The sequence below is a fragment of the Arachis stenosperma genome, chromosome 10, assembly GCF_014773155.1.
Source record: "Arachis stenosperma cultivar V10309 chromosome 10, arast.V10309.gnm1.PFL2, whole genome shotgun sequence".
Taxonomy (NCBI): Eukaryota; Viridiplantae; Streptophyta; class Magnoliopsida; order Fabales; family Fabaceae; genus Arachis; species Arachis stenosperma.
In genome coordinates, this window is record NC_080386.1 from 126,068,932 (window position 1) to 126,204,831 (window position 135,900).

At 34.9% G+C, this 135,900-nt stretch overlaps 9 protein-coding genes across 24 annotated transcripts in view; 5 read left to right on the forward strand and 4 right to left on the reverse strand.

The window, feature by feature from the left end:
- Window positions 1-13,018, forward strand: part of LOC130955530 (pentatricopeptide repeat-containing protein At5g15340, mitochondrial) — a 13,939-nt gene extending 921 nt beyond the window's left edge. Inside the window, exons 2-10 of one of the 7 annotated variants that reach the window (XR_009076776.1) lie at window positions 911-2,858; window positions 3,410-4,270; window positions 5,893-6,984; window positions 8,539-8,619; window positions 9,163-9,341; window positions 9,477-9,545; window positions 10,154-10,279; window positions 12,029-12,162; window positions 12,907-13,018. Coding sequence is in view for 1 of the 7 variants with exons in the window: in XM_057882406.1 (XP_057738389.1) it covers window positions 922-2,817 (1,896 nt within the window). In the remaining 6 variants the exon portion in view is untranslated. Of the gene's footprint in view, window positions 1-910; window positions 3,043-3,409; window positions 4,271-5,892; window positions 6,985-8,538; window positions 8,620-9,162; window positions 9,342-9,476; window positions 9,637-10,153; window positions 10,280-12,028; window positions 12,163-12,906 lie in introns of those variants that run through there. The other 6 variants (XR_009076777.1, XR_009076778.1, XR_009076775.1 and 3 more) reach the window with 6 other exon arrangements.
- Window positions 13,019-18,888: 5,870 nt separating this feature from the next.
- Window positions 18,889-21,998, reverse strand: LOC130955112 (uncharacterized protein At5g39570). Its single transcript, XM_057881904.1, has 2 exons — window positions 20,604-21,998; window positions 18,889-19,207 (listed from the first exon to the last, which is right to left on the reverse strand). The coding sequence occupies exons 1-2, from the start codon at window positions 21,885-21,887 to the stop codon at window positions 19,130-19,132; spliced, it is 1,362 nt and encodes a 453-aa protein (XP_057737887.1). The 5' UTR covers window positions 21,888-21,998; the 3' UTR covers window positions 18,889-19,129.
- Window positions 21,999-42,132: 20,134 nt separating this feature from the next.
- On the forward strand, window positions 42,133-65,771 carry LOC130954254 (pectinesterase 31-like). 7 transcript variants are annotated; one of them, XM_057880987.1, is made up of 8 exons: window positions 42,133-42,458; window positions 43,095-43,199; window positions 43,356-43,433; window positions 44,753-44,940; window positions 45,614-45,787; window positions 46,670-46,802; window positions 58,057-58,201; window positions 65,414-65,771. In XM_057880987.1, exons 1-7 carry the CDS (start codon window positions 42,204-42,206, stop codon window positions 58,069-58,071), a joined length of 948 nt encoding a protein of 315 aa, XP_057736970.1. In that variant the 5' UTR covers window positions 42,133-42,203; the 3' UTR covers window positions 58,072-58,201; window positions 65,414-65,771. The 7 variants fall into 7 exon arrangements, with proteins under 7 accessions (XP_057736970.1, XP_057736971.1, XP_057736972.1 ...); XM_057880988.1 differs by lacking the exon at window positions 46,670-46,802; XM_057880989.1 differs by lacking the exons at window positions 46,670-46,802; window positions 65,414-65,771 and having other exon boundaries at window positions 58,057-59,969.
- Window positions 65,772-70,974: 5,203 nt separating this feature from the next.
- On the forward strand, window positions 70,975-72,589 carry LOC130957943 (uncharacterized). Its single transcript, XM_057884803.1, has 5 exons — window positions 70,975-71,196; window positions 71,371-71,457; window positions 71,557-71,706; window positions 71,811-71,996; window positions 72,344-72,589. The coding sequence occupies exons 1-5, from the start codon at window positions 71,023-71,025 to the stop codon at window positions 72,446-72,448; spliced, it is 702 nt and encodes a 233-aa protein (XP_057740786.1). The 5' UTR covers window positions 70,975-71,022; the 3' UTR covers window positions 72,449-72,589.
- Window positions 72,590-74,009: 1,420 nt separating this feature from the next.
- LOC130955840 (sm-like protein LSM8) lies at window positions 74,010-77,435 on the reverse strand. 2 transcript variants are annotated; one of them, XM_057882820.1, is made up of 6 exons: window positions 77,106-77,435; window positions 75,163-75,243; window positions 74,984-75,024; window positions 74,809-74,883; window positions 74,342-74,394; window positions 74,010-74,263 (listed from the first exon to the last, which is right to left on the reverse strand). In XM_057882820.1, the coding sequence occupies exons 2-6, from the start codon at window positions 75,197-75,199 to the stop codon at window positions 74,173-74,175; spliced, it is 297 nt and encodes a 98-aa protein (XP_057738803.1). In that variant the 5' UTR covers window positions 75,200-75,243; window positions 77,106-77,435; the 3' UTR covers window positions 74,010-74,172. The 2 variants fall into 2 exon arrangements, with proteins under 2 accessions (XP_057738803.1, XP_057738802.1); XM_057882819.1 differs by having other exon boundaries at window positions 77,131-77,430.
- Window positions 77,436-79,099: 1,664 nt separating this feature from the next.
- LOC130954968 (pentatricopeptide repeat-containing protein At5g15340, mitochondrial-like) lies at window positions 79,100-81,404 on the reverse strand. Its single transcript, XM_057881743.1, has one exon. The coding sequence runs from the start codon at window positions 81,225-81,227 to the stop codon at window positions 79,332-79,334; it is 1,896 nt and encodes a 631-aa protein (XP_057737726.1). The 5' UTR covers window positions 81,228-81,404; the 3' UTR covers window positions 79,100-79,331.
- A 2,582-nt stretch (window positions 81,405-83,986) lies between these two features.
- On the reverse strand, window positions 83,987-87,124 carry LOC130954131 (vesicle transport v-SNARE 13-like). Its single transcript, XM_057880868.1, has 6 exons — window positions 86,874-87,124; window positions 86,542-86,657; window positions 85,890-85,948; window positions 85,622-85,810; window positions 84,694-84,864; window positions 83,987-84,461 (listed from the first exon to the last, which is right to left on the reverse strand). The coding sequence occupies exons 2-6, from the start codon at window positions 86,633-86,635 to the stop codon at window positions 84,309-84,311; spliced, it is 666 nt and encodes a 221-aa protein (XP_057736851.1). The 5' UTR covers window positions 86,636-86,657; window positions 86,874-87,124; the 3' UTR covers window positions 83,987-84,308.
- Window positions 87,125-104,645: 17,521 nt separating this feature from the next.
- Window positions 104,646-109,921, forward strand: LOC130955888 (uncharacterized). Of its 3 annotated transcripts, XM_057882883.1 has the most exons (4): window positions 104,646-106,366; window positions 106,468-106,527; window positions 107,929-108,210; window positions 109,605-109,921. In XM_057882883.1, exon 1 carries the CDS (start codon window positions 104,759-104,761, stop codon window positions 106,349-106,351), a length of 1,593 nt encoding a protein of 530 aa, XP_057738866.1. In that variant the 5' UTR covers window positions 104,646-104,758; the 3' UTR covers window positions 106,352-106,366; window positions 106,468-106,527; window positions 107,929-108,210; window positions 109,605-109,921. The 3 variants fall into 3 exon arrangements, with proteins under 3 accessions (XP_057738866.1, XP_057738865.1, XP_057738864.1); XM_057882882.1 differs by lacking the exon at window positions 106,468-106,527 and having other exon boundaries at window positions 109,605-109,915; XM_057882881.1 differs by lacking the exon at window positions 109,605-109,921 and having other exon boundaries at window positions 104,647-106,527; window positions 107,929-108,255.
- A 23,289-nt stretch (window positions 109,922-133,210) lies between these two features.
- On the forward strand, window positions 133,211-134,626 carry LOC130956063 (ethylene-responsive transcription factor ERN1-like). The gene has a single exon (XM_057883088.1). The coding sequence runs from the start codon at window positions 133,327-133,329 to the stop codon at window positions 134,473-134,475; it is 1,149 nt and encodes a 382-aa protein (XP_057739071.1). The 5' UTR covers window positions 133,211-133,326; the 3' UTR covers window positions 134,476-134,626.
- Window positions 134,627-135,900: the final 1,274 nt, after the last annotated feature.

The following is a 135,900-nucleotide window of genomic DNA, read 5'->3' on the forward strand; positions in this document are numbered from 1 at the left end:
CCCCGGCTGTCGCTTTTGCATTCGTCCGCCCTTTTTTTCTCCTTTCTTTGTTTATATATTTTTGTTGCATTTCTGATCCGTTTCGGTACCTCAACTGCTCTTTTTTTTTTTGGAGTTATATTGTTTCTTAGACCAATGAAGATGACATGGTTTAGCATCTTCACCAGTGCTTTCTTATGTGATAAAAGTTAGGAAGAGTTTTAGGTGTATTGAAAATACTGATATTTCAATTATTTTAATCGTCTATTTGAATTATAAAAAATATATATAATATATATTAATTAAAATTAATGATTTAATGGTATTTTTTGATACACTTAAAATTTTTTCTAAAAGTTATCACCATAATCTATTATTAAAACTGTCTCGGGAGTTGAGCTGTTATAGGCTTATAGCGCTGCTGTTGTCTTTAATGCTATTATGCTTAGTAGATAGAGTAGATGTTTTTATGGGAGTTTTATTTATATATCTCTGAAATAGAATTGATTCAGATTTTTATATAAATAAAAGTAATAAATTATTAATTAATAATCTTAATTCAATAATAAAATTTTTTTGTATTAAATGAGATATTTTTAGTTTAATATTTATTTATAACATATTTTTATAACATATATTATATATATTATATTTATCTATAAATATATTATTTTTAATATATATTTTATATTTTAATAAATATTTTTTAATATCTTTTGCTAATTATTTTTATTATTAATTTAAATTTTTTAATTTAATAATTTAATAATAAATTTTTAATTTATATTTTTAAATATTAATAATTAATTATCAATAAAAAATAATAGATTTAATAAATTTTTTAATATTTTATATTTTATTTTAATAACTGAATTTGGTATAATTTTTTTAATATTAAATTATTAATACCTTCACACTTCGAAAATTGAAGTGGTAAATGGTATGACATGGACACTCCCACCCGCCCACCATACCCCCGCCCTCCACCTCCGCGCCCTCCTCCGCAGCTGCGCCCGCACCTCCTCCCTCCGCCCCGCCACCCAGCTCCACGCCGCCGCCCTCGTCTCTGGCCTCCTGCCACCCACCTCCTCCGACCCCCACTTCCTCCTCAACGCCCTCTTCCACCTCTACTCTCTCTCCTCCCTCTCCCACGCCATCCACCTCTTCCATCAAATCCCCAACTCCCAAAAAGACTCCGTCGACTACACTGCCCTCATCTCTGCCACTAACCCCAACCATGCCCTTCGCCTTTTCTCCGAAATGCGCTCCCTCCCCCTCCCCCTTGACCCCGTCTCCGTACTCTGCGTCCTCACTAAGTGCTCCCATCTCGGCTGCGTCAAAACGGGCTCGCAGCTTCATGCACTTGTGGTGAAGCTTGGGGTTTCTGGGTGTGTTAGAGTCTGCAATGCTTTGATGGATGTTTATGTGAAGTGTGGGCTTGTGGGTGGGGTTAGAAGAGTTTTTGAGGATATGGGGTTGAAGACTGTGGTGTCTTGGACTGTGGTCTTGGAAGGTGTGGTGAAAGGGGAGGGTTTGGAGAATGGGCGGAAGGTGTTCGATGAAATGCCAGAGAGGAATGAGGTTGCTTGGACTGTGATGATTGTGGGGTATGTTGAGAATGGGATGACTAGGGAGGCTTTTGAGCTTTTGAGGGAGATGATTTTTGGGTGTGGGTTTGTGTTGAATGATGTGAGCCTTTGTTCGATTCTTTCGGCTTGTTCGCGGTCCGGGGATGTGAGCTTGGGGAGGTGGGTTCATGGGTATGCTGTGAAGGAAATTGGGTGGGATGTCGGTGTCATGGTGGGGACTGGGTTGGTTGACATGTATGCAAAGTGTGGGAGGATTGGCGCTGCCTTGGTTGTGTTCAGCAACATGCCAAGGAGAAATGTAGTGGCGTGGAATGCCATGATTGGTGGGTTGGCCATGCATGGGAAGGGAAAGGATGTGGTGGATATGTTTGATTCCATGATTGGAGAAGGAGTGAGCCCTGATGCTTTGACTTTCTTGGCCTTGTTGAGTGCTTGCAGTCATTCGGGTATGGTTGATCTCGGTTGGAAGTACTTCAATGAGCTTGAGTCCATTCATGGGATAAATCCGGAAATGGAGCATTATGCTTGCATGGTGGACCTCCTTGGTCGAGCTGGACGATTGGAAGAAGCCGAAGCTTTTATTAAAAGCATGCCATTTGCTCCAAATGAAGTTGTTCTGGGGTCTCTTTTTGGCTCTTGTTACACACATGGGAAGGTGAAGCTTGGGGAACGGATTATGAGAGAGTTGGTTCAGATGGATCCACATAACACTGAATATCATATCTTGCTTTCCAACATGTATGCCTTGTCTGGGAAAGAGGAAAAGGCAAATTTCTTCAGGAAGGTTCTTAAGAAAAGGGGTATCAAAAAGGTGCCAGGAACGAGCTCAATGTATGTTGGTGGCCAGCTTCATCAGTTCATCGCCGGTGATAAGTCTCACCCGCAAACTGCAGGGATTTACATGGTGCTAGATGACATGATTCGCCGGTTGAGGTTGGGTGGCTATGTTCCCAATACAAGTTCTCAGGTTTTGTTTGGTTGTTCCACCAGGGATGATTGCACTGAGGCATTGGAGGAGGTAGAACAAGTGTTGTTCACTCATAGTGAGAAGCTTGCACTTGCTTTTGGCCTAACAAGCACTCCATCAGGTTCTCCAATACACATTTTCAAGAACCTAAGGATTTGCCAAGACTGTCATTCTGCTATGAAGATTGCATCTTATGTATACAACCGCGAAATTGTGGTCCGAGATCGATATCGGTTTCATAGTTTCAAGCAAGGTTCTTGTTCTTGCTCTGACTGTTGGTGAATTCAGCAGAGATGGGAGCTTGGTAGGATTGTTGGGGAAGGGTGAGATATACCTGTTAATCCCTTGATCCACTAGTGTATATATTTTAAAGTTGCCCATAAAAGTATACTTGTAGGTTAAAATCTCTTTTAAAGTAAAATCTCCTAGTTTTAGCAATTACCAATTAGTCTAATTTCTGTAATTCTATTCTTATTTAATATTCATAGAGACTCAATTTCCCAGTTATTTTCTTTTTCATCCATACTGCTGTTGTATTTGTTCATTGATAATATTAATGTTGAAGTGATTCACAGTTGTGAAGTTAACAACAAACAGAATATTGCATACACATTTATGTAACACACCTATACATGAGAAGCTATCTTGGAATTCGTAGATGACTTCGAAGCTTTGTCATATATTGTCGTCACAAGCAATTGTTTTCACTTTATTATCAGGACAGGACTGTAGTAAACTACTATTGTAGAATATTGTTTTCATTTAATATTATTTGTTTGTAACTGACACCAGAACTGGTGTAGCTATTGCTATTATTGTGCATTACATATTCTGTTTTCTGACATCGAAAACTGGTATGTCACTATTGATGCAGGCTAAAGGTTTTGTTGCCAATTCTTTTTACAGTGGATTGTCTGCTACTTGAGTTTTTCTTCCACACAATGGGAGGGCGTGAAGGGCTTGTTGATACAGCGGTAGGGTGCATATTTTGAATATACTATGCATATTGCATAATATATAATCAATCAGAGCTGGTTTCAGTTAAATCAGCAGTTACTATTATTTTTTTATTAAAATCAGAAGCTAATTGACAACCAGGAGCTGGTTTGTTAAGATAATGTAAGCAGCCGCTGGTACATATATTATGACCTTCAAATTGTATTATATAAGGAGAAATTATTTATTTTTGTACTCAGTCCTCCCAATCATCCATCTAGTTATTGACAAAAAGTCTCAGGACAAGCAAATATATAAAAACCTAACCATCATTCAGCCAGCAAGTATTTTTATACCATCGTAATACGGAAAGCCTCACGAGTGTTGTTGAAAAGATATGATATGAAAACACAAACGAATCTCTCTCACGCTCCTCTCCAAGGCATTAGGCGGATATCTCAGCTTCTAGCCTCTTCGGCGAGGGTTAACATGGTTCTGCACTCGCAGTTCCGTTGACAAAGGTTATGAAGCTTCACCTCTTCAAGATCGCGACTCCTCTACTTGACTTGTCTGATTTTCAAATTGTCGGTGCCGCTGTGTTTTGCACTCTTCCAAGAGGAGAATGAAGGTCTCGATTAATGGAGGATGTAACGCTCTCACCAGTTGTTGACTTTCTTACTCTTGCATAGAAATTCTCTTCTCTATCGCTCATTCATTCTCAGCTGCAGAACAACTCAGAATTTCACTCTCTCGCTCCATGTCAATGGTGGAATCAGTTTTAGAAGAACAGAATATTGAAGTAAGCAATTTCTCCCTCTTCTAATTTCATGATTTTTGTAATGGCTTTCATATTGCATAAATGAATACAATGATGATTATGATTATGAATATTTTAGCTTGCAAAGTATGTTATTTATGTTTTTCATAATAGAGTTTAAATTGAATGTACAAAATCCAAATTATACATTGTTCGATTTTGATTTTCATAATGCAACAATGCACAGTTAATGCAAACCAACTGTTTGATGAAATGTCTAAGACAGAAAATATAAAAAATGTTAGTGTTTGTTGCTTGTTGTTTTGATTTTTCAGTGTAATTTCAGTTATGTACTGCTGTTGTCTTTCTACATTTCAGTGTAAGACACCATGTTAAAGCATCAAACATACTGAAAATTTACATCCATTTAACCATAATCCAGAATTTCTATATTAAAAATGAGACATGCAATTATGATTTATACATTAACCTTCAAACAGTGTTTCACCTAGTTTGGCCTCCTAACAACATAATAATTTATTAATTTATATGAAATAAGCATAGAAATAAATAAGAAAGGAACATAGATAATAAGACAAGATGCATACTCAATGAAACTGATCTAACTTTAGCTGCTAAGAACCCGAAGTAGAAGTAGAAGCATCAAATTTGTAACAATTCAATAAATGTGCAAATTGGAAGCAGCTTTTCTCTCTATTTTGCTTTGTGTTATTTCTTCTTCCGTTCACACCTCACTAGTTCCCTACACTTGTTGGCACAAATATTTTTCAGTATTACTATGTTGTTGAATTCTCCCAAGTTATGAAATTCAAATCTTCAGAACTAGGCAGATTTGATCATGAAGGAATATTTGTTAGCAGATCATTCCATGTACATACATTCAAATCTTCACCTTTTTAAGTTCTAGTGTCATTTGTTAAAAGGATTGCTATAGTATCCATCCTCACGTATTGTGTTCTCTATGTATCTAAATCCAAGAAAAAGTAAATTATGCTATTGCATTCTCGGTTCCTTTTACTATTGTGGCACTTGATGCCAATCCTACAGGCTATGCTAAGAAAGTTGATATTTCTGTTTGGTTTTGTTTAGCTATTTTTGGATTTATGTTGATCATTCCATTCTTTTCTCTTATTTTTTATGGAGAAGCATTCAACACTTTGATGTTGGCCTTTTATTTTGAATGAATGAAATTCAATGATGCTATACTAGATCGTAGAAGTTTTAATGATAAATAAAATTTTAATTGGCTTAAATCTTTGGTTATGATAGGTCATAGAAGTTTGTTAATGATTCTTATTTATGCAAAAGGGTTTTGTTGATTTAATACCTAAGAGTAGTTGAGATACTTCACTCATTACATTTTGTAACTACTTTAATGAGATTTTGTACACCTTATTCAGCACACTTTGCACCCATCTTAATGAAATTTTGCACACATGAATCAAACTGTTTGCACCCACTTTAATGAGATTTTGTACACCTTACTCATCACAATTTGCATCCAATGTAATGAGATCTTGCACACCTCACTCGGTACAATTTGCATCTACCTTAATAAGGTTTTGCACACATGAATTAGACAGTTTGCACCCACTTTAATGGGATTTTGTTTTACCATCTGATGTATGCTTACTTTTATATAGGATGTGCCCAAGGTTGATATGTGTTTTGGAACCTGTTATGATGCAAATCAATTTTATCAGAATTATGCCAAGCGCGTTGGTTTTGTTACTAAGATAAGTTTTACCCGAAGAGTTGGTAAAGATAAGGTTCCTAAGAATCAAATGATCACTTGCAATAGGGAGGAAAAATGCAAGTCTAGAGTTTCACCAATAGAAAAGACCAACCCTAGAACCAACTACAATTTTCCCGCAAGAATTTTTATTAGGTTGAATAAGGAGGGTCTTTGGGTTATATCAAAGGTGTGTTTGGATCATTCACATCCTTGTGATCTGGAAATGGCAAAGTTGTTGACACGTAACAGGGAGATGAGTATGTACATGTGTCAAGTCATTGAGAGGAATGATGAAGCAGGTGTGAGACCAAGCAAAACATCTCAAATGTTGGTGGGTGAAATGGGAGATTTCTCTAAGATAAGCTTAATGGAAAAAGATGTTAGGAACTATTTCAGCAGAAAGGTACGCAATGTTACGGAAAAAATGGATGCTAGGGAGATGTTGAAGTATTTTACATGGATGAAGGATATGAACTCTGATTTTTATTTTAATGTTGAACTTGATCAATCAAGCATTTCAAAATTATATTTTGGGCCGAAGCTCGAAGTAGAGCAACATACGAGTACTTCGGTGATGTAGTTTCGTTTGATACTAATAAAACTAATCGTTACAATATGCCATTTGGTTCCTTTGTGGGGGTTAATCACCAAGGTAACTTGGTGCTTCTTGGGTGTGGTTTATTGACTAAGGAAAATTCAGACTCCTTTACTTGGTTGTTTAATGCTTGGCTTAGATGTATGCATGGAAAGGTGCCTAAAGGCCAATGCCTCGGGATGCGAGTTGGAATTGAGAATGTGATGCCAGAGACACGTCATAGGTTATGCATTTGACACATTTTGAAAAAGATTCCAGAAAAATTCAATGGATACAAAAGATATGAAGAGTTACAAAGTGATTTAAATAATATTGCTTGGGAGTCTACTTCAGAAGATGATTTTCAAAATCAATAGAAAGATTTTCTGATTGAATATGGTCTAGACAATAACAAATGGCTATCAGGTACTTCTCTACACATGAATTTTTATATTTTGCACATAGGAATTAGTATATTAGTATTTTGAAAGTATCAAGTGGCTATCATATTCTATTTGCTAGAATTCTAACATGTGTTTCAATGTGCCTCTAGTATAATTTTCTTATTCTAATATTTTCTAAGCTTCAATGTGTTATTAACTTGTTTATGGCAACATCTGCATCCACTTTTGTTAAGTTTGCTCACAAGAATTTTTTTATGTATATTTTACTAGGATACATAGATATCTATGAAGAAAGTCATCGATGGATTCTAATTTTTTTACCACTTCTTTTGGGCTGGTATATGATCCACACAACGAAGTGGGAGTATGCATTCATATTTTGATAAATTTCTAAATAACAAGAGCTTGTTGATTTAATTTGTCAACAATATGACAATTGCCTTGGATGGAAGGAGGAACAAGAAAGAAAGGCTGATGTTGAAGATTATAAATCAATAATACCTTGTGCCACTAATTCTTTAATAAAGAAGCAATTTCAAGGTGCCTATACTAATGCAAAGTTTAAGGAAGTACAAAAGCAATTTAGAAAGAAAGTAAATTATATTTTGCACATTATGAAATTAGTTTCTACATCTAAAGTCTATTCTATTTGGAGGATGTATCTACTTCTAAAGAGAGGGTTTATAAAGTTAACTGCAATGCGAAAACGAAGGATATTACATGCAAGTGTCAAATGTTTGAATCAAGAGGTATATTATGCGGTCATAGCTTGGTTGTCCTAGGGCATAAACGTGTGAGAGAAATTCCAAGATACATTTTAGACCGTTGGAGCAAACTTGTGAAGCGAATACATAGTGATATTAAGAGTAGCCATGATCCAAGTTTGTTGAACCCAAAAACAGAGAAATTTGATGATTTATGCTCCCATTTGAACAGTGTTGCTCAATTTGCAGCCCAATCAAAGGAAGCAAGTGATATCCTATATCGTTATTTTGATATGGCTATGGCGGAGTGTCAAAAGCATGTTGCTAACTCATCATTTAATGCCAATGAGTTAGATAATTTGCTTGCATTAGAAGATGGTAGTAAAGATGATGATAAAGTTGCATTGTCCATTTTTGTAGGAGGCTGTACAATAAGCATTCAAGATATTAAAAGTCCTCCTTAAGTGTCCACTAAGGATCGTCCAACAAATTGGCTAGGATTTGAAAAAGACAAAATAATAAAAAAGAAGACCAAGGCAAAGAAGAGAAAAAGTGAGATAACTGAAAAAGAGATAAAATATTATTTTATATTATTAATGTATAAGTTCATCAATGCGAATTGAAGCCGACGATTTTGACTAAGCTATCTGATTGAAAAAGAATTCTCCAATCTTCTTGTTTTAATAAGGATAGTGTATATGTGATGATAGTAATAATGTGTGTAGTACTTTTGAGCTGCCTTTCGTTTTTGGATGAAATAATTGAAATGAAAATTTTACTTTACCATTTTCTTATTGATGAGTAGTTCATGCATAGCAGTTCTTGTTGCATTATCACAAAATAATGATTACTTCTTTTTTTTGGATTTGAAGGGTGAATCAAATACATGTCAAGTTACTCCTTGCGAGAAGGACAATTCAATCAAGAGGAGAATAAACATGATGGAAATAGAGGTAAAAAAGACACATGAACATACTATTTTTCATGAATTTATTTTTGCTAGCCATGTTATTTTTTTTAATTATTTAAATAGATTTTAGATGTAGAAACTACTTTTTTAAGGTATATATAAAGGATAATCAGTGAAAGCTACACGAGTGTTGAATAGAACCTTACCAAAATATTAGGTGCTGCTAAGAATTTCTAACACCTAGAGATAGGGTGTGATCTGAACATGAAATATGATGTTTTTTTCTACCAAATTCCAAACTGTTAATACAGTTATGACTCTAATTACTTTAATTTGAGCATGCATACATATACATATAACCTAAAATATTTTAGGCCAAGTTATACATGAAATATTTTTATATTGTACATTTCTTGTTTTGGGCCACCAGATTCTTAATTTTTGGGCCAGCAAACAACCAGTTGGTATTTTTCTACACCAAATAAAAAAAAATGTCCAAATGCATATAGAGAGCTGTGAGTACATGCTCTTTACCTCACACACTCTTCTTCGCAAAATCTCACCCTCTATGTTGACACTCTTGCAGCGCGCCCTCTTTCTTGCTCTCAACGCTGATGAGCACTCTCAATGCGAATTAGCCTTCTTGAGCTCGCTGTCCGTCGCCAGTAGCGTCTCCAATAGAAGTGGCGTTACTCTTTGTGACAGCATCTCTCGGCTCTCTATACATTCCCTTTCGTTTCTACTAATGCGTTGTGCTTCTGCAAGGTTAAAATTGTTACTAAAATTTTAATGTGAAGGTTAATTAGTTTTGATTTCTGCTCATTCATTGCTTTTTGCAACATTTTGCTTCTCGCTTTCATTTCTAGTGTATCTAAGCTTTGGTATATATTTTGTATACAGTGAACCAACTAGGAAAACTGCAACAGGAAGTTGGACTCTGCAACCAAAACAGACTGGCTTAGCATCATTGTAATATTGATCTCTTGTTTAACTCAAAATTGAATTGTCATAGAACTGCTTTTTAAACTTGGTAACTGTAAACTTCTATTGTGTATTTGACCCTGAGTCTCTGTTTTAGATAATCTATTCATTGCTGGTGTCATCATTCGATATTCATTCAAAATATGCAAGAAAAAAAATTCATAATGGCACCCAAAAATATGACTTAATGTTTTCTGTCTATTCATGAAAATCTTTAAGCACTTTATAATAAAAATATATTTTGATTTTGATTTTGATTCATCATATCTTGTTTATGAAACTTAGGTACTTTTAATTTATAAATCTTTGAAAAAATTTATTATGCCATTACCTCAGTTACTTAACTGGTAATTGACTTTTGACAATGGCTATTGTTGGCAAAGCTTTGTTGTGGCAATACTGGCAATCGTTACTGATGCGTTATGTTTCTGGTTAGAAATGTACAATTGATTTGTAATGTGACTTGGTTTTTTATTTGTGTTTGTGTTAATAATATGTTTTATTGGTTAATCAAACAATACATCAATTGACTATTAATCTTTTTTGCACCCAATCAATTGGCTTATTTGCTTTCATAAAACATGATTAATATGCAGTGATCATTTGAAATGGAAAAAGATCCAAATATTAAGATGCCGCAAAAAAGTACAAATACAAAGAAATCTGAAACATGAACAAAAAGGAAAATACAGCAGGAAACTTTTGAAGAACTAGCATCTCGGGTATATTGTGTGTTTATTACTTGCAAAGTTATTATTTTAGCACCTATTGAATTTTATCTATCTGATTTTATAACAGTTCTTTGCTTCTTTGTTTTCTTCAATAGTTCAATTTGTACTTATCTATTAGACAATTTATAACAATGAAGCTTTGGTACATGATATGAAACCACTTTTAGACTTATTTAGGGTACGCTTGCTTCTGATTATTTGGAGAGTAACAGTAAACTTATGTCCTTAGAAATGCTTAGATTTCTTAGAATTAAGATTTTGATTATTGGTTGTAGTCTAATTTTGTTGTTTCTGCTACTGGTGGCCCAAGCTGTCTTGCTACTTATAAAATTTACACAAAAATGTGAGAAGTGAGAACGGATTTTTTTGTCGGTTAAAAGAAAAAAGAAAAGCTGAGTTTTGTGAAAAGAAGCAAACCAAAGGCCCCTTAATCTATGTCTGGTGTGACTGAGTACAATTTTGAATTACATTAAAAAATTAGATAGGTAAATTCGTTGGTTTAAATTTCAATTATTTGGTTTTAATATATAATTATATGTGTGCTGGATAGTGTGTACGTGGAATTCATCCGTGCATATGTGATGTTCATAACTTTTGATGTAGTTCATTGCTCATACTTTTGCACCTACTTTAATGAGATTTTGCATACCTTACTCAACTATTTTGCACCCATCTTAATAAAATTTTGCACACATGAATCAGACAGTTTGCACTCACTTTAATAGATTTTGCACACATGAATCAAACAATTTGTACCCACTTTACTCAAGATTTTGCACACATGAATCAGACAGTTTGCATCCACTTTAATGAGATTTTACACACATGTATCAGACATTTTACACACATGTATCAGACAGTTTGTGCCCAGTTTAATGAGATTTTGCACCCATGACTTAGCATAGTTTGCATCCATCTGTATCTGTATCTGAATGTGAGTATTACTGTTATTATGATTATGATTATTATTATTATTGTTATTGTTATTATTTTTCAAACAAACCATGGTTAAATTGGATGAAGATTTTTTACTTTATGTTTGCAGAAATTAATTGAATGTCGTTCTCCCAATTTATTTTTCACAACGATAAATTCACTTGCAAAAAAGCAAAAACTTGAAGTGGATAAAATGGAATTCTCATCCTTAAAGACTATTCAAGATTAAAAAGATTATAGGCAGTTATTCTTCGCACTTACTAAAGCATATAACACAACCACAAGCAAACTAGAATTAGTGGTGGAGATATCAATATGACAATAGACAAAATTGCGGAAGCTCTAGGATTACCTTCAATTGGTAAAAGCTTTTCGGAAGAAGAAGAATGGACTTTAGAGCAAGAAAGATTGGTTGCCCCGTTCAAGTCTGTGAAAAGTCCATGGCTACAAGAAATATTACATTCAAGAAAATGTAATATTTCGACATCTACCGGGGCAGATTACTTTAGAGAGCATTTACAATGTTCATTATTAACTCATTTTTGGCACTAACAAGTATCTCTGTCACATCTCCAAAGTACTAACGTGCCATTGTTGATGTAGAGAACATCACAAGATACAATTGGGCAAGATTTGTGTATGAAGAGCTTATAAAAGGGGTTGAAAAATTAAAGGAAAAAATATATTAAGCATTGATGGTTGTCTTTATGTTTTGATGGTAATCAATTTATTGTACTTATCTTTTTTTTCCTTTTTCGATTTCTCTTTTGATGATAATCATTACATTTACTATTTTGATTGTAGATTATCTATTACCACAAAGACGCATTTGGAGATAAGAAAAATTATATGGGGCCTCCACCACCATGGGTTGCTTATTAGGATAAAGAAAAACCTGACAAGAAGTTGATACAGAGTCATTAAAGCAAAGGCCAACGGTTTGTTTTATCTATTTTATCTTGTTAATTCAATATAGATTTTTTCTTTTATCTTGTCACATTCTTCTCTTTTCTTACAAAACCTTTATTTATGTGACTATTATTGTAGGGTATTGTTACCCTTTTTAATTAAGCAAAGTGTTGATGCTAAATTTGCAAAGAACATAACAAGAGCATTAACTAATTTGGCTAAAAAAAGGGGACGAATGAACTTAATAAAAATTATAACACAATGAAAGAAAAGAAAGAAAGATAAAGAAATAAAGTTTGGAGTGTTATAAATGAGAAGACTGAAGCTTATGAGTTTTACAAATACTCTTTATCATTAATTAAACGTACTACTAGAATTTTCTAATATTTTGCTTTTATCTTTATGCTACCTTTAAAGCTCAGTCATTCTTGTTCTAAGATCACCTATAAGTTTATAGATTTGTTTTGTTTTGATTTTTTGTTTATGAATTTGATGGAGAAAATAATGACAATAAAATGTCAAAAAAAAGAAGGTAATGTGTCAGATGAGAAAAAAGATAAAGGAATGTAAAAATTAGTTTTGATTTATCTTTTGTGATAAAAGAGAATATAAAGTAAAATATAAAGTGTGTGCTTCTTTATAGTGATGTAAATCAAGATGAGGAAAAAAATGTCCAAACAAGGTAAAAATAGTGTATGTCCTTCTTTATAGTTATGATTTTTTTTTTATTTGTCGTTGTGCAAATCTAATTATTGTTTACATTGATATAATAGGTAAGAGGAGAAAGATGAAAATAGTACGAGATCGCCAATGAAATTAGTGGAAGAAGTTGAACCAAACAAATTAATGACGCCTAGCAATAGGGGTATAAATTATAGTTCTTAGTGTATTGTTTCTTGTTTTGATTTTTCAATGTAATTTTTGTTATGTAATACTAGTTATTATGAGTATTCTACACTGTTTTGGCTATGAATAATGTGATTATATATGAGATTTTGTAACTATTTTAATGAAATTTTGCAGACAGTTTGCATCTAATTTAATGAGATTTTGCACACGAGTCAGATATTTTGCAATGAGATTTTGCACACTTCACTGAGAACATTAAAGTGAAAAATCTTGTTAAAGTGGGTGCAAAATGTCTGATTCATGTGTGCAAAATTTCATTAAATTTAGTGTAAATTGTGCTAAGTAAGGTGTGCAAAATCTCAATAAAGTAGTTACAAAATCTCATATATAATCACATAAATCATTGCCAAAACAGCGTGAAATACTCATAATAACAAAGTATTATATAACAAAAAGTACACAAAAAAAAAAAATCAAAACAAGAAACAACAAACACTAGGTACTATAATTTATACCCATATTGCTAGGCATCATTAATTTGTTTGGTTCAACTTCTTCAACTAATTTCATTAGTGATCTCATACTGTTTTCATCTTTTTCCTCTTCCCTATTAAATCAATACAAACAATAATTAGATTTGCACAACGACAAATAAAAAACGAAATCATAACTATAAGGAAGCATGTACACTATTTTTATCTTGTTTTGACATCCTTCTCCTCATTGCATCACTAGAAAGAAGCATACACTCTATATTTTACTTTACATTCTCTTTTATTACAAAAGATAAATCAAAACTAATTTTACCTTCTTTTATCTTTTTCCTCTGACACATTGTCTTCTTCCATTGACATTTTGTTGTCATTATTTTCTTCATCAAATCTATAAACAAGAAATTTTGGACTTCCAAATCTATAAACTTAAAGGTGACCTTAGAACAAAAATTACTGAGCTTTGAAGCTATCATAAAAATAATAACAAAATATTAAAAAAATCTAGTAGTACTAAAAGTTTAATTAGTGATAAAGAATGTTTGTAAAACTTATAGGCTTCAGTCCTTTCTTTATAACACCCTAAAACTGTATTTATTTACCATTCTTTTTTCTCCTTCATTGTGTTATCATCCTTATTAAGCTCCTTTGCCCCCTTTTCTTAGCCAAATTTGTTGGTACTCTTGTTGTGTTCTTTGCAAACTTAGCATCAACAACACCTTACTTAACTAAAAGGATAACAATACCCTACAAGAATAGTCACACAAATAAATGTTTTGTAAGAAAAGAGAAGAATGTGACAAGATAAAAAAAACCTATATTAAATTAATAAGATAGAGTGGATAAAACAAACCGTTGGCCTTTGTTTTGATGACTCCTGTATTAACTTCTTGTCAAGTTTTTCTTTATCCCCCAATAAGCAACCCATGGTGGTGGAGGTCCCATATAATTTTTCTTATTTCCAAATGCGTCTTTGTGGTAATAGATACTTTACAAACAAAATAATAAACGTAATGATTATCGTCAAAAGAGAAATCGAAAAAGGAAAGAAAAAGAGAAGTACAATAAGTTGATTACCATCAAAACATAAAGACAACCATATATACTTAATGTATTTTTTTCTTAAAATTTTCAACCCCTTTCATAAGCTCATCATGCACAAATCTTGTCCAATTGTATCTTGTGATATTCTCTACATCAACAATGGCACGTAAGTACTTTGGAGATGTGATAGGACTACTTGTTGGTGCCAAAAATGAGTTAATAATGAACATTGTAAATGCTCTCCTAAAGTAATCTCTTTCGTTAGATATTGAAACATTATATTCTCTTGAATATAATATTTGTGAATATAATATTTCTTGTAGCCATGGGCTTCTCACAGACTTGAACGGGACAACCAATCTTTCTTACTCTAAAGTCCATTCTTCTTATTTCGGAAAGATTTTACCAATTGAAGGTAATCCTAGAGCTGCCCTAATTTTGTCTGTTGTCACATTGATATCCCCACCTCTAATTCTAGTTTGCTTGTTGTTGTGTTATATGCTTTAGCAAGTGCGAGGAATAATCGCCTATCAACTTTCCAATTTCGAATAGTCTTTTAGGATGAAAATTCCATTTTATCAACTTCAAGTTTTTGCTCTTTTGTGAGTGAATTTATGATTTGGTGAAAAATAAATTGGGAGAAGAACGACATTCTATCAATTTCTGCAAACATAAAGTAAAAAATTTTCACCCAATTTAACCATGATTTGTTTGAATAATATAATAATAATAACAAACTATGCTAAGTCATGTGTGCAAAATCTCATTAAACTGGGTACAAACTGTCTGATACATGTGTGCAAAATCTCATTACATTAGGTGTAAACTGTGATGAGTAAGGTGTGCAAAATCTCATTAAAGTGAGTGTAAACTGTTTGATTCATGTGTGTAAAATCTGATTAAAGTGACTGCAAATTATTTGATTCATGTGTGCAAAATCTCATTAAAGTGAGTGCAAACTATCTGATTCATTTGTGCAAAATTTCATTAAGAAGGGTGTCAAGTGTACCGAGTAAGGTATGCAAAATCTCATTAAAGTAGGTGCAAAAGTATGAGCAATGAACTACATCAAAAGTTATGAATATCACATATGCACAGATAAATTCCACGTACACACTATCTAGCATACATATAATTACATGTTAAAACCAAATAATTAAAACTCAAAACAACGAATTTACCTATCTAATTTTTTAATGTAATTCAAGATTGTACTCAGTCACACTAGATTAAGGGGGGTTGGTTTGCTTCTTTTCACAAAAACTCAACTTTTCTTTTTTGTTTTAACTGACAAAAAATCAATTCGCACTTCTCACATTTTTGTGTAAATTTTATAAGTAGCAAGACAACTTGAGCCAGCAATAGCAGAAACAACGAAACTGGACTACAACTAATAATCAAGATCTTAATTTTGAGAAATCTAAGCATTTATAAGGACACAAATTGACTGTAAAATTACTTTCTGAATAATCAGTAGCAAGCGCACCCTAAATAAGTCTAAGAGTGGTTTCATATCGTGCACCAAAGCTTTATTGTTATAAATTGTCTTATAGATAAGTATAAATTGAACTATTGAAGAGAACAAAAAAGCAAAGAACTGTTATAAAATCAGATAGATAAAATTCAGTAGATGCTAAAACAATAACTTTGCAAGTAATAAACACAAAATATACCTGAGATGCTAGTTCTTCAAGAGTTTTCTACTGCATTTTCTTTCTTGTTTCTGTTCCAGATTTCTTTGTATTTGTACTTTTTTGCGGCATCTTAATATCTGGATCTTTTTTCATTTCAAATAATCACAGCATATTAATCATGTTTTATGAAAGCACATAAGTCAATTGATTGGGGGCAAAAAAGATTAATAGTCAATTGATGCATTATTTGATTAACCAATAAAACATATTATTTACACAAACACAAATAAAAAATCTAGTCACATTACAAATCAATTGCACATTTCCGATCAGAAGCATAACGCATCAATAACGATTGCCAGTATTGCCACAACAAAGCTCTGCCAACAATAGCCATTGTCAAAAGTCAATTACCTGTTAAGTAACTGAGATAATGGCATAATGAATTTTTTCAAAGATTTATAAATTAAAAGTACCTAAGTTTTATAAATAAGATATGATAAATCAAAATCAAAATCAAAAGATATTTATTATAGAGTGCTTAAAGATTTTCATGAATAGACAGAAAATATTGAGTCATATTTTTGGGTGCCATTATGAGTTTTTCTTGCGTATTTTGAATTGATACAGAATGATAATACCAGTAATGAACGGATTATCTAGGACAGAGACTCAGGGTCAAATACACAATTGAACTATATATATGTTAGTTTACACTTACCAAGTTTAAAGAGTAGTTATATGACAATTCAAATTTGAGTTAAACAAAGAGATCAATATTACAATGATGCTAAGTCAGTCTATTTTAGTTGCAGAGTCCAACTTCATGATGCAGTTTTTCCCAGTTGGTTCACTGCATACAAAACATATACCAAAGCTCAGATACACTAGAAATGAAAGCGAGAAGCAAAGAGCTGCAAAAAGCAATAAATTAATAGAAATCAAAACTAATTAACCTGCACATTAAAATTTTTCAGTAATACAAATTTTAACCTTGCAATAACACATAAGTAGAAATGAAAGGGAATTTATAGAGTTGAGAGATGTTGTTGCAGAGAGTAACACTGCTTTTATTGGAGACGCTATTGGCGATGGACAGCGAGCTCAAGAAGACTGATTTGCGTTGAGAGTGCTCATCAACGTTGAGAGCAAGAAAGAGGGCGTGCTGCAAGAGTGTCAAGAGAGAGAAAGAGAGTGGGATTTTGCGAAGAAGAAGAGCGTGTAAGTTAAAGAGTGTGTACTCACGCTCTCTATATGCATTTGAGCTTCTTTTTTTTTTGGTGTGGAAAAATACCAATGTTGGTTGTTTGCTAGCCCAAAAATTAAAAAATTGCTGACTCCCTAGCAAATATTTTTTTATTTAAATTAAATAAATATAGTATTTACCAAAATAAATAAACGTTGAAAAAATTACCAAAATACATCCTCAGTCACATCTCGGGTACTGAGGGTCATTGTCCAAAATGGTCACATCTCGAGTGCACTGACCCCGTGCTGTGATAGGGTGTCTGCAAATTATATCTCAAATGCAACCGTGATATGAACATAAGCATATTTCGGATACACTGCACCCGAGATATGCAAGTCACCCATTGTGATCGTAGGGCATCCGTTTTTAACGTGGAAGAGATGGAGCCGTGGATGGTTGGTCACAGACTTCATATCGCGTTCGTCTGACCGAGCATACATGCGACTGCGGCCTGTTCCAGTCATTACATTACCCATGTCGACACGCCCTGGCGGCATGTGCAGCTGGGAGTATTGAGTGGGGTCATTTCGTGGACCCTGTGTACACGATGGCCTCTGTATTCAAGGTATACGAGAGGGAGTTTTCGCCGATACTAGACGAAAATATGTGGCCTCCATGGTACGGTGCAAGCCTGAAGCCCAACTCAGCCATGCGAAGGAAGGCATCGGGAAGACCGGTATCCCCTTGGATCCGGAATGAGATGGATGCCATTGAACGTGCGGAGAAGAGATGTGGGCTCTGTCGTGGAGAGGACTACACCAGACGTGGGAGTTCCAATGCGCCCCACTCGGATCCATGACGACGCATACAGTTTAGGGTTTAGGCCTTTTGGTTCCGATGTTGTCACTTTGATGTAATGATTGTTATTAAATATGTTTAATGTATAATGAAACATAATTTCTGTATAACTAGTTACTTTCGATATTACATGCCTATTTTTTATTTACAATGTTACAATATTTTCGTAAAAAAAGCATTCACCAAAATGGATAAATAAATAGAGAACGAGTCTGGTAATACCCTGATAATTTTCTCTTATCTCGGATGCACTGATCCGAATAAAAAAAACGCGTATCTCGAGTCAGTATATCTGAGATATGCTTATGTTCATATCACAGTTGCATCCGAGATATGATTCGCAGACACCCAATCACAGCACGGGGTTAGTGCACCCGAGATGTGGCCATTTTGGATAACGACCCTCAGTACCCGAGACATGAAAAAAAAATCCCCTCTAGCAATGTTGAGTTATTAAATGGGAAAAAAATGACTACATTCTAAACAAAATATTGACTGTTTATACATTTTCTTTTATTTAGTATTTAGATGATGTTTAGAAAGGTTAATAGCTAGTGTTTAGAAAGAGCTGGGTGTTAACGTCGTCTTTAGATGATGTTTTTATACAAAAATACAAAGTGCATTACTGAAGTACTGAACTGAATAGTATCTTAAAAGATAAGTACTTGTGATCATGAAATGGAAAGCTGCTAACACCAAACTCAAACATTAGGTCTATATAATATATTATCATCATGATTTTATATGTAAGTTGAGAACAAGAAAGCCAAAAGAGAACACATTTAATATAGGCAAACAATTCTTCAAAGCTCAAGAAATCACAGTAACAGCCAAAACACACTGAAAAGTGACACAATAATGGGTCAACCCTTTATTTAGTAGGGAACTATGGGATGACCTCCATTCACAAAGTGACCACAGGTATTTTGATTTAATCATCACCATGGCGATGATGATGCCTGTTGCGATGCTTCTTCTTCTCATCATCATCATCATCAGAGTCATCTCCCTGCAATGGTGGGAAATGAACATAAGATTAATATGAATTTGAATCGAAAGAAACTGTATTTAGAAAATGTCAATGCTTCAAACTATTAGGAAGCATTTTAAAATGCAGATAACTTGGATAGGGAAAATCACTTCATATAAAGGTGGACATTGTTTGCCAATACTAGATATAATTTTGAACCCAACTATACCAAGGAATTAGTTCCAAGCACAATCCAACCTTCATGGAATTTTAACAAATGATGCTAGATCCAGAACACAATTCAATTGACCTGTATATGTTTTGCAAAAAACATCCAGGGGAGAACTCGACGAATACACATATAGATGCCTTGCACAATTACATGTACAGATTTCCATCATGTATACACTAAAAGGTTCCAAATAAGGTATAGCACTTCAGTGTATGAGTAAACTAATAATGCGAACAGCAGGTATTACTATTTTAAAAAAGAAAATCGGGAAATTTCATAATTGAAGTTAAATAATTTATTCAAACAGAAAAAAGTTAATAAAGAAAGTTTGAAGAGAATTAGAGGTCACTATATGATCACAGTTGGAGGTTTTGAAGTTTGAACTACAAAGATTAAGGGTTCATCTAAAGTATTAATCATCTAAACAGAGCAGAAAATGAGAAAATACAACCCATTCCTCCATTATAGTATCTCGTATTCTCATATCTGCCTGAAAATGTACAAGGGAATAAAGAAGGTAAAATCTAAATAAATATATATCCGAGTCTTGAAATTGAATACAAAACCACTTAAATTTAAGGTGACCGGTTGGGATTACTGCTGCTTTTCAAAAGCTATAGCAGTTATGTTTGGTAATACAAAGCAAAAGTTACCTTCAATAAATAAGCATAAGCTACAGAAAATAGTATTTGGTGAAATTGCTAAAATTATTTAGACTTTTTAATTATGAAAGCACAACAAGAACAAGTACTGATTATACAGGGAGAATATGAAATGATGAGCACAAATACTTGCAAAATCCTTCTACTTCATAGGAAACAGGAAAAAATTCACACATTCAAGCTCAAAATACGTTATCATTTCAACCATGGAACAAATACAATATCTAAACTGCGCCATTAAGTTATACAAACCGTTACGAGCTTCTCCAAAAGTGCCACCAAAATATAAACGAACAGCATTACATCAACTAATCAAAGCAATCAACCAACTCCATATCAACAATGCAGTTAAAGAACAATCTAACTAAGGTTTTGAAACGCAAACAATAAAGCAAAACAAGCTCCTATGAGTGTATGAAATTAATAAGCTACATACTAACAAGCTACACTATACAAAGAATTGCAATTATCAGAAAGTTGCAATACATCAAAATTTAAAAGTGCAACCAAGTAATTCATGGAATGTGATTTGATGACTTACATATTTCTTGCGTCCGTAGCTCTCTTCGCTGCCATAGCTGGGCTTACGGTACCCCTCTTCCTCAGAGCGGCCATAACCATAGCTTGGCTTCTCCTCATACTCACTCGTCCCATAACCCACATTCTCCTCCTCATTCTTCCTCCCATATTCAGATTCCTGTCTCCGTCCACCACCGTACCCGGATCCATATTCAGATTCCTGTTTCCGGCTGCCACCGTACCCGGATCCATACTCGGAGGATCCATACTCAGATTCCTGCTTCCTACCACCACCATATCCCGATCCATACTCAGAGGATCCATACTCAGACTCCTGCTTCCTACCACCATAGCCAGAACCATATTCCGACTCCTGCTTGCTACCACCATAACCAGAACCGTATTGTGACTCTTCCTTCCTACCACCATAACCAGAACCATATTCTGATTCCTCCTTTCTACCACCATAACCTGATCCGTATTCAGATTCTTGCTTCCTACCATAACCTGATCCATACTCAGACTCTTCCTTCCTACCACCATAGCTGGATCCATATTCGGACTCTTGCTTCCTACCATAACCAGATCCATATTCAGACTCTTGTCTGTTACCACCATAGCCAGATCCATATTCAGATTCTTGCTTCCTACCATAGCCGGAACCATATTCAGACTCTTCTTTGTTACCACCATAGCCAGAACCATATCCAGATTCTTGCTTCCTGCCATAACCGGATCCATATTCTGACTCTTCCTTGTTACCACCATAGCCAGAACCATATTCAGATTCTTGCTTCCTACCATAACCGGATCCATATTCAGACTCTTGCTTCCTACCATAGCCGGATCCATATTCAGACTCTTGCTTGTTACCACCATATCCAGATCCGTATTCAGATGATGGCTTCCTACCATAACCGGATCCGTATCCTGACCCGGAATCCTCATTGTCGGGTCTTCTGCCGTATTCCGAAGATGGCCGATCATAACCCGATCCTCCGGTGTATCCAGAGGCTCCGCCGGCGGGGGCAGGACGGGGCTTAGGGCGGGCATAGCTGCTGTACTCGGTGGCTTGGGCCTCGTCGCCGTAAGCGGAGGGTTCGGAGTTAGCGGAGTATTGAGGGCGATCGTAGTCGAAGTCCTCGGAGGAACCGGAGATTGGGTAGCAGGTCTCATCGGAGGGAGGGAAGGGACGGCCATAGGTGAGGGTGATGTCGTAGCCGCCGCCGTAAGGGGTGGGATCGTACTCGTCCCAGTCGTCGACGGTGTCGTCGCCGCCGCGTCTTCTTCCACTAATGTACGACATTGTGTTTGTTGATCAGATCGGTTCTTTCTCTCTCAGGACAAATGGAACGATGATTGTGGATAGAAGAAGAATGAGTGGGATTTTATTGAATTGATTTTGATTGATTGAAAGCGGAAACAATGGAGCGAAGGTTCAGGATAACGAGATCGATGAAACGACATCGACATTAGCGTTTTGTATACATTAATTGTAGTTAAATGTTAAAACGTGATTAGTCATTATTAATTTATTATAATTAAGCCATTCCTACATAGGATCTATAGGTTAAAACCAATGTTCTGGAAATTAAATCGGTCATCAAAACTGTTTTATTTATTGGTTTATTAGTTTATAGATTCAACTAGTTCGATTATGGTTAAACTAAAAAAATTATAGAAAAGTTTAGAGGGCCAGCAATTTTATTGCATTTTGGCCAGTATGTAATCAGTAGAGAAAGGTGAGTCATTGGATGAAATTTCACACCAATTTCACACCATCAAATCATCATTAATGGCTAGTTGATGGCTATCAATCACAAATGTTACTGGCCCCTAGCATTGTTTAAAAATTATTTTATAATAAAATAATAAATAAAATATAAATATACACACTAAAACTATAATTAATTTACAAACTCAAAAGTTTTCTTTAAAATACTCTTAAAATATATGTTTTCAAGTACTTTTGTCATCATCATCTTTAGTTTTACACTCATCACTCAATTAAAAAATCCACAACTCTAATCCTCTATAATTTTTTTTGGAAAAATAAAATTTCATTCAAAAAGAAAACTATAGCTGTAAGTAATTGAGAATATTTGTGAGACTCGACACCAAGACATAGAACAAGTATACATATAGAGCAACACCAAATAATCCAATTCTCAATTCCATAAATCATAAACAAAAAGGTGTCTAAATATCCACATAATCAATCAAATTTAGCATTAAAAAGAATCAAAAACCAAATTTTGCGGTTAAAGAATGAAGTAAAAAATATTAGAAATGAGAGTGGCTTAAACTACCGTCTTCTGCATTAGAGAAATACATTACCATCATCATCATCATCACTCCCAAGACCTCCAACAACAGCATCATCTTCATGATTTTCTTGCTCTAAATCAATAACATGGGACATCTACTATTTGTTAATTTTTTGAAAGCATCAATTTGATTTTAAATTAAAACATAGCAATAAATAATCACCCTAAAATCTGAAATCAACAGATCTATCAATAAAAATTCAAATATAGCAAACTCATAAGTTAAAAAACAGCAGCAGCAGAGTAATAAATCTATTTTTAGCAATAATTTCGACAACAACATAAAATCAATTTCTTTGATTGATTTCACATCCAGAAAATCACTAATCAGATTCAGAACAGAGTCAATAGAGCAATAACAATACAATCCAAATACAATATTGCACCAATCCACTACCCAATAATCTCAACAAACAACATCTAAACAATTAATCATGCTTTAACAATTAATCATTTAATCATACTTCAAGCAAATAGTTTTTCAACAATTGTTTCAGCCTTCAAGCAATCAGTTACGACAATTAATCATGCTTAAAGCAATCAGCTTCAACAATTAATCATTTAATAATGCTTCAAATGGGTGTTGACCCAGTCTATATATGAATGGTATTGCTGAATGAAATGATGAATGTAGAAATAACAATTATCATACTTCAAGTAATAACAGCAAGGTTTAGAAATTAGAACCAATAATTAATCATACTTCAACAATTATTATTACAACAAATTAAATTTATACCTAGGGTTGGTGGAAGACAGGGAAGAATGCAGAGCTGGCAACGACAGGGACAGTGGCTGGGGTGAACAGAGCTGGCACCGGTGGGAAGACACTCGCGACGGCAACTGGCGTTGGCGGTGGCTACAATTTTGACGGCTGAAAGGAAAGCTGGCTGAAAGAAACTTCCGATGGTGGGTGACTACACTGACCTTGCGACGGCGGCAATGGCTGGACGAAGGTGAGAGTGAGAGTTGGAGACTGGAGATGTGGGAATTGATAGCAAGAGGTGAGAGTGGAGGGGTGGAGGGGAGGCTCGAGAGTGGGTCTGTGCTGTGGGTGTCTGGGTGAAAGACTAGGGTTCCTTTTTTGGAGCCAAGTCAAAACACAGTGTTTGGCAAAATTTCAAAAATCGGCTGTGTCACGGTTCGACTCGACCAATCGGTTTGACGGTCCAACTCCAGTTTTTGGATTTGACGGTTTTGTCTTTTGCTCGAACCGTATTTGCTAACGGTTTTCGGTTTGACTGGTTCGAACCAATTTTCAGAACATTGGTTAAAATACAAAATACACATTAAAATAAACTAAACGACATATATATTTATAATGTATTTATAAACAAATATAAAGTAATTGATTTTAATAACTGATTTTATTGCATTAATAATATTTTGAAAAAATAACTATTTGTACCTATAAACTTTACAAACACGAACAAAAATACACATCAAACTAAGAAACTAACGCTGTATTCATAAAAGATGGGTTTTGTACGACAAAAATATCCAAACCCTAATTTTTTGTTAATTTTTTAATAAAATTCCTAAATTGTCCTTCTCTTTATCTTCAACCTCCATAGCTTATTCTCTCTCTCTCTCTCTCTCTCTCTCTCTCTCTCTCTCTCTCTCTCTCTCTCTCTCTCTCTCTCTCTCTCTCTCTCTCTCTCTCTCTCTCTCTCTCTCTCTCTCTCTCTCTTCCTTTCTTTGAATTCAGATTCCATTCTCAATGTCACATAATTAACACTCCAACAAATAAGACACATATACTCTAGATCTGCAAGTGAAAAAAGATGATGGCACCCCAATAGCAGCAGCAAAGGGGAAGGTGGATGAAATATATATATATATATATATATAATATATATATATATATATATATATATATATATATATATATACCGCCACTGCCTGGAACCCCTTGTGGCAGCTCTGACACCGCAGGGTGCACTCCTCGTAAACCCTGGGTACTCATACATAACGTAGCAGTAAGGACACAAAGTCCAAAAACCTCGACTTTGTTGCTACCACGTCGTTCGAGGCCACAACAGCAGCCATTCGAGTTTTTCGAGCTAACTCAGCCGCTGTCTGATTCTGCACATACTGGTGATGGTGGTGCTGCTGCTGCCGAGTAACGGCCGACACTGGAGGAGGAGTGGAGGTGAGTAACCAAAGGTCTGCGTCGTACGTGGCCTTCTTGGCGAAGTTGGAGAGGATGAACCAGGCATCATGGATGAGGGAGAAGGTGTGTACGGTGAAGGTGAAAGGGTTACAATGAGAGTCAAGGAGGAGGGCAAGACAGTGGTACTAAGCGGCGATGTGGTCGAGGAGACGGTGGTGAAAGTTTAAAAAATTTGAAAATTTTGAGAAGAAGAAACAGTGGTCATGGGAGACATAGAGAAGCTCAAAGAAACAAAAAGAGAAAGAGAGTTGAGGTTGAAGATAAAAGAGGACAACTTGGGAATATATTAAAAAATCAATACAAAATTAGGATTTGGGTATTTTTGTCATACGAAACCCTTCCTTTTTCGATACAACGTTAGTTTCCTTGTTTGATGGGTACTTTTGTCAGCGTTTGCAAAGTTTATGAGTACAAATGGTTATTTTTCCATAATATTTTTCATTGATTTTTTACCTATCTACTATTATTTTAAGACCTAATTAACAAATTGTCACTGTTTTAAAAATATATTATCTAGACTAAAACCCCAAAGTGGTCCATGAGATTGGGCGAGTTACCCATACTTGTCTTTTACTTTCAAAATTCTCTAACAACATCCCTCACATTCAGCTCTGAGACCCATAGTTACCCTGCAACCCTTTCTGGCGCTAAATCAGCAAACGGAGGGATGATCTGGCACCTCCAATGCCACACTGGAGCCAGCAACGGCTAGCTAATATGGCAAATCTGAATTTTGTACCCAATGTGGTCCCTGGTCCCATTAAAACCTAAAAGCTAAGAATCATTATTATAACTAGTATCTCTTCTTCTCTCCTTCAACCCATAATTCTGGTCCACCATTGAAGCTCTGAAGCAATGTTTGGAGGTGAAGGGCAAGCCAGTGGGAGCTCGATACGGTCAACAAGCAATGGATACAGGGCGAAGACCCAAAATCATAGCAGGGTTATGCGTGTACCAGAAGGCTATGGTTGCGGCTGCCGACATGTGCTCCGGTGGTCTGGGACATATTCGAATCCAAATAAGCCCTTTTTTGGATGCCCAAATTATAATGTTAGCTGTAATTGTTGGTTTTTCTTGATTTTTCATTCCTTCCCAACTTCTAATTTGGTTATTGAAACATTCGTTGATTGCAGACAATTGGTAAAAGATGGTGTGGTTTGCTTATTTGGGCAGATGTTGGGCAAGAGGTTGTGCCTGCAAAATTAGAAAGTCTTAACTATAATGATGAGCAGAAGATGACAGAAGGTTAGAGGCTGGAAAAATTAGAATCGGATGTTAGGAGTCAAAAGTTTATGATCAAATTATTATTTGTGGTTGTTTCTGTAATGCTGTTGTTCTTACTAGTGGTATTTTGCAAACTTTGATCTCAATGTTGAGTAATGATGCGATTGAGTTCATATGTGTAATATTTGCATGAATGAAAAAAAAGTTGCTCAACATGTAACCGTGTTAGCCAAACTGTTGGAGATACTAACTGTTTTTGTACCACTAAAGAAAATCTGGATATATAGCAATAGCAAAATATAGCAATAGCAAAATATATTAATCATTTTAAATTAACAAAGTCATGATTCATAAGTTTTGACTGCCTTACAAAGCCATAAGAAGGTGCTGCTAACAAAATAAACATAACCATATGTCTGGTAACAAAGTAAACCTAACCGAACAAGCATGTTATACAAAATTACTTTCAAATTGTCTTATACAAAATAAATCACAATACAACAAGCAAGAGTCTTCAATTTTTCTTCCTAGGTGCCTTGAATCCCGGAGTGGGAATGAACTTGAGGATACTGCCAAGTCTTGCAGCTGTTCCTGAGCTAGCACCTTGCATGGGATTAACTGGCGCATGGGCAGAAGTTGGTGAGATAGATGATTTTCTCTTTGGTGGGAGCTTATCCGGTCTTGACTTAGTGATGGTACAAACTTCAGCAGCCTACAAGAATTGTAGTATATCAGAGGATGCGGTTATAATTACATAACACTAAACAATTTACAAGTTGTCATTAGATGAAAAATAAATTGATTACCTGCTGAGACTCCTCTAGTTCAGAGTAAACTGGTTGAGAAAGCTCAACTTCAACTGGTTGGACATTAGTGTCATCATCATCAGCCAGAGCATCTTTACTAACATTGGCATCATCAGTGGCATTCGGATCAGGTTCAACATTGGGGTCAGGTTCAGCAGCATTCGGACCATCCTCAACAACATTAGCTTCAGCTCCACCTGTATTCTTAGCGGCAGCTTTTGCTTGTGCAGTAGCAGCAGCTTTGGATTTTGCAGCAGCATATGCTAATTTCTTCTTTTTACAACCCTTCTTTGTGTGGCCTTTTTCTCTACAGTAGCTGCATGTGAATGGTGCAAGCTGCCTCTTTAGGTTTGTGTTGTCCTTGGTGGAAGTGGGTTTGGATTTCTTCGAGCCACCTTTAGCTTCATCTGTGTCTATCCGCCTTTTTTGTTGTAACTTACCTGGCCCCCTCTTAATCTTTGGAGGTTGGGGCTTAAGAGATTTTGAAACCTCCCAGAAAGTCTGCCCAGGAATGGGATTGATATGATGCTGATATATCTCCTTATATGATTCCATAGTAACTAGTTTGTGGCAAAAATCCTCTGGATTTTTGTTCACCCTAGCTAGTGTAGCACAGGCATGCACATAGGATATTCCTACATCCAAAACAGCAATGAATCAAGTTAGTACTTAGTGTTAGGTAGTAATATATGAATGAATGTTACTTTAGACAAAATAAAATCCACCTGTCAGCATCCAAAATTGACATGTGTAAAGGTGCTTTCCTAAATCAACAACATGGTTGGCTGGGTAACCATGTACCTCAAATTTCTTATAACCAGTATCACCTGTCCATATTGGGTGCCAATGTTTTGACTCTTTTCTCACTTTCTCCAGACAACTGTGAATTACTGGCGACAACTTACCCACATGATTAGCTAATTTTACCTTGTTCTTAGCTATTGTTCTCATGACAAACATTCTCACACCTTCAAGCAAAGTAATGATTGGCTTGGCCCTGGCCTCTTTAATTTTTGAGTTGGATACCTCGCACGCATTATTACATATGCTATCCAATTTAGGCCTGTGACTGAATTGACTTTTGGTCCAGTGTTCTCCTCCCCACTTTGATAGATATGCCCATGCATCCTCGTTGATAATCTTGATATTGTTCATATTGTCTCTGAACTCTTGATACATGGTGGCTCGTGCACACTCCCACAGCAAGGATCTTAGTTGTAAATCCTTCCATTGCTTGATAAAATTCTGCCACAAGTGCCAAACACAAAAGCGGTGATGAACACGTGGCATCACCTCTTCCATTGCCGGCAACAAACCCTGTGCACAAAACCAAATACCATATCACCATAATAGACGCTGATTCTCATTCACGCTCACCATAATAGTCCCTGACTTTTGAATTTTTTACACATAATAGTCCCTGACTTCTAACAATTTACATATAATAGTCCCTGATTTTGAGAAATGATACTCATATAAGTCCATCATATCTATCGTTCGTTATCCTCATTATTAAAATTCAGCATAGGAACAACATACAATTTTCATCTCTGCTAATAATTTACACAATGCATACAATTCCCTGATGAATAAATAGCATAGATGTTCAACGCATGGAAGAGATAACAAAGCATACAATTTTCATCTCTACTCATGACTAACAATCCACCATTTTCTAACATACTCATGAATTAGAAAATACCTTCTGCATGTCAGAGATAAAGTACCACCCATGTTGCGTATAGTCTCCAAGGTCCTGGTGTAGCAACTCAAGAAACGACTTCCAATTCTCCTTGGTTTCTACGCCAACAATTGCCCACGCTATGATGTAGATATGGTGATTAGCATCCTGACCCACTGCCGATAGAATTTGCCCACCAAATTGAGTTTTCAAGAAAGCACCATCCAGTCCAATCAACGGTCGGCATCCGGCTTTGAAACCACTCTTGCATCCACTCAAGCACACATACATTTTATCAAATACTGGATCAGATTCTGGTTGGGGAGTGCAACAAATTTCAACTGTTAATCCAGGATTAGTCTTGAGAAGTGTAAGACCATAATCCCTCAGTATTTTGTATTGTTCCTTTTCATCCCCAAACACATCATTTCGTGCATCAAAGAGGGCCCTTGATATTGAGTTGTCAAGTCAAACCTTGACTTGAAGTAAGTGGTAGTATCACAATGCTTAAAATTGGGGTACTTCCTAACCTTCTTGACTAGTTTACTCGCCACCCAATTTCTATTAGCTGCCCTGTTCTTACCTTCCCTTGGGCATGTATGATCGTTAATGAATGTCTTTATTTGCCAACAAGTATCTTCATGATCCCTTGATGCATACACCACCCATGGACATCCTTTTACCTGACATGTAGCCCTCATCCTTACGTTGTCATTCTTCCTGAACCTAATCCGTCTGCCCTCTTGGATTGTGAACTCCCTAACAGCCTCCTTAAAGTCCCATTTTGTGTTGAATTTCATGCCAACTTCCAGTTGCAGTTCTCCAAACCTTATACCTTCTCTGAACACAGGACAAACATCTTTGGACTCCTCATCTACCCCCTCATCCTCTGAATTTGGGGGAGTCTTCATTTCTTCAGAATGCCATGAATTTGCCCCGTCTGAGTCAGCCCCTGGATCATATGCATTATATGCATCATCCCCTGTTCCACTCACAAAGCATAGGTCCACATCCTCATCTGAGACCTCCTCAACAAATGCATCATCCTCAATAGTAACTTGCACTTTATCCTTAGCAAACGCAGCAGCAGGAGCATGTTTAAATCTGATGTCTTTTTTAACAGTCTTAGCCTTACAAACATCATTATCATAATCATCATCATCAGACGAAGAACTATCTTCGATCCTTGGCTTATACAAACTATCTTCGTCACTATCATATGAATCAGAGGATAGTGCATCACCTCCCTCCTGTCGTGCTTGCAACACCGCCTTTTCCTTAGCAACACTCCTCGTACAAGGCCTAAAATTATGGGTGGTTGTCGTTTTCTTCTTGAAGGTGGATTTTAGTGTGGAGTTGGATGTTGCTGTTGACACACTTTTAGGGAGAGTAGGCTTGGTAGGAGGCTTCGGCTGTGGATTAGTGGGAGGTTTTGGCTTTTGATTAGTAGGAGGCTTCGGCTATGTATTAGTGGGAGGTTTTGGCTTTTGATTAGTAGCAGGCTTTGCCTGAGATTGATCATTTGGATTGGCAAGAGGCTTCTCCTGACTTGGAGGTTTTAGATTCATGACAGATTCTGGCATAGTTGGAGGTGTTGGATTAGTAGGAGGAGTCGGATTAATTGGAGGATTCGGAATGTCAATGGTGTTGACAGGCGTTGGCTTGTTTTGGGGGGATTCACTACTGGGGTTCCTTGTTTTGTCATTAAGAGTGACCATAGCACCTTCTTGTTCTGCAACAACCACTTCTGTATTGTCCATGCCTGCCTTTTCCTCCTCATCTTGTAAATAATCTGGAGATGATACCCATGCTCAAAATACACATCCACCAATCCATTATTCTTGTGAGCAAGGAAACACATCTCCCTAAGCTCGTTGTCACTGTTTAGATTCCTTAATCCAGTTTCTAACGTCCTCCCGGGGACTAGCCACCAACAATGAAGGATCTTGTCATAGCCTAACTCCTTGTAATAATTCCTTATGAAAAAAACGTCCAAGGTATCCTCATCCAGATCACCTAGGCAAGTTAACCCATGCTCAAAATACCACATCCACCAATCCATTATTCTTGTGAGCAAGGAAAACACATCTCCCTAAGCTCGTTGTCACTGTTTAGATTCCTTAATCCAGTTTCTAACGTCCTCCCGGGGACTAGCCACCAACAATGAAGGATCTTGTCATAGCCTAACTCCTTGTAATAATTCCTTATGAAAAAAACGTCCAAGGTATCCTCATCCAGATCACCTAGGCAAGTTAAGTTATCAGGGGTATATCTCAAATTTTCTTCATCATCTTGCCAAAAAACAGAGCATATACACACCAAACTCTTTGCCCTAACAAAAATCCTTAAATACAATCCTTTAAGGTAATGCAGCTAGGGGTGTCAATGGGGCGGGGCGGGAGCGGGGGATGCCTCCCTGCTCCCCGTCTCCACCCTCAAATTTTGTCACCGTCCCCGCCCCATTTCCCGCCATGGGGGAATAATTGCCCCTATCCCCATTCCCCACGTTCCCCGTGTTCCCTGTGGATCCCCATTCTCCATCTGCTTATATTGAACATTTATATGAAAATTACCATAAAAAATTTAAAAAAATATAAAAAAACCACAAAATGTCAAAACAACACACAAACATACATATCACAAACATACATATCTTATCCAAGATTACAACTTACAAATAAAGAAATATAAAATCAAGTGATCATAGTCCATAAAATGAAATTTTAAAATACAACATCCATTCTTAAAAAAAGCCATAAAATGAAGTCTTCAGCTTCCAACAAACAACTCCATATTCTCTGTTAAAATACAACACAAACATGAATATGTTAACATACATCATAACAAGATACCATTAATTAATAAGAATTGACATAATAAAAATAATTACCTAAACTCTTAAATCTCCATATCCATCATATAGTCCCAAGGAATTAGAATTTTCGACCCTGATTTACCTATATTATATCAACCAACAATTTACGAGAGTTAAATTTAACATGAAATTAAACTTTAATACGAAATAAAATTTGAGTTATTAGTACTTTTACCTGAAGAGTGTATCCAGTGCTAAGTACAAATTAACGCCTCAACAAGTTCACAATCCAATCTATTGCGATGTGGATGTATAACTCGACTACCGGTGCTAAAAGCAGACTCTGAGGCAACAGTAGAAATGGAAATGGCTAAAAAATCTCTTGCAATCTTTTGTAAAGTTGGATATTTTACTCCAATATTTTTTCAGTAGCCCACAATGTCAAATTTTTCCAAATTTTTTTTATCTACCATAACACTCTCTTCCAAATAGAAATCCAACTCAGTTTTTGCAACACAGTCTTCAGATGTATCTTCCACAAATTGCAAGTAGATAGAGTTAAATTTTCTCTTTGAAGATCCTTCATCATGTCCAACATTCAAAGTAAAAGCTGAACTATCATCATTTATTGCTCTTCTTTTAACCCTAGCCTTAAGTTGATATTCACATACTAATTCTTCCATCATTTTCTTTACCTTGCTCAGATGATGCTCACTTTGAGATCCATATATTTTAGGAAAAAAATTTCAATAACTTCATCTTATACCTAGGGTCTAAGATAGCTCCCACAGCCATAACTTCATTAATTTGATCCCAATACTTTTCAAACTTACTAATCATATTTGTTGCCATTCTATGAATCATCTCATTGGGACTAAGCAACCACTCATTCAATGTCAATCTCATTTCACACACCTTGGGAAAGTACAAATTTGTCGTTGGATATAACGAGAATAATTCAGTTACACTATAAAAGATTTCTAATTTATCAACAAGTTCATTTGCCATTTTTCACGCATCATCAGATGGTACAACTTTATACAGAGATTCACGGTGTCTTAAATGCTCAAAAACTTCTCTATATGGCAAAGCAGAAGCAAGCATTAGATAAGTTAAATTCCATCTAGTTCCACAATCAAGTGCAAGCTTTCTCCTATAATTAATATTCAATTGCCTACAAGTTTCTTCAAATTTTTCTTCCCTCTTCTGTGTTGCAACCCAAAAAGAAACACTATCTCTGATTTTTTCAATAGAACCATATATTGCGTTCATGCCATCTTTCACAATCAAATTCACAATGTGAGCACAACAACGCATGTGAAAAAATACCCCTCTCTTAACAAAGTTAGACGGTAAAATCTTATCAAGCACAAGATGAATCATGGCATCATTTGTACTACAATTATCAACCGTTAAAGTTGACAATTTTCTATCTATATTCCAATCATACAAGGAATTCACCAAAGCATCACTAAGAACTTCAGCAGTATCGGGTGCAGGCACATATGCAAACCTAGAGTAATGTAAATATAAATAAACAATCATGACATTAAAAATTCAAATATTTAAAAGTTGCTAAAAGTATAAATAATACCTTACAAGCCGATTTTGCAAGTTCCAATCATCATCAATAAAGTGAGTTGTAATCGCCATATAGCCTTTGTTTTGACAATCAGCACTCCACATATCAGTAGTTATAGCAATGCGGCTTGAATTTTTTTCCAACAATTTTAGAAGCTTTGCCTTTTCAGCTTCATACATCTTCTCAACATCACTTCTCAGTGTATTTCTTGTATAAAATTTGAACAAAGGTTGAGTCTCAGTCATAAACTCATGAAAACCTTGTTGCTCAACAAACGACATAGGGTGTTCGTCCCTAATAACCCATCTTGTTAATGCTCGTCGTGCTCCCTCTTGACTAAATGTGAAGTTTCCAACCAAAAGTGAATCTGTTGGCCTTCCCATTCCTATCAAACCTGATGATTGCTGCATTATTTTCAATATTGATTGCTTTGGTCCCCTGACAGTACGAATCAGGCAAATTCTAATGTGATCATGCAAGTGCTTAGTTCCTTGTTTCGTGTCACCTCCAATCTTTTTTTCGCAATATTTACATATTGCCTTTCACTTTTTATCTATTTGCTCTCTCCTAAAATGTTTCCAAGCCTCAGAAGTTAATCCTTTTTTGTTATGACTGTTTTCCACACTTTGGCTAACTTCTTGCCCTCCCTCTTGTGTCTCTTTTTGTCCTTCCTCTTGTGTTCCTTGGACATGTGTTTCAATTGCTTGACCCTCGGCATCTTGAGTTAGTTCTGTCTCATTATTATTTTCAATAGGAGTCGAGCTTAAACTATCTATCCTATACAGTAAGATTTAATACAGAAATACTAAATTAAAATTCAATACATAAACACGAAATCAAATATTATTAAGTTCCTTTTTTGTTAACTTCTTCTCATAAGGAAACAAATTATTAAGTGCCTTTTTTGTTATTATACTTTTCTAATTCAATAATATAATTAATCCCGCAACAGGAAACAGCATACTACTAATTTATAGCTCAAAAAAAAACTTCAGGAAAATAGTATGATCTTTAATGATTTCTATAATATAGAAAAATATCAAACATGTGATGTTATGGAGTACATACACATGCAGTAACAGTTTATAGAGCTTGTGTTTTGGTCATTTTGTGAAGTTAGATTGCTTATTTTACATCCCTTAAGTAATCAATATTCTAAGGATCTCACTTAGTATTTTTTGTTTTTCATAATCTCAGTTGGGTGTACAATTAAGGTTTTCTAGAATATCTAACTATTATAATCACACAATTAAGGTTTCTTAGAATGATGAAATTTTCTAGAAGTGAATCTGGTTCTGGTCAATAGCTCTAAATCATAAGATATTCAAGTTTATTAAAGTGGAGGAGAGGGAGCACAATAAGAAGGTGAATCAGCTTTATGTTTAGTCGATTCATGTATCACCGTTTTGGGTTATAATTCAATATATAAATGGTGCAGCAAATCATAATTTTTCATTCTACAAAATATAAATTATTAATACAGAATAGCATAGCATAAACTCATCAACATGCAACAGCTAATAAAATCAGAATTTAGAATTAATAGAAAATAAAAAAAATTAAAGTATGAAAAAAAACAGCCACCAATTATCAGAAATTCATAGAACAAAATATCCGTTAACAAAAACAACAGCCACCAACTTCAAAAAATCAAAATCACCATCAAATTCATGAAAAAGTGCAAAAACCTAAACTGAAATCCCAAAATACAAGAAGAAAAGGAGAGAATAGTGAATCTTACCAGGGATAAGAGAGAAATGGCTGAAGAGGTCAGAAACGCCGGTAAAGAGAAGAGCGGTGAACGACGGAAAGAGAGCGAACGGAACAGGGTGCACGGGGTGGTGCGGTGATGATGCAGCATGGGCCGGCTGAAATGGACAGTGACGAGGCCGTGACAATGGTGGTCGGAGGTTGCTGACTGGGACGACGGAGAGAATGCAGAGGAAGGGTGCAGAGAAAGACGAAGGGTTTCGCGAGGAGAGGAGCACTGTTGAACAACAAATGCGGCGCTCTATGTTGGAAGTGGGAAGTGGGAACTGGGAAGAGGAGTTAGGGTTAACTTTTCTATATATATATATATATATATATATATATATATATATATATATATATATATATACAAAGTGAAATTACTTAAAAACCAAAATAAAAATTAAATTCTTAAGGATATTTAAGTAATTTAATATATTCAGGGATTGTGGGGAATACGGGGACGGGGACGGGGATCCCCGCTCGGGTCCCCGCATCTGCTTCGGGAAAATTTTGTCCCCCATTCCCATCCTCGCAGGGAAAATTTCCTGCAATCGGGGCCCCATTCGGGGCGGTCCCCATGGGGATCCCTGCTTCCTGGGGATTTTTGACACCCCTAAATGCAACTATGAAACTCTAGGACAACCCAACACAGTAACAAAGCAATCATACACCATCATCATCATATATTGATTCATGAAATAAATTCGAAAGTTATTTCAACCAACACATACCTTTAACGATGCAGAAGACAAAGAAACCACTTGTCTCCAAAGGAACGCCAAACTCTTCAAACAAAGTGTGACAGTAGAGGAGACGGGGAAGACGATGCTAAGTCGCTGCCATTGATGAGAGAATGGGAAGACGAAGACTGAGTGTGGAGGAGAGGAGACGAAGTGTGAGAGTGTTCAAACAAATATGGTGAAGGCAAACCGTTTTCAAGGGCTCCAACTTAGGAACGACGTCATTTACTTTTTCATTGGGTGCCAAATCTATACTGCGTCATTTCAGTTGGCTCCAGCGTGGCATTGGAGGTGCCAGATCATCCCTCCATTTGCTGACTTGGCGCCGGAAAGGGTTGCAGGGCAACTATGGGTCCCGGAGCTGAATGTGAGGGATGTTGTTAGGAAATTTTGAAAGTGAAGGACAAGTATGGGTAACTCGCCCAATCTCAGGAACCACTTTGGAGTTTTAGTCTATTATCTAGCTACTATTTTGTCACAATAACTTTTTTTGTTGCGTTACTGACTTAAACACGCTAAACTGGTTCTCGAGCTCAAAGGGAAACCTCTAAATTAGATGGCTCTTAGTCACCTACCATACAAAAAAGTCAAATCAACTAGTGATTTTTACATAGAACATGACACGTGTGAAAAGGGAATGGATGAAGTAGCTTGTAGCACATTAGTGTCCCATCCCACCCCTGTTAACTTAAAGAGAACCTCATTTCTCTTCTATTTTATTATTTTTGCTTTTCTCTAAAAAATTCATTTTATTTTTAGATAACATGTGTTTTAAGGTAAGTTAAGAATTAATATTAGTCCAAAAAAATCTTTTTGGTTAACAACTATAATCATCTGACAACTATAATCATCTAACTATAACACTGTGATAGTGGTGCAAAAATTTGTAACTTTGGAAAGCCATGGTCCAGATCTGCATAACATAATGATGTGAAGTTAAGAAAATGGGGGCACAGGAGGAGTAGTTTGAATGTTGGACCCAGTAGGAGGAGTAAGAGGAGGAGGTGAAGGTTCAGGAAGAACCTTAATTTGAATGTTTGACGAATACTTTTCAAAGCGCCCAACCCATTAGTCATCCTTGTTACAAAATCAGAAACGAAATCCAGGTTATATAAACTTAATAAATACAAGAGGATATCTACAAAATGCAAAGGATTACTACCTAGCTCGACTTTCCTAGCATAAATTTTTTGGTGTCAAGGTTAGGAGCTCGACTTCAACACTCTTAGAACAGGGCCACTATACACTCATCTACTTCATCTAAGTCCTCAAGATTGTATTTAATAATATTTGGGAACTCCTCCTTGTACAGACTAAAAATGGCTTCATCTTTTTCACTCAGAAAGAAAGGTCAGACACCCTATGCAGATCGAATCTTGAAAAAATAATTTTTAAAATCATGAAAAGAATCTTCAAAAATAAAGAAAACTTTCCTTCCTTGAATAGCTCAAAAAGAAATCCAGCCTTGTTTTTTTTGGAACTAAATGGTTTGGTGAGTTATTAGTTGATAAACTTTTTTATAAAATCCCAAGAATTAAGATGAGGTTGAGAAGAGAAAACTTTACAAAGATGGAGAATTCCAGACTCAAAATAAAAAAAGGGAGATTCACCCCCAACTTAGTAAAAAACACTCATACACATACATGAAATGACGTTTCGACTTGACAAGTCGGAAAAAGCAAAATCTCTCCTCAGCGTCAGGAACCACAATCTCATGCTTATCTTTACCCCTCCGATCTTTACATAGCCTATGTTGTCTACGGAAAGTTTCGACGTACTCATTATCAACTACGGGGACAATAGAGTAATATCTACTCAGTCTAAGTTAGACAGAACCTTAGAAGACATGTTGAGTATTACTAAGCGAGACATAGAAAGCTATATCTACAAAACAGCAAAAGAAAATCATCACTACAAGTCAGAACACCAGGAACAACAATGTAAATATTCAAACAGTTTGCAAGAAGTCGGGTCATCTTCAACAAAATGGAAGAAACCACCAAAACTACTAAACCCTCTGAAGGACAAAGCGATTAATCCATCCTATTGGAATTTGAAATGGTGTCGTTATCAGAACCAAAAATAGCACTATTTGGGGGCATGAAACAAAGCCCACATTCAACACGCATTCATAAACAGGGGAATAACTTTCAAAGAAAGCAAAAGAACACAGATTATTACTATAAAACAACTAGGAAAATTACTGCAAGAAACTATTTTTTGCACAAACATAAAAAATGATAATATCAAAAATACATCATCCAGCAAGAAAACATGGTTGTAGAAATAAAAACAACGAAGGAAAAACCAACCTTGATTGAGGATCGAGTAACATAATACACACAACAGCAAAGCACGAATGTTCCAAAAGCCTTCAAGCAAGCGCAAAACAAATATTCCAAATAGAATTACAAGATGGAGAAATCTTGAGAAGAAGATGGGGTCACAATAAGGAAAACGAAAAGACTTAAGAGAGAAAGAGGGAAAAAGTTCCAGAAGAAAAAGCAAAAAGAAGAAAGAGAAAAAGGGTTGAGTATATATAAGATTCTAGGGGCAAAACAATAAAGTCATCCCTCCCATTTAATAATGTGCACGGTTACCAAAGTAACTGAAAGAAGCATGCAAATGATTATGAAAGGACTCAACATTTCAGTTCTATAAAACATGTTGAGTACCTGACTTGACCTTATGAAAGGCGATTTACCCGACGTGATGGAGATCTAGCTTAATCTCTAAAAAAGCTTGAGTCCGATCCAACCAAGTTAGGCCTCAAGCAGGGGCACTGTTCATACCTTGACCCACTACTTAGCTAGACCCAAAATGAATAAAACCCAATCTATAGACATCGGGTGAATTAACTCTCACCCGACCTTATAGAGGTCGATCACAACAATACAAGTGCAAATCTACTTATCTAAACAAGTAACCGACTCCTATAGTTTTCCCTATCCCTCTAGAAAGAAAATCTTAACAACCTTCCTAACCAAAGGGAAATAATTACCCACCACTAAAGGTGAAACCACTCTAAAAAATTATTATTGACTCAACGTCTACGTTTATAAATATCGTGACACCCTCAGGTATAATTCGAATCCAATCTACTAAAAACTTGCCTAAAACCCTTGCTAACTTAAGCATCGGAGTCCTTTGTAGGTATCACCCCCGCCTCCTCATGAGGAACTTGGACAGTGGCACCTCAACACCAATAGACGTCGAACACTGTCCCAAAAGGAGTCTGGACTTCATGTTCAAGCGCAAAGCAACCTAGTTTCAGGTTACTCTCAAAATAGTTTGGAAGTTTAATTTTTATTTATTTCACAATTAGATATTTATTTTTGGGTAAAGTATACTTTTTGTCCCTGAAATTTATTAAAATTTTTAAAAATACCCCTAAGTTTCAATTTGTTTCAATTTTGTTCCACAAATTTTTTATTTACATCAATTCTATCCCTAAGAATTAACAGTGTTCAAATCACTAACAGATGTTAGTGACGTAGCAAAAAATGGGTTCTAATGTGGCAACTGGTATTTGAGTCATTTAAAAAAATTAAACAGTAAAAATCCGAAGCTGAACCTTAAACTTCTTCTTCTTCTCTCTATAAAAGCAAGGAAGGAACCCTAACCCATGGCTTCCCAAGGCTCTACATCATAAAAAAAAACAGTAACCGACGACAAACACTTACATGCAACTGTGGTGAACCCCCTATATTGAGATGGTCGAAGATACCAGAGAATTTCGGTCGAAAATTTTGGGGTTGCGTATACTATGATGTAAGTTTCAGTGCTTTATGACTTATGACAATAGTGTGTTAACCTAATATGACTTATGTTGCATATTGGAAAGGAGTGCACTTTCTTTGCTTGTGTACATGGAGTTACAGAAACACAAGAGACTGACGTTGCAAGATTGAAGATGAGGATTTCTACCTTAAAAGCTAAATTAGCTTATGCTAAATGCAAATTGTTTGTGGGTGTCATCTTTGGTGTTGTAGGTTGGTTTATGGTGATTTTTATATTTTATTTGTGGGTGAAGGATGAAACCCATTTGAGGTTTGGGTATTGATATGTCTAGAACTGTTGAAATTAGCACAAGTAATAGTAGTGTGGGCATTTGTAATCAATTTTAAAAGTGTACTCAACTCGAAAACTTGTTAATATAATTGTTCCTGAAGTTTATTTTATGTTTCAAAAATACTCCTTGAATGATTAAAATAGTTTGAATTTAAAATTGGCATTAACACACTATTGTCACCAATGATCTTAGATAATACAAATAAACTCAAGTAATGAGAGACAATCTCAACAGTGCATTAATGAAAAATGCATAAAAAGATCCATTATATTAGTCATTATAAAAAAATAACATAAGCCATTATCAAGATGATCCCTTAATAACATAAGTCATAACCAAGATGATCGCTAATTAACATAAGTCATAATCAAAGTGATCCCTAAATAACATAAGTCATTGGCAAAATAATTCAATAACAACGGACTCCATAACACTCCATCTATCTTTGTCACACCAATCAACTGTTGTCACCTAACCATCAATCTACTCAGTTTTATCCTTACCACTACAAAATCAATCCCTGTGATGAACTCTAATACTGAAATCATTCATTCCTACCATTATAAAAAAAATTTCAGAACAAAGTAACTAATCATTCAAAAAAATAGAGCACGCCCACACGTGACATTTTCACAAAAACAGAGCATTATCAACTGAAACCCTTAATTCCTCACTGCAATAAAATCCTAAATACCAATCAAAAGTGATAAAAACAAACTAAACCCTAATCGTTCAAACAATGCATTTTCAGAATGAAATGGTTGCCTACCTCGTTAGAAATCTTGATCAGAATGGCGCTACCTCGACCTTTCACAATAGTTGTTTCGTTGGCGATCGGTGGCTGGCTGGCTACAGAGGTGTCTTCCTTGTCTCGCAATCGGCGTTCTACTCCATCTTCCTCGCCATCTGCTCCTCGCTGGCGATGAAGGTCTCTGCTCCCTTGTTGTCAAAGAATGAATGATGTCACAGTTACTCTGAACCCTAGTTTAGAATCATCGCTCAGCATTGACAACGTTGCCACCTGCGTCCTCCTGCAACATTGTCGTTGCATATTGAAGAGAATGACGTGACGTTCTCCTTCCTCCAAGTCTGTTCGTGTTCGTGTGACTATGTTCTCTGGCTTTGTTTTCTTCGTGGCTAAGAAGAGAAAATCTGAAAAATCATTTGAAAAAGGAGAGACAAATGATTATTCACACAAGGGTATTTTGAACATTTCACTCTCCTTGTCACATCAGACATCTTATTTTGTCATATTACTAACATCTGTTAATAATTTGAACGACGTTAACTAAAAGGATAGAATCGATGTGAATCGAAATTTTTTAGAATAAAATTAAAACAAATTAAAACTTATGGGTATTTTTAAAATTTTTAGTAAATTTTAGGGGAAAAATATATTTTATTTTTTATCTGTAATTTGTGTCAACAAAATTACTAGTAACTATTAGCGGTGGAATACCTAATTTAAATTCTTCAGCACTAGGTGTCTAACACCAAATAATTAAAAGGGGAAAACCAACTTGATGCACTTAAAAGAATTTATTATTTTTATAGTTTTCAATCATATACAAAAGACAAATGAAATCCATAAACTGCATAAAGTCAATAGACCATTATTGGCTGATGAAAGATTGTTGTTGTTGTTGAAAGAGTTTGCTAAGCAGGATTTTCTCTTCATCATGAATTCAGCATGGAATTGCTTATGTATCATAATAATGTATCCAAAACGCAATCGAAAATTGAACACCGTGAACCATGCAATTACTTGCACTCAAGTCATGTTTATAAACTGAAATTACCAAAATAATCATATTATATATATTTTTAGAGTTAATATTTAAATTGGTGCCTATCTTAATTTTCTCCTTATAAAATATTTAAAATCCTTATTTCAATTTTACTTAAGGTTTTTAAAAGTATTTTTAAAATTAAATTGAAATTAAAAAAATTTAATTGTCACATTAGATAGTCATTAAAAATTTCAATGTGACAGCTATTAATTTATCTCAATATAGTACTAAAAAGTAAAAACAGAATAAAAAACTAATAGTGAATTACAGAGATTAAGTTATTGCTAGAATCAAATTGAATAAACTGAAAATTTAAAAAAATCAGATTGAGCTACCAATATAACTTAAAGAACCAATATGAGTATTATGTTATGTTTATGTTTATATAACTCCAAGTTATTATTAGCATAATATATATTCTGCCCAAAACTAAACGAGCAAGTGTTATTAACTTATTATTATAATAATATTTAAAAAAAAAAGTTAAGATAACAGACCAACCAAGAATATGAATCTCAATATATATTGTGTGCGGTGCGAGTCCTTTAATTTTCTTTAGATTCTCTGCGTTCTCTACAAGCTACTCTCACTGAATAAAAGGACAGAGAGAATTGTTGAATTTGGAAGAGTCATAGAGCATAGAAGAAGCTGCGACAATTAATGGAGGCTCCGCAATCTGTTAAAGTTATAACGGTGTCACAGGACGGAAAAGGAGACTACCGGACGGTGCAGGAGGCGATCGATGCAGTGCCGGTAGGCAACACTCGCCGGACGGTGATCCGGGTGGCCCCGGGAACCTACAGGCAGCCTGTTTATGTGGCGAAGACAAAGAGGTTCATCACGCTCGCCGGCATATTCCTTGAGAACACTGTTCTAACATGGAATAACACTGCTGCAAGAATCCAACACCACAAAGTATGTTCATGTTTTTATTTTTATTTTTTTCCAAAGTTAGGAATTTCGAATCGGCGACCTTTATGTGAGTATGGCGAGATTATCTCATTTGAATTATAACTCGCCGACCGTTTATGTTTTTATTTGGTGCATGTAATCATATGTTATATAATAAATGTTATCCGTACAAGGTTTTTTTTTTTTTTAAATGAAGTCTAACCAAATTGAATAATAAAATTTGAATGAGTGACATAATAGTAATAAGAATGATTTTTTGTTGATGTTCGACTAAATTAGTTGGATTTAGTTGAGAACAAATCTTGTATCTAGATATACAGCATTACTCATGTTATATATTTTTTGAGTGAACATTCAAATTAGCTATATCAATAAAATAAATAAATAATTCCAAAAATTAAAATTATTTTACATTATCATTGCATAAAAAATTAAACTCACACAAAATAAAAAATTGATAATATTTTAGCAAACAGTTTGGAGATTAAATCTTAATCGACACATTAAACTTAGGGCAGTAACATAGATATCAGGGATATCAATTTATTCATCATATCAACTATATACTTGTGGGGACATATTTGAATGTGATGCATCCAACAAATCCTTACCTTTTTATGTTGTATTATGCGGTTGCAGGGTGAAAAGGTGGTAGGAGGAGGAACGTTTGGTTGTGGCAGCACCATTGTGGAAGGTGAAGACTTCATTGCTGAGAACATTACCTTCGAGAATTCTTCCCCTCAGGTAATCACTTCCTCTGCTTTTAACGAGTAAACTTATTATGTGAATTTGAATAGAATTTTAATTATAAATATGAAATTGGTTTGTTTATTATGAAATTTGATTATAAATATGAGATTATAATTCATAACCAAAGTGTGAGGTTGTTTTTGGTGGAAGGGTTCAGGGCAAGCTGTGGCTATGAGAGTAACAGCTGATCGATGTGCTTTCTATAATTGCAGGTTCCTTGGATGGCAGGTCTCTCCACTCTTTTATTTAGCTAGTACTTTATAGTTTACAAGGTTCTTTAATTTAGATTTTCTTTTTCTTTTTCAAAATTTTGTTTTCTAGTCAAGTTGACATGTTATATTTTTTAAAAAGTCTAGGGCCAGCAACTTTATTAAATTCTGTCCAACATGTAACTAGCAAAAAAAATGAATAATCTCATACTATTGGATAAAATCTCACACCATTAAAAACATTATTGATGACTAATTGATGGCTACAAATCACAAATGTTGTTGACCCCTAGCACTCCTTATTTTATTTCAATTTCATTATAAAAATTTTTAATTGGGGACAGCAACTTTTGTGATTTGTAGCTATCAAATAGTCATCAATGATATTTTAATGGTATGAGATTGGTGTGAGATTTCATTCAATGGCTTACTTTTCTTTGCTGGTTACATGCTGGTAAGAGTTTAATAGAATTGCTGGCCCCTAAACTTTTCCTATAAATACTTTTATAAGAACAATCTTCAATACAAACAAATAAATATAATTGTCATGTATTATTATTTGATTGATCATAAACTTTTTGAAATAGAGATACATTTGATACAAATAAAAAAATTTTGGGATAAAATTAAAACAAATAAAATTTAAGAATATTTTTAAAACTTTTAACAAACTTTAAAAATAAAAAATATACTTTATCCAATTTTTTTTGAAAGAATTAGAACCAATGCTAATGTGTTCTTAAAAAAAAGGAAAAATAAAAAAATATCATAAATCCTAAATTCTAAATTTTAAAATCTAAATCTTAAATTTTAAACTCTAAATCATAAATCTAAACTATTAATATAAAATATAATAAATAAAAAACTAATATTTATTTAATTAACAAGAAATGAACGGTTCATAAAAAGCATTTAAGAATAAGTAAAAAATTAATCCTACTATAATGTGATTCTTAATTTGAACAGAATTATCTTCTGTAAATTAAAAGATATTTATGACTCAAAAATAAAATAAAATCATGCTACTATTCATTAACCTCACTCTTATCATATTTTCTTAGAGTATCTTACATGGTTCTTTGTCATGTTGATATGCTTAATTAGGGAGAAAAAAGAATTGATAATTCTCAAATAATCCATCTTTTACTTAAGAGACAAAATTCTTTGTAAAAATCCTAAAGTAATTTCATTGTGGGAAGTGGTCTTTTTATTATTAATAGTTTATTGAACTATTGACCCTTTAATTTATAGCCTTTTTTTTTTTGCTGAAATAATTATAACAACTTGAATTAAACAAGTGGGTTAAATTAATGATTTTGTTTCATAATTATGATGCAGGACACACTGTATTCACATTATGGCAAACAATATTTTAGAGATTGCTACATTGAAGGAAGTGTGGACTTCATTTTTGGCAATAGCACTGCCCTCTTGGAGCATTGTCATATCCACTGCAAATCTCAAGGCTTCATAACAGCACAGAGCAGAAAATCTCCACATGAAACAACTGGTTTTGTGTTCCAAAGGTGTGTGACCATTCTCATCTATCTTTCTTTCTTATTTTTCACTAGAGGTTCTAAAAATTTTACTTGGGAAATAGGGTTATTAGTTTCCTTTCCTTTCCTACACTTTATCATGTTTTCCATAGAATAATGCAAATTGTGTTTTTACTTGGATACTTTAGGTTAATACTTAAATTCATCGTTCAAAGATTATTCATTTTTTTAAATCGGCTCATTACAAATTAAATTAGTTATATTAATCTTTAAAAAATATAATTATGAGTCAAATTAATTTTTCTGTCACTTAGATAATGATGTGTCACATTAAATGTCACGTGACATAATGACAAGACAGATCAATACTATATGTCATAAAATAATCGTGTAATGTATTATATTAATCACATGTGACATGTCATTTAATATATCATAAATTTATATAGAGTTAAATTAGTCCAAAAAAATTTCGTCAAATATAAAATAACATCCTTATATGAGCATAATTTTACTACTATCATAAAATCTACTTCAATACTAATATGATAGTCTCATATTCAAAGCAAGGTCTAGACCCTCTAAAAGCCCCCCAAAGTTCCACTTGATGAGTTATAGAGCAGCAGCATTCTTAAAGAGACTAAATAATTTAGCTGAGTTTTGGTTGTAATCCTTTTAAGTTGAAGAAATATTTGCATGGCAGATGTGTTATCACAGGTAATGGGGGAAGGGAATATGCATATCTTGGAAGACCATGGGGACCCTTTGCAAGAGTGGTCTTTGCATTCACTTATATGGATCCATGTATACAACTTGCTGGTTGGAACAATTGGGGTAAAGCTGACAATGAGAAAACTGCTTGCTTTTTTGAATACAGGTACTTCTCTTCTTTAAGCCCTTTCATTTGAATGATCTATAAAATCCTCTATCAAAAAAGAAAAACTAAATACAATCTAAATTGTCGCATATATATGACTAATATGTCTTAGTTGCAACCGTTTACAAAATATTTATGGTAAATGCTACCCTACCCTCTCTAAAGTAACATGTAAGTTACCCTCTCTAATATGTCATATTTTAATTGAGTGTTTATTTTAACCTGAGTTACTTTAATCTCATGAGAGTTAATATCTTGGAAGACGTAACGGCTAATAAGACGGTGATACTTAGGAGACACAACGACGACGACAAAGGAATGCGGATGAGTAAACGCAATTAGAGAGAGTTGGAATACTTTTCTGGAAGAATGATTTGGGAAGAGAAAACAAGACACCCAATGAGACGGTGATTCTTGGGAGGCGTAACGACGACGATGAAGGAGTACAATGGGGAGGAGTAAACGCAATTAGAGAGAGTTGGAGTACCTTATCTGAAAGAATGATTTGGGAAGATAAAATAAGATAGCCACCGTGATGTTTGGGAGGCGTAATGAAGACGACAAAGGTACCTTTTCTAGAAGAATGATTTGGGAAGAGAAAACGGAACACCAATGAGAAGCAACGACGACGAAAGAGTGGAGAAGGTAACTCAGGTTAAAATAAACACCCAATTAAAATGTGACACATCAGAGAGGGTAACTTACATGTTACTTTAGAGAGGGTACGGTAGTATTCACCAATATTTATGACCTACTAAATTAAAATTTCAAAAATTTTGAATATTAGTTAAGTTGGTCCTCCCTTGTACAGAATAAGATATTTCCATCTATTTTATTTTGTACTTTTTCTAGAGATCAAATTAATATTTGAATGCGATACAGGTGTTTCGGGCCGGGTTATTGCCGATCAAAACGGGTCAAATGGGCCAGAGAAGAAGCAGAACAGTTCTTGCTTCATAGCTTCATTGATCCAGAAGCAAATAAACCTTGGCTTGCTCAAAGAATGGCCTTCAAGGTTCCATATTTTGCTTAGAAATAACAATATCACTGATGAGGACAACACTTTTTTGACATGAGACTGTCTCAAATACTTGAATAAGTATCTTGAATTTTGAAGTGCTTATCAATCTCAATTCCACATATAAAACAAGATATCATATTTGACTAATTTTATAGTGCCTTTCACTTGGTATTTAACATTAAGTTCTGTTAAGTAGACAACGGCGGTGTGAATAACGTGAACAATGAGCTACACTTTCAGGCTCAATAACCATAAAAAAGCATCCCAACCTAATTACCCATCTTTATTTTCACTCTTACCTTTTACTTCCACTAAACCCTAATTTCATCCTTTCGAGCATTGTCTCCTCTTGTACCGCTGCCAATGTTGCTAGTCACAAAGCTTCTTTGTGCCGCCGCCACTACGCTTCTACAGTGCGCCACCGCCGCCACCTACATGGTTTGCCGTTGTTGTCCAACGCCGCATCGCTGCCTCTCCTTCCATGCCGCGCCGTTGCGTTTCTTCCACTTCCCTCACGCACTGCTGTTCATCATTTTTTGAAGCCCGCAAAGCGCATACCTCTTCCTCTATCTCGTAGCGCTGGAATCTTCGTTCCGCCACTATTCTGACGCCGCATCTCTGACCAAGCCTTCACGCCGCGCTGTCAAGTCTTTCCTGCCTTTCATTGCACGTCACAGGTCTTTGTTCACTCCATATGTATACAATAGGTTAGTATATAGTTAGGATTTTATGTTACAGAGAATGTTTCTTTCCTCATTAAATTGGTTGCTTCTTTTTATATGCCATGAATGTTTCTTCCTATGCATATAGAATATTGGATGTTTCTTTTTATATATACTGGATGTTTCTTTCCTATGCATATCAAATATATGATGTTTCTTTTCGTATACATTAGGGTGTTTCTTTCTTCGCTATACTGGATGTTTTTTTAACACGCACTTCGCGTTATATCTCTCTCCGGCGGTGGCGGCAACGGCAACGACGAACTGTAGAGGCGGAGACAGAACGTGGTTTGAAGGTGTGTTTAGAAGAGGTTAAGTTGTCTAATCCTAGTTATTCAAATTCAAAAATCTTATTATTCATAATTAAGTAAAAATTTGATTTTTGAAATTAATTTAATATTTTTTAATCCATTATTTATATTATTCACAACAAGCATTATCTCTGTATATTTTTTTCTAAATACTTGTCTAATTTATTTTTTATAATAAATTTTAAATATTTAAAATTTAAAATTTTTATATTTTTAAATTTAAAATTTTTTATTTTTTTTTTCGGACAAGTAGACAATAATTTTAGGTACCCTAGCAAGCATATATTTATTGGTGATCTCAATTTAGTGAGTAACTTTATTACTTTACGCTTCTATGCACGTTTTTTATTTAAACCTTTTATCAAACACTAAAAAGTATTTGAGGTTAAAAAACGAATGATGATTATGCATGTTGGTTAATGATTTGACGAGACAATGATGGAATGCATGTGATGCAGAAACTTGAACTAAGATTGTAGGATTAAGTATTTTTTTTCATAATGTTTTGGGTCAAAATTTAAATCGTCTTTAATTTTTTTATTAATATCATTCTCAACATTTCAAAACATTATAAAATCATCATTTTTCTAATTCTTAGGTCAAAATACTCATCATCATCGTCTCTTTTCCTCGCCTTCTTCACTCCAATGTTCACCTCACTTCACTACTTACATCACATCTACTGCCATTTACATTGCTACAATTCCATTCACTATAAGAAACACGTCGAATAGCAGCAGTTTTTTAGGGATTTGCGGCAGTTTTTAACCGCCGCAAAGCGAAATTTCAGCAGTTCCACAAATATTGCCTATTAGGGGGTGGAGATTTGATTTTGCGGCGGTTTTGAAAAATCGCTGGCACAACCACAGCAAATCGGATAATTGATTTTGTGATGGTTGCAGAACCGCCGCTATTTGGTAAATAGGTTTTTTAAAAAAATTGTGACAGTTTGAAATTGCCACAATCTGCTATATAAAATTAAAAAAAAATTCTGAAGGTTAAAATACTTTAAAATAATCCATAAAGTGTGCATTACAATATCAACTGATAATACTAAATTGAAACTCAAGAGAGTCATTAGATAGAATTAAATTATTCTAGCCACAATTCAAATTAGAACATTCTAGCGACTAGCATCAATATAAGGCCTCAAGGAATGCCAATATTCATAGTATAGACAGGGTGTATTAGAGGTAGAAAATCTAAAACAACCTTTGAGTCCATTAAAGTCATTAGGTCACGCATATTTATAGAGGAGGTGTATTCAGCATTTCCAATTGGACCTAGAAAGTGAAAAAGGAGAAAAGTTAAGGAAGTTCAAAATTAGAGAATAAGTGACATTATTGATTATCTTATTTTTTATAAAATAAAATTTAAAAAAAAACTTGAAATGCAGATAGACAAAAATGTTATAGTTGTATACCTTTTAACTTAATGGGAGATGCAATCATCCCAAAAATTCAAGGGAGGTCAGAGATACCAAAATTCAATTCCCTATGATAGAACTTCTGCATAAAATTAAATCAAATCCTGCAAAGGTGATAGCAAATTGTTTCACCAAATTACATCAGCTTGTTGAGATTGATTTTAATTATTTTATTTAAAAAAATCTCAAATTTATTTTACAGTCGTTTTTAATAAATCAAAATGACCAACATTACAACAAATGGCTAATATTATAAACTTACTTTTATTATGCAGGCATAAGGGTCTCTACCCTTAGCATGATGGCACTCGTCCATTATTAAAAGCTTAATCATGTCAAGTTTGAGAAAATTGTGCCTCAAACTTCTGAGCAATATAACTAGAGTAATGACAAGCACTTTAGACATTCAAAAGAAAAAGTATTGTTGATAATAAGTTAGTAACCACTTTCAAGCTATGCAACAAACAAATATTTCAGAAGCATCACACTTAAAAGAACAAAAGATGCATGTCACACTTAGAAAAACTGAATATTGAAACTTGGAAAGTCGGTAGTCTTCTTTTTCATTTTCTTTGAACATAGAGGCTTAGGCTAAAAACCATCTAGAAGGCAGAACTAGAACTAGAATTGACTACAAGAACAACATGAATGCTACTAACCTTGTCACCTTTTTAATTTTTTTTTCAGGCATTAGCTACTAAACTAGTTGTATTTCTAGGCTTGTGTAATACATTACAGATCCTTTGCCATCAACAACAACAACCAAAAAAATAGTGTATTTCTTTTTTCATTGCCAAAAGGGATAAATTACCATAGAAAAATTAAGCTTTAGAAATGCAAAAACAAGAGCATACAATAGTTTAATAATACATCTCAAATTCTTTTCTTCTAATTCATAGGCCATGGAGAATCCTAAATCAAATGATGTTAAAACTTAACAAGCAATGCAATACTTAATAATGTAAGAATGAAACATGGTTCAATTGATAAAAAAGAAACTCCTAAAAACACATAAGATAGAGAATCTTGTAGCACATTACCATCTTGAGAATCAGTATATACAAAGACATGACATGAGTCTCAGCCCAAAAGATTCTCAAAGACAACAACAAACAGAGGTCACATTTCTATCTTAGAAAAAGACATAGTTTCTCAACATGTTTCTTTTTCTTTTTCTTATTGTACAAAATAAATTAAAACATCAAAATATAATTGAATATGGTTAATGGACATGTTGAAAATGGACATAAACAGCTAAAATGGACATAGCTTGTTAGTTTTATAAAACATTAGAACTTCAAGCACAAAGAGCACGAAACAAAATTGTGTTATCAAAACCAATTAAAGGCATCTTTACCATCCAATACTCATTCATCGGGACAAAAGCTCTTAAAACTAATAAAGAGGGACAAAAAAAACTTACTAACCTTTTTAAAATGCAAGTAATGTGAATCAATTGTTAAAAAATTTGAAGCACATAACTTGAGTTCAACAACCCCTAAATTCATATGATCAATCGCATGATCAAGCAGCAAACTTTATCTATTTCTGAAACAAATTTCCAAAAATGAAAAGCACCCATCATTAATAACCTAGCAAAAAGCATATGTTTAGGATGTGAAATTGAAGTTATGAGAAATGTTAGTGGAAATTTCTGTTTACATCTTGATAGAGAAGGAAAGAGGCATAAAATGAAAGTTAGAATTGAGAAATCCTTGAAACCTAAGTTGAGAATGAGTGAGATTCAGAAGTGGCACACTCTCCGAATCAGAGTACTTGTTCTGCCGATGGAGTCCAGTGTGCGAACTTGTTATTGACAGTGGTGCTCTCAAGCTTCTTGTTATTTTACTTTTTCAAATCACACCAAAGAAAAAACATAAAAAGGAAAAAAACACTAACCAGAGTCCTCGATAACGGAAAGGAAGCACGACAAAGAGATGACGGAGCCATGGCAAAGCGGCAACAAAACAATTATTGGTGAAGGACGATGAAGAAGCAGCCATTTCGTGCAACTAGTTGTGCCGTGTGAGAAGAAGAAGAGGCAGGAAATTGTCAGCTTCCAAGATAGAGGGGCAACAACGACGAGGACGTCACATTGAGTGATGATGGTGACGCCACAGTGAGAGACAACGGATTGGTAAGGGTTTGTGGGAGAAAGAGGATTTGGGGATTAGGGTGTAGAGGTTCTAGAGAAGTCTCGAATTAAAATGGTCTTTTAGGCTTTAGCATCTGTTAGGCTAATTTATCATATGCTGCTGTGGTTGATAAAACCGCCGATCAAATCGCTGCAATCTTTCAACTTAGCGATGGTTAGATAAACCGACGCTAAGTGGCCGCCGCAATGCTCCACCTATGTTATAGTGATTTTTCACTCACCACCACACCTGCACACACTCTTATCACAACAATATTCATTCACTATTGCTCCCCGTAGTAAAACTGGAAGTAAGAGAGAAGAAAAATTGGAAGGAGAAAAAGAGGGCATGACGAATGTTAGAAACAAGAGACTGTGAGAGTAATCTGAAAAATATATTATGTGGAGTGTGATCAAAGGTACAATATACAAGGGATATTTATAGGTGCTAAATAAATCAGAGTAATAAAGGTATAGAATCCTATAATTAATATACAGATATACTATATAAATATAGACGATACTAATTGGTCTAAATTGATGCTAATGATTCTCTAACATCCCCCCCCCCCTCAAACTCAAGTGGGAGCTAAGGATACCAACTTGAGTTTGGATAACAAAGTCCAGAAACGAGTTGGGTGATGAGCTTTCGTGAAGATATCAGCTGTCTGATCCAGTGTTTCAACAGCAATGAGACGAACAGCATCAATAAGGATACGTTGCCGAACAAAGTGACAATCAATCTCAATGTGTTCGGTGCATTCATGAAACACATCATTATGGGTGATCTGAATAGCACTGCGGTTATCACAAAAATAATCAGTAGGGGACGACTGAGGAGCACCCAGATCTTCGAGAAGCCAACAAACTGAGATAACTTCAGCAGTTGTCTTAGCGAGGGCACGGTACTCAGCTTCTGTGCTTGAGCGAGCAGTGAACGTTTGCTTCTTAGCACGCCAAGAAATGAGAGCATCGCCAAGAAACAAACAGTAACCAGTAGTAGAACAACGATCAGTTGGATCACCAGCCCAATCAGCATCGGAGTAAGCCTGAAGAGACAAAGAGGAATGGGCAGAAAAATAAAGGCCATGAAATAGAGTTCCTTTGATGTAGCGAAGAATGCGAAGAACTGCCGCATAGTAAGTAGTACAAGGAGATGACACGAACTGGCTAAGTACATGAACTGGATAGGCGATGTCTAGTCGGGTGATAGTTAAGTAGACGAGACCGCCAACTAACTGTCGATAGAGGGTCGGATTATCCAAAACAGTGCCATCCATAGGGGTAAATCAAACATTAGGCTCAAGAGGAGTAGACTCAGTGCGACTATCTGTAATCCCAGCACAAGCAAGAAGATCTGAAGCATACTTAGCCTGGAAGAGATAGATTCCATCATCGGTGGAGATGACCTCGAGACCAAGAAAATAGCTGAGAGAACCAAGATCTTTCATCTCAAATGTACGGTGAAGTGAGGCCTTGAGATCAGAGATACCATCAACATCATCCCCAGTAATGATCATGTCATCAATATACAAAAGTAGAAAAACAACTCCATGTTTGCTTTTATGAATGAAGAGGGCAATCTCATGAGGGCTAGAAGTAAAACCAAGACTGCATATGGTAGTGCTGAACTTGTCAAACCATTCACGAGGAGCTTGCTTAAGTCCATAAAGTGCCTTGTGAAGGAGACAAACCTTATTAGAAGGACAAGAATATCCCGGAGGTGGTTTCATATAGACTTTCTTTTTCAAATCCCCATTAAGAAATGCATTCTTCACATCCATCTGACTGAGAGACCATTTTTTAACCGCGGCAATGGCAAGAAGAGCTCTAACAGACGTAAGACGAGCGACAAGAGCAAAAGTCTCTTCATAATCAATACCATACTCTTGCGTACAACCTTGAGCAATCAAGCGGGCCTTGTAACGATCAAAAGAGCCATCAGAGCGAGTCTTGATCTTGTATACCCATCTACTACCTACAACTTCCTGATCAGAAGGAGGATCAACTAAATCCCAAGTGTGTACTTTTTCAAGTGCCTATATTTCTTCCTGCATTGCTTGTTGCCAATTTGGGTTTGAGGAGGCTTCTCTGAATGACTTAGGTTCATGTTGATGAAGGATAGTAGAAAAGCAATGATAATCAAGAAGATGAGGAGGTGGATTCCTTACCCTAGAAGAACGAGCGGGAGGAGGAGGCATGACGGTAGGAGCAGGATCATCGTCCGGTTTAGAATCATCGGGAGATGGAGAAGGCGGAAGAACAGAAGGTTGTGGAGGGTCACTCGAGATAGAATCTGGAGAATCATCACTAGGAAAAAGATCAACATTGGGGTTAGTAAACAAAGGTGACTGAGTAGTAGGAATGAACTCAAAGGATGAAAACCGAGAAAACATGTGGTGCTTGATGCGTGAGCATCTTATCTATCTTTTCCTAGTAAATTTGCATCTAAATTGTCGAGTTTAATTTATCTTAATTACTAACCGGCAAGTGCACCGGGTCGTACAAAGTTTTTGGCGCCGTTGCCGGGGATTGACTGTGATTAACAACTATTAGTTGTTTGATTGTTTAGATTAGGCATTTTAATTTTAATTTTAATTAAAAATTATTTTATTATTTTTCAAAAAAAAATTTAATTTTAAATTTTCCTCGTCTCTCGTTAGCACCCGTATCCCCCATTTTAATTTTTTTTCATTTAACGTTTGAAATTTATTTTTAAAACCTGCGTCCATTTTTTATTTTTCTTTTTATTTTTATTTTCTTTTATTTTCATTCTATTTTCTTCCGTTATTTTTTTATATTTTATTAGTTTTATTTTATTTCTATTTTTAAATTTAAAAAAAAATAATAATAATAAATAAATAAATAAATTTTTTTTATAAATAAATAGCACTAATATTTTTCTTAATTTCTGAAATTAAGTTTGGTGTTACCTATTTATTATTGTTTTTTCTATTTATTTATTTATTTTATTCAATATTTTTATCTCTTTACACAGGTTACCTCACTGGGAATTCTCTACACTCTGACGTAGAGATTCCCATTCTTTCTTGTTTTCTGGTTGTTTATGCGTAGGAACAGAGACAAAGAACATCTCTTAGACTTTGATCCTGAACCTGAAAGGACTTTCAGGCGGCGTTTACAACAAGCAAGACGTTACAAGGCTACAGAATCCACTATGGATCCCAATAATAATGCTAATGTCAATATGGCAAATCCGAATGGGGATGATCAACAAAGGAGAGTGCTTGGCTCTTATTCTACCCCTACTACGGATCTTTATGGAAAAAGCATTGTGGTGCCCCCTATTGCTGCGAACAACTTTGAGTTGAAGCCTCAACTGGTCACCCTGGTGCAACAAAACTGTCAGTATCATGGCCTTCCCCACGAAGACCCAAATCTGTTTATTTCTAGTTTTCTGCAAATTTGTGACACCGTGAAAACAAATGGAGTAAACCCAGAGGTGTACAAATTCATGCTCTTCCCGTTTGCTCTGAGGGATGGAGCAAAATTATGGCTAGATTCTCAACCAAAGGACAGTTTGGATACTTGGAACAAGGTGGTTACTGAGTTTCTCACAAAATTTTTCCCACCAAAGAAGCTGACTAAGCTTAGGATGGAGGTTCAGACCTTCAGACAGAAGGATGGTGAAACTCTGTATGAAGCTTGGGAGAGATACAAGCTACTGACTAGGCAATACCCTCCAGACATGTTCTCCAAATGGACACAAATAGACATCTTTTATGAAGGCTTGGGAGACATGTCCAAGATGTGCCTAGATAATTCTGCAGGAGGTTCATTGCACAAGAAGAAGACACCGGAGGAGACTATTGAGCTTATTAAATTGGTTGCTAGAAACCAATATTTATACTCATCTAACAGGAATCTTGTGAACTCTGAGGCTCCTCATAAGAGAGGCGTGTTGGAAGTAGATGCTGTTAATGCTCTTCTTGCTCAGAACAAGCTGATGTCTCAGCAAATAAATCTACTTACTCAACAGATGGGTGGTATGCAAGTCTCAGCTATCAACACCCAAAATCCACCACAGGAAGTCTCCTATGACATGGCAGGTAATTTTGTGTAAAATGATAATTATGATTATGCTCAACCTTCCTTTGAACAGGTGAATTATATGGGGAGTGGTCCTAGGAATCCCAACAATGATCCATATTCTAAGACATACAACCAGGGATGGAGAAATCACCCAAATTTTGGATGGAGGGATCAACCTCAGAGACCTCAGAACTTCAACAATAATTCTCAGGGCGGTTTCCAATAGAACAATGATTTGGAAGCAATATTGACAGGTTTTAGACAGAAAACCAGAGCCTCCATCAAGAACCTGGAGATTCAAATGGGTCAAATAGCCACCAGAGTTAATGAAATTGATCAGAGGACCACTAATAGCCTTCCTAGTAACACAATTCCAAATCCAAGAGAGGAATGCAAGGCTATCTCTGTGATAAGTGGACAAGTGACAAGTACAAAAGCACAAGTTATGCAGGAAACCAGAGCCTCCATTAGAAATTTAGAGGTGCTAGTGGGCCAACTGAGCAAGCAATTACTTGAGAGGTCTGCAAGTACATTTCAAGGTGATACAGTGGTGAACCCAGAAGAAGATTACAAGGTTATTCAATTGAGAAGTGGCAAATTAGCTGGGTCTGAGACCAAGGCCAATGAAGAGCTAGTTGAAAAGGAAGCTCCAGAGGAGAAGAAGGAAGAAGAAGAGCACGCCCCTCCAAAGCGTGCAGACAACCCTTTCCCAGACTCTCTTGACACTTATCCTACACTGCCAAAGGCTCCTGAGTACAAGCCTAAGATGCCATATCCTCAGAGACTTCAAAAGGAGACCAAGGACAAGCAGTTCTCAAAGTTCTTGGAAATTTTCAGGAAATTACAAATCAATATTCCTTTTGCTGAGGTTTTGGAGCAAATGCTTATCTATGCCAAATTCATGAAGGAGTTGTTGTCAAAGAAAAAGCGTTTAAAGGGAGATGAGACAGTAGTCCTGACTAAGGAATGTAGTGCTGTAATTCAGAATAACTTGCCAAAGAAGATGCCAGATCCAGGGAGCTTTCAAATTCCATGCACCATTGGGAGCACAACCTTTGAGAAAGCCCTATGTGATATGGGGGCAAGCATAAATCTAATGCCCTTATCTGTGATGAAAAAGCTGCAAATCCAAGAGGCACAACCCACAAAGATAGCATTGCAGATGGCAGATAAATCTATGAAGCCTGCATACGGATTAGTGGAGAATATCTTGGTCAAAGTGGGTAAGTTCTTCCTCCCAGCAGACTTTGTGATTCTTGATATAGGAGAAGATGAGAATGCCTCTATAATTCTAGGAAGACCATTCCTAGCCACTGGAAGAGCTCTGATTGATGTAGAAGTGGGTGAATTAGTACTTAGAGTGCATAATGAGCAACTGGTCTTTCATGTCTTCAAAGATATACATCCAACAGGTGAAGAAGAGATGTGCATGCAGGCTGAGCTTATTGATCTAAACCTTCAAAAACTGCCTGATGATACACAGCAGAATCTGCAGATCAAACCTCCCTTGATAACAGTCAATAAAATCCCTCCTGACATCAAAACTAAGTTTGGTGTTGGGAATGCATCATCTACCAAGGAAGAGGTTCCCAAAAAGAAGAAAGTACCCAGAGGATGGAGAAACAAAAAGATCCCCACTGAAGGTTTCTCCCCAGGAATGAAGGTGGTGTTGACCAGCAATCCAGCATGGGTTTATACAGTAATCAGAATCCTCTCTCTGGAACATATTGAGCTGCGTTATGGAGACACAGGAAAGAAGTTCAAAGTAAGGGGTGAAGAGCTGAGCCCCTATGATCCTCCTCCTTAGAGGAGCTGACCGTCAAGCTAGTGACGATAAAGAAGCGCTTGTCGGGAGGCAACCCGATAATTTCGTATCCTTCACTATTTTTCGTAATAGTTTTTTCTAGTTATTTTATTTTTATTGAGTTCTTACTAATTTTCTGATCATGCAGCTATGTTCTCCCAGGAACCGAACACCTCAAGCTAAAAAAAAATGCCATGCGATGCGACCGCATCAGCGACGCCTCCGCGTCGCAAGGAGAGAAAAAAAATAATAAAAACAAACAGAGAGTCACGCTGGAGCATGGCTGGAGGCGTGCCAGTGGCACAAATCGCCCCACGTGACCGCGTCGCTGACGCGTCCGCGTCATGTGGGAATATTAGCCTCCCACGCGGCCGCGTGCCCTGATTTTCGACGTAAACAGGATGCACAACCAAATATTGTGCTGGAATGGTGCTGGCTTGGTGCTAGATGCATAATCCCTATCACGCGAACGCATCGCCGACGCGTCCGCGTCATTCCCTTCTGAAGCCACCCACGCGATCGCATGCCCCACACGATCGCGTCACCCCAAATTTGGCAAATATATCAATTTGAATAGAGAGTTGTGCAGGCGCGAGGCTGCCCTCGCGCTAGTAGCATAAACAGGGTCACGCGACCGCGTCAACCTAATTAAAGCGCAATCACGCGAACGTATACCCCACGCGTCCGCGTCGCTTGCGCCACCCAGTTTTCTTCCTCTCTCTCCCAATCCTAATTCTCTCTTATTCTTTTATCCTTTTATTTTTCTCTCCTCATAATATTTGTCTCTTCTATTTTCAGTTCTTATTTGCTTGAGGACAAGCAAACCTTTAAGTTTGGTGTTGTTGGACGCTGCGCTTATTGGTTTTCTGGCACAAAAGGGAGGTGAATCATCTTAATTGAGGAGCACAACCTGAAGACTAAAGCGACAGCTAGGATAACTAAGGTGGTTGAGTTCCTTTCATTTTTATTCCTCCTTTCTTTTTCTATGTTATGTTCCGGTTTTCTGCTATTTTACTTTGTCTGTTGCATGATCTTTTATTAGTTAGAATCCTAGGATTAGTTTTCTTTTAATTGTTTTAATTCTAAAAAGATGTTTCATGTACCACTCACTGAACTTGAATCTAAAAAGAAAAGAAAAAGAAGTGATGTATTGCATGAGAAATTGAGTTTAATTTTAAGAATAGTCTTATTTACTTAAATGTGGTGGTATTTTCTGTGATTTTTGAATGCATGATATGAACAGTGCATATTTAAATTTGAATCAAGTGATGTTGATGTATAAGGAACAGGAATTTAGAGAATTATTATGACTTCTCTTAAATAAACAAAAATTTAATCCTTGAAGCAAAAGAAACAGCAAAAGAAAAAAATTATTATATAAATAAATAATTAATAATAAAAGCAAGGTCCAAGGCTCTGAGCATCAATGACTAGGAAGGTCAGACATGATTAAAAGTTCAAAGAGTTGTTTCCCTAGTCATATGCTTGTGGTGTGACTGTATCAAGTAATCTTTGAGATAGAATACTTAGAGTTAAGATCAATTACATTTAACAGAGTATGCCAAAGGCTTTGAGCACCACTGTCTGGGAGTAATTAAAAGAAAAATCAGAACTCAAAGAGAGTTTCCCAGTTAAGTGCTTGTGGTGTTTCTGTGTCAAGTAAAGCTTGAGACAAAATATTTAAAGTCACGGCTAGGCTCAAGGTGCAAAACACCAAAGAAAAATAAATTAAAGTAAATTTTGCTGTGTTCAAGGATTAAACTGAAATGTAAAGATCAGAGAATTCATAATATCATCCGGATTCTAATTCTGAATGACAATAACATTCTTGATTCAAAGGAGAGTGAGATGCCAAACCTATTCAGGATTACAGTTATAAACCCCACTATAAAAAGAGACATGAGCTTAATCGAACTCTCATTCTCATGCAAATTCACATCATAAGCTTATAATAGTTTTGGTTGGTTGAGGACAAGCAACAGTTTAAGTTTGGTGTTGTGATGCGTGAGCATCTTATCTATCTTTTCCTAGTGAATTTGCTTCTAAATTGTCAAGTTTAATTTAGAATTAATTATATTTTAGCCACTATGGATGCTATTTTGAGTTTTGTGGAATTTTATTTATTTTAGGTAGCATTCGGAGGGATTTGATGAAGTTTCTGCAGAGAAAAAGAAGAAACCAAAAAGATGACCAGCGAAGACCGACGTGAACGCATGGCTCACGCGACCGCGCGGAATGGAGAAATCGCAATGACGCGATCGCGTGCTTGACGCGAACGCGTGGACTGGAATCTGCACAAATGACGCGAACGCGTGGACGACGTGGACGCGTCACATGCGCGATCTGCAAAAATACAAATGACGCTGGTTACAAATTTTGGGCTGTTTTGACCCACTTTCCAGCCCAGAAAACACAGATTAGAAGCTGCAGAATGGACAAATCAATTGGTCCCCAACCATCAACTGAAGATCTGTTAATTAATTCGAATTTAAATTCAAATCTTATCTTTTAGGAAAAGATATTATTTTTAATTTTTTATTTTAAACCTATTAGGATTAGTAATAAATAGAAACTCTGTACATTTAGGCAGGTACCAGATTGTTACCAGAACCCTTTTTTTTTCTTCTCTGAACCATGAGCAACTAATCCTTCATTGTTAAGGTTAGGAGCTCTGTCTATTTGTAATGGATTAATTCGTTTGATCTTTCTAATTTATTCCATGCTTTGATTTATATTTCAATAATTGTTTTCGCTCTTTATTTTATGAATATGGGTGGAACGGAAGTATGACTCATGTTCTAATTAAGTTCTTGTAAAACTTGGAAAAGCTCTTTACTTGAACAACATCTTGGAAACATATTATCCTAAATTTTAATTATTTGGATTTAATGGGATACGTGACATATAATCCCCTTATTTTTGGGTAATTAGAATTTTTGTAGCATATAAACTGAAAATTAATTTTTACCCTCTAATTGGAATTAACTGACCAAGGAATTGGCAGTTAATGAATTTTAGAGGAGACTAGGAAGGTCTAAGGAATTAGGGCCTAGTCACATATAGTTTGCCATGAAATTATATCTTGCATGATTAAATTAGTTAGTAATAAAAAAATTAATCCAGAAACATAGATAACTCTGAAACCTTAACTATCTTCTCATTATATTATTCCCAACTTATTTATTTGTCTGTGTTTAATGCCCTTTGAATACCAAACCACTCTTTTCTGCTTGCCTAACTAATTCTATCCAACGCTATTGTTGCTTAATCCATCAATCCTTGTGGGATCGACCCTTACTCACGTAAGGTATTACTTGGTACGACCCGGTGCACTTGCCGGTTAGTAAGTGTGGGTTAATAAAAATCGCACCAGTGCTCCCAGAAGACAATATGACAAGATATACGAATACGTTTGGAGAGAGGTTCCCAACAATGATAACCCTTGTGTTCAGTGCCATAACCAAGGAAACAACACATACGAGCCCGAGGTTCAAGTTTACTATGTTCATGAGGCTGAAGAAGAACAAAACATACACAACCGAAAACTCGAAGAGAACTATAATCTGGGGGGTATGATAAAGACGCTCAAAGGGAGTAACATTACCAAGAACAGAAGAAGGGAGTCTATTGATAACATGAACATTAGTAAGAACAGCTTCACCCTAAGTACGCTCAAGACACGAAGAAGAAAGGAGCATTGCACGGACGGAGTCAAGAATGTGACGGTGTTTGCGTTTAGCTCTACCATTTTGTTGAGACGTACCAGGACAAGAAAACTCTGACAAAGTATCCTGTTCTGCAAGAAAGGCTAAGAGTTTGGAATCACGGTATTCTATAGCATTATCACGTCGAAAAATCCTAATGACCTTGGAAAACTGAGTTTTAATCATAATAGCAAAGTTGATATAGATTTGAGGTAAATCATGGTGATTTTTCATCAAATAAACCCAAGTAAAACGGGAATAATCATCAATAAAAATGACAAAGTATCGAGCTCCGCCCATAGAGGCAGTGGGAGCGGGGCCCCAAACATTAGAGTGAATGAGATCAAAAGGAGAGCAAGCAAGAGATGAATTATTGTGAAAAGATAAAGCAGGTTGTTTGGCAGTTTGGCAAGAAATGCAATCAAAAGATTCATTTGGAACCTGACCTAAAACACCCTGAGACAAAAGAGGACGCAATTTTCCTAAGGAGGTGTGGGCAAGACGTTGATGCCATAAGTGAAGGGTAGAGGGAGAAAAAGCAGGACAAAGATTTGGTACAGGAGGAATATGAAGATTCTCGAGTTCAAACAACCTTCCGACCTTACATCCAGTCCTGATGATTTGTCCCGTCTGAGGATCTTGTACATGACAGCCAGAAACGGAAAAAGTGACTTCAAAACCCAGATCAACAAGTTGACCAACAGAAATAAGATTGAAGTGTAATTTGGGAATATAATAAGTATCAGGAAGATTAAGAGTTGACTGGGATATAAAACCCTTCTGTGTTGCATGCAAGAGGGAGCCATTTGCAGTATTGACAAAGGGTCCATTTATAGTGGTAGACATGGACGAGAAAATATTACGCAACGGAGACATGTGATTAAAGCAACCCGAGTCAAAGTACAATTTAGAATTACTTGGAGGGATCGATAAAGCAGCATGGGTATTACCAGAAATAGAGAGAAGACGCTGAAGAAGAGATGCAATATCAGATAGAGAGACGGGAGACGAGTGGAGTGGATCAGGACGTGGTGGGTGAGTAGGACAGGCAGTAATTAAATGTCCTGAGAGCTTGCAATAACGGCAAAACAGTTGTGAACAATGGTAGCTAATATGACCTGTCTGGTGGCATGTGCGACATTCAACAGAAGAACAGTCGGCGAAAAGGTGCCCAGAATGGTTACAGTTTCAACAGATTTTACCCTTTCTATCAGTGGCAGCAAAAAATCTGGCTTTTCCATGATAGTGGTCACAAGGATCAAAGAGAAGAGAGAAAACGGCAATTTCAGAGCAGAAAATGAGAAATCGGAGTACAGAATTGGAAAGAGCTCACCAAAAAATCTTAGGGAGGGTCCTGCTTGTCTGCCACATCAGCAGTAACGTCAGCGCCACGTCAGCGAGACAATGACACGTGGCAGCACATGAGTGGACAAGAGAGACACACTAGCGGTGAGGTGGAGTCGTGGGTCGGGTCGGGTCGTGGATACCAGGGATGGCTTCGTTGCGACACGTGGCAGCACCAGGAGCGTGCGATCATCACCAAGATCAACGGCTGTTGTAGCTTCTAGAATGAAACAATGGAGGTGGACAGCGAACTTCCGTCGGCGCATCCGGGGGCTGCTGGCGGCGATCTCGAAGGCGTTGGAAAGATGACGAAACGAAGAACACGATGATGCCAAAGGTGACGAACCAAAGCATCGAAAACAGATCGAAAAACGAGAGCGAAGAGGCACTGTCGGAAAGGAAAAACAAGGAGGCTAGGAACAGAATTTCATTGAAAAAAAACTTTAGGCTCTTGATACCATGTTAGAAACAAGAGATTGAGAGAGTAATCTGAAAAATGTATTATGTTGAGTGTGATCAAAGGTACAATATACAAGGAGTATTTATAGGTGCTAAATGAATCAGAGTAATAAAGACATAGAATCCTATAATTAATATACAGATATACTATATAAATATAGACAATACTAATTGGTCTAAATTGATGCTAATGATTCTCTAATAACGAAGAGGAAAGTCGATGTTGTCACTAGTTTATTAGAGAGAGAGAGAGAGAGAGAGAGAGAGAGAGAGAGAGAGAGTTGTTGCTAGTTTATCAGAGAGAGAGAGAGAGAGAGGGCATGCCGAGGAAGAAGGTCGATGTTGTCGCCAGTTTATCAGAGAGAGAGAGAGAGAAATTGCTGCTGCTTGGTCGCCGCTGCCGTTGGGTCACTATTGCCATTGGAGTCAGCCAAGTGTAGGTATTATCTACCCCTTCCATCATCGTCATCAACAATAACAACTCTCCCTACTCAAATCTTCGCCACTCCACCTCGGTCCTGTTTGTCATTGCTGTCAAAACGGGATGGAGTCGTCCCCGAAGGAGAATGTCAGCGAGCAACGGTGTCCTTTTACGCTAGCGATGCTTGCTTCTTCTTCTTCTTCTTCTCTTTTTTTTTCCTCTTCGTTCTGCACCTCTTTCTCTGTTCTTTTCTTCATTTTTTGTTCTCTCTTTCTTTTTGTTTGTGCATTTCATTTGTGGTTGCTGAAAGCAAAAAAAAATGAGGGCGGAGAGTGAATTTGAGGTTAAGGATATTTTGATCCAAAAATTAGAAAAATAATGATTTTATAACGTTTTGTAATATTAAAAATGTTATTAATAAAAAAAATCGAAAACGATTTTAATTTTAACCCAAAACATTAAGGATGAAAAAGTACACAACCTGTCGTTTTAAGAAATTAGTTAAAATACTCTATAAAAAAGTATGTGTCAATTTAATCTTCTAAATTGACTCTAATTTTTAGAAAAATAAATTAATGAATATGATTTTTAAACGACCATTTTAATTATTAACATCAAATTATATTCCTTTTGTTTAGAATGAAATTTTTTCAAAGACCGTCGGAATATATTTTCGTATATTAATGATGATGAAATTTAAATTTAAGACTTCGTCTTTGTTACCAGAAGGCTTTATTATTACATAAATTTAATATTTAGAGATAAAGAGAAATAAAAAATAAATAAAAGATATCAAAAATAAAAAACAGAAACACAGATTTTTTTCTGAGTAGTGACAACATAACTCTAAGACAAAAAATATTACGACACAATTCCGTTTAAATACAATCAAATTGTCTTAGCCAAAGATTTTTTTTCTCCTTTATATCTTTCTCTACAATTATACGCATGGTTCTGAAAACCGGACCGAACCGGCCGGTTCAACCGGAAAAATCGGGAACCGGTTACTTAACCGGTCCGGATAACATAGAAAACCGCTTGGCAAAAAATCGATGAAAAATCGGTCGAACCGGCGGTTAACCGGTGAATCGGAAAAACCGTCCAATTTTTTGGCGGTTTAGTGGTTTGCAACTTCAATGCCGAACGACGTCGTTTTGGTTTATAAAAAAAAAAAAAAAAAAAGGGAAAGGCTTACGCCAAAGTCTCCTAACTTAACCCTGTAACCACTATGCCACTAACCCTTTTTTCCCATTTCTTCCCCTTTCCCATAACCTAATCGGCGCCAGCCTCCATTCACCCACCAAGGCCACCATTGCCACCCACAACTATCCACAGCAGCCGCGACCACCACCGGCCGAGCCCGCCTCCTCGTCGCCGAACGTCACCTAGCCCGCCTCCTCATTCGCCACCCACAGCCATCCACAGTAGCCGCGACCACCACCATAGAGCTACCACCACCAATCGAGCAGCCCACCGCCACCGTATCCCGCAGCCACCGCGTCCTGCAGTCCACCGCGTCCCGCAGCCACAGCAGCGACGGGTTTGACCACCACAGCCTCTACCGTGTCGTTCTCATCGCCGAGCTCGCCTCCTCTATCGTTGCCGTTGCTCGCCGCCGGTAAGTAATACATGTATATTGAGCTCGCCTCCTCTGTTATTCCTCCTCGTCGCCTTCTGATCTTCTGTTCATGATTTTCTGATTTATTTGTTTGCCTGAGGTTATTTGTTCATGGTTAATCATTTATTTGTTTGCTGGACTTCATGATTTTGGTTGCTGAATTCATGATTTTCTGAGGTTATTTTGGATTCATGATTTTTAATTTTCTGAGGTTATTTATTTGTTCATGATTTTCTGAGGTTATTTTTTATTTTTGATTTTCTGAGTTAATTGGTCACTCCCCTCTGTGTAGTTTGCTGAGTTAATTCATCACTCTCCTCTGTGTCCAGTGTTCCCTTTCTCTGAATTATTTTTTATTGTGGAGTTTGCTGAGTTTGCTAATTTTGTTTGCTGATTTAGTTTGCTGAGTTTTCTAATTTAGTTATGCTGTGGAGTTTGCTGATTTAGTTTGCAAATTTTGTTCATAATTTTTCTTATAATCTCTAGTGAAGATCTTTGGTTTGTTATACATATTAAATGGTTATATTTTTTTCAACTTTTTTCCCATCTAATTTTCAATGATTGTGATAAAGTCATTAATATTGTTACCTTGCCTTTTATTCAATGCAGAGGCATGTGGTGGACTTTTATGTATCTGATTTTCAATCTGGATTGAGAGCTTTGGTTAAAACAAGCTATGGTGCCAGGGTGACCCCTTATGTCGATGATTCTATTGTAATTGATGTCAATCCAGCCAATAAAGACATGTCCCCTGAGTTTTTTCGATAGTTAGGGAAGAAAAAGCTTTCTAGTGACAATCGTATAATGCAGTTAAAAGAAGGGTAATGTAATTTATCTTATTGAAGAGTTGAAATTTTTTGGGTAAAATTGGTGTAAAATGAAGCACTTAATCCTGGCATTTGTTCTTGAGAAAACTTTGTTTCATTCTATAAAGATATATGTCCTTAAGTGAATTATGCTTCTCGTTGAGTAATAAAACTTTGATTTTGATTTTGATTGATATGATCGTTGCATGTTGTTGTGTAAATGGAATCAATTTGGGTCATGCCTTAGGGAAATGGTTGTTTTTTGTTATGAACTTTGTTGATTGAAATTGTTTGTGAACTTTTAATATTAAATTATGAATAATTTATGATGTAAAATTGTGAAATTTTAAATTTTATTAAGTTAGAAATTATTAAATTTATATATTCAAAATTATATAAATTTTTTAATAATTTTATTTAATATTTAATTAAATCGGTTAAACCCCGGTTGAACCCCGGTCGAACCAATGAACCATTGAACCAATGACTTCATCGGTTTATTGACCGGTCTGATTCTCGCAACCTTGATTATACGTATTTTTGAATTTCTAAAGGATAATATCTAAATACAGCCTAAATGAGTTTTTTTTATTCATTAAGCAATAAAAATTATAATTTAACTTAATTGTTCATGATGAATTATAATTTAATCTTAATTATCATCCATTCTTAGTTCACAACAGCCAATCTTATTAATCATGAGTCATGACTTAATGATCAAACAGTTACAAAATATGAATGATATTCATCAATTTAATATTTACATAAAGTACTTTTTACCTCTCAACAAAGCAAATTTATCATCAAATTCTATAAACTACATCTCATATCTTATGTTTTTATGCTTTTGTAAATAAACTTCTATATATTTTTTAGTTTAACTCCGACCACAATTATTAAAGAGCTTTCAACCAAGACTTATCAACCGAGTTATAATTTAAAATCACTACTTCACTTTAATTATGTGCTATATGAAAAAAATTTCAAACAACGAATTAAATCATCGAAGGACTATATGTTAAAAAGATGTTACCAACACTAAAACATCTTATTTCTAACATTCTATATTCATAAAAATTATTATACCCTTTTGTTCTTGCTGAGTTTAGCCGATGTATAGCTCGTACGTCGATGAATGTCTTCAAGCTTCTCGTCGGGATGAGTTATACGTCGGCAAGGAGAGAACAAGGGGGTGAATACCTGCAAAAGACACTCCGACGCTCAAGTCAGTAAATGTTTAAGAGGTATATAATAATTCTATGAATATAGAATGTAAGACATGAAATGAAAGTTATCATATGTTATGTTGTGTTTATAATAATTCTATGAATAATTGAATATAGAATGTATTCTTTATAATAATTCTATGAATATAGAATGTATTATTGAGATTAGATATAGAAGGTTCTTTTTATAGGCATAAAATTGATGAATAGAATTGATGTTATGACCGTTTAATCATTAAGATAGAAATGATGGTCATTAAGTCGGTAATGAAGGTGTCAGTTACAAGCAAAAGAATGAATGATAGTTAACGCCGAGTTATAACTCATAATGCATAATAAAGACTGAGTTATAAGGTGACGGATCACCTTTAAATATTTATTAACTTAAATATCAAAATATTTTTTGTAGGTACATCTCTATCTTTTTTTTTTCTGTTTGATTCCAACCACAACTATTGAAAAAATTCCGACAAAAAATTCTATATTATATATTTATCCAAACTTTATAATAACGAACCACATCTTTAATGAAATACACAGCGAAAAGATATTACCAGCACCGAATATTTTTCCTTATGTATATTGATGTATCATTTTTCTCAGAATTTAATGCATAAAAGAGTTGGATTTATTTTGATATCAAAACGAGCTTTGAGTAGCGTTGTTGATTATTCTTGTAATAGACATGATCAAAGAAAGTTCAAAACTTATTCGTCGGTGGTGGTTGGTTATTCTTTTGACTTTTCCTTTTATTATATGGTGAATTCTATAGTGTCTTTATTATGGTGCCTAAATTGCCTAATTTTTTTTTTAAAATAAAAAATAAAATATTTAAAATAAAAAATAAACTATGTAAAATTTATTAAATATTACTTATTTATTTTTTTTAGTAATTTAGGTAAAAAATAATAGGCACCATAGCATTCACCTTATTATATATTGAGTATGTGTATATGTCGGAGAAGGACAAGGCTTCAAATTTGGCATGTGCGTAAATGTATGAGTGTATAAGTAAAATTAGAAAAAAGAAACAATGACAAGATCCTAGTAACTAACCCACTTGACTAGGTTATATCTAAAATAAACATATGCAATGGTCCAATTCATTTTCACATGTTTATGGTAAAGGAGAATAGATCAGAGCCACCACATGCTTAGATAGAGTACTATTTGTCCTGTCGTCTTTTATGTTCATCAACCTTTTCTGCTTTCATTTAATTTGTTCTTATTTTAACACATTAAATTAATATCTAGTAATTAAGAAAATGGGGATGAATCTATACAGAGTACTTTTTTAATAATTGAATAAAAACTCAACTATTTTCGGAACAAATAGAAAGGAAATGTTCCAACACATAAAAAAGAAAAAATAAATAAATAATGGGTTTTGTTATAAAAATAAATAATGATACAACACTTAATAATTAATGTCTTATTAGAAAAATATCTCCTCTTTTTATTCTATTTTTATTATGAGTTTTGTTAATTCTTTCAGCAGAAAAGTCGAATATCCAGGATTATTCATGGATTTTAATTTTTAAATTTTTTAAAAAAATAACATAATTATAATATAATTCAATATATATAATTTAATTAAATTTATTATATTAAAATACAATCCAATCATAAATTTAACATAATTCACATCTAAAATTTTTAACATGCATATTAAAAAAATAATTTTTAACAAAATAATATAACATGACTTTTATATATAAATGAGAGTATTTTAGTAATTTTATCTTTTGTGAAAATTTGACGAATCTCTATAGAGTAGATACTTCTATCCTGTCTCTATTTCTGTTTATTCGCGAAAACAAGTTTCAATTCTTGTGAAAATTTTGTGTCCCCCTTAAACTACTCTCATCGTGGCAAGTACCCACTTGCGCAGGTATTTTTGTCAGCTTGTCTGCTGTCGTCAAGTTTTATTATTATTATTATTAGAGTTAAGTACGATTATAGTCTATATAGTTTAACCTAAAAATCGAATTCATCTTCGAATTTTTTTTTTCATTTAAATTTGTTTCTAAGGTTCAATTTGGTTTTAAAATCGTCATTTCTCTAATTTTTAGACAAAAATATTCTCGTACATAAACATATTTTTCCTCACTTTTTCATAGATCTACTATTTTTACCGCTCATATCTCAAAAATCTCAAATTCAAACATTAACAACCATTCAACAAATTCAAACATCATCATCAACCATCAATAATCTTAAACAGGGCACCAATTTCTCATGCTTAATCAAACACCCCTCACAGTAAAACAAAACAAAGTGGAAGCAACGCAGAAAATGAATATTAGCAGCAGAATTAAGATGAAAACAGAACAGATTGAAAGATGAAAGAATTTGAATCAGATCATAAAGATAAGGACATTGTTGCTGGCGAGTCTAGAAACTTCGGTGCATTCTTAGGTGAATAAGGGTACAATAACAACAACAACAACAACAATAGCAGCAACGTAGAAACAGATCAACACATCGACGATGACAGAAAAATAACCCATTGTTCTCTCCTCTGCTCGCATTCATCCCCTCTTTCTCAGTTCGGTCTTCCTTTTCTCTCTCACTACTCTCCTTCACGGTGGACTCCACGGCGCTGGCGCTGGCGCATCCTCCTTCTTCTTTCTTTCTTTTCTCTTCTTTTGATTTTTCATTGCTGAGTGTGCCTTCTCTTTCTCAGCCTCTCTCCTCCTTCTTGCTTCAAGCCTTCAACAATGATAACGGCGATAGCACAGTTTGTTGATGTTGCCTTCTCCTTTCTCTTGCTTCATTTTTTTTCTTCTTTTTTCTTGCTTCTCTCTCCTCCTATTCTCTCGGTGTGTATTGATTGATAAAAAAAAAATATTTTTGTTCAAAAAACAATTTTAAAATTAAATTGAACTTTAGAAATGAATTTAAATAAAAAAATCTTGAGGACAATTTCGATTTTTGAATTAAAATACAAAAACTAAAATCGTACTTATTCCTTATTATTATTTTCTTGGCATGTGTATTTCTCGTTTTGAGACAGATTTTATGAAAAAAAATAACAAATACTAATATAATTTAAAGTTAAAAAATTTCTCGTATTTCCAAGAAATATCTACAGATCAGAGTGATTTCTCTATCTATGTCCCCACAATTAAAGTAAACAAAAAGAAAAACTAAAAAAGGACGAAAGGAAGAAGACTTCACTTATAGATTAGACACCTAATCTTATTAGTCATTTTCTAAATATTCAAACAATTATGTTGCTGTGAGTATGTGCAACTAAGAAAAAGTTTTATAGTTAATTCTTTTCAATAAACATTCCACTTATCCTCCCCCCCCCCCCCCCCCCCCTCCTTTTTTTACCCAATCATCAACTCCTAAGGTTTGTCCAAATTATCCTTTTTTTTTTTTTGGGGCACATTTACTTTGGTTTCTTTGGCCATTTGTCTTTGCCGTGAAGCAAGAACACCACAAAACTACAAAAGAAATGGGCCACGTGGACAACCAATTTTGCCAAATTTGTCCTTTGAGCCACTATGATCGAACATACTTGCAAGCTTTTATTACATTACCATCCAAGGGAAGTAACATAAAGTGATCCCTCAAACAACGTAACCCATTATTAATATCAAGAAATTTTAGTTTGCAGATTCTAACTATAGATAGTTGCTATATCATAATATACATTTATTTAATATTTAACTATATACTTTATCCTCTACCACTTTAGTTTTCAACTTTAAATATGTAAAACTTGACCGATTAATTATATTGACAATTTTTTCTTAAAAAAAATAATTCACAATTACTTAACACATTTTCTTTTATAAAGTTTAGACTATCATAATTAGATATTTAAAAAGTTTAATTTTATGTTATATATAACTAATATAAGTCCCTTAAACTTTGTAATTATCCAATTTGTCCTAATGGTTTACTTAGGTGTCAAGCATCAACTATCAATTTTGTCCCATTAGAAAAAAAATAAAATTAAATTAAAGCTTTCAAACATAGTTCAACAAAATATTAAGTTGGATAATTCTTCTCTTCTTTAAAAAAAAAAACATGATTAAGAGAAAAATAATTTAATCTAATTTAGTTATTTAATTGTACTAACCAAAATTCCTTGCCATGTTGAGAAGGAAGCCTTATAAAGCTAGATAATCTTGTTTTTAATTTGTTCACAAATATCATAGTTTATAAGAAGACAATGGCAAGTGTTCTCATTTCTCCATGCCAACCCCAACTACTGAAGAATCATAGGCTACATGGTAACTGCCATACAAAATCAGCATCAAATTCAAACTTAGTAATAAAGTGTCAAAAAACTTGTTCATTCAATTATAGAAAAACTATCAATGTTCCTCTTCAAGAATTGCCAGAGGTATGTTCTCAACTTTGTTGATACTAAAAGTTGGTATTACTCGAACAATTAAAATTAGTTGTTCATTCAAACTAACTTTTTTTCTTACTGTCTGAATGAACAACTAGTCTTAACTGTTCGAACAACATTTTTTTTTTAGATTCGTGGAAATATTCACCATGTTTTCAATTTCAGGCTTCCTTTGATCATTACATGGATGACAAACACAGAGTATTCAGAGCTGTATTCCCAGACAAAGGGAGCACCAAACAGCTCAATGAGGTGATGATTTTCACATTCATAATCTAGAAAGAAAAAATGGAAATAAATAATAATAATAATAATAATAATAGTAATGTTGTTGTGTTTATTACTATACAGGGAGAGTGGAGAATCAAAATGCCTCCAATACAATGCTTATTCATAAATGTATATCCAACAGCAGATGTAAGATTAACATTCAAGTCTAATGGACAAGATTATCCACCAAACATTCCTCATCATGTCACCAAAATCTTGGAGCTCCACTTTGTAAGCATTAATTATAATTCAAATTAACATATATATTGCATATCCAATCTGTGGTCGAATAACTTCTTATGCGCGACGAGTTTCTTCCTCCTTCATTTTGGCAGTTAAGGTGGGAGTTACAAGGCATAGTATCTAGGGACTTTACCTTGGATGTTAGAGGGACTTTATATCCAGAAAGGAAAGGAAATCATAGCTGGCTTAGTAATGAAATGGAGATGAAAATGAGTTTTTGTTCTTCTCCAGCAATTGCTCTCATTCCAGATAGTGTCTTGCAAGAAGCCATGCAGTTGGTAATTGAACTTTCTTTGATCAATCAATTTCCCTGTGTTTTAGGTTAAGAAATATAAATGTTAGAGATATAACTATTAATGTTGCCTTCTCCTATCAGCTTAAGTTTTTGAGATGAGTGATTTCATGACAATAAAGATATATAGACAGAGATAATACAGAAAAGTTAGTGTCTTAAATTTTGTTTGATCAAAATTTAGACATATTTTATCTTCTCTTTAAACAGATTTATGTCTCTTAGTATCTCTGTATTATGAGTTTACTAGAGAATTTTATAACTTGGAGCACCTAAATGATCCTTATTTAGTTTTATTAAACTAAGTTTTTGGTGGAATGCATGATTTAACAGGTTTTCAAAAGAATGATGGATGAAATGAGGCAGGAGTTTCATGGTAAATTATTAGCAGATTATGGTAGGTTTAAGAGGGACAAATCCAAGAAGAATTCAGTTTAAAATTTGCAGCTCATTATTCAATTTAATTTGTTCTTTGGAGGATTTTACAGCCAACTGAAGGGTCAATGCCATGGCCTTGTATCAACTGTAATTCAATTCTTGTAACCTGTCAATATATGAATATGCATACAACTATTAATTACTTGCTAATTTTATTTTATGTTTTTGGCTTGTACTTAGTATGAAGTACTTATATTTTGGACAGCTTTGTTTTCTAATGGGATGGGATGCTAAAAACAGGAGAATATATTAAATATCACAAGTGATTCTTAAAAAAAAATTAATAATAAATGCTTGCATAAGGCCAAAAATTAGTACAAGAAAAAGAATTTGTATTGAAAAGTCAAAAGTTTTAAACTAATTTGAGTTGGTTGAGTGGTTAGCTCACACGTCTGCTTAGATAAGTGTCGAGAGGTTCAATCTCGCTTTGTACATACAATAACTTATTGGTCAACAACAAATTCTTAAATTGAGTCCAAGTTTCAATTAGTCATTCACCTGTCAAGTCAAAAAATATGGTCAGCAACAACTTAAGTTTTGTTTTTAACATTAAATATTCCGAAATTAAGAAGTTTTAAAATTTTGCATTTGTTGCTGAAAATCCGAAAAATAAACTTTAAATGATTAACTGAAATCAATACTTTTTGCGTGGTGGTCCTTTTTAGCTGGTTCAAATGGACAACCTCTTAATCTAAGATAACAGAACACGTATCCTACATATTACAGACAAGAATTTGAAACCTAACTCAAATATATTTAGGTTACTAATTGTTATTTGAATTTTGAAGTGTATAAACACATACCCATATGTTTGATGTTCGTATCTGCCGTGTTCAAATCATGCTTATTATATTATATTTTACAAGTCAGGGATATGTAAGAAATATTGTAAATTTCTTGAAACTGTGCATGATTTTGTTTTTGCTGCTGACTACTAGTGCTATTTTAACATATTTTAGAGATTGATAAATTAAGAATTGTCACATAAGTAATGAAATTTCTCAGTGTTATTAATAAAAAAATAAATGGCCAATCATAATCCCTGGGTTGCTTCAGGGAGAGAAACTCTAGTCTTGTGTCAATCATACCATTATCTATCCATGGTACTGATAACCACAACTTTAACTTGATTTTCCTAATAATTGTATATTTATTTTTCAATTTCTCTGTGTGAAAATTTCTGTTTTATTGATTAGATATTCAGTTATTTTATTGTAAATTAGTTAATAGGACAAAGAGTGTGTTTAGATTTTATTAGGATAAGTGTGTCTTTTGCAAGTATGTATAATATTTTGTAGGATTGGATTTTTAGTTGTTTAAATAATGAAGAATTATTGAAAATCATAAATTATCCTCCTAATTATCTTTCCAATTATTACTCATAAACAATCATTCTCGTATGTTTTTTGTTTAGAATATTGTTGTCTCTAATATTTCAAGATGATTGCTAGGATACCTTTGAACTTTGGTAAATCTAGGGCAAGTTATGGTATCCTATTTGTATATATTTTAATTATTAAATAACTTCTATCGTTATTTCATATTGCTGTTTTTTAAAATATAAAAATAAAAAAGAAGCTCATATTTGTGTTCTCAACATCAAGATACAAGAGATTTAAATTCTTTGGATAGAGATATTATGTTGTAAACAATATATTCATTCATACAAATTCTTTGAAGCCCTCATACCAAGCAAGTCACAACCAATGGCATTCAACTTCACTTCAGTGAATAACAGGCTTTAAGGGATGTGCTCTAAGGTTTTTCAAGTCCAGGTTTGAATCCAAATCTTCATCTAGTTCACCAACAACGCTTCTGCAATGAAAAAAGGGCATAAGTTTTAGGCTGCAGAGGTATATGCAACAAGAAATGTGTATGTTGAGAAGAACATACATGTTGTCACCCCTAATGATGTACAAGCCTAGAACAAGTTGCTGGACACCTTCCTGTCAATAGAAAACAGAATGAAGTCAACAATGAACTACATACAGAGCAAAATATTCACCGTTTTATAGTAAATTGCATCTAGAAAGGGACTAAATGGCTAAAATACAATCTAATCGAGTCTTGAACGATTTTATTCTAATCACACAACAATAAAGAATAAACTATCATTTTATACCTTGAAATAATTGAGCACTGATAATTCCAACAATGAAAAATATAAACTAACTCCATACCCATCAAAGATTAAGTCGACAAAAGTACCCAAAATGGGATGTTCATTGGGTAGTTTTATCTCTTTCAGGTTAGAATTGTAACTTCAAAGTGAGATTAAAATATTAAGTTCATTGAAGTCATACACTCATACTTGTTAACCCAACAATCTTAGAAAATTTCCTGCAGAATTCCATTAATACCTTGGTAGAATAAACTCGTTCGTGAGACTCATCCAGAATAATGTTTGTAGCCTGGTCAAAACCCTTCAGGATTCCCTGAACAAATAAAGCAATGTAACTACAAGTTCGGACCAACAATAGCCATTTACACACAACATACTACCAATCGATAATTCATAGAAATGATAAATCTTACCACTATATTCCGCCCGTCATTTGTGATGACTGAAATTGTTTCTGCCGAAACACAACCACCAAAATATTCAGTAAAAGCTAGCGACTGGAATGTATTAAGCATACTTCACAAAATTACATATGAAAGTAAATAATGTTTAGCAAACAATATAACAATATCAAGAGTTGAAGATAGCATACGATCAACAAGAGACTCAAGTCCAGGCCCATCTGACATCTTGCAAGAACTTGTTTAATTTGTAGTCACACTTATTGTCACACCTGTGTAAAAGATTCAATGTCAATAAAACAATGTTGCATAGAGCCAGTTAAACTGGGATATGAAAAGGAAGATATTGTAAACCAATTAAAGATGGTTCATGAACAGACACAAAATCACCACAAATCAGTTTCGAAATCATTATTAACCCATAAATCAAAAGCGCACAGTTCCATGATCATCATTCACTAAGAGTCGCTGACATAATAAATACAAACATGAAGTGCACTTGAAACATGTGCACATATGGAGTGTTCAGTAGACAGATTGAGTTTTCAATCCCAGGAATGCTTTCCCCAGCAATAACTTGCCCAGGCATGATATTTAACTGTGTTTGGTAGATGGATTAATTTCAAGGGAATCTTAAAAAATATGTCTGGGAATGAAGATCGTTGTGTTTGGCAAACACTGATAATCCCAGGAATATAAGACAATTTTCCAAAAATACCCCTAACAATTTGTTAAAGAGGCACTTTACAAATTATACACTAAAACATCACTAAAATATGCACCACACCCAATGTTACTTTAGTCATGAAAATTTTTGCATTTTTATAAAGTAATTCATCAAATCACATTCATAGGACATCTGAACTTCAGCAGTGTCATGATACAATATCAAAGCAAATTAAGAATAAAAAAGTTGCATTTCCTCAGACCATTACTAGTTATTTTACATACAAATAGGCAATTAATTTGAATTTATATGGATCAATCATCTTTCAAGTGCTTCTCTAGGAAATTACTATTTGCGGATCATTCTTCTGTAATCTGCATGAGATACAGTCTATTGGCACCAATTAAAAACACATTCAACAAAAGAAACAAAACCCCCTCAAAACATCTACTCTACTAAAGCATAATAGCATTAAAGACAACAGCAGCACTACAACAGCTCAATTCCCGAAACAGTTTTAATAATATATTACACTATTACAGTGATAACTTTTATCACATAAGAAAGCACTGGTGAAGATGCTAAACCATGTCATCTTCATTGGTCTAAGAAACCATATAACTCAAGGGACAAAAAAAAAAGAGGAGCAGTGGAGGTACAGAAACGGATCAGAAATGCAACAAAAATGTATAAACAAAGAAGGGAGAAAAAAAGGGCGGACGAATGCAAAAGCGACAGCCGGGGAGCAGAAAAGAAACAAATAAATAGAACACACAAAACAACCAAATAATACACTTGGAAGTGTGAGACTTAAACGGCTGAGCAGTGGAGAAACAGCAACAAAAACATAAATAGGCACCGAAAACCAAACCAGATGACGAACCGTTTTAGATTTGAGTTCAGAGGTTCGTTTAACAAGGTATAAACCAGAATAGCCAGATTATAATAAAAGAACATAAAAATCATAAATAAGCACACAAAAGTATAAAAATATTCTAATGTAAATCCAAAATATGGACAAAAATTACACATTCGTAATCATCTGCCAAATCACATTACATAGTTCGACGTGGGCTGTGGCTCATATAAGGGCAACACAAGTCTCAACTCTCAAATTTACAAAGGCAAATAGCCAAATATCAGAAGTCATCTTCAAAGTTTACCATCAATCATCAAAATCCACTAAAACTTGCTAGAGTTTTTTTTCATTGGGATAATTTTCACATTCATTTCCATTTCCGAAATCTTGACCAGAAGAATCAAGACATGAATCATGAAATGTAATAGCGCCAATTTGATCAATATCAACATCATCTAACAAGTAACAACATAGCAGCAACAACAACACAGCAGCAGGCAGCAGCCGCAGCAAAAACTCGAGCAACATATCAGCAATAACAACTCAACACCACAGCAACAGAAAATTACAAATTAGAAGTTCAATAAAAAAAAGCAAAGAATACGAACCAGAGCAAGGGATCATATGACCTACCCGAACTGAGGGAACGACGGAAGAAGGCGCAGCCGAAGCAAAAGACCGCGCGACGGGATTCGACGACGGGAGGAAGAAAAGAGACTGAAGCTGTGAACCAAGACACGCGACGGCGCGGGATCAGAGAGACAGAAGGAAGCGAGGGAGAATGGAGGTTGGGGGTTTAGGGTTTACTGGGTTTGTGGACAATTAGGGCCAGTAACAAACTTTGGATTGCATACCAAAGGGCATTTTAATAATTCTATAATTTGCTGTGCGCATTACCTACGAAAAAGTATAATTCGATGTATTTTTGTTAATGAAATGCTAACATGAGATAACAATTAATCTGAGATGATAAAGTGAAGGAGCTATAGCTTAAAGGAAATAGTTTAAAGATTTAAACTCATCATTTTTAAATGAATATTAAAAGGTTATATTATTTGAATTATAGTGTATATTGGCCTTTCATGTGACATGTTAATTTAGGGTTCACAATATATACTTTATCCGCGATCCGCGGGTACCCAATTCGAATCAATCTGTTCGGATAAAGTTGTCTATCCTATTCACTGCGAATAAGATAGGATACGGTGCGAATTTGCCTGTGGTAGAATAGGTCGATAGGATACGGATTTAGGGTCATCCTATCCTATCCTATTCTACCCGCACTCTTAATATATTATATAATATATATGTGAAAATTATGTATGTAGTGAAGAAAGTGAGTCTTAAACTCACAATCTTCTTCTTATAAAAACCTGAAATAACCACTAAGTTAGTTGATGATTATTTATAATTTTATGTTAGATTTCTTTAACATTTTATTATTTTTTATTTTAATTTGAACTTAATTTTTTATTTTCTATTTTATTAATATGTATGAAATTTGGAATGGTTGAATTTTATATTTGTTTAAAAAAATTTTATGTTTCTCCGAGTAGGGTAGGATAGGGTTGGATTTAGAACTTTAGAGTGCGAGTAGAATTAGAATTGAGAAATTCTCAACCCCACGAGTAGAATAAGATACGATTTTGAAAAAGTTTTCAACCCACGGGTAGAATTAGGGTAGAGTCTAAATTCTATCCTATCTTACCTGCCCTACGTATTATTAGAAAAGAAAATTTAAGACCAAAAATTATTTCTTTTTAATACCAAAAAAAAAAAAGAAAATTTAAGACCAATTTGATCATAGAATAAAAATTAACATTTTAATAGATAAATTTATTTTTATTTCTATTTAGTAACAAATTTAATAAATATTTGTACTAAGAAAACAATTTTAATTCCGTTTAGAATATAAAGTAAATGTGTAATTATTATATATTAGTTCACAAATTTTTTTAATTAAATATATGTTTTTTAGGGTTGCAAAATTTACATAATTATATATTTATTTTAGTGATAAATTCTTTTGTTTATATTTGTAAAATAAACAAATATCTCATTAACAAGTTTCCAAAACATTAATTTGTTGTTGTATGATACTATGATCACATATTTACACTTAAAAAAATGGTTTAAAAAGTTGTTAACGAAATATTTAATTATTGTAACAAAAATGAAAAATAGAAAACTTAAGCGCCATAGTAAAATTCAGAGTGAATATCCAATTCGATCCTGATAATTATTTTGAAAGGATTATAAGGTCTCCAAACAAAAAAATATTTGATCCGGCCTCTAAATTTTATTTTTATAGGACTGATTAGCTCCTGTATAAAAAAAACAAAAAAAAATACTGACACAAAAATTAATTAATTTCATAAAAATAAAGCTTAGGAACAGGGTTGAGTTCTTTTACGTCATTATCTTTCGAGATAATTTTCAAGAGCCGTTTAAGATTTTTCTTTAAAATTTTTTACCAAATTTAAGAGGCCAATATATACTTATATAGATCTGAATGTGGTAGCAGATCTACATGATTCCGATATAAATGTTATGACGACGACTCATCCCTACCCGGTGTTATAGTTACTACATTCTGCTTGGAAATTGAGTCTGTATTAATATTAAATAAGAATAGAATTACAGAAATTAGACTAATTGGTAATTGCCACAACTGGGAGATTTTACTTTAAAGAGATTTTAAACCTACAAGTATACTTTTATGGGCAACTTTATACATAACTTTCACAAAAATATATACACTAGTGGATCAATGGATTAACAGGTATATCTCACCCTTCCCCAACACTCCTACCAAGCTCCCATCCCTGCTGAATTCACCAATAGTCAGAGCAAGAACAAGAACCTTGCTTGAAACTATGAAACCGATATCGGTCTCGGACCACGATTTCGCGGCTGTATACATAAGATGCAATCTTCATAGCAGAATGACAGTCTTGGCAAATCCTTAAGTTCTTGAAAATGTGTATTGGAGAACCTGATGGAGTGCTTGTTAGGCCAAAAGCAAGTGCAAGCTTCTCACTATGAGTGAACAACACTTGTTCTACCTCCTCCAATGCCTCAGTGCAATCATCCCTGGTGGAACAACCAAACAAAACCTGAGAACTTGTATTGGGAACATAGCCACCCAACCTCAACCGGCGAATCATGTCATCTAGCATCATGTAAATCCCTGCAGTCTGAGGGTGAGACTTATCGCCGGCGATGAACTGATGAAGCTGGCCACCAACATACATTGAGCTCGTTCCTGGCACCTTTTTGATACCCCTTTTCTTAAGAACCTTCCTGAAGAAATTTGCCTTTTCCTCTTTCCCAGACAAGGCATACATGTTGGAAAGCAAGACATGATACTCAGTGTTATGTGGATCCACCTGAACCAACTCTCTCATAATCCGTTCCCCAAGCTTCACCTTCCCATGTGTGTAACAAGAGCCAAAAAGGGACCCCAGAACAACTTCATTTGGAGCAAATGGCATGCTTTTAATAAAAGCTTTGGCTTCTTCCAATCGTCCGGCTCGACCAAGGAGGTCCACCATGCAAGCATAATGCTCCATTTCCGGATTTATCCCATGAATGGACTCAAGCTCGTTGAAGTACTTCCAACCGAGATCAACCATACCCGAATGACTGCAAGCACTCAACAAGGCCAAGAAAGTCAAAGCATCAGGGCTCACTCCTTCTCCGATCATGGAATCAAACATATCCACCACATCCTTTCCCTTCCCATGCATGGCCAACCCACCAATCATGGCATTCCACGCCACTACATTTCTCCTTGACATGTTCCTGAACACAACCAAGGCAGCGCCAATCCTCCCACACTTTGCATACATGTCAACCAATCCAGTCCCCACCATGACACCCACATCCCACCCAATTTCCTTCACAGCATACCCATGAACCCACCTACCCAAGCTCACATCCCTGGACCGCGAACAAGCCGAAAGAATCGAACAAAGGCTCACATCATTCAACACAAACCCACACCCAAAAATCATCTCCCTCAAAAGCTCAAAAGCCTCCCTAGTCATCCCATTCTCAACATACCCCACAATCATCACAGTCCAAGCAACCTCATTCCTCTCTGGCATTTCATCGAACACCTTCCGCCCATTCTCCAAACCCTCCCCTTTCACCACACCTTCCAAGACCACAGTCCAAGACACCACAGTCTTCAACCCCATATCCTCGAAAACTCTTCTAACCCCATCGACAAGCCCACACTTCACATAAACATCCATCAAAGCATTGCAGACTCTAACACACCCAGAAACCCCAAGCTTCACCACAAGTGCATGAAGCTGCAAGCCCGTTTTGACGCAGCCGAGATGGGAGCACTTAGTGAGGACGCAGAGTACGGAGACGGGGTCAAGGGGGAGGGGGAGGGAGCGCATTTCGGAGAAAAGGCGAAGGGCATGGTTGGGGTTAGTGGCAGAGATGAGGGCAGTGTAGTCGACGGAGTCTTTGTGGGAGTTGGGGATTTGATGGAAGAGGTGGATGGCGTGGGAGAGGGAGGAGAGAGAGTAGAGGTGGAAGAGGGCGTTGAGGAGGAAGTGGGGGTCGGAGGAGGTGGGTGGCAGGAGGCCAGAGACGAGGGCGGCGGCGTGGAGCTGGGTGGCGGGGCGGGGGGAGGAGGTGCGGGCGCAGCGGCGGAGGAGGGCGCGGAGGTGGAGGGCGGGGTTATGGTGGGCGTGTAGGAGTGTCCATGTCATACCATTTAGGCATTTACCACTTCAATCAATTTTAGAAGGGTGTACGTATTAATATTAAAAAGGTTATGCCAAATTCAGCCATGATTAAAATACCTTTTTCTACCCATGGCTGCTTTGATACTAATATGTGATGAATGGTTGATGAGGCGGAAATGTGTTTTTATTTATCAGATTAGTTTCGTTGGCTACTAATCCGAGAACCTTTCATCGAGTCATGTTGCTGTAAATTACTTTCTTCTTGTCTGATGTACAAATGTTGAGAATAACTGAAAACAGATTTAATCCTCCCTTCTGAACACTCATTTATGGAATTTGTGCCACCAAACCTGATATTAAAAGAAAGGAAAAGTATAGGTAAAGAATGAAAATATTAAATAATGTGAATAATTGATATATCGAATGTTCAATTTATTAAGTGTGCGGATGGTTATTCTAATATTAAGATTTAGGTGAGTAATTTAGAAGTATAGTGTGTTTTACTTAAATTGAGCCCATTTTAGAATTTGTTCATGTTGTTGAAAAAAATTATTAGTTACGTAGCATAATTCGAAATTATGTTTGCATCATGTTTTGTATACACCTTCTTTTTATTGTATAAAAACAAACTTTTTATCTTCTCACTTATCAATTATTTTTGGGTAGTGCTAGAGAGCCAATGGTCTAAGCGTACAATGTGTACAATAGGCTAAATCTTTGGTCTATGAATAAAATGAACATCACCCATACTTTTGGAGTTCACCAAGGATCGAACCCTTGACCTTTCGAATCTAGAACTCTAATACCATGTCATGAACCCACTCATTTCAAAAACGTAATCTGACAGGACAATGTAACACTAATTGTTATATCTCTAATATTTCTTAAACCTCCATTGTACACATTGTACGATTAGACCATTGGCTCCCTATACTTTCCCATTACTTTTAATACAAAAAATATTAATACAAAAAATGAAAGGCATGCAAGAGTGGTATGAACAAAAATGGTGCATATAACATTCCTTTGATATTAACTTCTAATGTGAATACATTAGGCATCAGCTGATCAGAGATCAAGATTAATGATGTCAACTGAGAGGCTGAACAAGACCAGTGAAAGAGTTAAGGACAGTAGAAGAACAATGCTGGAAACAAAAGAGCTTGGTGTTTCAATTCTTCAAGATTTGCACTCGCAACGACAATCCCTGTTGCATGCACACAATACGGTAACCTTTTCTATAATGTTTAATATGTGTATGTGATTCCGTTGATAAGCAAGTTTGTCTTGAAAATATTGTGTTCTATGATATTTACTACGATGGGACTTGGAATTTTAAAAACTTATCTACCCCAATTTCTCAGGATATTAAATTCTTTTTGGGGGCTATTCCCCCTCTTATAAGAAGTGTGAATAAATCAGGTTGGATTTGGAAACCAGCTGCTTCGAAGGGTTATACTATCAAAAGCGGGTATACTTGATTTACGCATATGAAATTTCAATGGAGATGTGACAGAAATTGGAAGTGGCTATGAAAGCTTTTCATTCCAGAAAAGGTCAGATTTCTCTTTTGGCTTGCGTTGCATATTTGTATGATGTCATTTCCACTAATGTCTTCCGTCATAAAAGGGGCTTAGCGGTGAGTGACCTTTGTAATAAACGTGGTAATGAGCGTGAATTTGTGTTACATTTTCTTTGGGATTGTTCCACTGCTCGTGATGTATGGAATTATTTAGATCTTTCTATTGTTGAACATGCTAATGTTTCTGACTTTCGATCATGGACTACTAGCATTATTAATAGTAAAGAGGAAGTAGTGGCGGTTGGAATTTGGTGGATTTGGCGGAATAGATGTAATAATCTCTTCAACCCGAATAAACCTCGGCCTAGGAGAAAAATCTCTTGCCTTGCGAGAGCCTTGGTGAATGAGTTAAAAAGGGTGAAGAAGGATAAAAACTTTTGGAATTATGCAATCCAGAATTTTTGTGGCAACCACCCCCCCCAGAATGTTCTTAAGGTCAACTGTGATACTAGTGTTCTCTCGGACTCTCTTGAAACGGGCTTTGGGTGTGTTATCCGTGATCATTATGGCACTTAGATGCTAGGTAGCTCGAGACGTCTTCTCTTTGATTCAATTTTCAGGATTGAGTTATTGGCAGTCTAGAATGGTCTTATGATTGCGTGAGAAGTTGGTTGTAATTCCCTTATTTGTAAAACTGATTCTATAGAGGTGTATCTTTTGCTGAACAATATTATCAACTATGTTGCAGGTGATAATATGGATATTATAGAGAAGATTATGAAATTGTTAAGTAAAAACTGAGAAGTGTCATTCACTTGGGTTAGAAGAGAAGCTAATATTTTTGCTAATTGTCTGGCAAAGATAGGGGCTAAGAGTGTTTATTCTCATTTGGTATAAATTCAGTCAAGTGATGACCTCAAACAGATTTTGTTAAAGAATTCTGCTGTGTAGTTTTTTGGGGTTGTATTCCTGTTTTTTTAGTTTTTGTTACAGACACCAAAAAATATTTATGCTGAATTCTTATAAAACTTTTTTTCCCCTGATGATGGTAAAGTGGTTGGCAAGGAACCCAAAGAATTAACAAGTAGCAATGATAATGTTGGAAGGCGAATTGATGTGTAGCTCTAGAGAATGTTGATTGTTGAGTAAGATCCTAAGTGGGTATGTTTAATGTATGGCCAAAAAATATACAACTAAGTTTATTGCTTCTCATCATATATACGACATGCATAATGTCATTGTAGATGTCTTGTGTAGGCAATTTCGTAGGAACAGTATTGTGTGGATATGTTAGTGCCAGTTCTCGTTCAAATTTGAACAGCATAACCACTGACAGTTGTAGTTTCTTGAATAAATTCATCCAAATATCATGTGGAAGGGGAGTAAAATCAAATCATCAAATTCCTTACATTACAAAGCTGGCATAACACACATGCCATACATTGAAAAAAGCACTGCACAACACACCATCTTTGTCCAAGCACTCTCAATTGACATAATCGAAACCGAAAGAGGGGCAAGAACAAGGAAAATAATTCTAGTCTTGTATCTTGTGACCCAATCCAATAAGAAGTCATAATTGGCTATTTTGCAAGTTTGAAGTATAGAATCAAGGCTAAAGCAACAACTAGGACGAACACAATGAAGGAGATAATCCATTTGTTCCTGTCCATCCTTCTTGACATGTTGGTCAAAATTTTCTTACTCTTGCCTATGTTATCATCCACACCATGAAGCTGCAACAAAGAATATTATAATATAGATCAAGTATGAATACTTTCACAATATGACTCAGGAAAGAGAATGTTTTCACTTGAGTTTCAAAGATAAATATACTAGTTTATCATCTACAAAAACCACATAAATGATGGTCCCATAGTCACCAGCATATAGAACACGATATTTTCAAGACAAACTTGCTTATCAACAGAATCACAGACGCATATTAAACATCATAGAAAAGGTTACCGTATTGTGTGCATGCAACAGGGATTGTCGTTGCGAGTGCAAATCTTGAAGAATTGAAACACCAAGCTCTTCTGTTTCCAGCATTGTTCTTCTACTGTCCTTAACTCTTTCACTGGTCTTGTTCAGCCTCTCAGTTGACATCATTAATCTTGATCTCTGATCAGCTGATGCCTAATGCATTCACATTAGAAGTTAATATCAAAGGAATGTTAGATGCACCATTTTTGTTCATACCACTCTTGTATGCCTTTCATTTTTTGTATTAAAAGTAATTGATAAGGAGAGAAGATAAAAAGTTTGTTTTTATACGATAAAAAGGTGTACAAAGGAGGTGTACACAAAACATGATGCAAACATAATTTCTTTTAATATCAGGTTTGGTGGCACAAATTCAATAAACAAGTGTTCAGAAGGGAGGATTAAATCTGTTTTCAGTTATTCTCAACATTTGTACATCAGACAAGAAGAAAGTAATTTACAGCAATAGGACTCAATGAAAGGTTCTAGGATTAGTAGCCATCGAAACTAATCTGATAAATAAACACACATTTCCACCTCATCAACCATTCATCACATATTACTAAGTATCAAAGCAGCCATGGGTAGAAAAAGGTATTTTAATCATATTATGATCTACTTAGATAAACATTATATTTACTATTTTGGTTTTAGTCCACTTCACTAGGAAATAACCATCAACAGAATTAAAACATACATTTTACAATTTATTCACCATGAAAGGTTGCTTCTCTTTCTCTAAGGCTTTAAATCCTTTCCTTAAGTACAAAAAATGATATAGAAAATCATACTGTGCCTGTTTTAAATGAATATGTTTCCTGCAAACCTTATGTTTGAAGATTCAACAGCATGTAATCACAATCAATTATCATTGAACATCAATAAGGGCTGTAAAATAAAGGAATTATACCGTCATAGCATCTGCCATGCCTGATTCCAACAACTCATCCCGTGCAGAGGGGTTCAAGTTACCAGATACAATTTTTTTGACTTCGCTTTTAAGATTGTTGAGATCAGATTTATACTCCCGCAACTTAGCAAGAAGAACAGCCTTGATATTTGGCTGCAAACTTCTCGCCTCAAGGTCCATCTTTCGGATCTACAAATTCACTAGCAAAACCATATCAGAATCCCATATTTCCTTAAAAAAATGTATTATAAAGAGTTGTAGAAAGTACCAAAGCTTCTGCTTCATCAATTCCAGTCTTTACTTCCGAAACTTTTTGCTTCTTTTGCTCTGCAGATTAAACAAAAAATTAATAAAAATTATTGATTGAATATACATACAATCAACACTTCAGAAAGGGATAAGACATTCCTTAATCATGACCATACTAGGAGCTGGGAGGCCTCGGAAATTGCTTTCACAATATCATTACAAAATATCTTGAAAGCAATAAACAGAACGAGTCTGTCATTTCTGTAATGATAAGTGAAAACTGAAAGCTTATAAACTGAGGGGGGAAAATCACCTTTCCGTAGGCAATCTATTTCTAGGAAGAACAAATTTTGCATCAATATTGCTTTGGAACTTTGGTCGAAACTCGAAAGGAGATATACAACAATAACTTAAAGAGACCTATGTCCTAAAGAATATTATGTACCATTATCCAAATTTACACATTCTAAACGGTCAAAAAAAAAAAGATAGCAAGAGAGTACTCAGATAATTAACCTATAGTCTTGTAGATACTGATGAAGACACTAAACTCTTCAATCAATAACATTCAAAACAATCACACTGATTAAAAACCACAAAGTATCAACCCAGAGAAGATGATTCAATAAAAACAACAATAAGCGTAAGATCAATCAAGAATCAGAAACTACCTCCATTAAGAGAAGCAGCCGCAGTGCACTTCTTCGATAGATTCGCCGATAACTCACAGTACTGGCGCTCGTATCCCTCGAATACGTTGCTCATCGTCGATAACCTTATACGCCCTCTGCTCGATTCACGATCAACAATAACAAAAAAAATGAACCAATTAAAAGAACGAAAGCATCAATAAATAATTTAGCTGAACGAAATTCAAACTATTAGGATCCAAAATCAGGCATAGAAACCCTAATTCGATCAACACAATAAATGAATAAATAAATAACAAAAGAAGAGGAACGGAAACTGATCGAAAAATTCAAGGTAGAGGAGTGAATCGAACCTGCTATGGCCGGAGGAGTGGAAACGACGGCGGAGAATTGGGCGGAGAGAGGTGGGTGCGTTTTGTTTGGGAGAAGGAACAAAACGACAATGGAAGGAATATTAGTGGAGGATGAATGGTAAGTGGGATTGTTGCGGTCAGTGTTGTTATTCTGACGTTACTGAGTCTTGCGTTTTCTCTTTTATGTGATTGGAGGATTGGCCGATTGGAGAGTATGACTAGGAGGACCTCATGACTTTTTCATAGGAAACACTTTTACATAGAGGAAAAATATTGAGTTTAATTAGTATCCGCATATCTTTACATAAAAGAGATTACGAGTACAACCTAAACTTTTAGCTAAAACTTTTCTTTTAATAAATTTTTATCACATTAAAAAATTTTAATTTTTTTTTAGAAAAATTATCCAATCTATTTATTTTATCAATTACTAACAAAATTATGTTATGTATCACATTAAGTCGTTAATGCAATAAAAATTAAAAGCATTTGTTACTTAGACAATAGGATGAGTTTGATTATTGTGCATGTTTGAGAGAGAGATAAATATAGTGATATATATCCTTCATTTGGTTTGGTGAGATACAAATATTTGATGGACAGGAATAAATATAAATATATAAAATTTAGATTATATTACGTGTACATTAAAATTAGTTATCAAAGTCACTTATTTATATAAAATATATAACATAATATAAATACACATTAAAAATAAAGTAAATCACACATATATTTATACATAAATATATTAGTGACTGATTTTAGTGACTAATTTTAATATACGAATAACATTTTTGATAAAATTTATGTATCACTTTTAAATTAAGACACTAAAACACAGATACATTTTTTTTTCTCTTTTATCCTTCAATATTTAAATTTCAATTTTAACTTACTATAATAACTTTTTTTCATTTGTCTCTTCATCCTTTTTTTTCTTCTTCTATATTCCTTTATTTTTCATCATTGTTCTCGCTGTCATTGTGTCATCTTCTCTTCTTCCTTCCTTTCTCACTCTTTATCAACTATCCAAATCAGTCACCTGACGTTATGAGCTCTTCTCTTCGTCTTCTCCTTCTTACTCTTCGTCACTTATCCAGATCTATCACCCACCTTCGTCATCACTATACCCTCCACTCTTCGTCGTTCCCTTCTCATTCTTTGTCATTCGTCCATATTTATCGTCTCTGCTTCTCCTTCGCCTAGATCTGCCGCCTCTATTTCTCCTCCCTCCTCTCACTCTTTGCCGCTTCTCCTTCTCTCTCTGCTCCTCCGTCTAGTGTTATGCGCCTTTTCCTCTATTCTTCTCCCGCTGTCTTCCTTATTTCTCTTATTCTCTTTTGACTTTTCTAATTTTTGTTTATTATTACTATGATTACTATCTCCGTTTCTGTCATTTTTTAGATGAATAAATAGTGATTGTTAAAAAAATATAAGATTTGAATTTTTGTTAATTATAGATGATGGATCTGATCGTGATGGTAGTAGTAGTGATAGTGGTACAACTAGTGATGATAACTTTGGTATTTTTTTATATAATATAAATTCAATGTATTGTTGCGTATATTTTTACCAAACAAAATAAAAAATTTGTGTATGTTTATGTGTAGTTATATCTTTTTGTGTTTGTCCACTGTTTGTTAGGACAACAAACAAAGAGAGCCTTAGTTACTATCTCAAAATAATAAAGACATAGACATAAAAGTGAATTTTTTATTTAAATTAAATAAATATATAAATTATGAAAATACATAGACGGTGATGTATTTACAAAAATGCATTATGATACACATCTCGGATGTTGAGGGGTAAACCTAGAAATGAACATATTTCGGCGTCTGAGATACCGTGCTATGACCAGGTGACGCCGAGTCATATCTTGAGTGCACCCGAAATATGCGTAAAAAGAGAATAGGGTCTCAGCACCCGAGATATATACACTTCCCTAATTCCACCATCAGCATCCGAGATATAGTCAACTGTTTAATTTGGGTCTAAGTGTAACACCCTACCACGCAAAGTCTTATGCTATAGTCATAAAATTGAGGTGGCGAGGCGCTACGACCTCTAAAAATAAAATCTTATATATAATATAGTTGAAATGAAGATTTATCTAGGAGCCTTTGTAGGAAAGTTTAAAACAAAACGTTAAATGGAAAAGCGCAACACTGCTGAAGGCGTTAACGTAAACGAAACAGGATGAGAGTAAAATAAACATGAACATATACAACAAAGAGTTCCAAGATACAGATAATAAAGCTTCTGACTAGGCTTGCGAAGTTAAGACCGGCCAGAGCATATATATATATACATATATACAAGATAAAATCCAAAAGGCCCAAAAGACAGTTTACAGAATTTGTTTCTCCAAATCAACCTCTAAAAGGGATAAAGCATATTATACATATACAATAGAGATATAAGAGTATCTATATATACATCAGAACCAAAATAAAATCCTAAACGCAAAGATCTTCGCTTTTAGAAGCTCCCAGTATGCCTCAGCGAGATACCTCACGTCCTGCATCTGAAAACCACAAAATATGTATGGGATGATAATCTTACATATAAGGTCCTGAGAAAGCTGAAGGCGATCCTAGAACTCCCGACAAAAGATTCAAACTTAGAGAATTAAAACAAAATCCATAAACAATGGTGGTTCTCTAAAGATTCCTGAACCTAACCAAAACTTTAACCTAACCCTCCATTATTTACCTTCCTCCAAAACCTCCATTTTTGGTGGAATCACACAGACAAGCAAGCAGACAATGACAAATACAATTAGAATACAAGAAATACAAATAGCACGTATAACAATTAAGCATATTAGAGTCACATAGGCATTCCCAATTAGAGCACAAGCAAGCAATTCAAACATATGCATATGATGCATGCCTTTCCTACTAGCCATGAGCTCATGTGTCGGTTACTTTGCCAGAATCTGACACATCGGGTAGCTAACTTGAATATTGTCCTCTTGAAAATGTGGTTGTACACCACCACGAACCCCACCTGACGAGCGGTACACTACCACGAACCCCACCATTACAAGCGGTACACAACCACAAACCTCGCAAGATCTTCAATTGGAAAACAACACACACACGTGGACGGTAAACCACCATGAACCCCACATAACATTCTTTTTTAAAAATATGTAGGCGGTACATCACCACGAACCCCACACAACATTCTCTTTTAAAAACATGTGGGTGGTACACCACCACGAACCCCACATACGTCTTGACACTAGGAAAGTGGTAAACCACCACGAACCTTACCAGGTCAAGCTCAAAACAAATTCATTTTCAAATTCATTATAAATCATTCATTCATATCCATTCATAATTATTCACTAAGGCCAGATTTATCATATACATATCACATTTGCACACTTCTCATTCATAATTCACCACCGCTCAAACTTTCTTCATCTCCAGGTTACTACTCCTCCCTACCTTCTTCTCACAACTCAACATAAAACTAAGGTTTACGGGCTAAAAGAGTGAAAATAGAGGTTTAGAGGTTCAAAATTACATTTTAAAACACATAACTCACTTTGCTGATTTCAGGGGTCACGCGTACGCGTGGGCCACGCGTACGCGAGATACAAATCCAAAAGGGTTGGTCGCATCGCGTGCAAGTGGTCGCGTACGCAAATTCTGCGAAGTGGGTAAAAATGCTAAATGCTGCAGAATTTTAGTTTTGCACACCGAACTTCTAACGTGCATAACTTTTTCGTTTTAAATCATTTTTCATCCATTTTTTGAATAGTGTAAACTCCACGGACCCAATTTTCAAATGAAATAAGTTTGGAAGGGATTCAGGGTCCGGAAACCGAGTTATGCCTCGCCGACGTTTGGCCAAAAATAAAGTTTTCATAAAAATTTTCAAAGATTGGTAAACCTCAATTTTCACAATAATCCAAGTTCAACCCTTTTTAAAACTTACCAAACCATATCAAACAAATTCCAAACACTCCTCAACACACCACATTTTTAATCAACATCACACCAACTTCATATATATAATCACTCCCACACAATAATTTATTTCTAACAACAACAAAAGACATATCAACAACTCACGCACGCACACACGCATGCACGCACGCACATATATATATATATATATATATATATATATATATATATATATATATATATATATATATATATATATTACATCATCATCATTATCATTATCACATACATCACCAATTATCATATATATATATATTACATCATCATCATTATCATTATCACATACATCACCAATTATCTCTACCAAACATAATACCAACACCATAATACTTCTCAACATACTTATTCTCCATCTTCACCAAGTTTTTAATCTAATAATTCAAGTTCAAAATAACATATCAATAAACATAATCATTTACCAACCTTCACATACAATATTACACATCACAACATCACAACCTCAACCACAATCTCAACATTACTAACCAACATACATATTAACTAAATCTCAATCACCAACCACATCAATAATTCAATTATTATCTTACGGTCAACTAAGCTACGTTTTCACGATACATTATATTTTAGTTACGAGAAACCGAAACTATACCTTGCCCAATTCCCCGATAAACTCGAAACACCTCTCTTATATACCACACCACAAGCTTCAAAATCCCAGCTCCTCTCCAAGCAAAACCCAGCCTCCAAGGCTTGATCACAAGTTTCCAAATTCTCAAATTGACTCCAATCAACAACCAGTTTTAATCTAACAACACAATTATCATCACAAACAATGTAAAGCTCACTAACTCAATATTTCAAAAAGGTTTAATGGTGCTTACCTGACCCACAGCTCCAATGAGCAAAATCCGACAATACCCACAAGTTAAATCGAACCTAAACATCGAAATTAAGCAAAATTCAACATAATTACACATTGAATTTCGAAATTTGGGAAGGAGAGAACTGAAACTGAAATGTGGATTTCTTACCAAATTAATTACCGGGTTTTGTAGAGCTTGTCGTGTTGGTCGCGTGGCCGTAAACGGAGCGGCGATCGAAACTCCTGATCAAAAGTTATGGAGGATTGAGTATCTAAGTAAGGGTTTGAGCTTGGAAGGTGTTCTTCCCCTTTCCTAATGTTTCCAACATGCTTCTTATATTTTGAGGAGCAAATGAGCTGAAGCTCATATATGATAATGAGTTAGTTGGGCCCATGGACTCAGTTTGAGTTCGGTTCAACCCGTCCGAACCAATTTTGGGCCAAATTCTTTAAAATTAGTGTCAAAATTCTTATTTTAACTAGCTCTATCTCATTAAACTGTAAAATTTTATTTTCTAATTGTTTTTAATATTTAATTTATTGACTAATTATTTACTAATTTTGCGGATTTTACACTCAACACCCGGGATATGTGTATTATGGTTTAGGTGTCTGTGCACCCAAAATATGTTAAGGAATAACTCTATTTATAGAGCTCATCCTAATACCACCCCTCACACAATTCACAAACCAATCTTTTCTTTCTCTTCTTTCTGTTTTATTCTGATGGAGAATAATTAATTCTTTTTTGTTGTGGTTTATCCCAATGAGATAGTCAAACACAATGATGAAGGAGTCACTTTTGAGTCTGATGAGACTGCCATGTTGCGCACTAACCGGATTGATACCCTACATGCGCTAAAGAGGGTCATGTTGAGCAATATGGGGGGAATACGTACCAATGGGGTTGGGCGGGTTGTATATGGATTTCTTCACGCACTTCTAAACGATAGATTTACCAACCAGTTATTTTGGATTGATGTGATCAACATGTGAGGGTAATATTCGACGTACATGCACGATTAATGCCGCAACATGTGATGGAGTTTTATGCTGTGGTCCGTAACATAGTTGTTGGTCCTGGATCGTCTCCTTCAAGTCCTGAAGTTATCCTACTCGAGGCCACACCGATCCACTACACCCAGCCGCATGATAGTGTCGACAAGGACGGCAGTGAGGGCGATTCAACTTATGTCCCCGGATCCAGGTTGTATAACAATACAGCTTCCAAAGATGAGTATGTGTCAGAGACTCCCACTGGCAATGTTGGTCAGTTTCTCCTACCCCTTTTGGTCATTCCTCGACTGTCAGATATTCCTAGTCATTATCAGACGTTGAACTTGAATACAATGCAGCCCGACGATCTTCTGAATACCGGTGATGGAGATGATTACAATACAGATGGTGGGGTGAAATTCTGAGTTGGCCATAGATTTAGGAACCGTAAAGCAGTTCTAATGGTGGTAAAGAACTACAGTATTTGATGGAATGTGAAGTACAGAGTCTTGGAGTCATATAGGCTTAAATACCACTATCGTTGCAAGCAATTTACCAATAGTTGTCCATAGAGTCTTCGTGTGGCACTACGATAGAACTTGAATTACTGGTATGTGTTACGATTTATTTTTGATGCATTAGAGTCTATTGCGTTAATTTTATGTTTTGCTGAAAATTGACATCCACGAGAAATTTGTAGGGAGGTGCGTAGGTTTGATGGAGCACATACTTGTCTGGTACCTACCATGTCTCAAGACCATGCTCAGGATAGTGATTTGATTTGCAAGGTCGTGTTACCTATGATAAAGACCGATCTATCGGTGTCTATCCCAGTGTTGCAAAGTACGGTGCATCAAAGTTACCATTTCAAGCCCAAATCCAGCTTCCCTTATATAAGGCAACAGGATGTCCGGCAGAAGAAGACTCAGAGTCACATAGCGTGGCAACAGTAACCATGGTCTCTGCAATTCCCATAACATTTACTTTCGCATATTAATCTCGTCTAAACCATTAATAGTTGCTAAACATTACTAAAAATTATAAACCACCTAGATAAACATTTTTATTGAATGCAACAGATACCTATTAATTAGAATAACATGTTAATTAAAAGTTACTTATTTTATTTATTTCACTTAACTCACAATTAGTTACCTATTTTATTTATTTAACGTAAGTAACCATTACTTACCTTCAATTATACAAATTATAAAACCATACTAGGTATACCAACGAAACTAATATAGATCTTCTAACTTAGTCTACACACTATACTTACCCCCATTAACTAAGTTACTAAAGACTAAATATATAAACTTATTATTCACTAAAAGTAAAATAAGAAAAAACTACTAACCTCAAAGTCTAACTCTCCAGCTACGTGCCAAGTAGCGTTCAATCTGTTTATGTCTCCTTCGCAGACATATTCTCGGGAGGCCATATTTTCTAAAAGAACTCGAACTCAAGCGTTTAGAAGGCCACAAAAACTTAAAAAATGATGGTTATGTATAACAATCTCGGATGTTGTGACATTATATATGCATGCGAGTGTATCTCAGATGCTGATACCACAAGCACGGCGCATGTACATATCTCGGGTGTTGAGACCCCATTCTCTTTTTGCACATATCTCGGGTGCTCAATACCCGATCTCTGCCCTATTACATATCCTAAGTGCACTCAGGATAGGACTTGACGTCACCCGGTCACAACACAAGGTCTCAAACGCCGAAATATGATCATTTCTGGGTTTATCCCTTAGCATCCGAAATGTGTCTCATAATGTATTTTTGTAAATACGTCACCATTTATATATTTTCGTAATTTATATATTTATTTAATTTAAATAAAAAAATCCCATAAAAGTACATAAAAACAAAGATACACAAATTATATATATATGCTCAATAATGATACACAAGACACAACTACCTAATTCAAATATCAATCTTATTTCAAACCAAAATCACTTCAATATTACTTTTGATATCTACCACTACTACCATCATTCTCATTATGATTTTTAACTTTAGCTTGTATCATTAAAGTCGACAACTCTAGTTTAATAATTACTTAAATAATTCAGCATAAACATAAAACAAAAAATTGAAGCAATTTATTTTGAAAAAATAAAAATAAAAACAAAGATGAGGGAAGAGGACAAGGGTGAAGATTGAAAAAATGGAGACAAAAGTAAAGGGTGAAGTGTATACAAATAAGAGAAAATGATGGTATAGACGAAAAGAATTGAGGAAGGTGTTGTGATGTACACGAGGAGATAAAAACAATAAAAGACGAAAACAAGACAAATAACAATGATACTGATAGTAATTGCAGAGGCCAATGAAAAGAGGACGACAAGAAGAACGATGAGAGGTAGATGAGAACATAAGGAAGGAGGAAAGAAACACCAAAAATAAAGAAAGAGGAAGAAAGAAAAGTGAAAATGGTGGAGTAAACTATAGCAAAAGGAGAGAACAATGGCATAAAGAAAAGAGGCAAAGTATTTGATGGAGCTTGTCATGACAACTCCATCTGATCGACTGCAAAAAAAAATTATAAAATTGTCACAATTTATTTTGCTGTATTTATTAATAAGCAGCATTTTTTTTAAAATTAATTTTTAACCACAAAAAAGAATGGTCCACAGTATCTGGCAACAGTCTGAAAGAGAAGCTCCTTTACGATAGAGTTATTGCCCAAATCCAACACTTTCAAGTTTTGAAAATAGATTATCCACCAAAAAAGGACCATTGAAAATGTTACCACTGAGGTTCAAGAAATGCAGGGTGTTGGCAACAGAGGAGGCATTCTCAGCAGAAAAAGAGAAATTGTCGTAGAATTAGTTGCACTCAAATCAATGTATTTTGCACTGTGAAAGGCAGCGAAAACATCAACAACGTTTGTCCAAAGCTCAATAGAGTGTAAACGAAGGATCTTGAGTTGATGACGGTTTTTGAGGGTGCTTGAGAAACCACCTTGAAGCGGTTAAGGGAGAGGTTGAGGTAGACGAGATACCATAAATCGTTGATCTACGCATGGATGGATCGTAGAAGGCGGGTGTGAGAGGTCGAGGTGATGAAGTGAAGTGAGGGTGAAGAGGGAGGGAGGTCGTCAACCAGGGAAAGAGGGATGACACATTTTAAGGTCGGTAAGAGTAAAACTTGATCTGCCATCGAGGGAGAGATAATTGAGGATGATAGCAGTTACGTTTTCGAGGACCTTGTCGCAGATGACCCCCTCCCAGATAGGGTGGTTAGAGATGTTGGCAAAGGCAATGACAGCAGTGTGGTTCCATTCATCGAGGACACGCAAAGGCAATCTGTGATTTTTAAAATTATTGTTGCTACTCATTATAAATACAGTAAAATAAATTGGGATAATTCTTTAAATATTTTGGGTTGTTCCATCAAAATTTATGTCTATAATAAATACGAACATGAAACTGATGTGGTCTTAAAATTCATACCATTTAGTTTGTTAGTTGCTAATAAATAAATTGATAATGTAAATAATTTGTTTGACAAAAATAATCTTTGAAAATTTGTGAAGTAATAAAAATTTTATTAGATTTAAGTATCCAATTTATAATTCTTTAAATACTACTCTCATATTATTTATGATATTAATTAATTAAATTCAAGAGTTTAAACAAATGTTAATATTGAATAAGAAAATTGATTATAAAATTTAGAAAAAAGGATAAATAGGTCCCTAACTTTTTTTTTGCGGACATTTTTGTCTTCATGGAATGAAAAATATATTCATATCCTCGACCCCTCCAAAATGTGAACAAATTTATCCTTCCGTTGAAGTCACTCCGTTGGATCCAACGGAAAACTCTGACGTGGCAAACGTGGTGTTGACCTGGCCGTTACAGGATGACACGTGGCCTGTAGCTTTTGAAAAGAAGACATATTAATCCCCACGCACTAAAACGATGCCGTTTCACCCCACCCTTCCAAACATACTTTAATCCCCTTCTGTATTTTCAACTAATATTCCAGATTCAAGCCAAATCAGATTCAGATTTTCAACCAATCAACAATACTTCACCAAATCCAGAAGCAGCAAATTCAGCACTTCCAGTTCTGCAATTCCAGAATTCAGATTTGGTTTATGAAGATATAGAATTAGGGAATTTAGCAACAACAATTCCAAAATCATCAGCAATGCATCCAAAACACACAAACAAAGAATCAATAGAGTAACAAATCACAGCAACATCAGCGAAATTTTAAGAAAAACGAGAGGCGGGAGTCTATGCAAATTCAAATTCAACAAGTATTTCAGCGACATATTCACCAACAACAAAGCACAAATTCAATTTCACAGGTTCAATTCATAATTCAACAAGTACAGATTGTGCAATTTATGAAGAACATGTAAGAACTCCTCATGATACTAGAAAACTTGCTTCGCTCTCAAATAGAATCAGCAACTTACCAGAAATTGTATATGCAAAATTTGAAGAACACCTGGATCTACATTTGGCGCATTTGAAGGAAACAGCTTTGGCCGAGGAGGAAGTTGTCGTCTAGGGCGGCGGAGCAGCAGCGGAGGGGTTGAATCTCCCACCGCCAAAGCCACCGTACTCGTTTACAAAGGCGGCCGTTGGCTGGGCGACAGCAAGCGACGTTGGCAAAGCTGCAATTCTACATCGAGGTAGTGGCGCCAAGGTTGGCGCCGTTACAAAGGAGGAAAGAGAGGACACCGTGCACGATGGAGGCGGCTGGATCTAGAGCGGCGAGGACGGCGTCGCAAGTGATTCCATGCGTGTGCTTCGTGGTGGCGTTGTCGCGACGCGAGGAGCACTGAACGGTCATGTGGAGGCAGCGTTGCATTCCGACGGCGATCCTTGTAGAGGTTGGTTCTATCATGCTTCTTCGATTGTGGCCAAGCCACCACTACTGACGGTGGCAGTCTTCCCCTAGGGGCGCGACGATGAGACTAGAACAGAGCAGTGGGACATGGTGGTAGTGGAGGGTGTGCATGGGGCAATCAATGGACGGTGAAAATCGCGGCAATCGGCGTGCTCCATGGTCGGTGGGAGTTGTGGGAGACACAAGAAAGAAGGGGGTTTATGGGTAATGCAGAAGGGGATTAAAAAAGGTGAAACGGCGTCGTTTTAGTGCATGGGAACTAATATGTCTTCTTTTCAAAAGCTACATGCCACGTGTCATCCCGTAACGGCTAGGTCAGCACCACGTTTGCCATGTCAGAGTTTTCCATCGGGTTCAACGGTGGGATAAATTTGTCCACATTTTGGAGGGGTCAAGGACATGAATGTATTTTCCATTCCTTAGGGACGAAAATATCCGCGAAAAAAAAGATCAGAGATATATTTTGTCCTTTTCTCTAAAATTTATTATTATTTATTAATAAAACATTAATATGATAAAATTGGGTGGTAATAATAAAAAAGGCAGAAATTATTTTTCATATTAGGAGTGTATTGGTGTTTTGGCTGAATATTGGGGGAGTGGGGTGTTTTGCTGGTTTGTGGATGTCACAGTCAACACGCATGGGACGTGCTACTGATGCTCGTCAGAAGCGTGTCAGCACCCCAGTAACATGCCGGGGGCGTGGTGACACGGCACGCATGTAGCTCACAGACAACACGTAGGGGGCGTATTGGAGCAGAGTTTTGCGGTTCCCAATGTGCTGCAGCAACACAAGGTGGGTGTGTTGGAGACTGTCTGCATGCAGGGAACAGCTCCTCCACTCCGGTAAGCAACAAACGTTGCCATGGCTCTATAAAAAGAGAGCCTCTATACCCTTAGTAGAGTGTGTTAGTGTTAGTCTTTGTTAGAGAGAGAGAAGGGTTGCTGTTAATTTTTGTTAGAGAGAAAAAGGGGGATTTTGAGGAAAGAAAGAAGTAGGGTGGAAAAATAGATAGGAAAAAAATAAATATTAGTTTGTATTTATTTTAAAAAATGGTACGTAATTATTCAACTCCGGAGGAACATATTATAAATTATTTGGATCATTCAATTTATATAAGTTGATAAATTATATTTTTTATGTATATTTTTTTTTTAATTTTTGTTATTTAACATGTTAAAATATAGTAGGGGTTATTATTTTTTGTATTTTATAAATATTTTGGAATAAAGTTTTTATTTGTAAAATATGTAAAATATAATTATATTATATGTTATTTTATATGATCTAAACGTGAATATATAATTTTTTATTATTTTTTGATTAATTTTCTGTTATAAAAATACTATAATAAAATATATTTTTATAATTTTTGTTATGAATATACTAATAAATAAATAAATATTCGAGGTTTTTGGAAATAAATATGCATGTCGAACATGTATTTTCCAAATTTTAATAAATAAATATTAAAATAAATATATAAATATTTAAAAAATGTGTTGTTATTAAATATTTAAAAAATAAATATTTTGATATCGAAAAAACATCAATCATTTATATTTATTTATTTAAAAAAAGAAGTGTAGTTATAATTATTTGTTTATAATATTTAAAGAGAAAATGTTAATATATAATTTTTGTATTATTTTTCTTAGAATGAAATTATATTTCTGTGAGTTTAATAAATAATTTGTATATTAATAAAAATACATGTCCTTTTTAAATAAATATGCTAATATTTGTTAAATATTTTAATAAATAAGATATTAAAACAAATATGTGAGTATTTATTAAAATATTTATATTGATGTCGATGTATTATTTGTAAGAATTATTATTTATTTAAAGTAACAAATATATTTTTGTTGATGCAGTCTAACAGGAATTTGTTGGTGCGTAAACTGGATCCGCCACAGACGTGAAATCCGATTGTTGAAAACTACTTATGCGCTACGAGATTCTACCACGTCTCTAGTATTGGGGTGATACGAGGATTTCACCCCTTATTAGCTGCTCTGGTTGAAAGGTGGAGGTCAGAAACTCACACCTTTGTATTGTCGGTGGGTGAGGTTACAATGACATTGGAAGATGTCGCTCATATATTTGGCCTATCCATTAATGGAGAGCCTTTGAGTGGATGGACAGATAGTAGTGGCGACTTCTTGCTTAGCCAGAGCATCACGATATTCGGTCATGAACCAGGAGTCAGTCATTCTTCGAAATCCTATATAAAGCTGACTTGGGTTTGACGTATCAGAGACACAGAGCCGTTGGACAATAAGAGGTCCATTAGGAGATACGTCAGATGTCAGATCTTCTGTTTGTTAGGGTCGACCTTATTCACGGATAAGTCGACCGAATACGCCCACGCGAAGTATCTACCGTTGCTTCTCGATTTTATGCGGATCCATACTTATAGTTGGGGGTCAGCATGTCTCGTACATCTTTACAGAGGATTATGCTGTGCACCACGATATGATACAAAGGAGATGGATGGACCTCTTAATCTATTGTTTGTTTGGGCATGGGAGCGAATGCCGTGTATTGCGCCCATACTGAGACAGACCCTTCCACTGGCTGAGATAGTAGTTGCCATGAGGTAATCATTCTTATTTTAGTATTGCGTTATATTCACGATGCATGTTTGATTTACGGTTAGTTATGTAAATTTTTTCAATGAATCATGTTTCAGGTGGAGTCATTCGAAACGGACCACAGTGTAGTTATCGAAGACTGTAGTGAGATTTAGGCATGATATAGACTACATGCAGGAGGTAAATATTTATGATTCTTGTAATTCCTATTTCCAAACATTAATGTTAGGGTTCTAACATACCAATTATATGTGGCAATTTGAGTGGCGACTGTACGACGTATTGATCATACCTGACGAGTTACATAGACATCTTGAGGTGTCTAACACCGTTACTCTGTTGTTGTCGTTTGAGTGTGTCGAATGGCACCCTACAGACCGAGTAATGTGTCAGTTTGAGTATACACAACCTCCCCCACGATTAGCAAGGGACATTCCACTAGACCAACATTACATCACTCTTCACGGAGTGCATGGGGGATGGATAGTGAAGTAGGGCAAAAGACGAAACACTCGGTTGCCAGATCTGCACCCCCTTTCAACTTGGGACTTTATACCGACCATGGAGTATAGAAATTGGTATGTGGGCTCGTACGGACATATGCTGAGACTGTCGGAGTACGTTCTTCAGTATCCACAGCCACCTGCACAGCAGCCACCTGCACCTCAGGGCCCACCTCATCATGTAGTGTTTGAGCCGTTTCCTTATTATGTACCACAGTGAGTCTAGCCACCACAGAGGTTGCAGTCAGTACAACCAGCACTCTCAACACAGCCAACACTCTTAGGATAGCCACCACTCTCAGCACAGCCACCAGGGTCAGTCCGGCCAGTTACATCAGCCCATACTTACGATTCCAGCCGGTCATGATTGGTTTGACCTTTTCGTCGTCGGTCACGGAGATAAGGAACTACAGAATTGGGCCAACGCTAGTTTGGGTGGTTGGTTAGATTTTAATGCTATGCTTTCACCGTCAGGGTCGGCTGATCCACATGGGACATCAGTAGGTATGAGCCATGGTTTGCGGGGTCCTACTTCCGACTACACATCAAGGGGTGCATCGTGTGATAATAGTTTCCTTCAGCCGCAGCGGTAATACACAGTTGTTGACGAGTACAACCTTGGTGCATCCGGTCCAGCAAAGGCAGGTGGGTCGGCCACTCCGGCAGAGACAGGTGAGTCGGCCACTCCGGGTGTGGTTGACTCAGTTCCAGGTCACCCGTATGACCTACGGACGCAGCAAAATCCACCTGATAGTATACTCCGTCGCGGTTCGGTCAGGGCATGATGGGTAAGGGACTGAACTGGTTGGTTCGAAAGAAGTGAGCTTGGGTTTAGGGTTTTTAGATTTAATTCTAAGAATTAAGTTAATGTAATTTGTATTTAATGTTTTATATGTTGACGTATGTAATTCGTAGTTAATCTTTTGTATATTTACTTCACGAAGGCAGTAAATGATAATATTAACCTGACATTAAACATCAATAGATAAACTCAAATTTAAAAATACAAACACGACTAACATAAAAAACATCGACTAACAAAATACAAATTTAAAAAAACAAACACGAAGAAAATAAAAATCATTCACCAACACCACTCGGTCCAGCACGTTGAGGACATCGACTCCAACTATGACCCTAGGCAGAGACGGCATATTCGAGGACCACGCATGTCGCGTGAGTCCATTTCATTCAAGTATCGGGTCAATTTGGGGCGACCTTTCGACGTTCGCCTCGAGGCGGAGTTAGCGACCAATGTGGGTCCCTCATATGCAGGCCATGTCTCGGGATCACCTAATTATGTGAACTCAAATCTATATACCTTATAAATCTCTGTCATATTGTACATGTCATTCACGTACAACTGCCAATCGAGACGCTGGTTAGCACAGCAAGCAATAACATGGCGACACGGTAGTCGTTCCACTTGAAAGTGTCCACAGTCACACGACCGTGGCGCAAGATCAACAACTAACACCTTCGCGCTAGTCATTCCGCGCACCTCAAACACCTCATTTCGCCTATCAAACCGGTGCACAACTATATTTCCAGCCTGTTGCATATTTTTCTCTATCCGCTGTTATGCAAATACGGAGTAAGTAAATCCAGCACGCTTACGTTCGTGTGTCTCGGCACTCTTCCGCGTAAAAAGTTCATTTAACCGATAATATGTTGCTCGGACCAGTGCCAACACAGGTAGATTACGGGCACCCTTCAATATCGAGTTAATGCACTCAACAAGGTTTGTCGTTATATGGCCCCATCGATGTCCCTCATCGAATGCCAATAAATGTCTGAGTCCAATGGCATCGCAGCACCTAGCATATGCCTCGCCTCGATTTTCCAACCTCTTATAGTTGATGTTGTACTCTTCCACCGTTTTTGAATACCCAATGTTAACAACAATCTTTTGTAAGTGAGGGATTTTGAATGCTCTTATGAAGTTGCTGCCGATGTGCCTTATACAAAACATACACCATGCTCTTGGAGGTTGCCAGTCACCTCCGAAAATGATTTACTGCTGCCCGGATTGACTCATGCCGGTCTGAGATCATACCTACACCGTCTTTTCTACCAACATGCATTCGCAGATTTCAGAGAAAGAAGTGCCACGTATCAGCTGTCTCCCCTTCCACCCAGGCAAAAGCGATAGGCACAATATTCTAGTTCCCATCTTGTGCAACAGCGACCAGAAGTGTACCTTTGTATTTTTCGTATAGGTGTGTGCTGTCAACCTGAACTAGAGGATTGCAATGCCTGAATGCCCTAATGCATGGATCAAAACTCCAAAATATGCAATGAAGTATTTTTACACTATGCGCCTCCTCATTTCCATTATACAGTGGTCGTGTTTCTATTTGGACAATTGAACCAGGCATCTTCTGAACCATAACCGAGAGCCACCATGACAAGGCTTGGTAAGAATCTTCCTAACCACCGAAAACTTTCGCTATGGACTTTTGCTTTGCTAACCAAGCCTTTCGGTAACTGATGGTAGAGTTAAACCTTGACTGGACTTTCGCTATTATAGATTTCACCTTTATGGACGGGTCAGTCTCAACCAATGGCGTTATAGCCTCAGCAACGGTATCCGAGTCCAACTTGGAATGATCTTGTGAAATCGTTCTCGTTGTGCATGTGTGCCTACCATTGTATCTACGTATCTCCCAACAACTTTTTTTTCGTATCAAGTTGACTCGGATAAGCCAGTTGCACCCACGCCCATACATATTGCATTTTGCATAGAACGTCTGTGGCTCAGAACATTGTAGTCAATTCCTCTAGAGATAGTGTAACTTCTAATTACTACGACGACCGACTTTCTAGAATTGTATTCCATTCCAATCCGAAACTATCCGTCCTCAGGATCAGCAACGCCTACAGAAAATAGAAATCATCGTTCATTAATCAATCCAAAGTATAAATTAACAAAAACTTCAGTCATCACGTACATATGTTTGCATATTCCGATGCATGCATGGCGTCGAGATCCAACTTACGCATAAAAGGGGGGCACATTCATCGGTTGACTGCTCGAAGGATGAACCACTATATTCTCTACTGCTGTCTCAACTCCTACATCACCATCCTCGTCTTCGTCGCCGGCTTCATAAGTGGCTTCGAAGTCTTCTTCGCTGTCACTATTCATTTCTTCATACACTGCAGTTCTATCATCCTCTAATCATTTTGAATCCTTTCTGCCTTTACGGTTTCAAACTCAACATGCAGCTCAATCTGTGGCTGTCACATTTAAGTCTGCCGGTGAATTTGAAACATATTCTGCAACTTGCTTCGTCAGTGATCGGCATGGTATCAAACTATATTAGACCACCAAAAACTACAACCAGATTCCAATACAGAATTCTGCTCACTCTCATTAACGTACCATTTTTCATGCTTTGACAGAGACCGTTCTGAAACTCCATTAATGTCACGGTGCATGGAACCACAAACGAAAACGGATTCTGGCACACAAACCTCACTCACTTATGAGTATTACGTATTATCTCACCGTTGCGATACACTACTAAGTTTGCGGTACCCTCCATTACACTACTAACACACTCAAAGAACACTCAAAACACACTCTTATTTAGAATAAAAATAGTACTGAGCTCTACCTTATTTAGAGGGGAGCATTCAACACGTCCCCACGTGCTGCCTGTCTCAGGCAACCACGCTTTGCCACATGTCAGCACGTCTTCTGCGTGCTGACTCAGCACGCCCACCACGTACTTCCTACCTTAGCCAACCACGCTTTGCCACGTCAGCACGCTCTCCATGCCAATCTCTGCCATGTGTCTTTCACGCCCCCACGTGCCGCATGTAACCGCCTCCCACATATTGACCTTGCATCTGAGACGTCCACCCAAACCCAAATATAAATACACTAAGTATCCCCATTCCAACTAAATCACCACCCTTTACTCCATAGCCAAATTCTTAAGCCTAAAAAAGGAGATAACTCTCTTTCAATTAAAAAAAAAAAAAACAAACAAACAAACTGCAGCAATATTTATCCTCTCCCATAAAGAAAGGCAATATTAAATTATTTATGTTGAAGTGAAACCCCACCGCCAAACTCATTCCAACCGCAATGGCAAGACCATCTTCCACAATCGAAGTCCCTAATGAACGACGCCGTTTCGACCATCGCCGCACCACTCCTGACTCCGACCTCTCCGACGGTTACCGCCGCCGCCGCCGCCGAAGCCCTAGCTATGATTCTTACGACCGCAACCGGGACCGCCGCCATGATCGCCGCCGATCAACTTCACCTGAGCGTAGAAGCCCTAGGCCTACCGCCTACAACGACGGACTTCCTAACGGCGACGTCCTACCGAAGAAATTCGGCCGTCGTAGCGGCGGCTCGTACCTAGACCGTGACCGCCGCCCGGATTCTGATTCTGACGAGGAGCTGAAAGGATTGAGCTTCGAGGAGTACCGGAGGCTGAAGAGGCAGAAGATGCGAAAGTCGCTGAAGCATTGCATCTGGAACGTCACGCCGAGCCCTCCCAGGCGCGAGAACGAACAAGAATCGGAGGAAGAAAGAGCTGAAGAGATCACTGTGAAATTTGGTGTTGAAAAAGGCGATTCGAGCGACAAGGAGGTTAAACCTAGCGAAAAATCCAAATCTGAACCAAAATCGGAGAATTTTTCCGAGTCGGAAGCTGAATCAGATGACTCGCGTTCGAGGAAAAAGAGGAGGAGGGTTTCTGGTTTGAAACGCAGGAGAAGATCGAATAGCGATAGTGAATCAGAGGAAAATGAATCCGAGTCAGAGGATAGTGAATCTGAATCAGACGATTCAATTTCAAGGAGGAAGAGAAAAAGAAGTTCAAAATCGAAGCATAGGAGAAGGAGAGAGTCTAATAATGATAGTGAATCAGAGGGAAGTGATGCTGAAGAAGAGGAGCGCAAAAGTAGGAGGGGTAAGAGGAAGAGTGGTAAGACTAGAGGGAACAGAAAAAAGAGAAGGTATAGTGATTCTGATGAGAGTGAAGAGAGCGAAAGCGATGATTCTGACGACAGCGAAAGGAGAAAGAGGAAGCATTCTTCGCGGTCGAAGAGAAGCAGAAGAGAAAGAAGAAAACGAAGAAGTAGAAAATCTGAATCAGAAAAAGAGGTTTCTGAATCAGAAGAGAAAAAGGGTTTTGGTGATGCAAAAAACAAAGCAGTAGTTGAAGAGGTGATGAAAACAGAGGTGGATCCCGAGGCTTTGAAATTGAAGGAACTATTTGAATCTCAGAAGAAACCGGCTTTAGATAATGAACCCGCTGTAGGGCCAATGCCTTTGCCAAGGGCAGAGGGTCATATAAGTTATGGGGGCGCCCTTAGGCCCGGTGAAGGTGATGCAATTGCACAGTATGTTCAGCAAGGGAAGCGTATCCCACGAAGAGGTGAAGTGGGTCTTTCTGCAGAGGAGATTCAGAAGTTTGAGACCCTTGGTTATGTGATGAGTGGTAGCAGGCATCAGAGGATGAATGCCATTCGTATTAGGAAGGAAAACCAGGTTTATAGTGCTGAGGACAAGCGTGCTTTGGCTATGTTTAACTACGAGGAGAAGGCCAAGAGGGAGCACAAGGTTATGGCTGATCTGCAGCGGCTCGTGCAGCGCCACATTGGGCAGGATGTTGGCCCAACTCATGACCCTTTCGCTGCAAAAACCTCGGATGGTGCTGATGCTTGATTTCTTTCATGCATGGTCAGCTAGTTTTACTCTTTATCTTGTAGTTTGTTGCACTTTTAGACTATATTTTGATTGTGCTAGCTCCATGTTTTTTCACCTTTCGTTGGTATGTGTAGACTTGGAGAATGAGGACAATGTTTATCCTTCTAGTGAATTTGTATGGAATTCCTTTATTGGTAGGTTATATATGTCACAATTGCAATTTTGCTTAGTATGTTACTACTACTATTGAAATGAGTTTCTTTTGATGCCTCTGATTGCTTGTTGGAGAGAACGGACTTTGTAGAGAGCGGTTATTGCATGTTAACTTTAAATTCTTCTTAGTTTTATATCGGCCTGTTTAATTTATTTTTTTTTTTGGTGAGTCATTTGGATTACACAATTCCAAGTTTTCTTCTGGTTTTTAACTGCTACTGCTGGTGTTATTTATGCATTTGGTTATGGTATAATAATGATATGCATTTTCTTGAACATTCTTCGCCATTGGATTCTTTAAACTCAGGACCAAAACAGTGGTATTGTTTAATAGGCATTTTCTTGAATAAATATATTGGGCAACTTAAGGTTTTCTCCTGAATTTTTAGATGTCATTAGTTCATCACAATAAACATCCCTTGTAGATTTAAATAGTTGTAAAATGTCTATTTTACCGTTATTAAAAGTCATGGTTTTTTCTTCCAAATCCCTATTTCCACCACCACCCAAATGGCTCCCTGATTTTTCCCTCATCATATTCTCCCCCCCCCCCCCCCCCCTCAACAACAAAAAAATCATCTCTCCTCCTCCTCCTCCTCTGGCGTTGCAAGGATCTAGGAAGAGTTTGAGATCAAAGCTTTTCCTCTGTATTGTCCCTTGTGCCATTCTTAACGCAAGCATTGTGACGGTATTGTTGCTGGGAGAACAGTCTAATAGGTGGTGGCTAGACTGGAGGTCATAAGCAGTGAGGATGTTGAAGGGGAGGAGGGGTTTGGCACCATGGAGAGTAGCACAGGGTTTGACAATTTCAGTGGTATGAAGGTGGTTGTGGCAGCAGTAGTGAAGTTTTTAGTTACATTCGGTTGTTAAATGCTATTTCTACATACTCTCTGTTGTTTTCGGTTGCTGTTGGTGGGGTCGACCAGCCGCCGGGGATAGCGGTGTTGTGGAACAGCTGATCGGGTCGGTTTTTGTGCTGGTGCTAGTGGTGGGTTGGGAGGCAGTGGGTGTGATGGTGATGGGTGGTAAGGGGAAGGGTAGTGAGTATTTTGTACAAAGGTAACTGAGAATATGAAAATTGTTTGCACATGCAGTAGTTGATGTAACAATCAAAACTAAAGTGTGTATGTGCAAATATTAAAGTGCCACAAGAGAGGTCCCTATAGTCTAATAAATTATATAAACACATCCAGCAATGATACTTCTCAATTGATTTATTGATCAAACTGAATGAGCCTCGCCATAATCTCAGTACAATGGCATAATACAGATGAACCTTCGAAATGTGTCTTGAAAGTTGAAACGAATAGTTAATATTACTTATTTCTGTTTATACTTTTTTTTGAAATCTTAACGTTTCCTTAAATATATTTTGGTGACAGCTGCCAAAAGTTTATATGCCGAAGTACAAGAATGGAGGAGAATTTTGGCTCTCAGTGTGCAACACAATTCTTTTTATTGGTATTGAGGCATGTAATAGCCATTGGGATGTTTTGGCAGAAAATGCTTCATCTGTCATATGCATCGACTATTCCATTTCTGCGACTAATTCCGTTTCTGCGACTATTCCGTTTCTGCGTCCCCTTCCTCTTTCGATTCTCACGTTCAGTGAATCTTGCTAGAAATGGTTCTTGTTCCCTATGTTAAAATACTATCCCTCAGTGGTAAGTTAATGCCCAATAATCAATGTTGATTTTTATGGTCTTTTATTGTTATAGTTGCATGAACATATGTTATCATAATTATGCATCATCTAGTTAAGTTTAAGAGGTAATTAGGGATGATTCTACATGTCCTGAAAATATCTGGCCAGGAATAGTTGCTGTATATGTGGCATATTTGTGTGGCATGATAGATATCATTCATGTTTACAACAATTTAAATTACTCTATTGTATTATGCCACTTAATTAGCAAATAGTTTTAGCAAACTTTCTTGTTCGGCAGTTTTTTTTTTTTTTTTTTAGAAGCAAGATTACTGATAAGCATTACACTTTTACATGATTGTCATTGAATTGACTTGTGAAGTGTTGTAGTAGTACTCAGCAAATCTTAGTTGCCATCGGGTTTTGGCCTAGATTAGAAAACAGTAGTTGATTGACGACAAAGGTACCGAGAACTAACAATTAAAATTGCAGTCCCAAGGTCCCAGTTAGTTCTAGGCATTGATGCAGATGGAAAGTCAGCACATGGGAAGATTATGTTATCTCGCCTATAGTTTAATGATGTCGATAGGGAATTTATTTTTAACTTTTGAATGAGACTAGTGAAGGGAAGCCTTGGAGCAACGGTTGAATTGTCTTTGTGTGACCTTAATGTCACGGGTTCAAGCTGTGGAAACAGTCACTGATGTAAATATCAGGTTAGATTGCGTACATTACACCTTTTGAGTGCAGCCTTTTTCCGGATCCTGTGTTAACGTGGGATGCTTGTGCATCACTGCCTTTTGAATGAGACTAGTGGCTTTAATTGTTTGAGCTAGACAACTAGTGCTCTTTAAATATGTTGTTTCCATTGTATATCATAGATTTCTGGATAATTGACTTGGTTTGTCATTTAGGTGTCACCTTCTCCTTGTAGTTGTTTTGGCTTCATCGATATTGTGGTTATCCTGACAATCTGAGTAGCTTTTGCAGTATACCATGAATGTAAAAATGAGTAAACTCCCAACTTGGTCCCGACAAACTTTGCATTGGCAATCTCTTCTCCCACTATTGAAAAAAAAAACCAGATAATTCTCTCCTATGTGTGTCCGTGATTTTGTAGGGGACAACTAATTTGTCACTCGGAATGTCAAATTTGTCATTGTAAATTCTGAAGGATCATTGGTCCCGTGATTTCCTTAGTTAGAAATCTCAAGTGTACTAAAAAGTGGTGATTGACGAGATTGATCAACACACAAATTGCTATAAACCGAGTTGAGATTTACTCGCAAAATATACGCAGTGTTTCCTTATGCTTAGGAAAGCAATTTCTCGCTGCTTGTTTTTAAACCGAGTTATTGTCCTTCACCACTCCTTCGCCTTTTGTGTTCTTATGAATTTCATCTTCTTCTGCAGCGAATGAGCATAACATGTTTAATTAAGGTCACTACTCTCTTTTCAAACCATCAGTTGCAACAGCAAAGCTGCATCCGGGTACTACCAGAGTACCAATGTATCATCAAATTCATGATTTTGCTGAGTTTGAGTTGTTGGACCTTGGTGAGTGGCATGTCTGTTGTTTTCTTTGAAATTGGCAGGATTGAGAAATGCTTGTAATGGGTATGGAAAAAATTTGATGAGTAATTATTAACTACCCTTGATTGTCAGATGTCACATTGAAAAGAATGACATGACTAATTTAACTTTGTAATGAAAACATGGTATAAGAAAACTTATGAAAATGTTAAAGTAGCATTTGAGAGTGAGATTTGTTAGCCAAAGTATTTCAACCTAATAAGATGGTAGCTTATATTGCCAAACCAAATTGATTCTTTGTTGTAGATGCTTGCGCATTACTACATTAGTTACTGTTTGGAAATAATACATGACAGAAGGATTATTACTCTGATTTTTTTTTTTGGGTATTTATTACTATGAATTGTGATTTCTAAAACCTTTGAAAATATAAGGAGTGCATATTGTCATTCTTAAATTGATAATATTACTCCTGATTTAGATATGTTATTTTGCAAGACAAAGTACATCTACAAAAAATCACCAAATAATACTATTCACGTCTAAAATACAATATTGCTAAAATTTAAAAGTTTTAAGTAAAAGTTAAGTTTTATTTGTGGTTCCGGGGATTGCAAGGATCTTCTAGAGTCGTAAACTAAATAAGATACAAAAGCAATGGCGAAATCTAGTGTCTAATTTCTCAAATAGAATTGATTATTTGATTATTTAATATCACTTCCAATGACTTATAATTATTTTATATATAATTATATATAATAATATAAAATTTAATTTTAATATATTATTAATATAAAATAATTATATATATTTAATTAAATAATATTATATTAACAAAAATAATTATTTTTTATATAAATTACATAAATAATTATCTAAAAAATAAATATAATTAAATATATCATATAAAATATTTTAAGCTATCAGTCCATTAAAATTAAACTCAATAACATAACGAAAAGTAGACAGTGAAACTTTGATGGCATTAATTTAAACTTGAGACATATGAAATAGGTGAATTGCTCAACTTAAAATAAGTTATGTACTCTTGAGCCGATTTCGTAAGAAACTTAAATACTTGAAAGATGGAAAATATTTTAGTCTTCTAGAGCCGATTTCGTACACAATATAAACTCCCAAGTGAGATAGAGACAATAGAATTCTTAAAGGCCTTCCACATGGCAAAAGGGCATTGGAAGTATTTTAACTTTGACGGATATTATCATAACAATTTTATAATTATTTTTATATAAAGATGTATTTTTTTATTATTAGATAATAAATTATAAAATTTGATTTGATATACTATAAAAGTATTATCTTTTTTTTAAAATGTGATCAAACAAACAAAATATACTTTTAGCATAAAATTTTTTATAAAAAGATATTTTTAACATTTTCATTTAAATAGACGCCTTTAACTTTTATCTATCGAAATCTCGCTTTTTATATGAATAGTTAGAAATTTATTTACTGTGAAATCATATAAAACATACGAGAAGATATATCATATATTCCTAATTATTACCTCTCATGTTTTGATATTTTAACCTACACCAAAAATTAAGTATTAAATTAGTTATTTGTATATAATATATATTAAAATATAAAATATATAATAAAAATATATAAAATAATAAATATATTTATACACAGGTATAGTAGATTGAGTCTTTGTATATACATTATTTTTTATGAATTTTTCTCATCCTAATAACCAACTAATTAATTAGTCATTCTTTGCAAAGCTAGATGAAGTATATTCCAGTATGCTGGAAATTGATTCTAAAAGATAAAATAAAAAATGGCAGCGTCACACCCTTGAGAAAAACCTTAAATATATGCCCCTGACTAATTTATTATCATGATGCTTAGGTTGTTTGGTTGATCAAGCTTCTAATCAATATTTTAAGAAGATAAGCAGAAGAAGTCGTTTTCTTTGATGTAGTTAATATCTAAGGATGATCATAGATATTAAATAAACTGCCAAAAGGCAAAATTTGTAAGTATTTGAAGTTCTCTGTCTCTTTCTTTGGTGTTACCATTTGCTTCATTTTATTTATATCTTTTTGTTTCTTCTATTGACCTTCATATTCTTTCTTCTTAGATTACTTTTTATTCCATTTTCTTCTATTGTCTTTAATTCATCATTGTAAAGTTATTGGTGTGTCAAAAATTATCATACTAAATTCTTGCAATGCCGATTCATTTACAACTTGAACTTTCTTATTTTCTTTTCTAAGTCTAACTTTTATTTTTTATAATTCATAGAAAGTAAAACATATCTTGTGTAGAGTTTTTCAATAGAAAATTAAATATGCTTTTATCATTCAAGAATTTCTCAAGGAAAAAAAAATCTCATATTTATATCTTTGCAAGAAAAAGTTGCACAAAAGTGTGAAATCTCATGTTTCTCTTTTACTTCTTCTTCTTGGATTTTTTTTTCTCTCGGTTTTCTTCTTCTTCTTTTCTCTTTCAACACGTTTTTTTTTCAATTTTGTTATTCAAAGAATTTTGTTTTGGTTTCATAAAATTTATGTATTAATTTAAGGTCACATTTTTTTTATTATTTGACAATACTTATTAATTTAAAACTAAAAACAAAAAATTAAAAAGTGATCAGATTACAATTAATACTAAAAAGTATAATTTTAATTTTAACTATATTTTTAAAGTGTTGTCAAAATTTTATAACTACTATAATTCCAGAATTAATAGCCATCTTAGCATTTACTATGTACATACCATAAAAGGAAAACCACAAAAAATTGCACCGGATAATTTTATCGCTGATAAAAATATACTCGAATTTTGTTATCGATAAAAATATCCTCAAACAATTTTAAAATACGACAAAAATGCCCAACATTAAATATATATTCTCAAAAAGTATTTTAAAATTGAATTTTGATGTATTTTTTGCAACCATAATTAAAAAAAAGATATTTTTATACTAAAAATTTAATAATTTTTCGCTAAGTATATATATTTTTTTGTGATTTTTCTGTCAAAAACCAATAATAATCTTAAAAAATCACAAAAAATATATACTTAACAAAAAATCACAAAATTTTAAGAATAATAATATCTTATTTTTTTAATCATACTTGTAAAAAATCGCATCAAAATTCAATCTCTAAAGTATTTTTTGAGAAATACATATTTAATGTTGGATATTTTTGCCGCGTTTTTAAATTATTTGAGGGCATTTTTGTCAATAGCAAAATTTGGGTGCATTTTTTTCAGCAATAAAATTATTCAAGTGCATTTTTGGTAGTTTACTGTATTATAAAACTCTAGAATGAACCTACACTAAAGTCAATCCTTGACAACTATTTTTATTCCTAAAGTTTGTCAAAAATTTTAAAAATATTTTTAAATTTTATTTTATTTTAAATTTGTCTCTAAAATTTTTAATTTTCATCAAATATACTCATGACAACTAAATTTTAAAAAGTTCAGAACTAATCCAGCAACAATTTTATAAAAATAAATACAAGAAAATTAAATAATTTCAGAAATATATTTTTTTAATTATATTATTTAAAATATAATTAAAAAAATTTTCTTATTTTTATTGATTACTCTACGCATAGTCAATGAAAATAATTTTAATGGATAAAAAAGGTTCTCATTTTATTTTATTTTTATTAAATAAAAATTCAATCATGCAATAAAATTATATTTACTTATATTATTTACTTATAATATTTATTTATATATTATTTATTTATGGATCAATCAACTTATTTTATTAACAAATAAAATGATTTTATTTCATAACTCATATATTGAATTATATTTTAAATAATATAATTAAAAATATTTAAAGTTATAAAGATATTTTAAAATTAATTATTTTCGTTTTCTCTAATTTCAAAGATATTAATTATATTCTCTCTTTAATTTTAAACGCATTAATTACACATAATTTCTTTTTAATTTTTATAGTCTAATTCTAACTATTTATTTAAATTTAATGTCTATAATTAAATCCTTTCATTTTTCATATAAAAATATCTTTTTTTATTAGATATATATATATACACACCGACTCACCGAGTGACCACCACCAACCAAAATGTATCCCAATGCAACAACACCAAAATGACCAACATCAAACCTGTAATATAATTGTATACCCATTCAAAGTTTTTTTTTCTTTTTTTAGTGAGCAAAAAAAAATTTTTTTTTTAAATTAGGAGTGAAACTCGAATCCGCAATCTTTAAGTGGATACGAAAAAATTATGCCATTTGAAATATAGCTCGTTAACAAGCAAAAGAATTTCTACTGTCATATAAATTTCAATATATATTTAATTAGTTTTGAAAAATAATAACACCTAAGACTTAGCTTGAAAATGATAATCAGAGAGTTGATGTAAGAGAAACTCTTAACAAATAACATAAAGGCCTAATTTGTATGTATCTGCATGTCTTCTTTTTGTTTTTTGGGTAAAAATAAGATACCATCAATAAAATAAAAATTCTGTATTTCTACATGTTTATTTCAACCCTAATTAATAAAACTATATGAAAAATGGAACTGGTCAAGTTCTAAAACGGTCAAACCTAAGTCATTTTTTGAGTAGTAGAATCATTCATGGTTGAATTCAAGTAAAATGGAGACAAGTTATTTCATAAAAGCCTTCCACTTGGCACAATAATAGGGGGGAAGCTATGCCAAATGACCAAATTCATTTGAATAAATGCATAACAAAATAAAATACCTCTACCATATATATATATAGTGCTTATTAATGGAGAGTGATGTTGGTTTTGATTTTTTTTTTTAAATGTGTAATAAAGTGTAATTTTGTTTTATATGTGTGTCATCATAAACAATATAATCACAACTTGAATATAAAGTAATTAACATGATGAGATATTGAGGTGTAAATTATAAGTCTTTACACAATATAAATAGTGTTATTTTTTTTTTTTGGAATCATATATGTTATCATTATAGGTTAGGTCGGTTAGAAACTACTTTTAAAATATTTTGATATTATAATTTTAAATATGTTAATCGATTTTGGTAATTTATATTAAAGTACAAACGAATTTATAATTTAAATTATGTTATGATATTATTTTATGTTTTTTATTAGTTTATTCTTTCACTTTCATGTAAAATGGCGATTTAACTAGGTTGATTATATGCAAAAAGTTTCATTTTTTAAAAAATAAATGTTCACTGTAGTAATTTCGAAAGCACAAATAAAATGAGCAATAGTCACTGTTATTAATAGTGAAGTACACTTCTTTTTTAAGCATTTGCATTAAATACATTCAATATAACATGATTATATCAAAATGTTTATAATAAAACATATTTCTTAGCTTGTAAAATCAATCTACAATAATTCTAAAATTTTTTGTATAAAGTGTTTATAACCGAATCTCTAGAAACAAATATTTGTAAAGAACTTGTCAGCGAAAATAAAATATTCTAAGATGCCATCGTATGTTGAATTAATCAATTAATATTTAAAATATTTTGTTCTCATCTATCGACAGATGTTTTTTAATTATTGGAAAGTTATTTACAAATTCAATGTTTTACAACTTTAATTTTAGTCTTCTACATCTCATGAGATAAAAACCTACAAATTTAGGAATTATATCATGATATTGTATTAAAGTGTAAATACCTCTTAATTTGCCATTAATAATGCCAAGAAAAACTAAACATGGTAACATAAAATTATTTAACTATTATTTATGACAATTCATTCTTGCTTTTAATAAAGAATATATGAAATACATGAAAGCTAAGTTGTGGGGAACTGCTGATTTCTGATATTAATTAATGGAGGGGTTATGCACTTATGCCTTCAATTATTTCTTACTTACATCACGCTGATGATTATATTTTTTGGTGATTGAGGCTTGAGATCAAATTAATATTACGGATTAAAAAAATAGTATATATAATATATAATAGTACGTAGAATTAATTTGGGTTGGTCAAGTAGTTAGCTCACTAATTCGAATCTCATCTTTTATAATTAGGTATTTTCTAGCACAAAAAATATTAGACTTAACTGATTAGTTTTTTTGCAAATTGAAGATATTCACAGTTAAAAATCTAATTAGATCTTTGATCGCATATATTTTTAAAAAATATTCTGTTAATTTTAATATTTTTGACATAAAAATAACATAATTACAAAATTAAAAGCAATAGAAATATTTGATAACAAAAAAAAATTAGCCAAAAATAACTTGAATTTGTCTTATTTAGCATTTTGACTATTTTTTCTCTTCAATATTATCGTAAAAACAGTATAGGTACTCAATTGAAAAAAATATAAAAATTTAATTAAAAATTAATAAAATTATAAAAAATAATAAAATAATTAAACTTATTTTTAATTAATATTTAAGGGATGATTGATCAAATAAAATTAAATAAATAAACAGCTTAAAGGCAAAATTTGTCGGTATCTGAAGGACTATGTCTCTTTTATTCTTTTTTCATTGGCAAATTTATTTGTAGAAGTACACTCTCCAACTATATGCAATTTTTTCATTTCTTAAATAATGTTTGTTTCTTCCTTTGACTTTCATTTTGATTGCTATAAACAATTTGAATTTTTCGCAGAGACTACATATTCACAAAAACAGGAAAATCCATTGTTATTAGGAAAAGGAGAGAGAGAAAGAATGGTACAAGTTTTGTATTATGTTATCTAATTTAATCCATCATGTTAGATTATCGGTTAAGTAATTGGTAGAAAAAATAATTTTTTTTGTTGATATGATAATACTTCAATAAATGATTGCATACAAATTAAAAATTTAATTTACATTCACATTGTCAATTGTAATTAAATTAAATAAAACTATATTTAGTTATATTTTGAAATTTCCAAAACCGGTAGACATGTTTAGAAAGTGGTTTTTTTAGATAAAATATCCTTTTATTTTTAATTAGTTAAACAAGGTTAAAGCTTTTTTTTTTCTTTTGGAACATTACTTTCTCAAAACAATAACGGTAATGAATAAAAATGCTAAAAAAAACATAGTTAATTTGAGAAGTATAAGAAGTATGTTGGAATATTTTAAACTCCAAAAAAGTCACCCAAAAAAAATTTTTAAACTCCCAAAAAAGTTATGTATATACACGCAAAAACTTATCTTTAATAATTCTTGAATTATTATCTTAAAGTTCTGTTTGGTTGTTCGGTTGGTTTTTGAACAGGTTGGAAATGCGGGATGTATGGATAGAAGATCTGGATGCGGGTTATTGGTATGTGACTGGATCTCTTGAGCAAATGTTGGAGAGAGAGAAAAAGAGCTTTACGGTCTCTTTGGCTGATAGAACGATGAGAGGGGGAGTCATCTGCAAAAAGGACTCCGACGCTCAAGTCAGAATACGTACAAAATGACAGAAAAAGTGAGGCCTGTGTGACGTACCTCAAAAGAGGGGTAGGGCCCTCCCCATATATCCAGTACTAGGGCAGGTTCCACAGGAACAGACCCACCTTCCAGTAAGTTTCCTTCCTTCAGCTGGCTAGTTTCATGCAGTTAGGAAAGTGGCACGCGGGTCGTCTCCTAGCTCGGATAAGGCGTGTTGTCGAGTCGGTGGGTTGTCCGAACCCGAATTTCTGCACAGTTGAGTTAGGCCGAAACAAATTCCAAAATATAATTCGAATAGTGTATCGCCTACTTCGAGAATTTTGTAATAAGAAATTATTAAAAAATTAAAATAAAAGATTTAATTTAAGGTTGCATTTAAGCTTATATATTTGTAGAGTTAAATTATTTACAATTTCATGCTAATATTTCTAAGAAATTGTTCATAAGAAATTCCTGTCAATATATATATAATGAATTTAAATATTATAGTTTGACCGAGTGATTAAGACTTAAGAACTGCATAATTAATTATACATATATGTAAGAAAAATTAAAAATAAAAAGGAGGCTGCCCCAAATAAACAATAATTGGTGGCAGTGGTGTTAGTTAGTTAATATCGATGACTATCATAAAATAAATGCAAACAGCTTAAAGGCCAAATTTGTCTCATCTGCACGTCATTGTAACATTTATTTATTTATTTATTTTAAAAACAAATAATTGGTTTGCGTCTATTTTCAAGTAACAATGCTTGTATGATTATTTTCTTCTTATTATGAATAGGTCACATCATTCCCCTTTATGTTATTAGTTATTACATTAATATTACTAATTTTTCTTCGTTTCTTTTTGGGAATATATATGCTTTTTTTTTCTCCTTTGTTTTTATTCAGGCAACATTTATTCCAAGAAAGTCAAAGCAAATGAAATGAACCCAAATGTAAAGAAATTTGTTCAATTTTCATGAATATATATCATTTCTTTCCGAAGTGTTAAATGGGTCTAAATAATTTAGTCCATTTTTTGCGCAAGGAAAATACAAGATTATTATATGCATATGTTTTATCGATTTTTAGCAAATCGATGGTAGTTTAATTTTAATGGTCTGAGAACGAAACCTATTTCTCTTTTGTAGGTATCAGTTCTATAAGTGTATCAAAAGTTCTTTAATTAGATAAGTATTAGAACAAGAAATAAATTTAAAAAGTGCCAAAAAGATAAAAGAAGTATAAAACTGAAATTGAAATGGTTTGCATTAAATTTAAACAAAACAGTAAAATGTCTTCGATTGAATCAAAGGACTTTTGACGTATAAATTAAAGATGCTGAAATATAAATTGGGTAAAGGAATTAAACATTGCTTGAAAGATAAATTGGACAAGAAAAATAAAGTTTTACAGAAAGTATAAATGGAAATTTAAAGACAATGAAAGAAACTCTACAGAAATCGAACTCGAATACAGACTCAGAAATTCGCTGGAAATGTGAGTGTGCTTGAGTGTATTTTTAAAGAAAAGTTTCAACATTTATTTCCTCAAACTTACTAATATTTATAATCTACTTCTATAACCGACCATTTAATTGCATGGTGCTGCCTTTTATGCGCACTCCCAGGTAACTGTTTCTGCTCTTTTGCTGATAAACGTTACCCATAAATTTTTCACTTAGAAATAGCCTTCAACTTCTCTGCTCAATGTAACTGTTCGATTTTTCAAGATGTATAGATCAAATTCGTGTCAAATAACTTCTAGTAAATACCTACACGTGCATCATTTTAATCTTTGTTCCCATCCTAACATCTCTTCAATATTTTGAATTAACTTATCCCAGTCGAAAGTATTTTTTGACTAACAGTATAAATTAAAGATTGCAATTGAAATGTGATGAGTTTGGAAAACTCTTGTTTAATTTTGATGATGAACAAACATTATTAAATATTTAATTACAAAATTATTAATTTGATCTTAACTCATATTTGCTTAATTAATAATTTTGTTGTGCAGATTTTGTGTTGGGCCGAAAATAAAATTCTGGATTAAGCCCAACTAGCCTTACTACATGCTTCTCATGCTATAAAGCTGAATTATTATTTGGGCCGAATAAAAACAAAAGAAATGTTGCAAAGCCCAAGTGAGAATTTTGTTCAGCTTTGATTTTAAAAATTATAATCAACAAAGTGAAGCTGAATTATGATTGGGCCAAAATAAAACCTATTGCTATCAAGCCCAATGTTGATGAATGTTTCTATGCCTTATTCGAATCCATGAAGCAAATGAAATGCCTAAATGCTTCCAACGGATTCCACTTCATTATTTTGAAGGATTTCAAATTTAATTAATGCATTGGAAACATAAGAAAGAGAGAGAAGATTGATTTGATGGCTATTATGACACTACACGCTACTCAACAAAGGGAAGTGGGAAACTTGAATTCACTTTTACTCTCTCTCTCTTTGTTCATTGATTATTGTTCAAATCCATTGAATATTTTCTCTCTTCTCTCTCATCCCTTTCCTCTTCTTTCTTCGGTCATTAACCAGGAAGCCATGGAAGCTACTTGGAGCTACCAAAAGGAAAGAAAAGCAAGGCTAAAGACCATCGAGTTGATGGCACGAAAAAGAAAAAAAAAAGTATGCTGTGGCTGAGATTATCACCTAATCTGGTAAGATTTGGTGAGGTAATCTCGGATCCTTCATACTCAAAAAGAAGGATGAAGATTCGGCCAGTAGGGAAGATCCTTGGAGGCATGGCTTGTCTTTGATTCTGCTCAACCACCACAGGGAGTAGCTAGAGTGGCGAAGTGATAGTTGAAGGCAGAAATTAAAGCAGATGAAGTCATTATCATCATGAAGCATCAAGGGCCAGAAATCCATCTTGGAGAGGAAGCCAAGGATGGAGCGCTCGGATTGATGAAGAGTGATGACCAAGGAAGGACTAGAGGTATTTGCATGTTGGTTTCTGCATTAGTTACCTCTTCTCTCTGAGTGGCCGAACCGGTTTTTGTTGTGAAGGAAAAGAAGCTGAGCTCGGGTTTGTGTTTCAACTGTGAAGGCTTCACTTCTCTATAAAAGAGGTGAACAGTCATGGTTTGATTCAAGGAGTAAGATTTGAGAGTGCAAGGCACAGAGTTCTCAGAGCTACCTAAGCTAGCAGTTCTCTTCTCCTTCAATGTTTTCTATTTAGTATTTTTCTGTTTAATTTTGTCATGTCTTGAGTCTCATGGAAAAAGGCAAACAGTGAGGTTTGTATGAAAAAGCCATAGAGCAAAAAAAGGCAGAGAGTGCAAAATTAAAAGAAAAAGCCATAGATGTCTTAGAGTTCCTTTGTACATCTGTGTTGTGTTTCATGATTCTGTGGGAATCCCCTTGTAAGTTGGGTTAGCACTTTACAAGTTGCAATCTGGATGATTATAGTAAAATTCCATCATTGTTGTGATGGAGACTGGATGTAGGCTGCACTGCACTTAGCAGCTGAACCAGGATATATCTGGGTGTTATCTTCTCTCTCCTCCTACTTCAATTATGTTTTTTACTATTCAAGATGAAAAATAAAAAATGTCTCGTGTCAAATGACGAGACAAAATAAAAATGTCTCGTAATTAGAGACGAGCTAAAAACAGAATAGCTTTCTCTAAGTCCAGCAAGTGTCAGCTAGCAAAAAGGGGCTAAGATTCAACCCCCCTTCTCTTAGCCACTGAAACCATCAATTGGTATCAGAGCTTGGTCTCAAAGAGATCAAGCTTTGCAGCTTGGAGTAAAGATCCTCATGGCAGAAAACAGTGGCGCAAGTGTGTTGTCATACAATCTGGCTGAAGGTCAATCAAGCAACAGACCTCCTCTTTTCAATGGGAAAAATTATACCTATTGGAAGGAGAGGATGAAGATATTTGTACAAGCCGTGGATTACAGACTTTGGAAGATCATCTTGGAGGGTCCTAAATTTCCAACTACCACAAATGCTCAAGGAGTAATCTCTCTTAAACCAGAAGCAAGCTGGACCGAGGAAGATAGGAAGACGGTGGAGTTAAATGCCAAGGCAACCAATCTGCTCAACTGTGCCATCAGCTTTGAGGAGTACCGACGAGTATCACGATGCACAACGGCAAAGGAAATCTGGGACAAGTTGCAAATCACTCATGAAGGAACTACCCTTGTAAAGAAAACTCGGACAGACATGTTAAACAGGGAATATGAGATGTTTGCAATGAAGGAAGGAGAGTTCATTGATGAACTGTTTGAACGGTTCAATATCATCACTGTTGGCTTAGATGCTCTTGGAATCACACATTCAGAATCTGTGCTAGTGAGAAGAGTGTTGAGATGTCTCACAAAAGAGTGGGAAACAAAAGCTTTAATTATTTCTGAGAGCAGCAACTTAGATTCCATGACACTTGATGATTTGAGAGGAAATTTACTTGCTTTTGAAAACTCCTATTTGAAAAAAGATTCTAAAAAGAAAGGAATTGCTTTTTCTTCTGTGACTAACCCCCTGGATGATGAATCCAGTGATAACTCTTCTGAAAATGAGTTTGTGTTGTTTGCAAAAAAATTCAGGAAAATGATGAAACTCAAAGGCAAAGGCAGCAGCTCAAGAAGGATGAAGAAAGATCTTAGCAAAGTAATATGTTACAATTGCAAGGAAGTGGGGCATTTTAAATCTGATTGTCCCAAGTTAAAAAGGGAGGAAAAGCCGAAAAAGGGAAAGAAGAAGGGACTGATGGCTTCATGGGAAGATTTAGAAAATGACTCAGATGATGATGATGAAGAATCTGAGACTAAGTCACAGCCTTGTCTCATGGCAAATAAGGAAAATCAGGTATTTTTTCAAAACCCTAACACTGAAGACCTTCATCTTATGATAGATCACCTTTCTGAAAAAATAAGATGTTTTCTAACTGAGAATCAAAATCTTGAACAACAAAATATCATTCTTAAAGCAGAAAATGATTTTCTCAAAGAAAAACTAAGAGAGGTCGAAACTGCTTGTGATCTTGTGGAAGAGAATAAGCAGTTAAGAGCCCAAGTTAGAAGCTGTGAAAGTGACCATTCTGTCCTTGCATATGTAAATTGTTTTAAGCAAAATGAAGAGTTGCTTAAAGAGGTTAAAAGACTTAAGAAAGACTTAGCCAAGTTCACCCAAAGTTCTGAAAATTTGAATCAAATCTTGGCTAGTCAAAAACCTATTTATGATAAAGCTGGGTTGGGTTTTTATAAATCTGAAAAATCACATTTTGAAAACATTACTTCATCTTCAAATGATACAAAGTATCAAGACCCAACTCGCTTTAACAAAACAGCAACTCCAAGATTTTGTAGGCTATGCAATCGAAGTGGACACTTTCCTATCCAATGTTTCTTTGGTGAAAGAATGATTGGTGATAAAGTTTGTAAAGTTGTTTTTGACTACAATGATTTGGGACATAAGAGATGGTTTAACGTGAAAGGATCCAAGAAAATTTGGATACCTAAGGTCACTTGAGCTTATTGTGTAGGTATGCCTAGCATCCAAGAAGAAAGAAAATATGTGGTACATGGATAGCGGATGCTCTAGGCATATGACCGGGAAGACAACCTTCTTCATAAAGCTTGATGAATATGATGGAGGATTTGTCACGTTCGGTGATGATGCAAAAGGAAAAATAGTGGCTGTTGGGAAAGTGGGTAAAAATCTCTCATCTTGTATAAATGATGTCCTTCTTGTACATGGCTTGAAACATAACTTACTTAGTGTTAGTCAATTGTGTGATTTGGGTTTTGAAGTTATTTTTAAGAAGCTTGTTTGCTTAGTGGTTTGTGAGAAAACTGGGGATGTTCTATTTGAAGCTAAAAGATGCAATAATGTGTATGGATTAACTCTTGAGGATTTAAAGGAACAAAATGTAACATGCTTTACCTCTCTTAAATCTGAAAAATGGCTTTGGCATAGAAAGTTGGATCATGCTAGCATGTACCAAATTTCTAAGCTAGTCAAAAGGAATTTGGTTAGAGGAATTCCAAACATCAAGTTTGATAAGGATCTTACTTGTGATGCTTGCCAATTGGGCAAACAAGTAAAATCCTCTTTTAAATCAAAAGATGGAATCTCAACCAAAAGGCCATTAAAAATGTTACATATTGATCTTTTTGGTCCTACTAGAACTCAAAGTTTAGGAGGTAAACACTATGGTCTTGTGGTGGTAGATGATTACTCTAGATTTGGTTGGGTACTTTTCCTTACTCATAAGAATGATGCATTTTATGCCTTCTCCACCCTTTGTAAGAAAATTCAAAATGAAAAGGATTTGAAAATTGCCCATTTGAGAAGTGATCACGGAAGAGAATTTGAAAATCAAGATTTTGAAAAATTCTGTGATGACTTAGGGATTTCTCATAATTTTTCATGCCCTAGAACCCCCCAACAAAATGGGGTGGTTGAAAGAAGGAATCGAAGCCTTCAAGAAATGACTAGGGCCATGCTATGTGAGAATGAAATTCCCAAATTTTTATGGGCTGAAGCTGTGAGCACAGCATGTTATATTTTGAATAGAACAATCATTAGAAAAGGGTTAAAGAAAACTCCTTATGAGCTGTGGAAAGGAACCCCTCCAAATCTTAAGTACTTTCATGTTTTTGGATGTAAATGCTTTGTACTTAACAATAAGGAAAACCTTGGAAAATTTGATCCAAAATCCTATGAAGGAATGTTTGTTGGATATTCCACCACAAGCAAGGCCTATAGAGTTTATCTCAAAGAGCATAGAACCATAGAGGAATCCATACATGTTACCTTTTGTGATTCTAACTTAATTCCCAGTATTGTAAAGGATAATGATTCAGATTGTGAAGAGGATGGAACAAGTAAAGAAAATTCCAAAACTGTGGAAAATGAAGAATCTGTCAGCCCTGTTTTATCTCGTCAGATTGAAGGAGAAACTTCCATTTTGTCTCCTGAGCAGACACGAGAAACTGAAACAGTGAGACCATCAGAAGTTCATCAAAGCTCAACACCTGTCCGAAAGCCTAGAGAATGGAAATCCATGAGGGGTTATCCTCATGATTTCATCATTGGTGATCCCTCTCAAGGTGTAACCACAAGATCCTCCACCAAAAGGCAAACCGAACCTAGCAACTTTGCTCTATTGTCACAATTGGAGCCCAACAATGTTAAACAAGCTCTTGAAGACCCATCATGGGTCAAGGCCATGCAAGAGGAGCTTCCTCAATTTGACAAGAATAAGGTTTGGACTTTAGTACCTCATCCAGATGGTAAGAAGGTAATGGGTACTAAGTGGATATTCAAAAATAAACTTGGTGAGGATGGACAAGTTGTTCGTAACAAGGCTAGACTAGTGGCCCAAGGTTACGATCAAGAAGAAGGAATAGATTTTGATGAGTCTTTTGCTCTGGTAGCTAGAATGGAAGCAATTAGGTTGCTTCTTGCCTATGCTGCCCATAAAGGTTTCAAAATGTTTCAAATGGATGTTAAATGTGCTTTCCTTAATGACTTTATTGATAGAGAAGTGTATGTGGCTCAACCCCCCGGTTTTGAACATAAAGATTTTCCTAATCATGTGTTTAAACTTTCAAAGGCTCTTTATGGCCTTAGACAAGCTCCAAGAGCTTGGTATGAAAGGCTTAGTGCCTTCTTGTTAGAAAATCATTTTCAAAGGGGAACCACCGACACTACTTTGTTCATTAAAGTTTCTAATGATGACATCCTTCTTGTTCAAGTTTATGTGGATGATATTGTATTTGGATCAGCCAATGAAACCTTGTGTGAAGAGTTTGGAAAACTCATGACTAGTGAGTTTGAAATGAGTTTAATGGGAGAGCTAACTTTCTTTCTTGGCCTCCAAATTAAACAAACTCCTAGTGGTACCTTTATTCACCAAGGCAAGTATGCAAAAGAATTGATAAAGAAATTTGGCTTAGAGAATTCCAAACCAATGGGAACACCAATGCATCCCAACACTAAACTTGAAAAGGATGATGATGGCCTAGATGTGGATGAGACACGGTATAGAGGAATGATTGGTTCACTAATGTATCTTACATCCTCTAGATCGGATATTGTTCAAAGTGTGGGTGTATGTTCAAGATTTCAATCTCACCCAAAAGAATCCCATTTAACGGCTGTTAAACGCATCATTAGGTACATTAAGGAAACTTGTAATTATGGATTATGGTATCCCAAATCTGATGACTTTTGTGCAGTAGGTTTTTGTGATGCAGATTATGCGGGAGATCGAGTGGATAGAAGAAGCACCTCCGGCATGTGTTGCTTCCTTGGAAGTTCACTCAACATGTGGTCAAGCAAGAAACAAGCCACAGTGGCTCTATCCACAGCTGAAGCTGAATATATATCCGCATCTGCTTGTTGTTCACAATTAATTTGGTTAAAAATTCAATTGGAAGATTACAAATTAAAAATCAATAGCATACCCTTACTTTGTGATAACATGAGTGCAATAAATATTTCCAAAAATCCTGTTCTGCACTCTAGAACAAAGCACATTGAAATTAAATATCATTTCATTAGAGAACATGTGCAAAAGGGAACTATTGATATTCAATTTGTAAAATCTGAAGAACAAATTGTTGATATTTTTACAAAACCCCTCTGTGAAGATAGATTCTGTTTGTTAAGGAAAAGCTTGGAAATGATTGATTTAAATCATGTTGAAAATCTGTGAATTTCTGAATCTGTTCAATTTTATCTCGCAGGTCTAGACGAGATAAAAATAAATGCATGATAGGAGAGCTATGCTTAAGGGGGAGACTGCGCAGAAACAAATTCCAATGGGTCCCACTAAATCCCTTTGATCTATCTCTGACTGTTTTGTTAATCATACAATTTTTGAAAACCAAATCTCAAAGTTGTCCTATCATATCTAGTTGAAAAAAGGGATAATGTCAAATCAAATCCTTTCTTTTTAACTAAATACCTTGATTCAAGGAACCCTCCTTTCAAATTTTTGGGAAACCGCTCTGGTTAATAACTGCGCATAATGACCATTAACCACTCCCATCATCTCTCTCCAATTAACATTTAATGCTTCCTTAACCTCCCTCCACTCTCCACTTTCGGCCAACCTTTCTTCTTCCACCCCCATTATCTCTCCCCATAATGAAAAAGAAAACTGCATCAAGAAAGAGTGGAAGAATCAATCTCTCTCAAAAAACCGTTCACTCCACTAACACACACTCATATTCACATTCACTCTACATCTTCTTCCTCTCCCTCTCAATCTGTCAAACAAACACCCACCATGAGAAAAAATATTGCTCACAAGAGTTCTGGCCGTGGCAAAAACAAGGAGCCCAGTGTTGAAGAAGAATCGTCTCAAACCTCACCCGTTCCTTCTCCACCGCCGCGATCACCAAAGAAGGCAACACCACACACATCAGGAAAAAGTTCTCAGAAGCCCAAAGGTTTCGTGTTGCATGAAACCAGGGAACCAGCAAATCTTGAGTCACTGGAATTCAAGAACAAGTTTCACAAGCCACATTCTCACTATGATCCATCCAGATTCCTGACATGTGCATTTTATGAATTCCATTATGAAATTCTGGAAAAGAGGCATATCTGTCCCTCCTACTTGGTGAATCTTGATCAACTGTCAGCCAAAGGAATTATTTTGCAACCCCTGTTTGATAACATCAAATGGTCTCCACTGCTACACACTCACAAAATGGTATATCCAAAATTGGTTAGGCAATTTTATGCGAATCTCAGACTGATTGATGGTACTCTTCACTCTTATGTGAAACGTGTGCATATGGCTCTGAACACTGAAACCATCAGTGTTGCCCTTGGTTACATGGACGAGGGACCGAGGGTATACATGAGTGACAAATGGGATGATCCTGTTGGGATTACTTACAAGCAAGTTCTCTCCCATATCTGTGCAAACATGTCTAGATTAGATGGCACTGTTCCTACTCACAAAGCTCTTGGACCAACCAACTCATTGCTGCATCACATCACTACCCATATTTTAACTCCACAAAGTGGTTCTCACAATAGGGTAACTGTATCTGATTCCTTAATAATTTTTGCCCTTGTTACTTCTCCTATTTCATTTGTTTATCTCATGATCAGACATATGTGGGACTGTGTAAGAAGTACCAAAAAGGCTAATTTACCTTATGGAATGTTTCTCACGTGTATTTTTGAGTACTATAAGGTAGATTTAACAAATGAGACTGTGGAGAACAAAATTTCTATGATCAAAGGCGGTGGTGCTGTAAAAGGAACAAAGAGTAAGAAATCAATGCCAATGGACAGTGACCTTGAAAGCCAGTTTGAATCCTCTAAAGCAACCGAGTCAACAAGGGAAATCCTCACCGAATTCTCTAATATGTCTACTCTCATGATTCAATTCCATAGGGCTGCTCAAAAGCTAGCCTATGAACATGAACGTGCCTGGGGGAGATGTAAAGAGCGAGTGGGTATGATGCTGGAAAACTTGGAAAAGGATCTGGGCGCTGGCAGTGAAGAAGATGTTGCAGACTCCGATTACAATTTGTCTGATGATTAATGACTCTTTTCTTACTTGATATTGGTTCTATTAGGCTCAATCTGTTTTTTTTTGTATGAGCATAACTTAAAACTCCCTGCTCTGTGATACTTTGATACACTCCTGTTATTTTTTGTTGTTACTTTGTTGTTATGGTTATTTTGTGGTGTTCCTCATATTTTGTGCAGGTGCCCCTTGATGACAAAAGGGGGAGAAAAGCTGAAAATTGAAATCTGAAAAACAGGGGATGAAATTTTCTGTTGAAAATTCATGATCACCCTTGTTAAAAGATATATTTTGATGCTTGATGATAGCATTGAAACTGCTCTTGCCTCATTATAATTGATGCTACTGTTTTATAATGCTTTGGCAATGAATGAGTGACTGGTTGTTAATTAACCTTGATGAATATGCATGATTGTATTGAATATTCTGTTTCATCCTGGTTAACATGCTTGATATTTTTGGCAGTTCCTTTAAATTGTATAAAGTATCAAAAATGCCTTATTTTGCTCTACAAATATTTTCCAAACTGCCTTATTTTGCTCTACAAATATTTTTCTTCATGTTGTTTTGCTCTGATATATTAAACAAGAAAATGTTTGGATATTTTTGAAGTTTGAAATTTATTGAGCAGTAAATCAGTTTATGATATCAAATGAGTTTTGATTATCAATTAAAACTGCTCATAGATCAAGCATTTAGCATCATAAAATTTGCTAAATAACATTGTTACTTGAAGCTTGATTAAATGTCACAGGTTTAGTGCTTCCCTTGGTAAAATGGCATACATCAAGGGGGAGCCATGTGATAATCTGAAAAGGAAAAAATTCAATCCTCAAAGGGAGTACTCGTACTCAATCTTTAAATTTCTTTCCATTTCAATTTTAATAATGTTTGTCATCAAGGGGGAGATTGATGAGTTTGGAAAACTCTTGTTTAATTTTGATGATGAACAAACATTATTAAATATTTAATTACAAAATTATTAATTTGATCTCAACTCATATTTGCTTAATTAATAATTTTGTTGTGCAGATTTTGTGTTGGGCCGAAAATGAAATTCTGGATTAAGCCCAACTAGCCTTACTACATGCTTCTCATGCTATAAAGCTGAATTATTATTTGGGCCGAACAAAAACAAAAGAAATGTTGCAAAGCCCAAGTGAGAATTTTGTTCAGCTTTGATTTTAAAAATTATAATCAACAAAGTGAAGCTGAATTATGATTGGGCCAAAATGAAACCTATTGCTACCAATCCCAATGTTGATGAATGTTTTCATGCCTTATTCGAATCCATGAAGCAAATGAAATGCCTAAATGCTTCCAATGGATTCCACTTCATTATTTTGAAGGATTTCAAATTTAATTAATGCATTGGAAACATAAGAAAGAGAGAGAAGATTGATTTGATGGCTATTATGACACTACACGCTACTCAACAAAGGGAAGTGGGAAACTTGAATTCACTTTTACTCTCTCTCTCTTTGTTCATTGATTATTATTCAAATCCATTGAATATTTTCTCTCTTCTCTCTCATCCCTTTCCTCTTCTTTCTTCAGTCATTAACCAGGAAGCCATGGAAGCTACTTGGAGCTACCAAAAGGAAAGAAAAGCAAGGCTAAAGACCATCGAGTTGATGGCACGAAAAAGAAAAAGAAAAGTATGCTGTGGCTGAGATTATCACCTAATCTGGTAAGATTTGGTGAGGTAATCTCGGATCCTTCATACTCAAAAAGAAGGATGAAGATTCGGCCAGTAGGGAAGATCCTTGGAGGCATGGCTTGTCTTTGATTCTGCTCAACCACCACAGGGAGTAGCTAGAGTGGCGAAGTGATAGTTGAAGGCAGAAATTAAAGCAGATGAAGTCATTATCATCATGAAGCATCAAGGGCCAGAAATCTATCTTGGAGAGGAAGCCAAGGATGGAGCGCTCGGATTGATAAAGAGTGATGACCAAGGAAGGACTAGAGGTATTTGCATGTTGGTTTCTGCATTAGTTACCTATTCTGAGTGGCCAAACCGGTTTTTGTTGTGAAGGAAAAGAAGCTGAGCTCGGGTTTGTGTTTCAACTGTGAAGGCTTCACTTCTCTATAAAAGAGGTGAACAGTCATGGTTTGATTCAAGGAGTAAGATTTGAGAGTGCAAGGCACAGAGTTCTCAGAGCTACCTAAGCTAGCAGTTCTCTTCTCCTTCAATGTTTTCTATTTAGTATTTTTCTGTTTAATTTTGTCATGTCTTGAGTCTCATGGAAAAAGGCAAACAGTGAGGTTTGTATGAAAAAGCCATAGAGCAGAAAAAGGCAGAGAGTGCAAAATTAAAAGAAAAAGCCATAGATGTCTTAGAGTTCCTTTGTACATCTGTGTTGTGTTTCATGATTCTGTGGGAATCTCCTTGTAAGTTGGGTTAGCACTTTACAAGTTGCAATCTGGATGATTATAGTAAAATTCCATCATTGTTGTGATGGAGACTGGATGTAGGCTGCACTGCACTTAGCAGCTGAACCAGGATATATCTGGGTGTTATCTTCTCTCTCCTCCTACTTCAATTATGTTTTTTACTGTTCAAGATGAAAAATAAAAAATGTCTCGTGTCAAATGACGAGACAAAATGAAAATGTCTCGTAATTAGGGACGAGCTAAAAACAGAATAGCTTTCTCTAAGTCCAGCAAGTGTAAGCTAGCAAAAAGGGGCTAAGATTCAACCCCCCTCCTCTTAGCCATTGAAACCATCAAAATGAGGTATATATTCATTTTAATCATTTATTTTCTTTTAATGTACTATGAAGAGCGACAACAATAATTCACAATGAAACTATTCTTAAGTTGGGCCAGAAATGTCACAATCTTATGACGAAAATCCCATAAATAGTTTGTACAATAAGGATACCATATGATAACATAAATTATTGATCAATCAAAGCTTGATGACGACATAACAAAAAGTTTTTGAAGAAAATAATATTTAATTAATTTTTTAATTAGGTTGGACTTGGCATGTTGTTCATGGTGGGTGGTGGGAGGCATTGAAGGAATCGTTTTTCTTGAACTTCATCATCAAAGACGAACACAAAATATTAGTTACCATTTTGTGTAATTTATGGTTAATTAGATGATAATGCAATACCTTGTTGATGGGCTTGAAAGAGACTTATTTTATTTCTATCTATTATTAATCAGATAATATTATAAATTTTACTAGTTTGGTTTAATTTAAGAGTTCAATTTTGATACACTAACAATTTAAAATATTTTATACAGTAATGTAATCACAATCGTTATCTTAAATAATTATAATAAATGTAAAAGATAATTATTTTTATTTTTGCTAATGTATGTTATATGATTGGATGTACCTATAAAACGATTTTCACTCAAAATTATATTCTTGATTTAAAGAGACTTATATTAGATTTTTCAGTAATTTCTTTTTACAAAAATACTTCATGTATATTTAATTTCAGACACTTATACTCAAATATGAAGAATATTCTCTATTCTTTTAATGTATATTAGTGTAAATATATACTCATTTTCTATATTTTAATAATAAATAGTCAATGTTGGCTGCTATTTAGGTATACATGTAACATTTATTAATTTTTTTTATTATTCCTAAATTTTAAATCTAAAACATTCTGTTAAAATGTTAAAATTCTAATCCTACATTGGTTATCAAATTTCTTTTAACTTGGGTGTTTTGTTACCACTTAGGCACTTACCACTATTCTAATAACATTAATTGAAATTTTTAAAATAATAAATTTTGAGTGAAGAAATTGTTAGGCCGCTCGACCACCGGGAGAAATGAGAGAACAAAAAATGAGAAAACACCACATCTAACTCAAAACCTGAATATGTTAAGTTAATGGGTCTCTCATCTTATAAATTTCTCCCTCTTCCTTGCTTTCTTTGATGTGAGACTAACTTCATGGACTTCTTATATTTGCAACATTAATAGAAATAATATAAAAAATTACCAACTCATTGAAAATCATTAGATGTTTCTGTCATAAAAAAGTAAAAAAAAAATTTATCGAGTACTTTTAGAATATTGATTTACAAAATCCTTATAAGGATATAGTTGGTAAAATTTTTCACAAATAAATTGAGTGAGTAAAATTATCTCCGGCGGCCAAACATACTCTCATGAAAGATTTGTTTGGTAATGTGAAAAGAATCCAAGGTTCAATTACATAAGCCAAAATGATAGAGAGTATTGCCAAGATTTTATTTATATCTTCAGTAAATATTTGTTTTTTACCTCATTCTTTTCTCTTAACCATATATATTAATATCGAACTATAAAGTCCATAAAAGTACCAACAAATTTAGTATAGATAATCACAATTACCGATCAATTGTAATTAAATGGTTCAAAATTGAAATATCAACTTTAGCTTGTAATGCATTCTAGTTTGTAGCACATAGATTTTGGCTATTCAGTTGTTTCATTTGGTGTTTTTATTGATAAATCATGATAATCCATTTTGTCTCTCATTCATGCCTTGTGGATAGTGGCAAGTAACTAAAAACTACGGGCAGGACATGAAACATAAAATTACAAAATCAATAAATCATGGATCATAGATTACACATGAAAAACTTAACATGAGATTGATCACATGGTATAACAAGTAACTTGATCTCTTAATCAAAGATTAGTTCGCTTAATCAAGTGTCAGGGGTTCGAATTTCGTCTTGTATATGCAATAACTCATTAACTAGTGGTAAACCCTTAAATGCAACTCCGATCCGCGACGGATTAGAAGATATTATGCGAAACTAAAAAAAAAATATCGGTTTTAGTTACTAATGTCTGGACTAAGTCTTAATTTCATTTTTAATATTTTAAACGTCTTATTTTTATTCTAAACTTCTTATTTTGTCTTACTTTAGTTTTTTTTTTTGTCAAAATTAAAATTTTTCTTCTAAAAATATTTTTTCTTCTATTATGATTTTCTTCTAATTAACGACAAAAGTATTAATTGTAGTGGTCATGACGATGGTTCTAGTGATTTGGGAGTGAACGTAGGAAAAAAAATAATAATAGAAACAAAATAGCATACTATTTTTGAAAGAAAAAATTTTAATTTTGACCGAATGATGAAAATAAAAACAAAAATAAAACATTTAAACGTTAAGAAGCAAAATAAAACTTAACTAAAATGTTACGGAGTAAATTAAATAATACTTTATTGCGCATAACTTCAATTAGGACTGGAAAAAAAAATCAACCACATATAATTAGTTTGTATCATATAGAAAGCTTGAATGAACTTAAGCTTAAGTTATGTATGTTGAGGCATGGAACATAATGTTCTCAAATATGATCACATTAACTAACACAAATGTATGTGCAATTTTTGCCCCATTGCCCAAGTCAGAAAAACTAGTTTCACCAATTACAAAGTCTTGAGACTCCGCCAAATGTTTGGATATGAAAACCAATATCTTAAGAAGAAAACAAATACATGAAAACTAATCTAATCACTCTGACTTGGTCAGCACCAAAATCATAAAATAAACTTAATTTAATTGATCACTCACTAATCACTATTCCAATCCCCACATATAAAAAGCTTTAGCCAGCTCATTTTGCAAATCATAGCAACCAAGCTTTTAGTACCTTCCAACATTCTATAATCTTACAACTTTCAATTCCCTCAAAAACTTTCAAGTTACAACCAAAAAAGAAAAAGTTTCATTACCTTAGAAAAAGTTTTAGTACTTTTTTTAATGGCAAGGAAGAGAAAGAGCATTGAAGTAGTGGAAGAGGGGAACATAATTGAGGGAAGTTTGGGTTGGGAGGAGATGGTGAAGCAAGCTGCAGTGCTTGGTGGAGCGAGGAGGGCGAGGAAGCGCTACGTTGGCGTCCGGCAGAGGCCGTCCGGAAGATGGGTGGCCGAGATTAAGGACACAATTCAGAAGATAAGAGTCTGGCTCGGAACCTTTGACACTGCAGAAGAAGCTGCCAGAGCCTACGACGAGGCGGCCTGCCTTCTTCGCGGCGCCAACACAAGAACAAATTTCTGGCCTTGTTCTCAATCTTCCACAAGCCCTGCTCTGTCTTCAAAGATCACAAATTTGCTCCTTCAGAGGCTTAAGGAAAGGAACAACACTTGTTCTGCTTCGAATTCTGTTCTTATCAATCAAGAAATTCAACAAGTGGAGGCATGTGGAGGGACTAATTCAGCAGAATTCTCAATTGATCAGTTCAATGACCTCCTCAATGAGGAAGATTACGGCGCAAGCAACGTCGAATTCGTCGACAACGCTGCACGGATTGATTACATCACAAGCAGCTTTGAGTCTTGCTTGGCCGACCACAACAACAGCACGGATTACAAGCCGGCGAGCGACGACGACAGCGAAGGAGAAAGTTCGGATTTCGGCCTCCAAAGCTATGCAGATTTCGCGTTTCTTGACAACATCTCTGCGCCGCCGAGCAGCTATTACTCGCCGTTCGAGATGGCGGAGGAGATGGATGAAGCTGTGGAAGCAGAGAACTATGGCATACCTGAGTGCTTGAAGAGAATGAAGTATGAGAGAAAGTTCTCAGCTTCACTCTATGCCTTCAATGGAATACCTGAATGCTTGAAGTTGAAACTTGAAAAGGGTAGAACCGGAATTTCCATGGCTGACCAATTGACAAGCCTTCAAATGGCTTGTAACAAAAACAAACAAGAGAAGAAGATTGATGATGACAAAGAAGAAGAAAATCTTGATCAACCAATGCCAATTGACATGAATTCCTCTTCTTCTTCGCCTTCGTCGTCGTCGTCGTCGTCGTCGTCATCAAGTGTTGTTGATGCAGAGCTCTTGTTTTGGAGCTCACTAGATCTTTCACCAATTTACACAAAATCTTTCCCCTATTTGAATTGTTAACTTGCTGGAAAAGGAAAATGGATCAATGAGTTTGTAATAGTCATAATTTAATTTTAAGTAACTTATACTTTGGTTTTCCAAATATCTATTTCACTAATGGCAATCTTGATGGAGTTACAGTGGGTGCTTTACTCAACTAAGATTTTAATTTTGCTCACTTTTATGTGTTGTAACATCAGATTTTGTATTAACATATAAATTATATTTTCAATTCATTAAAATAGTTAAGTCGATATTTTATTTTTATTTATTACACATTACATAATTTTGCATCATAAAATACTTGAACTATGTGTCATAAACAGTGTACTTTTATTTATTTATTTTTTAATTTTAATACTTAAATTGTGCAGAACCAAAATAAATTAATTATATATATAAAAAACCATTTAATAAAAAAATCTTTAAAATTCATCTTAAATCTAGTTGTAAATACATTATATATTTTAGTGTTTGAAAGAGTTCATCTAATACATATATTTAACAAAGTTAAATACTATAGTACAAGGATGAATGTAATGCAAATATGAATATAAAATGTTTCAATAATTAAAAATATTTATTTTTTCATGAATTATGATATTATATATTTTCAACATTATTATTAAAACTAAATAATATTAAAAAATATAAATTGTTGAAGAAAAAAGTGATATATAGATGACAAAAATAATATCCAATTGATAAACATATTTAGATCAAAAATAGAAAAAAAAATTAAAAACATTGAAGAACATCGTAGATTATAGTGTTTAGGCGTTCATCACCCAGTATATAATAAGAAAATTGTTTAGCAAACTGAAATAAAGAATTATGGTCATCAACCAAATTTTTCAAATAATTATGCAAAATATTAGCAAAGATAGAAGAAAAAGAGTGAGACATAAAATTATGTGAGAGGAGATAAAAAAGATGTGTAGTGAATGTTAATTCATTAGTAGACATGAATAGAAGTAAGAATAAAAAAAAAATAAATTCAATTTTATTAATCAATTTATATCTATTAAAAAAATAATATTACTACTAAAGGTATAGAGTAACTTACATAGAAATAAAGAGTAAAAAAAATAAAATAAAATAAAAATAAGGTTAAACACTACATAAGAAGAATAAAAAGTAATATAATGATAGAAAAATTATAAAATGACAATTTCACTAAAATGTTTGTCACAATATTAGAAGTTATTTAATATGTCAGAATTTATTGTATTATTATTTGATTTTTCTATATATTATAAATAAATTGATAGATAGATAAATAGATTAAAATATTTTCATAAAATGAATTCTTTTACCAAATAAGATATGCAATATTAGAATTTATACTATTGATATGAATTAACATTTTTTATACTATATTTTTTTATAGAATTAGATAATTTAATGTGTAAAATTATAAGATTAATACTAAATTGATTATATAAA

Bases quoted from the DNA above. Each gene is read 5' to 3' on its own strand.
- LOC130955112 (XM_057881904.1), bottom strand. From the start codon at position 21,887: ATGTCGTACATTAGTGGAAGAAGACGCGGCGGCGACGACACCGTCGAC. The intron at 19,208-20,603 runs GTAAGTCATCAA...CCACCATTGCAG, and splicing joins GCTACGGACGCAAGAAATAT to GGAGATGACTCTGATGATGA.
- LOC130955840 (XM_057882820.1), bottom strand. From the start codon at position 75,199: ATGTCAGATGGGCCTGGACTTGAGTCTCTTGTTGATC. The intron at 75,025-75,162 runs GTATGCTATCTT...GTGTTTCGGCAG, and splicing joins ACTTGAGTCTCTTGTTGATC to AAACAATTTCAGTCATCACA. The intron at 74,395-74,808 runs GTATTAATGGAA...TTCTATTGACAG, and splicing joins AACGAGTTTATTCTACCAAG to GAAGGTGTCCAGCAACTTGT.
- LOC130954131 (XM_057880868.1), bottom strand. From the start codon at position 86,635: ATGAGCAACGTATTCGAGGGATACGAGCGCCAGTACTGTGAGTTATCG. The intron at 84,865-85,621 runs GTATAATTCCTT...TGAATGCATTAG, and splicing joins GCATGGCAGATGCTATGACG to GCATCAGCTGATCAGAGATC. The intron at 84,462-84,693 runs GTAACCTTTTCT...TCTTTGTTGCAG, and splicing joins TGTTGCATGCACACAATACG to CTTCATGGTGTGGATGATAA.
- LOC130954968 (XM_057881743.1), bottom strand. From the start codon at position 81,227: ATGACATGGACACTCCTACACGCCCACCATAACCCCGCCCTCCACCTC.
- LOC130956063 (XM_057883088.1), top strand. From the start codon at position 133,327: ATGGCAAGGAAGAGAAAGAGCATTGAAGTAGTGGAAGAGGGGAACATA.
- LOC130954254 (XM_057880986.1), top strand. From the start codon at position 42,204: ATGGAGGCTCCGCAATCTGTTAAAGTTATAACGGTGTCACAGGACGGA. The intron at 44,941-45,613 runs GTGTGTGACCAT...TTTGCATGGCAG, and splicing joins ACTGGTTTTGTGTTCCAAAG to ATGTGTTATCACAGGTAATG. The intron at 45,788-46,669 runs GTACTTCTCTTC...AATGCGATACAG, and splicing joins GCTTGCTTTTTTGAATACAG to GTGTTTCGGGCCGGGTTATT.
- LOC130957943 (XM_057884803.1), top strand. From the start codon at position 71,023: ATGGCAAGTGTTCTCATTTCTCCATGCCAACCCCAACTACTGAAGAAT. The intron at 71,458-71,556 runs GTGATGATTTTC...ATTACTATACAG, and splicing joins GCACCAAACAGCTCAATGAG to GGAGAGTGGAGAATCAAAAT. The intron at 71,707-71,810 runs GTAAGCATTAAT...TCATTTTGGCAG, and splicing joins AAATCTTGGAGCTCCACTTT to TTAAGGTGGGAGTTACAAGG.
- LOC130955888 (XM_057882883.1), top strand. From the start codon at position 104,759: ATGGCAAGACCATCTTCCACAATCGAAGTCCCTAATGAACGACGCCGT.